The 144179-nt window shown below is 41.1% G+C and overlaps 4 protein-coding genes and 1 pseudogene across 11 annotated transcripts in view; 3 read left to right on the forward strand and 2 right to left on the reverse strand.

The window, feature by feature from the left end:
* The first annotated feature begins 10038 nt into the window (after positions 1 to 10038).
* cdkn3 (cyclin dependent kinase inhibitor 3) lies at positions 10039 to 44985 on the forward strand. 7 transcript variants are annotated; one of them, XM_080202718.1, is made up of 10 exons: positions 23328 to 23375; positions 24206 to 24246; positions 30551 to 30633; positions 33142 to 33208; positions 34219 to 34274; positions 36709 to 36753; positions 37771 to 37993; positions 40435 to 40466; positions 40627 to 40730; positions 43804 to 44985. In XM_080202718.1, the coding sequence occupies exons 3-10, from the start codon at positions 30588 to 30590 to the stop codon at positions 43891 to 43893; spliced, it is 663 nt and encodes a 220-aa protein (XP_080058844.1). In that variant the 5' UTR covers positions 23328 to 23375; positions 24206 to 24246; positions 30551 to 30587; the 3' UTR covers positions 43894 to 44985. The 7 variants fall into 7 exon arrangements, with proteins under 7 accessions (XP_080058845.1, XP_080058849.1, XP_080058844.1 ...); XM_080202719.1 differs by lacking the exons at positions 23328 to 23375; positions 24206 to 24246 and adding an exon at positions 10039 to 10170; XM_080202722.1 differs by lacking the exon at positions 33142 to 33208 and having other exon boundaries at positions 23329 to 23375.
* A 379-nt stretch (positions 44986 to 45364) lies between these two features.
* cnih1 (cornichon family member 1) lies at positions 45365 to 69248 on the reverse strand. The gene is made up of 5 exons (XM_080202724.1): positions 69120 to 69248; positions 68397 to 68465; positions 59025 to 59137; positions 51979 to 52122; positions 45365 to 46185 (listed from the first exon to the last, which is right to left on the reverse strand). Exons 1-5 carry the CDS (start codon positions 69198 to 69200, stop codon positions 46158 to 46160), a joined length of 435 nt encoding a protein of 144 aa, XP_080058850.1. The 5' UTR covers positions 69201 to 69248; the 3' UTR covers positions 45365 to 46157.
* A 23606-nt stretch (positions 69249 to 92854) lies between these two features.
* On the reverse strand, positions 92855 to 109988 carry LOC145352612 (glia maturation factor beta-like). Its single transcript, XM_080202725.1, has 7 exons — positions 109821 to 109988; positions 109417 to 109513; positions 103473 to 103522; positions 103032 to 103083; positions 99227 to 99307; positions 97225 to 97298; positions 92855 to 94907 (listed from the first exon to the last, which is right to left on the reverse strand). The coding sequence occupies exons 1-7, from the start codon at positions 109821 to 109823 to the stop codon at positions 94836 to 94838; spliced, it is 429 nt and encodes a 142-aa protein (XP_080058851.1). The 5' UTR covers positions 109824 to 109988; the 3' UTR covers positions 92855 to 94835.
* LOC145352613 (large ribosomal subunit protein eL37-like) lies at positions 99314 to 103023 on the forward strand (annotated as a pseudogene).
* Positions 109989 to 121272: 11284 nt separating the features above from the next.
* The window catches only part of cgrrf1 (cell growth regulator with ring finger domain 1), a 25451-nt gene continuing 2544 nt past the window's right edge, over positions 121273 to 144179 (forward strand). Inside the window, exons 1-5 of one of the 2 annotated variants that reach the window (XM_080202727.1) lie at positions 121273 to 121851; positions 123545 to 123684; positions 133734 to 133911; positions 135051 to 135198; positions 135888 to 135995. In XM_080202727.1, coding sequence (XP_080058853.1) covers positions 121850 to 121851; positions 123545 to 123684; positions 133734 to 133911; positions 135051 to 135198; positions 135888 to 135995 — 576 coding nt within the window. In that variant the 5' untranslated portion in view covers positions 121273 to 121849. Of the gene's footprint in view, positions 121852 to 123317; positions 123472 to 123544; positions 123685 to 133733; positions 133912 to 135050; positions 135199 to 135887; positions 135996 to 144179 lie in introns of those variants that run through there. The other variant, XM_080202726.1, reaches the window with a different exon arrangement.

Genomic DNA, 144179 nt, shown 5'->3' on the forward strand with positions numbered 1-144179 from the left:
TGGATTTGTATTGAAAAAGGTTCTTCTGGATGGGTCTTACAAGGTGAAGGCAAGGTTAGTTGCTAGGGGGCTTTGAAAAGTGCCTGGGTGATAGGAATGATGAAATAGATTCACTCATAGCTTGGAATGTCACCTCAAAAAACCCTTGGCCACATATTCACCATGGGAAGATCAATCACCAGAAAACCCACTTTCCTGTGGATGATGTATTTCAAAGAGCAAAAATTTCTGAAACTGTCCAATGATGTAGATGCGGAAGAGAAACTATGGAAATTAAGCAAATGTGCCTAGGACCTGAATGGTTGTGTTAAATTAAAAGCAGAACCCATAATGTTTTATTGGCATCATTAAGGCATGTTTTCAGATGTCTTCATGGTGAACTCTGGTGATTTCTTCTGGGTGGGACTTTAGAATTTGAAAATTTATCATAAATAGAATTAGAGCCAAATTCAAAAGTGAAATAGGACTTATAAATATATTGGTTTCAACGTAAAGCAAACATCATATGGAATAACTGCTAATCAATAATCCTATTTAGACCTGATGTGGAAATGCCAGCGTTAACTGGGGTGGGCACAGTAAGAGGTCTCACAACACCAGGTTAAAGTCCAACAGGTCCAACCTGATGAAGGAGCAGAGCTCTGAAAGCTCGTGATTCCAAATAAAACTGTTGGATTTTAACCTGTGTTGTGAGGCTTCTTACTCTATCCTGTTTAGAGATAGTGGTCTGCATATTCATAGATCTTTAAAACTATCTGGATCAGAATCCAGAATTCCTGCCCCCATTTCTAATAGATCCAATTTTCAACAGTACGAGAAGAGGGTGAGGCATGACACCTATATGAGGGAAGCCCAAACTCAGTGTTAAGTTCAAACAGATGTTATTTCACAGTGTGGGAGTTACAAATTTATGGAGGCAACGTAAACATTTGTGAAGGATGAATAAGATCTGTAGAATTGTCAAGTTCTTTAAATCCCCAGCCTTTTAAAAAAAAAGTCTGCCTGTGTCAGTGAGAGCTATAAAAAACAAATGTAACCATTACAATAGCTGTCTGTTGTTATTACCCCAAAGACTACCATTAGATCATTATTAATGCTTGGCTGTTTTCCACCATCCACAATTAACCCGCAGGAGAGGGATTGTAAATCCAGTTTAATTGACAATTTAAAGAGATTATCGAAGGATTAGCTGTCTTTGATGTAAGGTAATGAATACAAGTCTCTTTGATTTTGTAAAGGATTGAGAACTTGAGGGGCTTTTAAAGTCTTGAATGGGCTTTTGTGAAGGAGAGTGATTCTTTTACCCAAGTAAGGCTGTAATTGATATTTAGAACTTTATTTTGTTTCCTCAACATGGCTTCTGAGATCTGCCCATGGTGGATTTTGAGTGAATTGGCATGGAGAATATAATGGCAAAGGGTATTAGAGGGGAACATGGGTTGACATTAAGTTGACATGGGACAATAGGGACTATGGGAGTGGACAATGGGACTTGAGTTGGCATTAAGTTAGCATGGGGCTATAAGGTGCTGTAACAATTGGTGGGGAGCATGAATTGGCACGAATGGGGCCTAGGGAGTGATGTGGGGGGTTGATGGAGTACGAGAGGTGAGAGCTAGAAGGCCCAATATTTAACAAAACAACTGGGACAAAATCCCAGAGAACTGAGGTGGGTCTTTTTAATAGCTCTCCTCAGTATTGGGCATCCCTTGCAGCCACTGTCAATCTGTGTCCAGGAACAGCTGACCTGACTCCATCCCCACACCCACCCATTCTGAACAAAAATCAAATCTGATCGGCACTTCTCCTCAAGGCAGATCCCGCGATCTAGGAAATCTATGAAAATTAGGTCCTTTTACTCCTATTCCAGTTAATTGCACAGGATCAGCATAGAAAGATTTGGTTATTTCCAAAATAGAGACAGAGCAATTGCAAAGCCTGATTGGTCAGATGAAATTGTTGCTGACCTTGCACACTCAAATTATACCAGTTGTTAGTTTTGACTCTTCCACTGCTGCTAAATTATCAAATTGCTTATCCAACATCCAGCACTGGATGAGCAAAAACCTCAGGGCGATCTTACCAAAAAAGCATGAATTGCTGAATGGATGTGAAAACAGAAGAGAATCGCACCATTTTTTAGGGCGAGCTTGCAGGCGCAATCATACGGCAGTTAGGAAAAAAGAGCCCAAATGTGATTCATGCCAGCAGGGGGAGGGGCGGAGCCTAGTCACACCAAGAAGCCAGCTGTTGAGCTATAGAGGCACCATTGCGCATGTGCCCCAATCTCTCAATTTTGATGGTGTTAGACAGGAAACTTTCAAAAGTTGATTGAGGACATCTGTTGACAGGCAAAGGGGCATCTGGTAAGTGGGGGGCTTTCAAAAGTGTGTTAACCAGGGTTCAGGGTAAGCACATTCCTTTTAGAGTGAAGGGCAAGGCTGGTATAAGTAGGGAACCCTGGATAACTTGAGATATTGAGGCCCTGGTCAAGAAGAAGAAGGTGGCATATGACATGCTTAGGCAGCTGGGATGAGGTGGAACCCTTGAAGAGTATAGAGGGTGTAGAGTTAAGAGAGAAATCAAGAGGGCAAAAAGGGGACATGAGGTTGCTTTGACAGATGAGGGAAAGGAGAATCCAAAGAACTTCTACAAATACATAAAGGGCAAAAAAGTAACTAGGGAGAGAGTAGGGCCTCTTAAGGATCAACAAGGTCATCTATATGCGGATCCACAAAAGATGGGTGAGATCTAAATGCATATTTCTCATCAGTATTTAGTGTTGAGAAAGGCGTGGATGTTAGGGAACTTGAGGAAATAAATAGTGATGTCTTGAAGAGTGCATATTACAAAGAAGGAGGTGCTGCAAGTCTTAGAGCATATCAAGCGAGATAAATCCCCGGGACCTGATGAAGTGTATCCCCGGTTATGGTAGGAGGCTAGGGAGGAAATTGCAGAGATATTTGAATCATCGACAGCCACAGGTGAGGTGCCGAAAGGTGGCAAATGTTGTGCCTTTGATTAAGAAGGGCTGCGGGGAAAAGCCTGGGAATGACAGGCCGGTGAGTCTCACATCTGTGGTGGCTAAGTTATTTGAAGGTATTCTAAGAGATAGGATTTACAGGCATTTAGAGGACAGTCAGCATGGCTTTGTGAGTGGAAAACACTGTCCGATGCCTGGTGGGCAGTGCCTGCGGGACCTTGATGGCCCCTTCACTCCAGTGGGGTCGGGCCGCTGGGGGAGGGGGAGAGGGGGGCTGGCCAACCCGGAGACCTCAGTCCTGGGACCGCTAATGATATGCTAATAGCAATTAGCATAATTTATACAGCTCTGCACCGATATCTGGCGCGGAGCTGACAGCGCCAGTAATCTGGTGGCACCCACTTCTGCTTGAGTCTCCCTGCCCGCTACACTCTGTGGTCTTAACACTTCAGACCCATAAATTTCCCCTCACCTGAAGCCTCCATCTACCAATCCCAACACTATTCCAAACCCCTTCACCTCCCCAACTCCCTTCACCCCACCCCACCCCACGCCTGGCCCCAGATCTTTTAATTTAAAACTTTACCTACAGCCCTAATTATTTGATTTTCCAGGACTGGTCCCAACCCAGTTTATGTGGAACCCGCCTTCACAGTTCAGCTCCTTCCTTATCCAGTATTGATGCCAGTGTCCCCTGAATAAAACCACTGCTTCCTGCAACACTCTTTAAGCTATAAATTCAACTCTCTCACCTGTGCCAATTTGTGCATGGCTCACAGATTATTACCTTTGAAGTTCCACTTACTCATTTGCACCTTCAAATTCCCTCAGCAGGAGCTTTCATTGTTCTTTTTATCTGTGTTGTTGGTTCCTAAGTCAGTCAATACACAGCAAGGACATGAGCGCTTTCCAGCCCAGGAAGCAGCATCTCCAGGGAAGGTCATATGGAAATCGATATCCGCACACTAATCTGTCTTCTGGGGGCTCCACAACGTGTGGACACCAACACCATCAACAGGGCCATGAAGCTGCAACTCTATGTGTCCCCAGTGGTACTAACAGAAATTTCTGTGAGTGTGGATTGCCAGTGTAAGATCTTGGGTATTTCAGGGAGATACAGTATCACCAACGTGGAAGTGTTACAGAGGACTGGTCCCATTCCAAGTTCTTCTCTAGAAATGAAGAACCTTAACCAAGCAGCCGAAGGAATCTCCAGAACTCCTGCTGTGTTAGAGTGAATATGTGTGCACACACGTTTGTATGCAACTCTGTCTGTGTGTGTCTGTGCCTGTGTGTGTGTCGTATGTGTGCTTGCATCTGTATTTGCATGTGTCTTTGTGTATATGCACATTTATGTCCTTGGATCAGTAAGTGCCTGTGTCTGTGTATGCGTGTAGGTCTGCAAGTGAGTATATGTGTGTGTGTGTGTGTGTATTTCTGCCTGTGTGTACATGCCTTTTATCTGTGCACTGTTTTATGTGTGCATGCACATCTGTGTACGTATGTGTCTGTGTGTCTCTACACATGTATGTGTGTGTACCCATGTTTCTGTACAGCTGTGTAGGTGTACCTGTGTACGTGCACACGTATGTGTGTGTGTCTAAAGTGATTAAATTAGGACATGATTAAATTAGTATTAGTGCTTGTACCTGAAGATAGGTCCCTCAGATAATGTCACATCAGCACCATCAAACTGACAGCAAGAGGCCATCCCTTCAGGAGTGTAACGGGAAAAGACAGAAGCTTTTCTTTTTAAAATGATTGTGTTGGATGACTGCAAAAGGAAAATGATTTCACTTTATGACCTGCTGATTGGAATTCTTTCTGGCAATCACTCCCATTCACCCATTATGCTCTAAATCACCACAAGGATCTACACAATTTTCTTTATATTTATTGTCAGTGCCTGATGACAAGAGATTCATCTGACTGTTTTACTAAGCCAATGGGTATGTATGAAAAAGATGCAAAGTGATTGGTGCAATTGCCTCAGTTATATAACCAGGTAAGCCTATAATGGTTTGAGCATCAATGGCTTAAATCTGGGACTTACCTCATAGAACGTCACACTACGCTGCTGCTCTGAAATATTTATTTTAATTTTCAATTTGCTTACTCTTCTCAACCCAGTGATCAAGCTCACATTGAAAAATTGCCCATTGATTCATTCGATATCATTCCTTGCTCTTGTCAGAATTAAAGTGTGTTGGCCCCATCTTGTGGCATCGCTCCAGCATTACACACTACAAATCCTCAAAGGTCCAGAGGTACAAAATTCAGATAAACAGGGACTGCAGTAAGCACAACTACTATCTTCAACTATTTGTTCTCATCACTTAACATTAAACAGCATCATAAAAAAAGAACAGGAAGACCTGTCAAAAGTACCATTGAAAATTTTTGTATTTTATGTGATTTTAGACAGATGGGGCTAAGTTAAAAACGGCTTCCGCAGGCAGTATCTCTAAGGAATGTCATTGCTGCATTGGCAATGATGATGAATATGTATATCTGCACAGTTTTATCACTTTAAGGTGTCTGTCTTGGCTCAGTGTAGCACTCACACATCTGAGCCTGAAGGTCACAAGTTTCAAGTTTCACTTGAGCACAAAATCTAGGCTGATATTTCACTGCAGTACCAAGGGAGTGCTGCACTATCAAAGAAGTCTGTGTCCATCCCAGTCCAACACCGGCATCTCCACATCAAGGCTTGCAGTATCAGAGATGCTGCATTTCAGATGAGATATCAAATCTGTGAAATGCATTGGGATATCCTGAAGTCAGGCAAGGCTTTTTTTTGATTGCAACACTTCCTTTCTGAACGACAGAATTTTACAATATAATTCTAAACTGTGCCAGCACTGAAAATCAATCCACTTCATCCAAAACACTGCCCCTTATTGGGCCCATTATTTTTGCATTGTAGTTTATTTAATGAAAAACATTTGCCTGGGACAGATTTTTATTTGTTTTTATCTATTCCTTCATTCAAAAGTTAAATAATCAAAAATGTGTTTGGCAGTCAGAGCAGTTGAATTGAAATATTAACACGTGTTATCGGATGGACAGTGATGGAGATCAGCCTGGTTTCTTTTTATGAAAGCATTATGAAAATACATTATTGGTGTGGGAGAAAGGAGAAAGAAAATTACAGCACAGGAACAGGCCCTTCGGCCCTCCAAGCCTGCACCAAACATGCTGCCCGACTGAACTAAAATCCACTACCCTTTCGGGGACCATATCCCTCTATTCCCATCCTATTCATGTATTTATCAAGACGGTCCTTAAAAGTCACTATCGTATCTGCTTCCACTACCTTCTCCAACAGCGAATTCCAAGCACCCATCACCCTATGTGTAAAAAATTTGCCTGGTACATCTCCTTTAAATCTTGCCCCTAAGCACCTTAAACCTATGCCCCCTAGTAATTGATTCCTCCACCCTAGGGAAAAGCTTCTGACTGTCCACTCTGTCCATGCCTCTCATAATCTTGTAGACTTCTATCAGGTCTCCCCTCAACTTCCATCGTTCCAGTGAGAGCAAACCAAGTTTCTCCAACCCCTTCTCATAGCTAATGCCCTCCATTAGGGATCTTAGGGATAAATACATGAAGAGTGCAGCTCCCAATTAATTGGCAAGTTCTGTTAAACTGTCAAAGGTTCAAATGAAGCTCAATGTAAGCTTAAACAGCTGGAGACTGAGTACTCAAAAAAAGCCTGGCTTTGACGTTGAGTTGAACAATTCTTGACCTTATTCACATTGACTCTCGTCTGGCAAGTGCTGGTAAGGGAGGGTGTCTTCCGAAGGTTAGTGGGAGGAGGGAAAATGTGGGCTGCGAATGAGATTCCAGCTGGGTTGTTTGCAGCCAAAATGATCTACCGACCTTCCTGTGCCAGATTCCTGACCCAGAGGTGTGCTGTCCTCTCTGCCATGCTCCCCTCCCCCACTGCTGGAACTACTTACACCTCCTTTGGACCCATTTTTTTTTTCTTTACTTTCTCCAAGTGACCCACTTTTCCCTTTCAATCATTCCATCCATTCACCTTCCTTTCAGACTTATTTTCTTTGGCTTTTGATATGTCCTTGGCTCCTTTTTCTCCCGACTCTGTATTTACTTAAATACACTTCTAACATCTTCTACATTTGAAACATTGGGCCACAATATTCTTTAACAAAACATCCAAAGGCATCATTGTTTTTAATTCATTCATGGGATATGGATGTCGTTGGCTGGGCCGGCAATTATTGAGGGCAGTTGAGAGTCAACCACATTGCTGTGGGTCTGTAGTGACATATAGGCCAGACCACGTAAGGACAGCAGATTTCCTTCTCTAAAGGACATTAGTGAACTAGATGGGACTATATGTAAATTGACTATGGTTTCATGGTCATCATTAGATTTTTAATTTCAGATTTTTCTTTATTGAATTCAAATTTCACCATCTGCTATGGTGGGATTTGAACCCGAGTCCCCAGAGCATTACCCTGAATCCCTGGGTTACTAGTGCAGAGAAAATACCACTATGCCACTGCCTCCCACTCCTCTTCTGTTAGATTTTCCCTTGTGTGTTTAGGCTTTTAATTTTGTGCATGGCAGGTTACTGGAAATGCAAGCTGATAATGAGAGATCCTGAGTAGACAGACCAAGCACCAATACATTTCCTCAGTCAATCAAATTGAAGAATTGTGAAACGAACAACACAAAGAACATAAGAAATAGGAGAAGCAGTGACCTATTGGGTTCCTCCAGCCTGCTCCACCATTCAACAGGATCACGGCTAATCTGAAAGAGGACTCAACTCTACTTTCCTGCCTGACCCCCATAACCCTTGACTCCCATGTGAATCAAAACTTTGTCTAACACAAAAACTGAGAAGTCTAAATTAAAGAGAGTGAATTCAATGTTAAACACAGGAAAATAAATAAAAAAGGAAAAAAGTAGGAGAGAGAGAGAGAAGAATGAGACAACAACATTAAAAAATCTAAAATTTTACATTGTGAAAATGGCCAACAATTAAAACCTAAGGGAATCAGACTTCACATCATATCTGTTGTGATATGCCAGATGGTAATTGCCAGTCTGCCCAAATCCCAAAGGAAAACTTGGCTAAGCAATCACAACAATTTGCAATTTGTATTTATTATGAGTTTTGATAAGAGAGGGGATTAAGGGTTATGGGGAGAGGGCAGGAATGTGGAACTGAGCCACGACAGATCAGCCATGATCTTATTGAATGGCGGGGCAGGCTCGAAGGGCTAGATGGCCTACTCCTGCTCCTATTTCTTATGTTCTTATGTTCTTATGTTAAGTATGTGCACTAAAGTTAGGAGCAAGAATTGCAAATCCACTTTTGGAGATTTTAAGTATTAAAACTAAAACATTTATGAACAAAAGAAAAGAAACGTTAAACACAAAAAGTTATATTTACACAATTAAAAACAGTCCTAAAACCATTTTCCAGAACATTTCTGCTTAGAAAAACTCAGGCTAAAGGCCTCTTTTCAGGCAACAATCCCTTCAGATTTTTAATCCATAAAAATTGTGGTAAGGTTACCAAACACGTCCATGGCTGCTATAGGGGAAGTATTTCACAGGGCTTCTCTCTCTCTCCTTTGATAACGGAAATCCAGGACTTGTATTCAAACATTGCAGCCAAAGCCTTTCCCTGTGAGGGTGCCTATGGTTCACTCAGATAGTTTCAACACTTTCTCTAAGCACAGCAAATTCTTCATCTCATGGCCACTCCTCTGATAAATATGCTTTAAATATGCTTTTATTCTTTCATGTTTAATTCTATCATTCTAAAATTTCTTTGGAAGTCCCCTTCCCAAAATATAAAAAAAATGTTTTTATGGTTACTACTTTTGGGTAAAAAGAAACATTACACTTTGTTTTACTCATTTAGGACCTTTGCTAGTTGTAAATTTTTGTTTTGAAAAACAATAGCTAAACTTCAGTTCACCCCCTTATCTTCTAATGCAAATTTCTGTTCATGCTGCTGTCTGGTATTCCATCTTAGCTTTGTTCGCTACCATTTCAACATGCTTGCTTTCACACCTATCCCCCTTTGTTGTTTTGAATCTTGCTGTCTAACTGTCTTCAGTTTAATTACAATCATTACAACCCCTTCTTCTCACACATTCATACCACACACACGCACACACACGCGCGCACACACACACACAAGCTTGTTTCACACTGCACCATAGTGACAATAGGAAAATATGATACACAGTTATCTTATCTAGTTTATTTTCAGTGTCAGAGAAATAAACTAGCAGTAATTAATGCATCATGTTATTAAAAAGGTACTTAGGCTAAAATGGCCAAGGCTCTGTGTTAAGTTAGTTTGTATCTACCATGCTAAGACAGCAACCTCATGTTGTTCAGTGCAATTCAATGGTGAGACAGTTAAATGTCTTTTCCACAAAACTAATGGTGGAGCAGGGTAACCCGGAGCACAAGCTTTGATCTCTGTGTTTAATCATTGATCTTCCCATACCTGAAGTGCTGTTGTGTTGCATTTTTACTTTTATAACAATCAGCGCCATTAGCGCCCTTGTTATTCTGACTGCAAATTATAAGCATTTAACCCTGCGTCTGTCTTCACAGGTGCTGTCCAACCTGCAGATGTTTCTATTTTTATTATTAAAGTTTATCTGTTTGATTCAGCTGGGATATGAAGAATGTCCCCTGAGATCAATCACTGCTCCAGTTACACAGTGACAGAGATCTGAATCCAAATGGATAAACTGGAAATATTGAATCCTGAAGCTAGCTAAAAGGCTGCTTCATTCAAAAGTATTGTTTCATATCAATCTGTATTACACATGTATTCCAAAAGAGTCATTTACCCCTTGCAATGATTCTCTTTTCATTGTTTTTTCATACCAAGCTATTTTGGTTTAACCTACTAATAAATCCTTTAACTTTAATCTGTGTATTTTCATCTGGCAGAGTTCAATTAATGATTAACTTTTCAAACGAGTAATGAGAATGTTGTGGGAATTGTTTCTCTTCCTGCACCTAATCACACACAAGGAAGATTTTCATCCATTCCATAGCTAGTTTCCCTGTCACCAGAGGTTTATATCTTGAGGAATGTCACTCCGCATCAAGCATGACCAGGATTCTCTCCCGTTCTTACCTACAGCCTGCCGTCGCCATGTGTTGGAAGGATTTTGCAGGTTGGTACTCAACCACTTGACTGCATTATGGACACACTCTCTGTGGCCATCGAGTCCTGGGTTGGGACTTCTGTCTCAGAGGCAGGGGCGCACTGAGTCACAAGACCCCTGGGAATACTGTGGAAATCCCACAAAATGACAGCACAGCGGTTAGCACTGCTGCCTCACCAGGAACCTGGGTTCAGTTCAGGCCTCGGGGTCACTGTCTGTGTGACGTTTGCACATTGTCCCAGTGTCAGCATGGCTTTCCTCAGGGTGCTCCAGTTTCGTCCTATATTCCAAAGACATGCAGAGTAGGTTGATTAGCCATGCTAAACGGGTTCTCACTGTCAAGGGGATAAGCAGGGTAAATATGTAGGATTATGGGGATAGGACCTAGTTGGGATTGTTGTTGGTGCAGACTTGATGGGCCAATTGTCCTCCTTCTACACTGTAGGGATTCCATTTCTTTGTGATTCAGTACTGTAACTAGTATTCTTAGTCGCTTTATCCCATGTGTAGAATTTATCAAGTTATAGGTTTTGAGGACTCGCTCTGATTATGAAAAACTTTCTGCTACAAACATGAAAAGAATTGTAAAATGATAATATTTCCCATGTCAGTGAGCAATGGGAACAGTATTTGTTGTTGATAAGAATCTACCACATACGTGGGGATTCATAAGATGCCCACTAAAGTTGGAAATGAACTCGATGTTATTATTGTGCATGGGCTGGTGACAGACAGATAATATCTGACAAACTTAAATGAACTTTTTAAGAAGGTCATGAATAATGAGGTCAGAGTAGTGTTTATGTCTGTTACCTATATCCATTTCCAGAAAGCATTTGATGAAGTTACATGCTAGAGATTATTGGTAAAAAATGAAAACAATTGGATTTGTAGGCAACCTTGCAATAGGGAACCCTGAACATGGACCAGTAATTGACTGGGAGATAGAATACAGATAGTAAGTATAAAGAAAACAGCCTCAGAATAGAGGGATGTGACAGCTACAGTCCCCCAGGGATCTGTTCTGGAGCCTTTTCTGGTTTACTATATTAATCACTAGTTCCCAATCTGTGGGCCATGGCACCAATTGGGGTTGCAGAAGCAGAAGTTACATTATAAACTTCTCCTCTTCTGAAACTGTGCCCCTTACCGCCATTGAGGCACCAAACGGAGGCTGGCCCTGCCCTTGCCCTGCTCACCTGTGTGTATTTGGTAGGGGGAGGGTCTGATTCCAGTTTATGTGTGGTGGCAGTGAGGGTGGTGGTGAGGGTGGCAGTGAGGGTGGTGGGGAGGGGTGGTGGGAAGGGGAGGTGAAGGGGTGATTTCGCTGAGTCGTCCCTCACTGGGGGATTTGGAGAACTTGGCTGATACTTCAGTGGCCAGTAACTGTCCCATTTTGTGTTCTATGCCTATTCAGAAATGTTCCACTTTCCCCACATTGGAAAGAATCTGGCTCCACAGATAAAAATTATATTGACAATCCAATCCATTTTATGTTAAAGCTAAGCTGCATTGTGTGTAACAGAATCCACAGTGATACCACTGCCTTTGAGGAGATCAATATTATTTTGTGTCATTTGAAATTTACAGTAGAAAATCAAAATTTTATTTGACTCATCACAGATTAAAAGCAATAATGTTGTTCTTGCTCTTTCTCCTCTGACCTGCTATCCTTCCTAAGCCTCCTCCTCCTCCTCCCCTGTCCATATTCACAGTCACCTCCTTAACTTTGCAATTCACATACTCCTGCTAGTCCCATACATCAATCACAGATGGTCACTTTCTTGTATTGAGCTTGCCCACATGCCCTTTTCACATCCTTCCGTATTCACCTTTGGAAAAGCTGACCCCAATTCACTTCTTACTGCACTTTTATAACCCCAAACATCTGGCCTTTGCCCTCTGCTCACAACAACATTTCTAAAGCTACTGATTTACTCAACCACACCCTCACCACCACCTTTGATGCTGGAGTACCCAATAAAACTATTACTCTCCAATTCCTTCTCTCAGACTTAAAATTCCCTAGATTTTGTTCCTCTTTCCTCATAACCTAAACCTCTAACTCTTAAGGATTAGCCTCATTGCGCTTCTCAGTATAGCTTTCAGCACCTGAAATGTCTTCCTTGTGTCTGTTGACCTGAACTGGGCATGGCTTCCTCAACAGGACTTCTTCCAGGACTAATCCTCAGCTCAGGACTGGAATGCAGACACATCTCAGCCTGACAGGTAGAAGCCATAGAATCTATACAACCCATATAATGCAGAAGGAGACCATCCAGCTCCAGGAGTGTGTGCTGACACGCCGAAAGAGCAACCCAGCCCACCAACCTCGCTCCCACCCCAGCGGTCCCACTCCTCCCCACTCCCCACCAACCCCAGCTCTCCCCCATAACCCCATGCATTACCATGGCTAGTCCAGCTGACCTACATATATTTGTATTCTAAGGGGCATTTAGTAACAATGTAACTCGATTGCACCTCTTTGGAGTGTGGGAGGAAATCAGAGCACCCAGGGGAAACACACACAGACATGGGGAGAATGTACAAACTCAACATAGACAGTCACCCAAGGTCGGTATCAAAGCTGGCACTGTAAGGCAGCAGTGCCACCCACTGTGCCACCATTCTGCCAAGGCACAGAAGGCAAGAAAATGAATCCCAAAATTTTTACAAGATTTCACAAAGGAGTTCTAAAAGTGATGGCATTTAAAAATATTAAAAGCATTATTAATAGGCATCTGGTTTCGATAATACTCTCCCCTTCTCATTCTGCCTTGTTCATAACGATTGTCAATCTGTTAGTTTATGATTATGTAACTTACAGCACAGGAGCAGCCTATCAGGACTGAAGTAAAGGTTATCAAGCTTGAACAGGGATCATCAGTTGGTAGATTTAGGTGAATGTAATTAACCTGAAATTGAGTAGTTAGGTCACTAAAAGGGATCAATCAGCTGTACTGGACTCAAGGGCCAGAATTTTACTATCCCGCCTGCCACAGGAATCATAGTGAGTGAGGGGCGGACTGTGGGAAGGCCCGTTGATCTCGGACGGGATTGTACAGTTTCGGGACAAGCGAGGCTGTAAAGTCCCACCCAGTATGTACATTGTACTATCAGTTAACCTGTTACCATTCATTGCAATTTTGCTCCAACTGTAAACAAAAACTTCCAACAAACTTTACAGCTCTGTTGCATACTTATCAAATGTCTTTTCAATCTTAAGTTAAAGTTTCCTGTTGTTCTGTTATGTCTGGCTTGCACACAACTGACAGAGTTGATTACTTTGAAATGAAAAGAGCTGTTTAAGATAAGTTGACCCCCACCTTAATTAAACACAAATGTTGAGAGGAAAGTAGCCTAACTGACGATGGGGCTTGTATGAATGAGATGATTTTATGTAAAACCTCTTACTCATACTTTTGAGTAAGGTATGCAGTAAGAAACTGAGTTAATTTTTCAGTAAATTTGAAAATGGAGATTTATTTTTACTCCCTCCAATAGAGACACATCATTTAAAATCTAACAATAAGGAACAGTCTAGTCTTAAATCTGCATTTTCTGAAGCTGTTTTTACAATTTGAAACTTTTGTCATAAAGCCAACGATTACTAATTTGAGGGAAATGTTTTGCTTTTATATTTATTGAAAGCAAAAACAAACTAAATTGTCAATAAATCACTCAAATTCTGCTGGTTAGTGATTTTACACAGGATAAAACAAATGAACCTAATAAAATAATTACCAACTCATCGAAATTCAATTGTGTGTAATCTCCAGAAAAAAATCCTCAAGGAAAACAAATTGGTCAATTTTGTTCTTAATGATCTAAAGTTCATTCAGACGTTAATTTGTGAAGAACAGAATAAATTTGAGAACAGCCTGTTCAAATCTTAAGTTATAATATTTGCTGTGAGGTTGGCAGAAATATTGATTATATATATATTGCTCATAGCTTAAATAGTCAACTATTAATGTATTTACATAAATTGGATTGGTTAGCTAACAGGAAGAAGAGAGTAGGCATAAATGGGTCACTTTCAAGTTGGCAAGATTTGACAAGTGGACTGCCAGTGGGATCAGTTCTGGGGTCTCGACTATTCACAATTTAAACCAATGACCTAGATGAAGGAACCAATTGTATTGTTGCTAACTTTGCTGATGCCACAAAGATCAGTAGAAGGGTTAGTTGTGAAGATGACATAAGGAGTTCTCAAATCGGTTAAATGACTGAACAAAAATTTGGCAGATGGAATAAAATGTGACCTTGTCCATCTTGGCATGAAAAATAGAAAAACAGCATAGAAACATAGAAAATAGGAGCAGGAGTAAGCCATTCAGCCCCCTTAGCTTGCTCTACCACTCAGTATGATCATAGCTAGTCCTTTGTCTCAATGTCATATTTCCACTCTCTCCCCATACTCCTTGGCACCTTTCATATCGAAAAATCTATTTCCTTCTTAAATATATTCAATGACTTGGCCTCCACAGCTCTCTGTGGCAGAGAGTTCACCCTCCGAGTCAAGAATTTCTCCTCATCTCAGTTCTAAATGGCCTACTACATATTCCAAATGTGTGACCTTTTGTTCTAGACCCCCCGAGGCAGAGGAACCAATCTGTGCATCCAGTCTATCCAGCCCTGTCAGAATTTTATATTTTTTAATAAAGCCCGTTCTCATGCTTCTAAACTCCAGTGAACACAGGCCTAGACGACTCAAGCTCTCCTCATGTGACCATCTTGCAATCCCAGGATACAACCTTCACTGCACTCCTACTATGAGTCCAAAATGTGCAGGTTAGGTAGATTGGCCATGCTAAATTGCCCCTTAATGTCCCAAGATGTGTAGGTTAGGGGGGATTAATAGGGTAAATACGTGAGGTTACAGGAAAGGACTTGGATGGGATCCACTGTCAGAGAGTGGTGCAGGCCTGATGGACCGAATTTCTTCCTTCTGCACCATAGTGATTCGATGATTTTATGATCCTAAGGCAACTATATACTTTCTTAGGTAAGGAAACCAAAACTGCACAATACTCCAGGTGTGGTCTCACCAAGACCCTATACATCTGCAGTAATATATCCTTGTTCCTGTACTCAGATCCTCTTGCAATGAAAGCCAACATATTATTTGCCTTCCTAACAGCCTGCTGCATCTATATTTGTATTTCAGTGACTGGTGTACAAGGACAATCAGGTTCCTTTGTACATCAACATTTCCCAATATATTACCATTTAAATGACACTCTGCCATTCTGTTTTTGCTACCAAAGTGGATAACTTCACTTTTATCCATGTTATACCGCATCTGCCAAATATTTTCTTATTCACTCAACTTGCCTAGTTCGCTTTGAATCTTCTTTACATCCTCCTTACTATTTACATTTCCACTGAATTTGTGCCATCAGCAAACTTGGAAGTATTACATATGGTTCATTCATTCAAGTCATTGATGTATCTTGTGACCAGCTGGGGCCCAAGCCCTGACCTCTGCAGGACCCCACTAGTTTTCACTTGCCACTTCAAAAGAGACTCATTTATTCCTACTCTCCGGCTGGAATTGTACTGTCCCACCCACCACGGGAATTGGAGTGGGCAGGGGCTGACCATGAAGAGATCCGTTGACCTCAGGTGGGATTTTATGGTTTTGGGATGAGCAAGACCATAAAATCCCATCCTCTGTTTCCCATCTGCTAACCAATTCTCGGTCCATGCCAACATATTATCCACAAAGCCATGTGCTTTAATTTTGCACACAAATCTCTTATGTAGGACTTCATCAAAAGCTTTCTGAAAATCCAAATACTTAGCTATTTGATGAGTTGGGTCCACAAAAAACTTCGGTAGGTTTGTCAAACATGATTTTCCTTTCATAAATCCGTGTTGACTTTATCTAATTCTGTCGATATTTATTAGGATTCCTGTTATCACATCCTTTATAATAGAGTCTAACACTTTCCATACTACTGCCATTAAACTAACTGGTTTGCAATTCCTGGTTTTTTCCTTCTCTCTCTATTTAAATGGAGAGAGATTACAGAATTCTGTGTTACAGGAGGATCTGGGTGTCCTGGTACCTGGATCACAAAAATGTTAGTATGCAGATATAGCAAGTGATTAAGCAGGCAAATGGAATGTTGTTTATTGCAAAGAGAATGGAATAGAAAAATAGGGATGTTTCTCTACTGTTGTTCTGGGAGTGAAACTGGGGTTGGTGTTTGGGGCAGGGGTTTTTGGGAGAGGGGTGTTCGGGGGAGGGGAACCATTCTGTAGGGTGGTGTTCAGAAGAATAGTGTTTGAAGGTTTCTATTTTCCTTTTTTGTATCAGGCTGCCCTTTAAAAATGGTGCCTTATGTTTTAAAACCTAAGTTCCTGGCTCAATATGAACCCACCCCATCTACGTCACATCATGGGACCCCATGTCACTTTTTTTAGCTATCAGCCAACAATATGGTGGGACCGACAGCTTCCATGTGGTTTTTCCTGCTCATTGTGCCTTTCCGCCAAAAATTGGGAAGAATTTTTCTGCTCAAGGTTTTGCGAATCATTGCAAATCTCTTCTCCAGAGAACAGCTGAGGCAGGGTCATTGAATATTTTTAAGGCAGAGGTGGATAGATCTTTAACTAACAGGGGGAGTCAAAGGTTATCAAGGGTCATCTGAATGTGGAGTTGAGGCCACAATCAGATCAGCCATGATCTTATTGAATGGCGGGGCAGGGTCAAGGAATCAAATAGCCTACTGTTGTTCTTAATCCATATGTTTGTATGTTTGTATGTATTTCTGCTTTGTAGTTTATTTGAGTTACAATTGGAAATGCACCCAGAACAACTTAACCATTTCCAACATTCATTTTGCCATGAATCTACATTTTTTCAATACAATATAGCACTTATTGCATTGTAGGTTCAATTTAGATTGTAATCACCAGTTACATTTGCAGTCTTCTACAAGCTATATTTTCTGGGACCAATTTTCAGACAAAATGAACACTAATTATAGAACTCAAACCAGGCAGATGTTTGACAGAAGATTAGATGATATTGCGGCTCAGTTGAGGGTTTTGTAACAGACACAAATGTTATGGAAAAAAGGGGAAAATCTAGTGAAATATCTATCAGGCAACCATCACCCATTGACTTTGTAATTACAGTAACATTTTGAAAGTTGTATCAATAATAAAAAAAGAAATTGGGTTTTCAAAGATCACAATCTTCCTTTTAAGGACCAAAATCAGAAAATGCTGGCAGGACCATCCTGACTCGAAATGTTGGCTCTATCCTCTCTCCACAAATGCTGCACCCTGGTGGAAGGAGGATGCTGAGCAATGTAACCTACCCTGCAGGGAAGGTAGTCACAGGATGGCCAGTGACCATAGTCACCACCAGAGGATACCCTGCAGTGCCAGAGATAGATGAATGCCCTCATCCGTGCTGCCAGTTGAACCCTCAACTGCTCACACTCACCTCACAGAATGGCAGCAGGACATGGTCCTCAATGACCAGCAGATGGGCACCACAACAGCTCAGTGACTATCACTGCTAGCTGTGCAGACACATGGATTTGAGCCAGTGTCTGTGGGAGTTTGCGCATTCTCCCTGTGGTTGCGTGGGTTTCCTCCGGGTGCTCCGGTTTCCTCCCACACCCCAAAGATGTGCTCTTAGGCCGATTGGTGTAACAAATTGTCCCAAAACTATTCTCCCCTGAATCTGGTTACAATAGGGGTACCATACGCATACACACAGGTCAAGGTAGGTGTAGGAAAATGCTTTGTTAAGATGGCGGCGTGGACTCGGTGGGCCGAAGGGCCTGTTTCCCGTGCTGGGTTGTTCTTTGTTCTTTGGCAAGTGCATCATCTGTGTGGCCCATGCATAAAAGAGCTGCTCAACATGACAAAGTGATTTCTCATCCCCACCGCAGCCCATCTCATCTGCAGATGGACAAGCTACTGCAGGCCCCTTACCCTTCCACACAGAGGGCTCAGATGCTGTCAGGTGAGGCTGGAAGCGGGGGGTTAGGTAGCAAAGGCATCAGAAGGCATCGCTAATGACGTGCCTCAGTGATGAGAGATCACATGACACCAGGTTATAGTCCAACAGGTTTACGTGAAATCACAAGCTTTCAGAGCGCTGCTCCTCTGTCGTGTGAAGTCACTTCACCAGCACTCCGATTGTAATTTCAAATAAACCTGTTGGATATAACCTGGTGTCATGTGACCTCTCATCTTGTCCACCCCAGTTCAACATTGGCATCTCCACATCACGCTTCAGTGAGCCTTACTCTTCCATCTGCATGGGCTCAGAAGATGCACAATAAAAAGCTAAGAGGTAGATTGAACTTTGACCATTGGGTGGAAACTGGTAATGGGTATATGAGGTGGCACATTTAATAGGCAAGTCACTAGTTTTCCACTTGGCGCAGGAAATAAAAAACTGCACTCCTGTCGTTTTCTACACAGGGAGCTGTGCGCGAGGAGGGGGTGGTTGAAGGAGTGAGAAGGGTGGTATTTAGATTAGGGCATACAGATATAATTCGATAATTGCTTTAAGGTAGCATTTCTGTCCCTACTTTTATTTTTGCATAATGCTGTCCATATTTATAATGGAAACTGCCTCTGTCAATTGTCACAGTGGAATCTCAGACACAGAGGAAGAGTATAATTACAATGTGGTTATTGAGGGATCTTGAGAGAGAACATTAACTTTAAAAATAAATTTGTCCTCTTTGTTTTGACTGAAAGAATTAAGTCCACAAGGATTCATTTTGTTAAACAACCATTTAACTGAATATGAATTAAACAAAGAAAGTACTATTAATTTAACACTCTGGGGCGAATTTTCCCATTCCACCTGCCACATGATTAATAGCAGGCAAGGTGTGGACCATGGAAGGGTCTGTTGATTTTGAGTTGGATTTTCCAGTTTCGGGGTAAACGCAGTTGGAGAATCCGCCCAATATGTATTTTGTCAACCCTTAAATTTTAAACGCAAAAATCTCAACAGACAACTTTCCATTCTGTTTTTAAATCCCCTACCCCCCACCTATTCCCCCACCCCAAGAATTCCTCTACACTCTCCAGGATCTTGAGGGATCTTTTGCTTCTTCTGGGACCAAATCAAGGTATGCCACAGCTCTTGGGAATTCACTTTAATTCTCCCCCAGTTTCTTAGTCTTCCCCATATATTTTCAGAACTCTCCATCCTGTGAGGATTCCACTGCCAGTCCTTTCCACTCATTTTATTAGGCAGGTCTGACAATTTTAATTCCAAGCATGGGCCCCACTTTCAATTTCTGCTTCCAAATAAGCTGTTCCTATCATAAATACGGACAAAGGAATTTAATAAGAACATAAGAACATAAGAAATAGGAGCAGGAGTAGGCCATCTGGCCCTTCGAGCCTGCCCCGCCATTCAATAAGATCATGGCTGATCTGTCGTGGCTCAGTTCCACTTTCCCGCCCTCTCCCCATAACCCTTAATCCCCTCTCTTATCAAAAACCCATCAACCCGCTTCTTAAAAATATTTAGCGAGGCAGCCTCCACCACTTCAACGGGCAGAGAATTCCAGAGATTCACCACCCTTTGAGTGAAGAAGTTCCTCCTCAACTCCGTTCTGAACCGCCCCCCCTTTATCTTGAGGCTGTGCCCCCTAGTCCTACTGTCTTTTTTGAGCGGGAAGAGTCTTTCCACCTCTATCCTATCCATCCCATTCATCATCTTATACGTCTCAATGAGATCTCCCCTCATTCTTCTAAACTCTAACGAGTACAAGCCTAGTTTATTCAGCCTCTCCTCATAGCTCAACCCCCTCAACTCCGGTATCATTTACAATGATAAAAGTTGATAGGGTGCAAGGGTGTAATGAAAATGATTAACATACTAATTGATAATTTCTATCTCAATGAGGTTTCCCTTTAGTTACCTTTTTCTTGATTGCAGTAGAATCATAGAAACCCTACAGTGCAGAAAGTGGCCATTTGGCCAATTGAGTCTGCACCGACCACAATCCCACCCAGGCCCTACTCCCATATCCCTACACATTTATCCACTAACCCCTCTAACCTGCGCATCTCAGGACGCAAATAGAGAATTTTAGCATGGCCAATCAACCTAACTCGCACATCTTTGGACTGTGAGAGGAAACCAGAGAACCCAGAGGAAACCCACACAGACCCAGGGAGAATGTGCAAACTCCACACAGACAGTGCTAACCACTGTGTCACTGGGCTGCCCCAAGTGCTTGGCCTTTTTCTAATTTTTTTCAATGTTTCACCGACTTGAGAAACTTACCAAACCTCCTTCAACAGCACCTTCCAAACGCACAAAGTCAATCATCCAGAAGGAGAAGGACAGCAGACATATGAGAACACCATCACCTGCATGTTCCTCTCCAAGTCACTCATCTTCCTGACTTGGAGTGATATTGCCGTTCCTTCCCTGCCACTGAGTCAAAATCCTGGAAGTCCCCTCCTGACAGTTCAGTGGGTGTACCTACACCGCAGAACCTGCAGTGTTTCAAGAAGACAGCTCACCACTCCATTTACAAGAGCATTTCAGCGTGGGCAACAAATGTTGGTATAGCTAGTATGCTCACATCCAGGAAATAAAATGGTCTCAGCCTGCTTGCTCTTAATTTCTGGCTTTATTTATAAATCAGAAATGTTTTGGAAAATCTATTAAGAACCAGTTTACTACTGTTCAATCACAGGATTTTTACCTTTTCCAGATTATTGACTGTGAAACTAGTATAATTAGCTTACAGTGTTGTTAGAGATATTAAGTGAATGATCAATTTTCTTCTGTTCCTATCCTCATCCACATCAGAATTGTGATTCCATGTCTTCATCAGCTCCAGATTCAACTTCTCAAACACTCAGCCTCCTGGACGCTACCATACACAAACAGCCAACTGACCTAAAAGCCCATTGATTACTTCTTATTGCATGTGAAATGTTATTCGCTATCACCCTGTCTTCAATGATCAGGACTGGTTTCCTATGTCTCGCGTTACTGATTTCAAAATTCTCACCCTGGTTTATAAATTTCTTTCCTTACATACGTAACTTCCCCTGGCTCTACAAATTAGCTCAACGCTCATTTAGAATCATAGAATCCCTGCAGTACAGAAGGAGACCTTACAGCCCATCCCAACACTGACAACAACCCCACCCAGGACCTATCCCCATAATCTCATGTATTTACCTCGTTGGTGCCCCCGACACTAAGTAGCGATTTAGCATGGCCAATCAATCTAACCTGTACATCTTTAGACCTTATTAGGACTTCCCTCTATTCCATCCTGTAAGAAGCCTCACAACACCAGGTTAAAACCCAACAGGCTTATTTGGAATCACAAGCTTTCAGAGCACTGCTTCTTCATCAGGTGAGTGGAGGTTAGTTCACAAACATGGTGTATATGCGCAAAGACACAACTGCAAGGAAATTACAGATTGGAATGTGAGGAGTGGTTGGAGTGCAAGTCTTTACAGGTAATCAATTCTTTACAGGTACAGACAGTGCAGTGAAGAGAGAGATAGACACAGCTTAGAGGTGTGAATTGACCAGGACGGTTAGTAGGATTTTGCAAACCCAGGCAGTATAGTGGTGTTTAACCTGTTGGACTTTAAACTGGTGTTGTGAGGTTTCTTACTGTGCCCATCCCAATCCAATGCCGGCATCTCCACATCATAGTTCCATCACTGGCAGACTCCTTAGACATCTATTCAAATTCACTTCCAGAACCTCTTTTCAGACGCATCTCTTGTCACCTTTAAAACCCTGCTTGAAACGTATCTAACTGGTCCCTTTCCTTCACCTCTTCTGCATTTTGCTCAATGTTCCATTCCACCCCTATAAGACATCTGACTATTTGCCTGTTAAAGCTGCTATAAAAGCCCAAATCGTCTTTGTTGTGAATTGTTGTTGACATATCACTCAGAGGTTTATGAAGTGCCACTCAAGCTGTATGCGATGTTAGGACAATGACCTTGTAAAAGACCGGAGGTTCACAGATATTTGACATCACTAGAACACAAAGTCCAGCATGATTATATTAAAAAATATTATCGTGAAATGGTACATGAGCTGCTCACAATCCGTGTTTTGCTGTTGAATATGTACTAAATAATATTAGGTATGAACTTTATATAGAATCCAACAGCCTTGAAGGAGACCATGTGACCCATTGAAAGAGCTATCCAGTTAGTCCCACTTTCCCCAGAGCCCTATCATTCTTTCCAAATAAATATCCAATTCACTTTTGAAAGTTATGACTGAATTTGCTTTCACCGCCCTTTCATAAGTGCTCATACAGAACACATTCCCACATGACCACATTCTCCACTTGGATTTTAGGGTGACATGGTGGCACAGTGGTTAGCACTTACAGCTACAGGGGCCTGGGTCCAATTCCCAGATGGTCACTGTCTGTGTGGCATTTGCACATTTTCCCCGTGTCTGCATGGCTTTCCTCTGGGTGCTCTGGTATCCTCCTACAGTCCAAAGATATACAGATTAGGTCAATTAGCCATACTAAATTGCCCCTTACTGTCCCAGGATGCATAGGTTAGAGGGATTAGCAGAATCATATAGTGCCTGGGTGGGACTGTTGTCAGTGCACACTCAATGTGCCAAATGGCCTCCTCCTGCACTGTAGGGTTTTTATGATTCTGTGAAGCCCATTGTTTCAGTGCCAATGAAACTGATTTTTTCAAATAGAATGATCAAATTTATTTCCATTTTCCCCACATCCCTTTCATCCTACCCACTCCATTTGAAAATTGTATTAATCTCCAGACCACATTCCCACTTGAAACTGTTTTAATATTTACATTTATACACGTTTACATATATGTTACATGAGATGTGTCTACATGTTTTACATTGGCGATGTTAACATGCATCCTCAACACGCCATGTATCACATGTAGATAAGCTCAATCCAGCCAATCCCCATTCAGACCCATGGCCCCGGCGTCCCGGAAGCGCCGAACAAACCAATCACAGCGAGGAAAGCTGCAGGCATTCACCAATCACAGCCAGCATGTGGGTGTTGCAATAGCCTCCCGGCAACCAATAGGAATCCAGGCTTCCAGGCCCCGCCCAGCACGCTGCAGAATTAGCCAATCAGAGCTGGCAATGCAAAACAGCATTTTTTTTAAATCGAAAATAAACGAATTTTGCCTTGGGGAAGCGAGAGAGAAACTTCTATAGGAGGAGGGTAAGGACATAGTACTGCAGTTAGAGAGAGGGGACACATACAGGACTAGAGAGGGGGGGGGACAGGCATAGGACAAGAGTTAGGGAGAGGACAGTAATAGGACAAGGGTGAGAGAGAGAGAAAACAGGTGTAGGGCGGAGGGTAGAGAGAGAGGACAAATACAAGTCAGGATTTAAAGAGAGGACAGGTGTAGTACAGAAATTGATACTGTGAGAGGACGTTCAGCTAGTGGTTAAATAGATAGAGAGAGGGGACGTACAGTATAGGGGCTGTGCAGATACAGGGGAGCAGAGACACAGAGGGCAGATACAGGATTGTCTTTAAGAAAGACAACAGCAGAAGCAGAGATATCTTAGGGTAGAGGGAGAGTAGAACATGTAGCTGGCAAGAAAGAGTTATAGGAAAATAATTGATATATAGAAGACACACTGTAGGAGAGACAAGGAGATAGGAAAGACAGGAGAGTGTAGAGCTTCAGCAGGAGACAGATTGCAAGAGGTAGAAATAGGAATAAGGAGACATCAAGGTATTCAGAAAGATCAATGCAGTAAGGGTGGAGAAAGAGGCAGGCACAAGTCTCCTTCCACTCCTGGTTAGTGCTTTAGAATAGAGCAATAGACTGACAGGTGCCAAGTGCTCCCACGGCATGGTGAACCTGGTGAGTGTAGATCATGTGGCTGATGTTACTTGTGGTGGGAGATTTTAGCTAGTGCCTTTCAGATTTTAGGAAAGGGAGTTAAGCAGTGTTTTTTGCTAAAAAGAGAAGCAGGACTTTTGTTTATTCCCTCTGTGAAATCCAGCTGTTAATGCATTCCAATTTCATACAGCAGTACTGCTTCTACTAATTTTCTCAACTTGCCTCTTTCAAATCGTGAGTTATACTGTTGAAGCTACCTTTCTACAAATAATTTTTATGAATGTTTGAAGGGCTTGAGTTTATTTTTTAAGATATAGATCAGCTGTTGCTCAAATCTAATGTGGAGTCTGGAACATGATTGTCATACTTAATATGCTAACCTGGTTTTGTCGTTTTAAGACCTTTGTCTTTCCGATTAGTGCGTACAGGGAAATGATCTAAGCTAATACCATGGTCAATTAAGGGTAATTATTGTTAGAAGTTTCTCTAGACTGGTAATTGTATGACTCTTCACACTGCGTTCTTAATAAATGTTTTGGGTTATCACAAGGCCAGAAAAAGATCAGCAGGAAATAATAGGGTTCAATTCACTTTTCTGGTCTGGTCTTTTTTGGTCTGGTTAGTGTGAATTGTTTGATTCCACAGAGGCAGGATGGAACCTGTAGCTCCCTGTTGCATTCCTCTTGCGCAGAATTTATCAGCAGGACACACAATTCTGCAACACACTGGGCACAGGTAACCTTAATTGGGATTGAAGCAGAAATGAAACTCCTAAAAAAGAGGTAGGCTGTAATTACGACAGGACGTTCCTTGCTTAAGTTTGGGAGGGGCTTTTCTTTTGGACCCCCATGTGTTAAATTAACTCTACCCGTGTGTGAGGAAAAATGGCAGCCAAAAGCAGTTTTGATAAAGATACAAAACAGAAAATACTGGAAAATCTCAACAGGTCTGACAGCATCTGTGGAGGGAAGGTAGGCCTTCGAAAGGTTGGCTCTGTTCTCTCTCCACAGATGCTGTCAGACCTGCTGAGATTTTCCACATTTTCTGTTTTTGTTTCTGATTCCAGCATCAGCAGAATTTTGCTGTTATCTTTGAAATAGTTACCTCATTTTGAGTTTGCCGCTGACTATTAATTGCATAAAAAAAGGTGATTTTGATTGTGTTTAAGATTGTGTAGTTTCTGGTTTAGGCAGGTCCCCTTTACATTTTAGTTGATATGCTGCATTTGCAACAGATACCTGACACTTGCCCATCACCCCTGTGCTCGCTGGCCTATATTGGCTCCCAGCCATGCAGCGCCTCACTTTTAAAGTGTGCATCCTTGTTTTCAAATCCCTGTACAGCCTCCTCCTTCCCTGTTTCTGTAATCTCTTCCAGCCTTGCAACCCCACCTCCAAAAGGTATCTATGCTCATCTAATTCTGGCCTCTCGAGGGTCCCAGCTCTTAATTGCTCCAGTGTTGGTGGCCAGTTCTTCAGATGTCAAGGCCCAGAGTTCTTGAATACTTAACTACAGCTCTGGAAAACCTACATCTTTGACCAGGTTTTTCTGCCCTGACATTGTCCCCTCTGACTCAGTGTCAAATTTTGCTTCTAATGCTCGTCTGAAGTGTCCCTGTGACATTTATATTTACTTGGGAAACTTTTAAGAAGTGTAGTTGTTTTGAATTGTGCTAACCAAATTTCTACTCTAGTGATGTAAGCTAAAATTAAAACTGTTTTAACTGTAATATAATGTTTCAACTTGGCTTCCAAATTGGATAGAGTGGCTGAAGTGGCATTGAGACTCTTGATTGATGTATTGCCGATAGTGAACATGTCAGGTTTCAGGTGTGTAAAAGTTTATTTACGTGATTGTATGTAGCCAATTTAATTTTGATTGGGGAGAGGAAAAAAAAACTGTTCTCTACCTCTTATTTCTTTGTTGCCTTTCTTCATTTTTCTTCCCCCATCCCCCCACTTTCTCCTGTTTTTTTTTCTTAATTTCCCCCCTTTCCTTATCTTTTTCTCCCCCTTTCTCCCTTTTTCTAAATTATACCTCTCTCCCACCATTCCTCCACCACCACCCCCCCCACCCCCAAAATCTTCATCTGTCACAATTTACCCTCTGACTTCAGTTTATCTGCCCTGCGGCCATTCATTCTGTCTACAGACAACCATTAGCAGCCTTTCCCCTGGCTTCTGTGACTGTGACTCATCTTTCTTTCCCTCACCCTGCAGTATTAATATCTCCCACTTTCTGTGCCTTTTAGCTTTGACAAAGGGTCATCTGGAGCTCTTTTCTCTCCTTACAGATGCTGCCAGACCTGCTGAGATTTTCCAGCATTTTCTCTTTTGGTTTTAATTTTGATTGGATTATTTTTAAATGAAATTTGCACTCGTACAGTGGTTTTTACATGCTCAAGACATCCAAAGAACCACGTAACCAATGAATTACTTTGAAGTTTAGTTATCATTACACAGGCAAATGTGGCATCTTTTTGCAAACCTCAAGGTTCCACAAATAGAGAATGAGATTATTGACTGGTGAATCAGTTTTTGGTGGCGCTAGTTGAAACGCAAACATTGGCCAGGGCAGAGTAAATCCTGCAGTCTACCCAGAATAAACAGTAGGGCATTTTAGTAAACTGGGCCTCTATTTAACAAAGATAGCTCTTACAATAATGTTGTGCTACACTAAAATGTCAGCCTAGATTATGTGCTCGTGAATGGGGCTTGGATTCAAAGGGGCTTGCCCTTTGAGATAAAAATGCTACCAAATGAATGTGTGTGTGATATATATTTCCAAATATATTATGAGAAGACTTTACCACCGGCTTAAAATAAAATCCATTAGAAGATTGTTGTGGGACTGGTTAATACCCAAGGCAAGTCATGAAATTGATTTCAGTAAATTTGGTCATTCATGGATTAATGCATTTAAAAAAAAAAGGAAGTTTCCAGCTTTTCATAAAAAAATTAAAAATATTTATTTATGGGGTGAATTTTATTCTTTCGCCTGCCACAGGAATTGGAGTGGGCGAGGGACAAACCCAGGTCCGTTGACCTGGGGTGGGATTTTTCCAGTTTCAGGGCAGGCAAGGTCGGAAAGTCCCACCTTATGTCTTTTTGGATAAGATCTACCACCCCTCTTAAAACCAGCCTCCTGATAGCTCCAGTCCACTCCATATGGATGCATACTAGTGCAGTGAGGGATGGCCAATAAATATCAACTTGCTAATAATGTCGCCCACACATCCCATGATGAAATTTTAAAAATTGAGTTCAGAAATAATTATTGATGCTCAGTCAAAGGAAAGTTAAATTCACACTCTGAAGCTGCCATTTCATATATAGTAAGGTGTTTTCGAAACATTTCAAAGTAAAATAATATTTAAAGAGAAGGAATACCACTCAGAAATGGATAAGGAAATGTAATTGTTAAAGATGGAGGTTTGGCAGCAATATTAAATATTTTGTATAGTTCTTTTACAAAGCACACTGGAATTTGAACTTATGGATCTGTTTATACATAACCTTCAACATCTTTCCAATTGGTGTACACCTCAATTATTTATTCTTGCAACCTTACACTTATCCATGTTAAATTGTATGTGCCCTGTAATGCTTAGGTTTAGTAGAGGAAGAAATGGAGCAATTGTTACAGAAACCTTTCAAAAATATATACACTTGGCAGCACCCAGAGGATAAATCGCTGATCCTTGACTGTATTTATTAGTGGCTGGCACAAACCTGAGGGGAGATGGTAGCAGCTCTGTCCAAAGTTCTTCACACTTCATTAAATATAAAAATTGCTATTGGACTGGAGAGTAGCAGGTGCAACATCGCTGTTCAGGAATTTAGTAGAATGGTTTCTCGGGATCTTCAGGAGGCAGTCAGTAAGGTAACTGACAAGCTTGTTAGAAAAATTCAGGAGTGTGTTGGTTTAGGAAATAGAGAGAAAGTTAGTTCAGAAGTGGGAAGCAGAGCTTCCTTGTCATTAGTTGCTTACACCATCTTGAACCATTCCCCAGTTTAAGTTCATGCTATCCATAATCAGCTCATTTGGACTCGATTATCAGGAACGCAAGCTTTGCTGAGAAAAAGGAATAGATTTACTAAAGAGGACTGTAAAAGACTTCACAGAAACCTAAGCAGAATGATTTAAATGAGCAAACTGATGTTTGATTCAGTTTAACGTGCACCAGTGTGAGGCCGTGACTCACTTTCTGAAGAAATAGAAGGAATGTGGGTATACATTCAATGGAAAGACTTAGATACATGAATATATTGTAAAAGCAAGTAGTTAAGAGGTCAACAATGTTCTGAGTTTTATAAATAGTGTATTTTGTAGGGAATTGCTTAGATAATAAGAGACTGGGGTAGAAGAGCTGAAGGGATCTGCATTGAGATCGAGCCATTGCAATCTTTTAAGTGTATTTATTACTGTCACTGGCTTAAGTTAACACTGCAATGAAGTTGCTGTGAAAATCTCCTAGTCGTCACATTCTGGTGCCTGTTCGGGTACACTGAGGGAGAATTTAGTAAGGCCAATGCACCTAACCAGTGCATCTTTCAACTGTAGGAGGAAACTGGAGCAACTGGAGGAAACCCATGCAGACACTGGGAGAACGTGCAAACTCCACACAGACAGTGACCCGAGCTGGGAATTGAACCCAGGTCTCTGGCGCTGTGAGGTAGCAATGCTAAAGTATATGCAGAGAAACAGAATTGTTACAGTGCAGAAGGAGGCCATTCGGTTCATTTTGTCTGCATCGGCTCTCCAACTGAGCAATTTACTTAGTGCCATTCTTGCACCTTCTCTCTGTAACCCTGTACATTGTGCCTTTTCAAATAACATTCTTTCCTTTTGAATGAACCTGCCTTTTAAGCACAATTGGATGGGGCAGGTTATTTTTAGATTGTGCTGGTGTAAAGACAGAACAGATGTGGTAGTATTAACACTCACCTTCTGTGCTGTAAATTTCTGTGGTTCAAAGATAAAAATTTGCCTTTTAGACAATGACAACTTCAGTTCAAGCAAGCCTTCAGCAGCCAAATGACATCTTGCATCAGAAGCCAATCCAAGAGGAAATGATAGGAAGGCTTCCTTTATCAAATCTCACCAGAATAGTACAGAGTAGGATCAATAGCAGATTTTTCTAGCAGTTAAGGGGTTAAGAACAAGGGGCATAGATAGATAATTAAATTAAAGAGATTTGAAAAAGAAGGCAGGAGACACTTGCACAGTGTTGAGGGTTTTGGAATGTTTGTATTCACAATTTAGATTGGAAGAAAAAGCATGTGAAGGGACAAAACAGGATGGGCAAACATGGTTCAGGTGGAGGATGAATGGACTCTGGACCAAATAGATTTTTTTCAGTTTTGTAACTTCAAGTAATATATTACCCCTGTAAAGGCTTGTTACTAATCCTTTTCTTCATTTACAAGCATCTTGTGGCATTTTTCTATTTTAGAAGTTCTATTATTGTTGCTATTTAAATGTATTTGTTGTTGTATTATGGGGTACAGGCAAAGAGAACATAAATTAGATTAAATATTTACCTGGTACAAAAATCAGCACTAGCACAAGCACAGTAAGATAATTAATCTCCTATTGTGTCATATGGAAGTTGCTTTGTTAGTCTCTGTCATTGTAATAACTGAATCTGACCAAGGTACCAATTTTACATTTGCCTATGTTGATAAATACAAAATAGCATCATAGAAATATTAGAACATAGAACACTACAGCACAAACAGGCCCTTTGGCCCACAAGTTGCGCCAATCACATCTATACTTACTAAGCCATAGACTATCTATAACCCCCAATCCCATTAGATCCCATATACTCATCCAGAAGTCTTTTAAAAGACCCCAGCGAGTTCGCCTCTACCACCACCGATGGCAGCCGATTCCATTCACTCACCACCCTCTGAGTGAAAATCTTACCCCTAACATCTCCTCTGTACTTGCTTCCCTGCACCTTAAATCTGTGTCCTCTCGTAGCGACCATTTCAGCCCGGGGAAATAGCCTCTGAGAATCCACCCTATCTATTCCTCTCCATACCTTATAAACCTCTATCAGGTCGCCTCTCAACCTTCGTCTCTCCAGGAAGAGTCCCAGCTCCCTCAACTTATCTTCATAAGGCATGCCTCCCAATCCAGGCAACGTCCTTGTAAATCTCCTCTGCACCCTTTCAATAGCTTATTATTGGGTACAGAAGATGATTAACCTTCAACCCAGTTTGAATTAAGGGTTTAAATTTCAGCAAGTCTCCTTATCTACATTTAACTTTTATTGATGCAGAGCGTTCATTTTATATTAGTAAGTTAATACATGCAGGGGAAGCAAATCATGTTGTTACAATATTCAGCATTTAGAACAGCCTGATTGTACTGTGGGACCTGGGTTCAGTTCCTATCATGGCAATGTGTCAAAGTGTTAGTGAGTGCAAATTTAAAATATTTTCATACCTCAGACAATTAAGATTAAGATAAACCTAAAGAAATTGCACTGCGGTTGACTTCTAAAAAGTTACCTTTGTGTTTTTTTTAGACTGGTGCAATGAGAACAAGTGAATTTGACTCCTCTGATGAAGAATCTGAAGAAGAACATCAATCACCATTACAGGTATCTTGGTAAGTATCTGCAGCACTTTTATTGCTTCCATTTTGTCGTGATGATTTTTTTTATGCATGCACACATTAATATCTGACACCTTAGTAGCTGGGATGTTACTAACATTGGAGAAGATTGCACTAGAGTTCTGTTTTAGTGTGAATGTGTAACGGTTGTACTATCGTAGCCCTCTTTATCGCACATGTTGCACGAGTTTTTAAGGTAACAAATTCATGATCTAAAAACCAGTACGTTTCTTACAAACAAAATTTGGGTGCGTCTTTTAATAATGTCACCAACCTGCTCAACTCTCTCATCATGACAAAATTAGAAGCACAGCACAGCAAGACGCTTTTCTCCCTGTGCCTAAATTCAAATCAAGAGGCCATCCAGACCATCAAGTCTGCGCTGGCTCTCCCACCCAATCACCATAAACCCCGCGCATTTATCTTGGCCAATCCACCTAACCTGCACATCTTTGGTCTGTGGGAGGAAACCAGAGCACTTGGAGGAAACCCGCATAAACATGGACAGAACGTGCAAACTCCATAAATGGTCACCCAAGGCTGGAATCAAACCCAGGTCCCTGGTGTTGTGAGGCAGCTATGTTAATCACTGTGTCACCATGCTGCTGCAAATCATTTATATTATTGTAAACCAAACAGATAATCCACGGATCCGAAGGGCACAGTACTACTCGAGTCCCGAAAACTGAAAAGTAACTGTTTAAACCTATTTTATATTTTCTGTCCCTCCGTCTACCCTGTAGACGAGTCGCATTAAAATACACTTTAATCTTCGTGATAATTCTCCAATGTTGCAACTTACTTGGTACCTTCTGAAAAATCATAATTATATAAAATCGATTGTATTTCCTTTATGTTGCCATCAATTTCTTGTTTGAGCATGTTAATTGTATTACAGGGCCAGCTGTCCCAAGAAATAATCTTAAAACAATTGGGTTTCATGCTCACAGCTACATGCTGTGCTGGGTATGTAACCTCCTGTTACTGCCACAGATCCTGCCTGCACCATTTTCAATGTGGGAGTTTCCTTCCACTGAGATTACCCACAAGTGCCCATTGGGAGAAGGAGTCGAGGAAACTATTGCCAATTTGGCATCCTTCCCTGGACATTGCATGACCAACTCAGCTCACTGATTGGGGTGGACATATGTTTAGAAATTGTCTTGTTAAGCTCTAACTGGTTCCTAATTGGGATCTTAATGTAATTCTTTGCCAAGTTAATTTACTTACTGCTTCCTCTCAAGAGGTTTCCTGCGAAGTGAGGAGGAGGTGGTACAGAAAGGGAGAATTGTGTAATTTGAAGACTAGGCTTTTTTAATACAAGCAGTTACAAAGGTGATGGGTGAACAGGGCAGTGTGGAGCAGGGTGCAGACAGCTCCATTATGCGGAAGTTGGATCTATGGATGGTTAACGTGGGAATTGGAACTATCAAGTTTTCAGCAATGAAAACATGAATAGGAGTTTAACATGTGATAAAAGCAAGGCAGCCATCGTTATTTGTTCCAGTGATGTCGGCCTTTTTCTATAGTATTTACTTTCTTTTGTACGCTTCCCGCAAAAGATTTTAATTTGTTCATGGGATGTGACCTGACAAAGTCACAGTAAATCGAGATCTTGTGGAAAATGCTAGTCAAACTTGGATGTACATCTAAAGCGATAGCCTCACGATGGAATGACGGCCTGAAATACTGTTGATGATGAATACACTGATCCCTTAGACACAGCAAGTGGTGAGGTGCTGCCTGTGCGGAGGCTGCATGAATTCTCCCTCCGTGTACCCGAATAGGTGCTGAAGCATGACGACTAGAGGATTTTCACAGTAACTTCATTGCAATTCTCATGTTAGCCTATTTGTGACACTAATAAACAAACTTTAACTTTTAGCTAAGAGTCAGCCACATTCCTGTGTGGCTGGAGTCACTTGTAGGCCAGAATAGATAAGATTGGCAGATTTCCTTCTTTCCTTAAAGGGCTTTTACGACAACTGATAGTTTTGTGGTCACTAGTTTTTAATTCCAGATAATGGAATTTGAACCGCTGTCCCCAAAGCAGTAGCTTGGGCCTCTAGATTGCTAATCCAGTAACATTACCATTACACTTCCGTTCCTAGTATAAGGAACAGAGGAATTCTCGAGACACACAATGCTTAATTACATCCATATGAATTTTTTTTGTCCTTTACGTTACACACTATTAACTTAATTTTTTTTTGTCACCAAAACCCACCTCTCTCTCAACCTTTTCAGCCACCCTGTGCTGTCAGATTTTTTGGTTTTATGGTGTGTATTTTAAACCACTTTTCCAAAAAACAAAGATTTTGGCTATAATTTACTTGAATAGTTGTTTGACACTAAACTGAGTTCACAAAGGTGTAAAATCCAGGTTATAAACAAACTGAACAAAGAAGGGATTAGTACGATAACAAACCTGTCCAAAGCCACTGATACAGTTACATAATTGGGGACAGTAGGGATTCATGATTTTATTTCACTTACTTCCAGCAAACGTTTCCAAAGGGTTGGAACTGAAGTCCTACATATCTGGCCATGCCTCTACCTCCATGGAGTGGTAAAAAGATACAGTAGTCTGAGGACACATACCAACCAACTCAAAAACATCGTCTTCCCTGCTGCCATCAGACTCTTGACTGGACCTGCCTTGCATTAAGTTGATCTTTCTCTACACCCTAGCTATGATTGTAACACTACATTCTGCACTCTTTCCTTTCCTTCTCCATGTACCCTATGTATGATATGCTCTGTTTGTGCACAAGAATCAATACTTTTCACTATACACTAATACATAAATCAAATCTGTTTTTTATTGGCAGCTCCACTGACTAATGGGGAAGAGATGAACCACATTCCTGTGGAGTTGGAGTTAAACACATTCAGAGCTATGGGCACAAAAAGGCCAGTAGGTCAGACAAAGGAAGCAAGTTTGCTTTAGGAAGGAAGCCAAATGATATTTAAATAGCCGATTTCACACAAAAAAGACCATCCAACTAAAGTGAATATTTAGTAATCCATTGACAGAATCGATATGGTGTACTTTTATTATTTGGGTAACCAAAGTGAAGTTGTAATTATTAAAATTAAGTCCATCTATAGATTGTAGACTTAATGATTCATATCTGACTCATCCCACTGAAAGGTTAATCAGTTCACCTTTTCAGAAAGTTACACAAATCTCTGTAGAACATGAGGATAATGACCAGTTTGTAAAGCAAGATAGAACCCCTACAGTGCAGAAGGTCGTCATCTGGCCCGTTGAGCCTGCATCAATAACAATTCCACCCACAATCCCATGTATTTACCCTGCTAATCCCCCAACACTAAGGGGCAATTTTGCCTGGCCAATCACCATAACCAGCACATCTTTGAACCGTGAGAGGGAACTGGGGGACCTGGAGAAAACCCATGCAGACACAGGGAGAACATGCAAATTCCAAACAATCACCTGAGGCCAGAATTGAACTCAATCCCTGGAGCTGTTTGATTTTGGAAGTTCTTGTTTTGTTTGGGCACAATTAACTTGCTAAAATATAGATAGAAATATTTTTGCTATATATTTCATAGGTTGGCTTTGTCTGTGGTGAACTGCCACCAGTTCCTTGGAATCTGTGCGTTGCCAGGTAAGCCATTTTTCCCCGTGACATAATGGAATTTTAACTCATGAGTTTGCAGTAATGCTTCCCTATTTCAGCTTGTGATTTAAACCATCCATGATATCTTAGAATTTCTCTCCTGCTTGGGAAAAATTCTTAAGAGGAGCTCCTTTGTCCCCATGTTAACTTAAAGAAACTGATTACCAATACTTAGTACCAGGGTTCAGTGTTAGTGGTTGCAAGTAGTCCTAGATATTCAGATGGTATTAGTGAGCATCTTCACTTTGGGCTGTGTGGTGAGTTAACTAAGGATCTACTTGTGACTTTCTTTTTCTGCAAAGGGAAGAAAGTGAGAAGGTGTGTTCCACTGGCTGTTTTTGAAGGATTTGCCTAAACCTCTGCTGGCAATTCAGTAAACAAGACTGCATCAGTCTGTCAAATAACATATTCAAAATGAAGCAGCTCAGTAAGCTACTCTATTTGAACTGTGCAGGGGAGGCAATGACCTAGTGGTATAATCACCAGATTATTAATCCAGAAACTCAGCTAATGTTCTGGGGATCTGGGTTCAAATCCTGCCACAATTACGGTGGGATTTGAATTCAATAAAAAAAAGTCTGGATCAAGAATCCACTGATGATCATGAGACCGTTGTTGGGAAAAACCCATCTGGTTCACTATATCTTTTAGGGAAAGAGTTCTGCTGTCCTTACCTGGTCTGGCCCGCATGTGACTCCACAGCCACAGCAATGTGGTTGACTCTCAACTGCCATTGAAGGGCAACTAGGGAAGGGCAGTAAATGCTGGCCAGCCAGTGATGCCCATGCCCCACAAATGAAATTAAAGAAAAACTCCCATTTTGTTACCTGGCCCCAAATGTTACTGGTTTTCTAATTAGGATACATAACAAGCAGGATAGCAGATCAGATACTCAGCTACAATCCAAGCTGACATTCCAACATCTGGAGCTACAGAAACATTTAAATAAATAGAAGTGACCCTTTCCTGAGATAGAAGGTTGTGAGTTTGAGTACTACTCCAGGGACGTCATCTAATTTGACACTGCAAAGCAAGCTGCACTGTTAGACATGCCAATGAGACAACAAACCAGGACCCAGCTGCTCTCTCATGGAGGCATGAAAGAATCCATGGCAGTTTCTGTGTGGTGTCCTAGCCAATATTTATCCTTTAACAAATATCTGCAGAACAGATTATCTATCTGGTCAGCACAGAGGTTAGCACTGTTGCCTCACAGGATCCTGGGTTCAATTCTGACCTCGGGTCACTGTCTTTGTGGAGTTTGCACGTGTAAGTGTGGGTTTCCTCCGGGTACTTGGTTTCCTTCCACAGTCCGAAGATGTGCAAGTTAGGTGGATTGGCTAAACTGCCCCTTGGTGTCTCAAGTTGTGTAGGTTACATAGATTAGCCATGGTAAATGTGTGGGGCCACGGAAGTAGGGCAGGGGAGAAGACATGGATAAGATGCTCTTTCAGAAAGTTGGTGCAGACTTGATGGGCTGAATGACCTTTTCTGCACTGTAGGGATTCCATAGTCATTATCTATCTGTTTGGGAACAGAACTTCCACTCACCTGATGAAGCACTCTGAAAGCTTGTGCTACCAAATAAATCTGTTGGATTTTAACCTGGTATTGTGAGACTTGCTGTGCTTCCCCCAGTCCAACGCCAGCATCTCCACATCATTATCTAATTGCCATGTGTAGGATCTTGTTGTTGCAAATTGGCTTTGTGTTTTCCTATGTTACAATAGTTACTACACTTTGTTAGTACCCATGGCTGAGAAGTGTGCTGAGGTTGTGAAAGACATTGCATGAATGTAAATTCTTTCTGTCTGATGTTCAAGAAGTTGCGCTTAATCTATAATCATGAAGTCTCACTACTGCAGAAAGAAACTATTTGGCCCAATGACAATCCCACCCAGACCCTATCCCTGTAATCCCAAATATTTACCCTGTATGACCAATCAACTTAACCTGCATATCTTTGGAGTGTGGGAGGAAACCAGAAGAAACAAACGCAGACATGGGGAGAACGTGCAAACTCCACACAGTGACCCGAGGCCAGAATTGAATCCAGATCCCTGGTGCTGAGGCAGCAGTGATGACCACTGACCCTTCAATCTCCCCTTTCCCCAGTCTTGCCTCTCCCTCCCTGCATTAACATTGGCTTCCAAAGCTGCAGAGTAGCTACACAGTGCGTGAATTTGACAGGAAACTCACCGCTTTTGCAATGATGTATAATGCCACGTTCCAGTTGGTGGGATAATTAGTAATCAAGAAGGAGTATTTCAAGTATGTCATTATAATTATTTTCTTTGGGACATGCTTTAGCTCATTTATCTAAGTTGCTTGAGAGAAAATAATTGTATGCAGCCATTCTAATGGTGCTTCAGTTTAGCCATCTTAAATTCACACATTATTAAATACTACTTTATTTAAACAGGATGTAAATTTAAAGATATAAGAAGAAATCTTCAAAAAGACTTAGGTAATGCATATTTAAATATATACATTTATATATGTGTTATGTGTCTGTGGGTTCAAGGAAGGTGGCCATTTTGGATGATAATGCTGTCAAATTAACTTGTTTGCTTTTGAAGCTGTACTAAACCATTTTCTTTGTTTTATCTGGGGATTTTCTTTTCCAGTTTTGGTGCAGATTTGGTTGCAGAGTTCTTCTAATGCTGCCTGTAACCAAGAGGGGTGGGATTTTCCGACAGCAGTGGGCATCATCGTGGGCGAGATAGGAAAATATTTTCCCCATCTCCCCCTCAAAGTTGCCTGTCAGTGTTTAGTTTATTTATTATTGTAACCAGTAGACTTGCATCAACACCGCAACGAACTTACTGTAAAAATCCCCTAGTCACCACAGTCCAGCACCTGTTTGGGTACACTGAGGGAGTATTTAGCATGGCCAATGCATCTAACCAGCACATCTCTCAGACTGTGGGAGGAAACCGGAGCATCCAGAGGAAACTCACGCAGACACAGGGAGAATGTGCAAACTCCACACAAACAGTGACCCAAACTGGGAATCGAACCTGAATCCCTGGTGCTGAGAGGCAGCAGTGCAAACCACTGTGCCACCACCCCAGGCCAGGATCCTATCCACCTGCAATAATGTGTGCCGCTGGTTGGTCCAAAAAATTTGGAGAGCAGCCAGAGGTCTATTGACCAGAAAGCACGCCCCCTAGTGATTAATGGTGAGGGGAAATAACCCATAATTGATTTGCTTTTTAGCCAATAATGGGCACTGAAATAAGAACCTTCCCCTTTGTGGGGAATAGCAGATACAACTGCGTGACTGTTGTGCCCATTAATACAATGAAGCTTGACCAGACTGCAGCAATTTTACTGGTTTCAATTACTACTTTAGATAAGGCATTGGCTCTCACAATCTGCACCATTTTATCCCATTGTTGGATTACAGTGGTAGTAAAATGTAAAACTTATATCCAGTTAATTAGGCCTTTAATTCGTGTCCATTTTCTTCAACTATCAACAGAAGAGCTCAAGAGACACAACATACAAGATGTATTTGTGTTCTGTACCAAAGGAGAGATGATAAAATACAGGGTTCCAGGCTTGTTGGAATCATACCAGCAACAGGGATTCACCGTGTATCATCATCCTTTTCCTGATGGAAGCGTTCCAGATATTGCTAGCTGTTGGAAAATTCTGGAAGAGTTGAGGATCTGCTTGGAAAATGAGAGAAGGATCCTTGTCCAGTAGGTGGCATTGCAGCTGTTAATTGTGAACTTGTGATGTGGAGATGCGGCATTGGACTGGGGTAAACACAGTAAGAAGTCTCTCAACACCAGGTTAAAGTCCAACCAATTTATTTGCTAGTAACGCACAAGCTTTTGCGGTTTGCCCCTTCGTCAGGTGAATGGAGAGTTCTGGCCTCAGACAGAGCATATAAAGCACAGACAGTTTACAGAATACTGATTAGAATGGGAGTCTTTACAGCTAACCTGTTGTACAAGTCTTAAAGATGCAGACAATGTAAGTGGAAAGAGCAGTAGGCATAGGTTAGAGATGTGTATTGTCTCCAGACAGTACAGTGAGTGAGGTTACTTACATTATCTGCAACCCCCATGGCTTGCCTGGGTTTGCAAAACCTCACTTACTGTACTGTCTGGAGACAATACATATCTCTAACCTATGCCTACTGCTCTTTCCACTTACATTGTCTGCATCTTTAAGACTTGAATAGCAGGATAATTGTAAAGACTCACATTCTAATCAGTATTCTGTAAACCGTGTGTGCTATTATATGCTCTGTCTGAGGCCAGAACTCTCCATTCACCTGACGAAGGGGCAAACCCCAAAAGCTTGTGAGTTTACTATCAAATAAATTGGTTGGACTTTAACCTGGCGTTGTGAGACTTCTAATTGTGAACTTGTACAGAATATGTATGGGTGGGATTTTCACACAGAATATTTGTTCCAGCCTCTAAGTAACTGAATCTGAAAAGTAAATAATTCTCTCTTGGGTAATTGTTTATCTATTAGTCATTGCAAGTTTTGGGGAATTGGCTAGCTCAGTTGGCTGGACAGCTGATTAGTGATGCCAACAGCATGGGTTCAATTCTCCTGCCAGCTAAGGTTATTCATGAAGGCTCCACCTTGCCCCTCACCTGAGATGTGGTGATCCTCTGGTTAAATCACCACCAGTCTGCTCTCCCTTTCTTCCTCTGACCTCCCTATGCAAAAGCGAAGGATCCTCTAGGACTATGGCAACTTTACCTTATCTTGTTAGTCATTGCAAAAGTTCACTACCTCAAAAGCTGTGTCACAGAGCAGCAAATGTTAAAGGTTCAATGAGCTCTCAAGTATGTCCAGGGGATGTCAACTTTGCCAGTTCACATCCATTGCCACTGATGGGCAAGAATGTGAGCAAAGGTAGATTTCCTCTGGGAGTCACCACCATCTTTTCAAGAGCAACGAATGCTGCCAACCAGTGACACCCATGTCCCACAAATGAATGATTAAAAAAACTTGTGCACAAGAAAATATCGGCATGTGTGCAACACTGTATGTCAAAACCATGGTCAACACATAGTTCCTGCCAGAGGAGTGATTGCTAGTCTTCAAGTACACCTCATCAAAACGGACAATATACCTTCACCTCTCTTACATTGGGTGCATGTGATCATTTCAGAGATGTATTTCTGCTGCTGGCTAGTCTTTGATATGGAAGAACGCTGGAGGAGTGGTAGATTAAGACCAAGTAAGTTAATTAGTGCAGAGACAGTGTAAGAAATTGTTAGAACAGATGTTTTGTTACTTTTTTGGATGAATATTTCTGTGCATTGTATTATTTCTGGGACAGTGAGAAACAGGGATGGGTTTGGTCTACGTAGTTTGGAATTGGTGTTTTGGAGCATTGGTGTCATGCTGCTTAACCTGTCCATCTTCATTTGCTTCATCCACTAAGCAAGAATATTTCAGATGGGGAAAACCCACTGAGACCTCTTCAAAATGAAGTGGGATGAAATGTTTGAGTCCACAGTGGGAGGCAGGGGATTAACGATGAAGCGCTTCTTATAAGAAAGAAATAAGTTCAGGTGAAATAAAGAAGCATAATAGTGTGGATGCTGCAATCTGAAATTAAAACCAAGAAGTGTTGGAAATACTTAAAAAGTCAAGGGGCATTTGTGGGGAGAGAAACAAAGGTTTGGTAACATAAGCATTTTTGTGAATCCTTCCCTAATGTACATCTGGGTCAGTTGAACTTTTGCCTCCCGGTCCAGCAAGAACAAATATGTTTTACATACTGATGGAAAATATCAATCACCATTTCAATAAAATATGTTTGAACTCTTTGGGATAGGAAATTCCTTCCCAATCAGAATTTAACTATCCTATTTTCCACCCACATTCAGGCAGAATCTCACCCCAAAATCAGGTTACATTAAGAGGAAAGTTGGGCATGAATCTGCAGTCTTAATAACTGAATTCCCAATATTTTATAGTTAGGATTAGGATTTTGTATGTACGGAACCTTTTAGAAACATAGACCTGTTCCTGACAGTTGTGTAATCCTGACAATAAACTGATTAGCTAGTTTTATTTCGAGGATCCTCTTTGATATTGATACAGTGCACAAATAACTTTCACATCAAAATCTGAACCGTTTTCTTGAAGCACTCTATTTCTTTTGCAGGTGTTATGGAGGCCTTGGGCGTTCCTGTCTAAGTAAGTGCAGAGTTTTATCTCCTCCGTTCTTCCACTTTTTTGTAAAGCTTTTACCCAAAATAAGGGAAATTGAAAAGAGCTTCTTGTAACTCCAAAATGTCATTTAATCAGATGTATAACAGAGTTTGAAAGTGTCTCCTTCCTGTATTGTGTTTCCTAGTTGCAGCATGTCTCCTTCTGCAGCTGTCTGATACCATTCTGCCAGAAGATGCAATTGGCCACCTTCGTGAACTAAGAGGAGGTGCAGCAATCCAAACTGTGAAGGTATAGTTGATCTATATAAAGTTTATTTATTGGTCAAAGGGAGGGTTACATTAACACTGCAAAAAAGTGTGAAATCCCCCCAGATGCCACACTCCGGCACCTGTTTGGATACACTGAAGGAATTTAGCATGGCCAATGCACCTAAGCAGCATGTCTTTCAGAATGTGGAAGGAAGCTGGAGCACCCGGAGGAAACTTACAAAGGGGCCCTGGTGCTGTGAAGCAGCAGTGCTAACCACTGTGCTACTATGTCTGTCTCTCAAACTGTTTATTTCTGCTTTATTTTCTCTTTAACCAGTTTTCATCCTTTCCTGGAGAGATGGGAGTAAAAATTGGTTCTTACTACCATTTTCCAAGCAGAAAGCAGCCACAATGCCCTCCATCCTGACAGCAGTTAAAATTCATCCAGCACCTTTTATCAGCCATGGACTATTTTCAGCTATTCCAGTTTATTGTCTCAGATGTTAGGATACCTTGCATTTGAGAAAGGGGCCTAATACCAGTACTGAGCCTGCTCCATGTAGAATCCCTATAGTTCAGGAGTCTATACCAACCACAATTCCACCCAGGCCCTATCCCCATAATCCCTGTGACACTAAAGAGGTGATTTAGCTTGGCCAATCCATCTAACCTGCACACCTTTGGACTATGGGAGGAAACTAAATCATCTGGAGGAAACCCACACAGACACAGGGAGAATGTGCAAACTCTACACAGATGAGGCTGAAATTGAACCTGGGTCCCTGACGCTGTGAGGCAACAGTGCTAACCACTGTACCACCATGCTGCTCTCAGGTTTTAGTAATTTGCTGCACCTTAACTATAAAAAATACAGCTTATTTTAATTTTGCTGATCACAACTCCATAAGAAGTCAAAAGTTCCTATTCCTGATACCCACTGCCAGTTTCCAGTTTGTACCTTGACTGCTCTGGTCTCCCTCATTTCTTCCACCTCTTTTTTTTCTGTTGCTGAAGTAGGGTTTACCAGGAGAGCTGTCAACAGGGCAAAAAGCCCAAATCCGATCTTTCATTTCTCTGAAATGACTAAGACATATCTTGTCAGTTTATTATTGCATTGTGAATAATCAGACAGCAGCAATGTATAGCACCAAGTTACAGACGATCACATCACTTATCTCCAGAACTTCCTGGAGGACACAGTCCCTCTGAGTATCGTAGTCATGCTTGTTCTCTGGAGGGAGATAGCACTGTAAGTAACTGAGCAAACCCTTGCAGTATTACTGCAAGACATTCCACTCCCTCAGCAGGGCTCCTTACTCCCTTTCCTAATCTGCATATTAGCCGACTGTCATCTTAAAGCAATACTTCTGCAACAATGTCACAATGCTCATTGCTTTATGGTATTTCTCAATCCTTATCATGGTTACATAACAGCCTTGCACAAACTCCAATCCCCTTCCACCCTCACTGACCCCTGTCTATTACTCCACTTCTCCCATTGCCAGCTGCTGTTTGAGTGGAAAAATTGGCATGTGCCCACAAAAAGCAGGTCTCTAATGGGGGAAGGGGGTGTCTTCACCCATTCAGGGACAAAGGATGGAATGGGGGTAGTAAGGTGCTTCCTCCATTCCCTTTGAGGACACAGAGGACCCATATAACTTTTGATTGGGTTAGTAAGGCTGGTGGCAGCTTGCTGGTAGGTTACTAGCAAGTGCCTCTAGTGTTATTGTGACAACCTGTTGTTTCAATTCCAAAGAGGGGATGCTCATCTAAGTCTTCTATCCTCCCTTGCTGCAAATCTATCACTGCAAGAGGTGACATAGGAAGAGGAAGATGGTGAAAAGGATGATCTTGCCAGTCATGTGTAAGCATTATCTGCTTGCAATTTAAGTTTCAGCAAAACACCATGACTCTTCCATGTAGAATGATGGTCAATGCAATGTGGAAAAGGAGCCACAACACATGACATCTACCTCTAAAAGAACAAGGGACCACTGCAGCATCCCCTCCAAGTCATATGCTATGAAGATTTGGAACTATAATTGCCATTTCTTCACAGGCAAGTTCCTCCCTAACTTCACAGATGTACTGACATGACATGGACTACAGTGATTCAATCAGGAAACTTCCCCCACCTGTTCACCTCAAGTGCATTTATGGATGGACAATAAATGCTAATATCCCATGGAAAAAATAAAGCTCTAATTCTGATTCATGTTGGCACACCCAAGTCCAGAAACACCAAAGCCACTTCCAGCTTTTGAGGGCCCTGGCAATTAAAAAAATGAAGGTGCCTGAAAACAAAATAGGACACAGTGAATATTTTTTTAATATTTTTGTGTAAATGCACTAATTGTACAAAAACTGGATTTCTGAATAATGTCACAATTGATATTAGGCATGGTGCCACCATTCAAATGCACTTGTCCCATAGCTGAATGGTACTAGTTATTTACTTCTTCCAACAGTGAAAACACATTCACCTGAAGCTGCTGCTGGAGGCAAACTGAAAACACAATGCAATTGTGAAAGTAGTAAACACCCCACAGTCCAAACTCAAGTGTTTCTCTTGAATTCCTTTGGTTTGCAATCAAATTGAGGAATTTACAATTGATAGTTTTTTAACATAGTTACTGTGAATGAATAGTAGAAATAGTAGACAACTTCCACCATATACACATACTTACTCCCTCCTTCATACCAGTGTAATCAGCTGCACGGACACTGCCTGACTTACAATACAGAATAGCAAAACTTACTTGCTTTTCCTATAGTGGCAAAAAAATTAACAAGTGTCTAAATTCAAGGCCTCCTTTGAGCTCAAGGCCCAGGCTAAATGCCCCTCCTGCTCCCTCTGGCCCTGCATGTTGGGGTTTGATTTCACAGTTACTGTTCAGTATTTTGACAAAGTGGCTATTTTTCTGTTTGTTAGCTTTGGTCAGCTATTCAGTTGTAATGGCATCACAGCAGAGTCTAATCCTGGCAAGAGCATATTAGGATTTCAATCAGGGTTGAAGAGAGAGAAGCATAGGGTGACCAAGTTCAAGTATTCAGGAAATGTAAAATGTTGAATTGGAACATGAACAACTTTTTAAATTTTGTTTGTCTGACAGCAATACAACTACTTACACGATTTTCGGGATAAGGTGGCAACATACCTGGCTACAAAAGATGATGCTGCAGCCCGATCGGTGTCAAGATAACAAGAAATGTCAGAAATTTCAGGCTGTATATTGTAATTTTGTAAATTGATTGTATATATAAATTTTACAATTGTCCAATCTCAACAAAAGGGTCATCAACCTGAAATGAACTGTTTCTCTCTGGGGATGTACTGGAACTGCTCAGTATTTGCAGAATGTTGCTTTTGTATTAGGCCTTTTTAACTTGTTACTTTAAGTCTTTTGTTCATTTGTTTTTCAAAACAAAATCACACCAAAGTAGTTGTATCATGACACTTTCTGGAAACTATATTGAACTGCAGTCTGTTTTATTGTAGAAAGCGCAGCATGACCCCACAACAGATATGATAATGATAAAGTCACATGTTTTAGGTGATGGCTAATCAAAACATATTGACATCAATCTATCATGACTACACATAGGCAACAAGTGTAACTATGGCTAAACTTAGCCAGTAGACCAAAAATCACAATGCAGCATTGGAATATAATAAAACATGTTTAAACATTTCTTCATGTGTAAGCATGTCTTTTCCCCAAAAAACAGACTCCTTACAGCAGGAAGAGGTCATTGAGCCCATCATGTCTGCACCAACTCTCCAACAGTGCATCTTACCCCATTAATCCCCTTAACCTCAACATATTGGGTCACTAAGAGGCAACTTAGCATAGCCAATCAACCTAACCTACACAACTTTGGACAAAATATTAAGTTACATCCAAATATAATATCACACTTTTCCAGTGACCAGTTTAGGCAAATAAAGTGCTGAGAAATGGTTATTCTTTCAACATACAAGAGGTTGTTCCTTGATATGTGCATTTGATTTTGAATTGGCTATCATTTGAGGTACGATACCATAGGTGATAATGTATGCCAGCATACTCTCGCCTGATCGTCAAGCTTCTCGCAAGATCATTTAATTGCACAAAACTTTACTATAAGGTTCATAAGTGAAAAAACAGGGCAGCCTTAGGTGTACCAAGTATAACTGAGTGTCAATTCTGGATGCTTTGAATGGGCCAGTTTTAAAAGTAGAAACCATTAATATTAAACCCTATTCTAACAAAATAAACTATATTATGCCATTCAGAAACTGGTTGGTAAATAGTCTTTAATCAATCCTGCCCCCCTCCCCCCACCCCTTAACAGCCATATCTTTGCATTAAAATGTTTCGTAGTCCATTCTAAAACAAATGTCAGAGTCTATTTGTTAACAAGGGTATGTGATATAGTGCTAAACACACACCAAGTTCCTTACCCAATTCATTGTCAGCACCATTGCCCCTGGTTCACCTAGACAAGTTTGCATGCTGCAGCACACAAGTTTTAACATTTGTATTCAGCTTTTTATTTGCAGGAATTTGTACAGAAAAATAAACATACAGCTATAACACACCACATCTAATGAACAGTACTGTTACAAACCAAATTAACTATTCTGAAAAGGGAGCTTATGCTATATGAACATAATAAGAACAAATACTATAATGAGGGTCAAAATAACTGAATTTATTAAGTATAGTAGAACCATATAAATGTGTAGGTCAAATCAATGTGAAATACTTTGGCACCTTTACCAGAGCTAAGAGAGTCTTCACAAACAAATGTTTCCAAACTAAAACAAAAAGTTTTACTTTTAAAATAAATGTCACTTTTGCAATGGGAAAGCAATCCATTTGTGTAAAGTAATTTTAATGTGCGTATTCTGTAAAGAATGACTATCACAGGTTATATCCATCATTTCTCTCGTTGAGTACAAGCTTTTGAAATAAATTCTCTTTACACAATGTGAAAAATTAGACTTACTAAAAACATAAACTGATATCCACTGATGCTTAGGGGTCCAAAGAATTATTTGGATTCACCTTCTTATCTTTCTTTTAAACTGGACACAATACATTTGAGTCTAGTTACATAATTTTTTTTACATAATATTCCTGTAAGTTACTTGTAAATAGTGTCAAATAGGAGTGCAACTTCCATGTTATGTTTAAAACAATCAGTAATTAGTGATTTTCATACATAAAGTACAAACGTAATTGTTCAGTTTTGGGTCAAGGCAAATTGCAGAAATAATTTCTTCTACTGGCAGAAAACTATAAACTCTGGAGGCAAAATGTCCATGAAAAGTGAGGAAAAGCATTTAATTTGTATGCATACAAGCAAGTCATATCTGGTGCACTACACGTTCTGTAGATGAGTCCAAGTTGTTGGAAAATCACCACTGTCCTCCTGTTCCTTGCATGGAGTAAATGAGTTCACTGGATGTCACACTGTTACTTTAAGAACTCACCAGTACATAGATCATTCTGCAAAACAAAACAGTTTAAAAAAAAGGCTAATATGCTAAACTTGTCACAATGGAATAAAACAGGTTTGATTTCAAAATTAATGGCAACCAAATCAACTGCTGTGGGCTATTTAATAATTGGACTCCACTATTAATGGTATCCCTCCTGCTGTCCTCAAGTTGCCTCTTCAATCATTTATTCCCAGCCCATACTTCCCTCCTTTTAGTTATTTGCCTTTATTCATCATAAAGTGACCCTCTAATTTTCTATGTATTGTTTACATTATAGAAGCTGATCTACCATCTCGAATTGTACCCAAACCCAGATTTGTATAATTTTCTTATCTTCACCAGATGGCATTCAAGTCAGTTACTGCAATTCTACTCTCATACTCTTGAGTTTCCAAAGCCTTTAACTGGCTGTGAAAGACATGCTTTTAAACAGGAAACTTAACAAATCTTTCACAAGTCACGTTCGTGGATAGCTAAAGTGACCAACTTTGCTGTGTGCTGTACTTGATTGTACAGCACACAGTGGTTAGCACTGTTGCCTCACTGCCAGGGACCTGGGCTCAGTTCCCAACTTGTGTCACCATCTGCATGGAGTCTGTACGTTCTCCCCATTGTCTGCGTGGGTTTCCTCTGGGTGCTCCAGTTCCTTCCCACAGTCCGAAAGACATGCTGATAAGGTGCATTGGCCATAATAAATTCTCCCTCCATGTACCCAAACAGGTGACTAGAGGATTTTCACAGTAACTTATCGCAGTGTTAATGTAAGCCAACTTGTGACACTGATAAACAAACTTTAAAACATCGTTTTCTATCAACTCTGCCACAGTCTGGGGCTCTGCACCTTCACTTCTCTGATTTTAGGAAAAAAACCTTCAAGGACTCTCCAATATCTAAAAGATTTGAATCAGGGATATGATGGAACACTTGCTGCTCATCCGGTTAAGAACATAATTAAATAAAAATAGGCCATTTGGAGCTTGCTCTGCCATTCAATAAAGTCAAGGCCAATTTGATTGTGGCCTTCACCCCACTTTTCTCCCACCTCTCAATCTTTGACTCCCTTGAAAATCAAAAATCTAATTCAACCATGAATATATTCAATAAATACAAAAGATTAATGGAAGAAATTCCTCATTTCTGTTGTAAATGGGTGACCCCTTATTGAAAACTGTTCCCCTGTTCTAAATTTCACAAGGGGAAAATTTCTCTCAGTATCTAACCTGTTAAGCCACCTCAATCATATATGCTCCAATAAGGTCACTTCTAAATTCCTATGAGTTTTGGTGCAATTTTTCCACAAACATCCAATCCCTCCACCACTGACTCTGACAGCTGGGTAGCATCTAGAAGATGCACTGCAGGAACTCACCAAGACTCCTCAGACAGCATCTTCCAAAGCCACAACCACTACCATCTAGATGGACAAGGACAGTTGGGAACACCACCAACTAGATGTTCCCCTCCATCCTGACTTCAGACTATATTGCTGTTCTTCACTGCCGCTGAGTCAAAATCCTGCAATTCCCTCCCTAACAGCAATATGTGCCTACACCACATGGACTGCAGCAGTTCAAGGTAGCTCACTACCACCTTCTCAAGGGTAATTAAGGATGAGCAATAAATGCTAATATGCCAGCAACACCCACATCCTATAATTGAATTAAAAACCTTTCCTCATAAAACAATTCCTTCATCCCAGGAATCAATCCGGTGACTTTATCCCATATTCCATTTGCCTTTGTAATTACTTGCTATACCTATGTCCTAACCTTTTACAATTTATGTGCAAGTCCTCATTTCAAAGTAGAGTTTGTTTATTAGTGTCACAATTAGGCTTACATTAACACTGCAATGAAGTTATGTGAAAATCCCCTAGATACCACAGTCCGGCAGCTGTTCGGGTACACTGTGGGAGAATTTAGCATGACGAATGCACCGAACCCGCACGCATTTCAGACTGCAGGAGGAAACCGGAGCATCAGGAGGCAACCCACGCAAACATGGGGAGAACATGCAGACTCCGCACAGACAGTGACTCAAGCTGGGAATTGAACCCAAGTCCCTGATGCTGAGACACAGCACTGCTAACCACTGTGCCGCCCTTCATCAAACTCTGGCCATACTAAGACTCTTCATCAAAGGTTCAAGTCAGCAATGTGATGATCACGCCACAACCCAACTTGAAGTGAAATGACTAAGTGAAGCATAGGTTCCCATAGGGAATCAGTGTTAAAACCAGAGTTAGGTTCCTGTGGACATTTCTCATCCGGAGAAAAAAAACATACAAAGGTGAAATGCTGTACCTTATGTGCAGCACTGTGAATTCCTAGCTGAAATAACTTAATCACAAATTATAAATGAATTATAGAGTCCAAAAAATACACTAACTCTACAGGTACCTGTACCAAGTGTACTTTTCAAATTGACCAGGCTCCATCTGGTGACAGAAGTTGCTCACTGCTGTTATCAGCTGAAGTCCCAGAACTACCTGTACTGACCAAATTTAGCCAAGCCCAAGAAGCAAAAGGCACTAATGACAAAAGTGGAAGCACTGGGGGAAGGTCTGTGAGCAGCCCAGCCATAGAAGGGAAAGTCTTGGCTAACAGTGTTAAAGTGAAACAAGCACATACGGACACTATTAACAATAAATAAAAACATTAAGTGATGCAACATTAAGCAAGGATTTACAGTACAAGGGTGCTCAGATTGTGTCATTCTGCAGCATCTCTGCATTTAAATAATGTTCTGCTTTTCTATTGCCACCAACAATGGACAACCTCTCTTTTCCACATTATGCTACATCTGCCAAATTTTTGCCCGCTCACTCAATCGATCCACCTCCCTTTGCAGACTGTCTCCCTTCTTTATAATTTGAATTCCTACCTATCTTTGTATTATCAGCAAGTTAGGCTACAACACACTCAATCCCTTCATCCAGGTCATTAATATAAATTATAGGTGGTTGACGGCCCTGCACTGATCCCCTTGGCACTCCACCAGTTAGTTTGCCAACTGAAAATGGCCCATTTATTCTGACACACTGTTTCCTGTCAGTTCATCAATCCTCTTTCTATACTAATTATCACCCCAACACCCTAAACTCTTGTGTAATAACCTTTTGTGTGACACTTTATCGAATGCCTTTTGGAAACTGAAATATATGTCTACTGGTCCCCCTTTATCCAGCTTGCATATTACATCCTCAAAAAACTCCAATAAATTTGTCAAACAGGATTTCATAAAACCCTATTTTCTAAATGTCCTGATACTACTTCCTTAACAATGGGTTCTAGTACTTTCCCAATGCCAAACGCAAGGCTGACTGGCTTAGAGTTTGCTGCTTTCTGTCTCCCTCCTCTCTTGAGCAGAGCTGCTATATTTGCAGTTTTCTAATCTGCTGAGAATTTTCCAGAATCTAGGGAAGCTTGGAAGATTACAAACCAATGCATCCACTATCTCTTGCAGCCACTTCTTTTAAAGACCCAAGGATACAGGTAATCTGTTTCAGGTCAGCCCTAGAGCTTTCCTAGAATTTTTTCTCTAGTGATAGTGACTATTTTAAGTTTATTCTTGTTTTCCTCCCTTTTGCCCTTTGATTTACAATTATTCTTTTGATACTTTTTGTATCTCCTACTATGAAGAGAGATGCCAGATACTTGTTCAAAGTCTGTTTCCTTGTTTCCCTTTATTAATTCCCCAGCAACTGCTCTCTTCCTTTTTATGTACTTCGAGGAGCTGATGTCATCTGTTTTTACATTTCTTGCTTGTTTACTTTCATATTCTAATTTGTCCCTCTATTACTTTTTATTAGTCATCCTTTGCTGGTTTCTAAAATGTTCTCAATCTTACGGCCTACCACTAATCTTCTCAGCATTGTGTGCCTTTTCTTTCAATCTGATACCATCCTCAACTTCTTAGTTAACCACAGATGGTGTTTTCTTCTCAGACAGAATGCTATAAGTTTCACAGTAACTTATCTGCAGTGTTAATGTAAATCTACTTGAGACACTAATAAATAAACTTAAACTTAATCTATGTTTTATTAATATAGCCACAACAAAACACTGGATTCAACTCTATCACTTTGGCTGCATTATGTACAATGTGCTCTGCAGCAACTCACCAAAGTTATTTTGACAACATATCTGTCTACTGCCAGAGATGAGATCAATGTTTCTGAATGTCATTAAAAAAGTCTGATGAGCAGCTTTCTCACCTTACTCTCTTCAATGCAATCTCTTTTGTATTTATTTCATTTATGTTATGTATCCCCTACCTGCCAAATTTCTCACCGTGTTCCTCCTGGTTGTCAAATAGGGGGCAGAGAGTGGGGGTCAATGGGTGCTATTCGGATTGGCGGTTGGTGACTAGTGGAGTGCCTCAGGGGTCGGTGCTGGGGCCTCAGCTATTTACCATTTATATAGATGATCTGGAGGAGGGAACCGAGTGTATGGTGTCGAAATTTGCTGATGACACCAAGATTGGTGGAACGGCAAATTGCGCGGAGGGTGTGGAGAGCCTGCAGAAGGATCTAGATAGGCTGGGCGAATGGGCCAGGAACTGGCAAATGGAATTTAATGTTGGCAAGTGCGAGGTGGTCCACTTTGGTAGGAATAATGGTAGGAAGGATTATTACTTACGTGGAGAAAAACTGCAGCAGGCGACGGTGCAGAGGGACCTCGGGGTCCTTGTGCATGAGTCGCAAAAACCCAGCTTGCAGGTGGTCAGGAAGGCGAATGGGATGCTGGCCTTCATAGCGAGGGGGATTGAATATAAAAGTAGGGAGGTCTTGCTGCAGCTATATAGGGCATTGGTGAGGCCGCAGCTGGAGTACTGTGTGCAGTTTTGGGCGCCGTACTTACGCAAGGATATTTTGGCCTTGGAGGGAGTGCAGAGGAGGTTTACTAGGCTGATGCCGGAGTTGAGGGGGTTGAGCTATGAGGAGAGGCTGAATAAACTAGGCTTGTACTCGTTGAGTTTAGAAGAATGAGGGGAGATCTCATTGAGATGTATAAGATGATGAATGGGATGGATAGGATAGAGGTGGAGAGACTCTTCCCACTCAGAAAGGACAGTAGGACTAGGGGGCACAGCCTCAAGATAAAGGGGGGGCGGTTTAGAACGGAGTTGAGGAAGAACTTCTTCACTCAAAGGGTGGTGAATCTCTGGAATTCTCTGCCCGTTGAAGTGGTGGAGGCTACCTCGCTAAATATTTTTAAGACGCGGGTTGATGGGTTTTTGATAAGAGAGGGGATTAAGGGTTATGGGGAGAGGGCGGGAATGTGGAACTGAGCCACGACAGATCAGCCATGATCTTATTGAATGGCGGGGCAGGCTCGAAGGGCCAGATGGCCTACTCCTGCTCCTATTTCTTATGTTCTTGTGTTCTTAATTCCTGGTTGTAGCACCCAATATGCCTTCCATCTCCTCTCTAGGTTCAGACTTAAAAACTTTAACTGCATTGTCTCCTACTTCAGTTCATCATTTCCTGGGATCTTAAAATGAAGCAGCTCCATCAACTTCCTGCACACACACTTCCTCCTTCCACAGGCATTACCCAACACTATTTCATATAATATCCCATCACCTCCTAGTCTTTTTAATCTGCAAATGACAATTTTACTTTTGCATCCAAATTCCCTCAATGGAAAACTATTTTCTTGCCCCATTACAATCAATCTGACAGCCAAGTTTTATACTTCAAAATCATCTACGTCATTATAAACTTAGTGGTGCAAAAATCTGTGGTAGAATTGAGAAAATATGTCTGAAAACATAATTCATCTTTATATCAACTTACCCATATAGATAGTAAAAAAAAGACAACAGGTAAAATGCTAGTTTGCACCACCCTTCCTTCTGACAGTATGCAAGTATATCTGCATTCATAATAGTGGTAGGATCATAGAGACCTGGAACGCTCATTATTGGTCGAGTCATGTACCTGCAAGTAGATTTTATTTTAATTAAAAAGGGATACACTCACAATTGATATGAAAAAGTCCATTTCTCTATTAAATGCAGTGATCAACATATGAATAAGCTAAGAATGGAGCACAGATTGTCTCCAGGTCATTTATAAACAATGGGTTTAATACAAAATAAGGAACATTAACGCTCATAAAAGTAATTTTGCGAACTATATATCAAATTTGTGACATGTCATTCCACTAGCTAATTTAATAATTTATAAACATCTTAACAGGTAAATTCAATAAAATTGGAAAAAAGTAAATGTTTTGGATGTAATCTGACTTTGGCAATGCAAAACACACAATAACCGACAGACACCATTGATCAACCACATAACTATCCTTTTACAGACTGAGCTTCAGATTACACATTTTTAAGAAACAGTCAGGCATCATAGCCTGGAATAAACAAGAGATCATAATTTTTACACAAAAGCAACATACTGCAGATGCTGTAAATAAGAAATTAAAATTGAAGATGTTGGAAATATTCAGCAGGTAGAGAAGCATTGGAGAGAAAAGAACAGTTCATGTTTCAGGTCCATGATCTTTAATCAGAACTGGGAAAAGTTAGAAATGTAATTGGCCTAAAGCAAATGGAATGGGCTTGGGGTGGTTGGGGGGGGGGGCGGGAGGGAAGGGAAGAGAAAGAGAGCAAACAAGCAACGTCTGTAATAGGGTGGAAGCACAAGAGATTAAACAGAATATAGAACATAATACCGCTGTGCAGGAGGCCATTCAGCCTAATGAGCCTGCAGCGACAACAATCTCACCCAGGCTCTAGCCCTGTAACCTATGTATTTACCCTGCTAATCCCCTGACACTAAGGGGCATTTTAGTACAGCCAATCAACCCAACCTGCACATCTTTGGACTTTGGGAGGAAACCAGAGCACGCAAAGGAAACCCACTCAGACATGGGAAGAGCATGCAAACAGGCAGTCACCCAAGGCTGGAACCGAACCCGGGTCCCTGGCGCTATGAGACAACAGTGCTAACCACTGTGCCGCCCTCAATGACAAAAGAGAAGGTGCTGCAAGATCAGACTCAATAATAAGTTAACAATTTCAGACTATTACCCCTGCCCCCATTTTGTTCCCTGTTTCTTTGCAGGTTTTTACTTGACTCTTGGTTTTGGACAGTAATTGTTCAATATGCTGCTATTCACATCTCCTTCAGATGAATTCTGTTTCTTTCCTTGCCACATTGCTATTCCTTTTGGTCTCACAACACCAACTTTAATCACTCAAGCCCTGTACCCTAACACAGGCCTTCCCTTGTGTTCTTTTTCCCACCTTTCTCCACCCTCTCACTTACATAAAACCTCTTACATTTATAAGATTTCCAAGTTCAATGCACGGTCGTTGACCAGAAACATTAAATTGGTTTCTCTCTCCATAGATGCTGCCTGACCCGAGTATTGTAGCATTTTCTGTTTTTAAACCAGAAAACTTACCATCACTTCAGGGAAAGAAGTTTACAGAACCTAACATTAGTCACTGGAATATTAGGAGATATGAGGCAATCCAGGGTTGTATCACCTAAAATTTAGAAGCGAAGGGATGATCCAAAGGAAGTGTTTAAAATGATGCAATTATTCTGTAAAGTAGCTACCGAGAACCTATTTCCTTAAGTGGGAGAATAAAGTGGAAATTAGAGTTGAACCATTCAGTAGCATAATTAGGAAGCACTTTACCCCCCCCACAGAATGGATAAAGGAAAAGTGGAATTCTTTCTACAAAAGGCTATGGACACTAAATCAGTTGATATTTAAGAATCAAGAAGAAAAGGTAAATGAAGTTGCGACAGATCAGCTATGATCTAATTAAATGGTGGAATAGGCTTGGGAGCCGAATGGCGCAATCACGTTCTTTTGTTCCACCTTCAAAGGCAGACATCTAGAAAGTATTTTGGAGCCCTAGGTTAAAATATTGTCAATATTAATTCAAAGATAACAAGGGGTCAGAAGACAAAAGATGATTTCCTAGGCTTTGGGTTTATACAAATTATAATATTATTAAAATATATATTATAATCACAAAGCCAGGTTGTGTTACTTTTTTTAGGGACTTAAGAAACGAGTAGACTATTTAGCCCTTCAAGCCTGTTATTCAATAAGATCTACTTCAAATCGACTTCCTAGACTATCCCCATTTCTGTAGATTTGCTTAGTGTCCAAAAGTTCATTGATCTGTCTTGAATATATTCAACAACTGGTCATCCAGAGTCCCTCCAGCATACAGAATTCCAAAGATTCTCAATACTTTGAATGAATAAATTTGCCAGGGACCTGGGTTCAATTCTCAGCTTAGGTCACTGTGTGCAGTTTGCACATTCTTCTGGTGTCTGTGTGGGTTTCCTCCAGGTGCTCCTGTTTCCTCTCACAGTCCAAAGACATGCAGATTAGGTGAACTGGCCATGCCGAAATTCTCCCTTAGTGTACCCGAACAGGCATTGGAGGGAATTTTCACAGTAACTTCATTGCAGTGTGAACGTAAGCCTACTTGTGACGAATAAATAAACTTTAACTTTAATTCATCTCAGTCCTAAATGGCAAACTCCTTATTAAGGCTTTGAATCTAGTTCTAGACTTCTTAGCTGAGAGAAGTACACTCCCAGTATCTAACGTGTCAAGCCCCTTAAAAAAAATACATGTTTCAAAGCAATCACCTCTCATTCTTCTCAACTCGAAGGAACCTCATGTATATGTACTAAGGCAAGCATAATTTTAAAAAGGAGAATTCATGGTTTGAGTATTCAAGATCCTGAGAAGCATCCATAAGGAAACCAAGAATGGGTTATTTGCCTGGCAGTAAGCACTAGAATTTTGAACCAATTGCTTGCAAATAATTAGTCTCCTTCAATTGTCCAGTAATGGGCAGGGAAAGATTTTTTGCTTTGGGCGACATGAAGAAATAATAGTGAAGCAAGATTCACTGGGTTGTCTTTTACGTGCTTCTAACAGATCCTGAATAGTTAAAGGATGTGTTATGCACTTGGATCTATAATGTCATTTCATTAAAATATCTACCAAAATGTTACAGATATGTTACAGTTTGAACCATGTACTATTTCAGAAAACATTTAAATGGAAGACAGATTTTAAATATCTGTTCAAGAATACATGGCACTCAAATTACAACATTTTGCTTGTACAACAGTCTTAATTTACCTTTCATTTTCAAAACAGACACCAATTGTTAATTAGCCAAACGTTTACCCAATCTTTACTTTTGTTATTCTTCAATCTGACACTGATGTTTAACTGCAGATGCTAGGAATATAAACTTTACTGTGGGCTATGTATTTCATTCCTTCAATATTCAATAATTAGATTTCACTTTAAAATTCACATTTAAATATTAAGATAGTATTTAAGGCAGAACTTATCCAAGGATTACTATTTATGAGCCCACCCTATTTTCAGGAAGGAGCAGAGAAAGGAAATCAAGTATACATCAATTTTAAAATGCTATTATCGAACAACATGGGCACGAATCGCAAAAACCCAGACTGCAGATGCAGCAGGTGATCAAGAAGGCAAATGGAATGTTGGCCTTTATCACGAGGGGGATAGAACATAAAAGCAGGGAGGTCTTGCTGCAACTGAACAAGGCACTGGTGAGGCCGCAACTGCAGTTTTGATCCCCTTATTTGCGTAAGGATATATTGGCCTTGGAGGGAGTACAGAGGTTCACCAGGTTGATACCGGAGGTGAGGGGGTTAGCTTATGAGGACAGATTAAATAGACAGGGCCTGTACTCATTGGAGTTTAGAAGGCTGAAGGGGGGATCTTAGAGACTTACAAGATAATGAAGGGGCTAGATAGGGTAGAGGTAGAGAGATTCTTTCCACTTAGAAAGGATAACAGAACTAGAGGGCACAGCCTCAAAATAAGGGGGGTGCAGTTTAGAACGGAGTTGAAGAGGATCTTCTTCACTCAAAGGGTGGTGAATCTCTGGAATTCTCTGCCCATTGAAGTGGTGGAGGCTACCTCACTAAATATATTTAAGTTACAGGTAGATAATTCCCTTGTCTATCAGAAATCTAAGGGTTATGGGGAGAAAGCGGAAAGTGGAACTGATCCACTACAGATCAGCCATGATCTTATTGAATGGTGGGGCAGGCTCGAAGGCCTACTCCTGCTCCTATTTCTTATGTTCAAATGACTTGCGACTTGGATCAGCTGTCCAAATGTTCATAGACCCATAAGATCCCTATAGTGCAGAAGCAGACCATTCAACCCATCAAATCTACACTGACTTTCCGAAAGAGCATTCCATCCATATCCTCCCCTCCACCACATCCCTGTAACCCCATACATTTACCACTGCTAATCCACTTAACCTACACATCTTGGGACACCAAGGGGCAATTTAGCATGACCAATCCACATAACCTGCACATCTTTGGACTCAAAGGAAATCGGAGCACCTGGAGGAAACCCATGCAGACACAGGGAGAATGTCTGTGTGGAGTTTGTAATCACCCAAGGCCAGAATTGAACCCAGGCTCCTGGCGCTGTGAAACAGCAGTGCTAGCTACCGTGCTACCAGTCTGGAACTAGTGGATCTTGTTCCAGAATGTGCACAAACAGCCAATTAAAAAGTTTTGTGCCTATTCAGGCTGCTGGCCCTCCAAAGTACTGTCTCCTCCCATATGCAAGGTAGCAGGAGACCCCAATATGGCTGCTAGCTGCCTTTCATGCTCTGCAGGAGCTCCCACCTCCTAGTAGCACTTAGCACCAGTATTTGGGTACCAGTTAATCTCCAGACCAATTCAGGCATTTACATCCTGCAGGGTCAGGACTTAAAAATCATCTAGGCTTTGAGATCCTGACCGCAGATTGAAAATCAAGTCCAGTAAGCGTATGGAACTTTGCAGCCTAATTGAATATTCCAGTAATGTTAAATATGTCAGATGTATCAATCAGGAAATGTTCAATTTGAAAATCTCAACTGATGACATTTATTATGCATTCTTCTGTTAGCTTTTGCATATTTCTAACAAATTTAATTGTAGATTTGGAAGAATAGTTGCAAGACTAAATTTAAATTCCAAGTCACTTAACATTAAAAGCAGAATAAGCTGAATCAAACTGTCATAAAGCAAAATTATTTCACTCAGGATCTCTCAAACTCTTATCCAGTTTTCAGAATTTCTGTACATACACATTGCTGAAAAGAGAGCTATGTTACTAATGTTTTTCATCTTCATTTGTCAACACAAATTTAAGAATGACAAATTTTAAACATCCAGAATTTATACCACGAGAGAGAAAGATGATTAGTTGACAAGCCAACTCTGATTGGCTGAGACCTCGCCATGGAGAACACAATGGGAAGTGTAGGTTCCCCAAGCTCCTGTGTAGTCAGAAAGGTATAAGGCTTGAACATATTCCTTTTGCTTAGAGAACAGGTACCTGTATATGAAATTAGTTAAAAGCAAATTAATGCGGATGCTGGAATCTGAAAACAAAAGAGAAAATGCTGGGAAACATCAGGTCTGGCAACATCTATGAGAGAAAACAGCTGACTTGAAACATCACCTCTTTTCTCTCCTTACAGGTGGCCACCAGACCTGCTGAGATTTTCCAGCATTTTTTCTTTTGGGTGCCTGCATATGAATGTATGTCGCTCCCAACAAGAATAAATGAGCTATGTCATGGTCACAACTGAAGGAACATGCTATTTGATTTGGTCAGCCAACCACTGAGATATATGGCCCATGTACCTGGCACTACACTAGCACTGAATTTCATACAAGGCGTTGCTCAATTGTGTGGTAGGCAGCAAGTCACTTTGGACAACATTTGGTGCAAACGCCTCTCACGTTGCCACTGCATAGTAGTAGCATGGAATGGCTTCCTTAACCTGTTGTTCAAAGTTTTGACATACTTTGCCTTTCCAGAGTAATTTTGAGATCACCAGGCACTTTTTGAATCTAAAGGTGGTGGCCTTTAGCCCAATTGGGAGTTTGCAGTGAACATAGCGAACAATGATCTGATCAGGATAGCTACTGTCCCACAGGCGAGCTTTGATGTGCTGTACTTCTGTGTCAATCTTGCAAGATGAGCCAATAGTTGGGATCCTATTTACAAGATTGCTGATAAGGCCAATCGTGTAGTATGTTGTCCCTGTACCTTCACTCGACACTCTACACATTAGAATTCATATAGCACTGTCTGCTATACGACTGGCTTTATCAGAAGTTTTGTAAATAGCACCATAGGTACTTGCTCACCTTGCAAGCTCAAAACAAAATATCTACTGTTAAAATGTGATTCCACGATTGAGCAGCATTTGCCAAATAATCCTGAGCATGTTAACATCTACAGATTAACCCAATTTAAGATAAACAGTTGAGCTTGTAATGTGAATCATCTAAACTTGCTGGAAATGTTGTACCTTAATATGCAGGGACCCATTCTCAGCATACAAAAGGAATATTTTCAAATCATGCACCTTGTTTGAATTATACAGGAGCCTATAGTTCTCCATTGCTTTCTCCATGGCAGCACTTCAGTGAATCAGAGTCAATTTGCCAACCAATTGGCACCCATTTCCCAGTAGCACAAATGGACATGGCCATTTAAAATCTGATATTCATGCATTCTGTCCTGATGAACACAAGGCAAAACATCGCTCTTTGGTAGCGTTCAAATTCATACTACCAGGCGACTGTGCTTATAAATGGGACAGGTTGTGTACTAGGCTTCAGGAAAAACACAATGTAGGGCTAGAATATGAAGTACAAAAATGCTCCAAATAAACCACAAAAGGAGTGCTGCATATTTGCCACAATAAATTCAATTTTCTATTCAAGACAAAACATAAAATACATTCAGTAGAAAGTGGCAAACAATAGGTACTTACCTCCAGATATGGTAGCCCAGCAATGGCATATTGACACCCAGCGTGAGCCATTCTGTTGCACAGAGGAACATGACACAGAAGAAGGCATGGATGAGGTACTCAGGAAGTACCAGCTGAAAGAAAAACCTTAAAATGAATATGATTTACTAATTTTGCTTTTACCTATAAACGTGGCAAAAAATAGCCTATTGGATTTATTTTAATTAATAGATGTCCCATAGGACCAATGTGTCAGAGTCATAAAAATAACTGGAGTCCCCACTTTGGGCACAAAAGGACATTCTTAAAAGTTCCACAGGTGGGACTTCATCACAACATCTTACAATACTGCTCTTCTGGACACCTGGGATAAAATCCAACCAGTCGAATGGAATGAAAATTTCCTCTGTCCACTGGTTCCAAGAATTCCAAGTAAACACTTGAACAGTAGCAACCCACTTCCTAATGGATGCAAGTATGTTATGCTAACCATAAGCCAGCACCAAATCGGTACACTCAAAATTTGCAGGAAGTGCCCCTGTTTCTTTCCCATTCTACAAGTTCCATGTAAAATGTGTCAGTCCCCAGTACGGCTTACAATAATGGGGAACCAAACTGGATCACATCTGATACAAACCAAAAAGAAAACCTGCATTAAATCAAAAGGAAATAAACAGAACTATTTATTTCAATTAAAAACGTAAAAATTAATTCAAAAGTATTCTGAAGTAATTAAATGCCCTGTCCCAAGTTGCACATTTGATATGAGGCTAGCATGTCAGAACAATTGGAACAGTGCATGGAGCAGGACTGTTCTAACAATATTTCATACAAATTACATTGCTGTTACAAAGCATAAACAGGAGCAGCAGTTTGGATCAAAGCAAGATATGTAGCAGCCAAACATGCAAGTTTATGGCAAATTGGAAATTCTGCTGCTGTAGTTGTCTTAAATATTTAAGATGTAGGTAGTCTTTAATATTGCAGCTTGTTTTTAATGAACTTTAATCCTTAGAGCACAAGATTAAAACCAGGCACAACTGTAATGCAAACAAGATAAGTGAGATCACTCAACAAGTCCAGATTAAAATTCAAATATGACACTAGGAAGAAGTGTGCCAAGAGTGACTGGCCTGAAATTGTGTCAATCTTCAAACATTGAAGACTCAATATGCAGGATTTGTAGGCTCAGGAACAAAGATTGGTGATTTTAAATTGTTTAAAAAAAAACAAAAAAGGTCAAGTACAAAAACTAATATTAAAACAAGTTGGAAAAGACTAGGAAACTGAACAAGTTTTTTTTTAAAATGTGGAGCTCATTTTTCTCCCTCAAATATGTGGAGGTGAATTTTGTACTTGTCAGCATGAAGGCTGACAAGTGGAATATTTTTTCAATATCAAGCATTCCTAAGTCAGATACAGCTGACCAGCTACACAGCAAGATTCCCTTTACTCTGCCCAACAGCATACTTTAGTTTCCATTCAGTGTACTAGCCTTAGTACACCTCTGTTAATCATTCAACTTTTAGTCACCTTTGTTAGAGTACCCAAATATAATTGTCAATTTAAGGAAAACATAAGAACATAAGAAATAGGAGCAGGAGTAGGCCATCTGGCCCTTCGAGCCTGCCCCGCCATTCAATAAGATCATGGCTGATCTGTCGTGGCTCAGTTCCACATTCCCGCCCTCTCCCCATAACCCTTAATCCCCTCTCTTATCAAAAACCCATCAACCCGCGTCTTAAAAATATTTAGCGAGGTAGCCTCCACCACTTCAACGGGCAGAGAATTCCAGAGATTCACCACCCTTTGAGTGAAGAAGTTCCTCCTCAACTCCGTTCTAAAACGCCCCCCCCTTTATCTTGAGGCTGTGCCCCCTAGTCCTACTGTCCTTTCTGAGTGGGAAGAGTCTCTCCACCTCTATCCTATCCATCCCATTCATCATCTTATATGTCTCAATGAGATCTCCCCTCATTCTTCTAAACTCTAACGAGTACAAGCCTAGTTTATTCAGCCTCTCCTCATAGCTCAACCCCCTCAACTCCAGCATCAGCCTCGTAAACCTCCTCTGCACTCCCTCCAAGGCCAAAATATCCTTGCGTAAGTACGGCGCCCAAAACTGCACACAGTACTCCAGCTGCGGCCTCACCAATGCCCTATACAGCCGCAGCAAGACCTCCCTACTTTTATATTCAATCCCCCTCGCTACGAAGGCCAGCATCCCATTAGCCTTCCTGACCACCTGCTGCACCTGCAAGCTGGGTTTTTGCGACTCATGCACAAGGACCCCGAGGTCCCTCTGCACCGTCGCCTGCTGCAGTTTTTCGCCCCGTAAGTAATAATCCTTCCTACCATTATTCCTACCAAAGTGGACCACCTCACACTTGCCAACATTAAATTCCATTTGCCAGTTCCTGGCCCATTCGCCCAGCCTATCTAGATCCTTTTGTAGACTCTCCACACCCTCCGCACAATTTGCCGTCCCACCAATCTTGGTGTCGTCAGCAAATTTTGACACCATACACTCGGTTCCCTCCTCCAGATCATCTATATAAATAGTAAATAGCTGAGGCCCCAGCACCGACCCCTGGGGCACTCCACTAGTCACCAACCGCCAATCCGAATAGCACCCATTAGCCCCACTCTCTGCCTCCTATTTGACAACCAATCCTCTATCCACGCTAACACCCTACCCCCAACTCCATGTCCCCTGACCTTCTGCAATAACCTCTCGTGAGGTACCTTGTCAAACGCCTTCTGAAAATCAAGAAAGACCACATCCACCGGCTCTCCTTTATCCACCGCCCTAGACACATTCTCATAGAACTCGAGTAAATTTGTCAGACACGACTTCCCTTTAACGAAACCGTGCTGCGTCTGCTCTATCAAGCAATTCCCCTCAAGATGCCTCGCCATTTCCTCCTTGATGACGGATTCTAACATTTTACCTACAACAGATGTTAAACTATCCGGCCTATAATTCCCTGCCTTTTGCCTGGCACCCTTCTTAAACAACGGCGTAACATTAGCCGTTTTCCAATCTTCCGGCACTTCCCCAGAATCCAGCGACGTCTGGAAAATAACCACCAAGGCATCCACTATCACCTCTGCCATTTCTTTCAGAACCCTCGGATGCATTCCATCCGGTCCTGGGGACTTGTCCACAATCAGCTCCTCCAGTCTGTCGAGCACCACCTCTCTAGTAACAGTAATGTCATTGAGACCCTCCAGTCCTAACGTTTGTTGTGAGTTCACATTCAATAGGCACCATTAGACTGCCTCAGCATGACAATACATATATAACAACGTTCTGCATTATTGCCTTGCACTCATTAGCAGATCATTTCATGATAGCCCTGAGCACACCCGGAACAATGGAAATTGGCAGATAATATAAGGTCCATTATAAGGAAAGTAGAGTGCAATGAAAAACATTGCTTACTTGAATATTTCAAACTGTGCAAGTTTACAGTGAACAAAACAAATTAACGTTTCTTCCCATCTGTTTTTACAACATGGGGGACATCGGTAAAGTGGGATTTACTACCCATCTATATTACTGAAAGTATTAAGAGCTTGTCACACAATGTAGGACTGGAGTCACCAGCAGTCTAGAAGAGGAAACAGATGGCAATTTCTCTTCCTACAGGCATAATTAACCAACTGAGTTTTTAAATTACACTCCCTCCCCATTCTTCAAAGTGTCATTGCTGAGTATCAGCTAATGGAGTACAGCTTCACTTCTTGTATGTGAATTACAAGAACTGTGATGTTATATACTTTCCTGGACAGACTGAACAGTCTTTTTCTGTAGAAAAATATCCTTGTATTTATACAATGCCTTTTACAGCCACTGGACAGTTCAAAGTGATTTTCAGCAATTAAGTACTTTGAAGTGTAGTCCCTGTTGTAGGAAACTTGGCATTCAATTTGTGCATAACAAGCTCCCACAAACAGCAATGTGACAACGATCAAATAATCTGTTTTTGTGATGCTGGGTGAGGGATAACTATCAGCCGGGACAGAGAGAATGCCCCTGCTCTTTCAAAATAATGCCATGGAATAGGTCCAAAGGGGGGAAAAAAGCCTCTGTCTGCAAGGTAACACCTCAATACAGCACAACATCAATCTTGATGTTTGTGAAGTCCTGGAGAGGGACGAAACCCAGAACCTGCTGACACAGAAGTGAGACTGCTACTGACAGCCATGCTGATATGGAAGACTGAAAGGTGACTTGAATTAAATATTTATAATAAGAATGGGACTGATACGGTAGACATAGGGAAGATATTTCCATCTGTGGCAGAAACCAAACCTAGAGGCCTTAAACCTAAGAAAGAATTCAGGAGAAACTTTATACAGAGTGCTGAGACTGTGGAATTCACTGCTACATAACTGCAACAAGGGAAAGCTGGATAAGTACAAGAGGAAAAAGAAATAGAAGGATATGGCAACAGAGTTAGAGGAAGAGCGTTGGGAAGAAGCTTGTGCAGTGCATAAATACCAGCACATACCAAAAGGCCTGTTTCACTGCTCAAAATTCTCTGCAATACAACTCAACAAAACACTCCAGGAAATTTCAAATACCAGTCTTTCTACTTAAAAAGGCAAAAAGATGCAAACAGTGGTTCAGTGAGTGAATGCACTACACAGGACAATAAGTCCTTCCAGAATCAATCCATGAACTATTTAGCTTTTATTGCTTAGTTAAGGTGAGAGTACTATATTAGGCTTCGAAGAGGGATTGAAAAATTACAAACACAAACCTTCTGGAGATTCATAAAAAACACCATATGAAGTCTGGGTCAGACTCAGCTGTAATGACCTCAACTGTCAATTCCACTGATGTTGTATGCACTCAGACATGAATAACTGCTTTGGATGAGAAACTGAAATGAACTTCTTCAGCCATGAAACAAAGCCCAAGTCACTTTCTTTAGGAAGAGATGTATTAATGAAAAAATATTAAATGAAAATAGAATGACACCATTCAGAGAAGTTATCTGTACAATGTATTTTGCTAAGGTGATAGAAACCAAACACTAAATTAATTTTCAGGATGGGGATTTTGCAGCAAGGGTGGAATTTATCGCCCTCACTATTTGCCCCACAGTAGCAGTTTGACAGAAAAGAGTGGCTTGTCTAAGCACTTCAGAGGGCAATTAAAAGGCAAACGTGAGTCACGTATAGGTCAGACCAGGTAAGGACAGCAGCGAACCATGTTACGACATTCTGGCAACCTCACTGTCACTTTTACTATCACCAGCATTTTGTTCCATATTTTTTCACCCGAAATGGAATTCAAATTGCGAGATATGAACTCACAAATAACATGGATTATACACACCACTGGATTCTAATCAAAAAGATTGGGCTTGAACAGATCATAGATAATCCTAGCGCTCAAGGTAAAAAATTACTAAAAGATCCTTTCCCCATTTTTTCAGGCATAATTCCTGCGAATAGTCTGGATCCAGTGGTACCTACAAGTTGAACTGAATACCCTTTTGTGTTCCAATGAACAGCAGGGATGCAATTTGATTAAAAGAAAACTTCGATTAACTTCAATCAAACTTTGATTATATGAAAAAGGTGCTAGAAAACCTGAAGTTCTTTTTCAAAAAACAGGTAGGAAGTACTCCACAAAAATAATGATTTAAATGTGCTATCCTGAAATGTTAATTTCCTGCACTGTACACATATCACCATTCAAATCCTTAAAAATGCTTGATATATTTACAGCAACAAGATTCTGCTCAAAGACCAGCAGCATTGTGCAACATAAGAACATAAGAAATAGGAGCAGGAGTAGGCCATCTAGCCCTTCGAGCCTGCCCTGCCATTCAATAAGATCATGGCTGATCTGTCGTGGCTCAGTTCCACATTCCCTCCCTCTCCCCATAACCTTTAATCCCCTCTCTTATCAAAAACCCATCAACCCGCATCTTAAAAATATTTAGCGAGGCAGCCTCCACCACTTCAACGGGCAGAGAATTCCAGAGATTCACCACCCTTTGAGTGAAGAAGTTCCTCCTCAACTCCGTTCTAAACCGCGCCCCCCTTTATCTTGAGGCTGTGCCCCCTAGTCCTACTGTCCTTTCTGAGCGGGAAGAGTCTCTCCACCTCTATCCTATCCATCCCATTCATCATCATATATGTCTCCATGAGATCTCCCCTCATTCTTCTAAACTCTAACGAGTACAAGCCTAGTTTATTCAGCCTCTCCTCATAGCTCAACCCCCTCAACTCTGGTATCAGCCTAGTAAACCTCCTCTGCGCTCCCTCCAAGGCCAACACATCCTTGCGTAAGTGCGGCGACCAAAACTGCGCACAGTACTCCAGCTGCGGCCTCACCAGTGCCCTATACAGCTGCAGCAAGACCTCCCTACTTTTATATTCAATCCCCCTCGCTATGAAGGCCAGCATCCCATTAGCCTTCCTGACCACCTGCTGCACCTGCAAGCTGGGTTTTTGCGACTCATGCACAAGGACCCCGAGGTCCCTCTGCACCGTCGCCTGCTGCAGTTTTTCGCCACGTAAGTAACAGTCCTTCCTACCATTATTCCTACCAAAGTGGACCACCTCGCAGTTGCCAACATTAAATTCCATTTGCCAGTTCCTGGCCCATTCGCCCAGCCTATCTAGATCCTTCTGCAGGCTCTCCACACCCTCCGCGCAATTTGCCGTTCCACCAATCTTGGTGTCGTCAGCAAATTTCGACACCATACACTCGGTTCCCTCCTCCAGATCATCTATATAAATGGTAAATAGCTGAGGCCCCAGCACCGACCCCTGAGGCACTCCACTAGTCACCAACCGCCAATCCGAATAGCACCCATTAGCCCCACTCTCTGCCTCCTATTTGACAACCAATCCTCTATCCACGCTAACACCCTACCCCCAACTCCATGCCCCCTTACCTTCTGCAATAACCTCTTGTGAGGTACCTTGTCAAACGCCTTCTGAAAATCAAGAAACACCACATCCACCGGCTCTCCTCTATCCACCGCCCTAGACACATCCTCATAGAACTCCAATAAATTTGTCAGACACGACTTCCCCTTAACGAAACCGTGCTGCGTCTGGACAGCCATTTCCTTTATTAGTTAATGGTACACAGCAAAAACATTTACAGTAGGTATTTATGTATTCACCGTTAGGTGATTCATAGATACATAGTCAGTCGCTGATAATTCCCTCCCAACTTAATTTAATATACAAAATCTTATCTTGCAACAAATTTAAAATTAATTGCTGTCAAATATTTCATTGAAAAATACCATTTATAATCTACATCAATGATTTAGGTTTAACAATTTAATATAAACTGGTCAAATTAGAATGTTAATCTAAGAGGACTGTAGATTTGGATGAGGGAGCTCAGAAATTTTAAAAATTTTTTAAACCAACTGGACAGAATAATGGCGGATGAAACTTAATTCAAACAAGCAAAATAAATGCAAGTCCTATTTATTTTGCTGCACATGGGAAGGAAAATAGACATACTCCAGAGACAATAAGGAAATAGAAAAGGACGAGGTTGGTAAGGGTGTCTTAGTTGGCTCAAAGTTCAATGAGTCTGACCAAAACAGAGCAGCAATCAACAAAGCTAACAGAACACTGAATGATATTTCTAGAACAAGAATGGCACAAATCAGAGCAAGTCATGCTAAAACTTGTAGAGCTCTAGTTACACCACACCTGGAGCACAAGTTCCATTTCTAGAGACTAAGGCACATGGCAGACCTTCAGACACTGGAGACAGTGCAGAGGAGTGCCACAAAGCTGAATGCCAGTTTGAGGTTTGAATAGCAAAAACCTGCACATTTGCATTTTGAAAGAATCACAGAATTGGTACAGCACAGAAGGCAGCCATTTGGCCCAACATGTCTGCACCGGCTCTTTAAATGAGGAAGTCATCTAGTTCCATTCGCTCCAAAACACTGCACATTCATTCTTTTCAGGTTACAGTCTAATTGCCTTTTAACTGCTTCAGTCAAACCTGAACACTACACAGAGCATTCTAGGCCCTAACCACTCGCTGCATAGCAATGTTTTTCCTCATATCAGCATTGCTTCTTTTAACAACTACTTTCAATTTGCACCTGCTCATTTTCGATCGCTTTGCGAGCGAGAATAATTTCTTCCTATCAACTCTCTCTGAGCCCCTCATGATCTTAAATACCTAAGGTGGTAGGGTTAATATTTTAGAGGTTCAAGATATTAAATGGCAGAAGTTTATCTGGAATATTATTCAAACCAAATTGCAAAAGCAGGGCCAGATATGTGGGTTCAAGCTGGTAAAAGACAAATATAAGTGATGGATTGAACCTCCAGACATATTAGGGGAGGCAAAAACTCACGATTCATGTAAGAAACAACTGCATGCCACAACTGTGGGGAGGAAAGGGGAAAATAGATTGTCTTTTTGAATGGATAAATGAAGGTTTCCAATTGGCCTGTTATCCATAATTGTCTTATGATCTTCTGAAGAAGAGTTTCAGCCAATAAACTACAAATTAAAAGACTGACATTTTGCTAGCATGTAAGATTTATTTTAGTAGCATATTGGATATGTGTGGCAGTTTCATCTTTAACGTGCCTTCTCAATGTGTCTTTGAAAGGATGCCCACCAAAATCTCAATATTAAAGATGAATATTGATCACCAACAATAATTAAATGATGTGTCATGTTTGATGATGCCAGGCTGGGTCATTTACAATAGTCTTTCAGTTAAAAGTATCTTCAACATTTCCAGCTGTGCATCTTTAGTAACACCAATGGATTTGTTTTAATCTTAAAATTTGCAGAAGTTGAACTTGCAGCTTGTAAGTTAATTTGAGAAGCTTAACACCTACTCTATTAATCAATTTCAAAATGTTTTCAGGTTACATTGTATGAACAATTAATTTGGCACAATCAGCCCAAGTCATTTTGCCATACAAATTAAATTTTAAATTCATATCTCCATACATTAGTCATTTCATTGAAGTAATAAAAGATATTGTTGCAAATTTGATTTTATACAGTATAGTGTCAGTTATGATCTGAAAGACATTCACATATGACCCCAAGAAAAGGGTTTTAAAATGAAAGGCATTTTGACTAGAAATTAGTACGAACCTTTAATGCCATTTTGACTCTTTTAATCTTTTTGACCTTTACAACTGTCTTTGTGCCGAACAAAATGACAAAAGCAGATTGAAAGAATGTTAGTACGACAGCTGACAAGATCACTGCAGATTAATAACAGTCAGAATACAAAGGTGAAGGCAAGCGTGAATCAGTACACTCAAAAGAAAAATAATTTCTCAAGGCAGAGAAATCGGAACGTTTAGAAACAAAGCAAAAATAAAATCATAAATATTCAAAATCACCTCACATTAACTTACAGGATTGAGTGTATTACATTGGTCTATAGGATTCTTGTAGTCAGTCTTCAATTCATCAAATGCTATAATCTGGAAGAGAGTATCAACGGTTTAACATAATTACGTTTTCCATCATATTTGCAATTTCACAAATCGTTCAACAATCCAGACCATTCAACAAAGGTGAGCCCATTGCCACTACAAAGTAGCACATCATTATTTTTATTAGGTTTTTTTAAAATACAAAAATATGAATTACATTTCCATTGCATATGTGGAAAAGCTGCAACACCTAGCCTTACTTAAATTTTGCAAACCCGAGAATGCAGTAGGGAATTAATCGGGGTGTTAAAACCAATTCACGCCGCCTGTGGCAACAACTCATTGTAAATGCCTGAACGCAACTTAGCTCCATTCAAGGAGGGCGTCAGAAACTGGCAGCGTTTGAAGGAGATAGTCTGAATGGGAATATATTTCGGAAATGTGTTGCCAGAAAGGGAAATGGGTGGCTTGTTTTGGGGAATCTCTGGGACATTCCTCCCTCCATCCATTCCCTCTCTCTCTCTCCCTCCCTGGGCCTGACAACAGCCGCAAACAGCAGCACCCAGCCGGCAAATCTACCAGCGACGGCGCGCCTCCCGTAGCCAGCCAGGACAAATCACCTTTGCAAAAGAATGGGCCATTTTAAAACAAAAAAAAGAAAAATCTGCTGGGTTAGAAAAGTGGAAATAATCTACTACTTACATGCCAAATGGCAAAGAATATGAGCGCGGCGGTCAACAGCAGCGCCAACATGTAACAAAAGGCCGCGAATGTAAACGCCATCTTGGATCCGGGCAGACTGGCAGCCAGCGCGCTGGCGTCAGCACGTCATGAGCGAAACGGCGCACTGACGTCACGAGGAAGCCGGCGCGCTGACGTCACGAAGTAGCCGCCCCGCCCTCCATTCACAAAAGTTAAATGCTGCAGATGCTGGAAATCTGAAATAAAACTCAGCAGTCTGGAAAGGGCAAAAACCATAAGCTTAAAATATAGGAGCAAAATTAGGCCATTGAACTCATCAACTCTGCCCCACCATTCAATCATGGTGATGTTTCCTAACCCCGTTCTCCCGCTTTTTCCCAGTAACCCTTGATCCCCTTAACAATCAAGAATCTATAGTGCAGAAAGAGACCATTCAACCCTTTGAGTTTGCACTGACCACAATCCCATCCAGACCCTATCCCCATAACCCCATGCATTTACCCTAGCTAGACCCCCTGACACTAAAGGACAATTTAGCATAGCCAATCCCCCAACCCAGATATCTTTGGACTGTGAGAGGAAACCCACACAGAAACAGGGTAAATGTGCAAACCCCACACAGACAGTGACCCAAACCAGGGATCAAACCCTGATCCCTGACACTGTGAGGCAGCAGCACTAACCACTGTGCCACCATACCACCCCTATCTATCTCTGTCTTAAATACACTATTATTCGATTATTAATCTGAACACCTTCCGAGCATCCCAGTTTAATGAGACAAGCAAGAGCAGGAGTCAGCTCTTTAATTCATTCAACAATTTGTCTTGTTATTTAACACTTTAGACACCAATTCAAACTTAAACAGTTGCAACTTTTTTAACTCTTTCACTGAACTTTAATTCTTAACTGAATATTAAGTTTAATTATTTAACTGAAAATAGATATTACCAGGTTTTGGAAAACATTAGCCAAGAAACATTCCCAATGTAGAATCTATCTTCTCTCTGAAGAATCTCTCATGGCATATTTCTTATGATGGTTAATCTCTTGAGTTGTTGTAGGCAAACAAAAGACTGCACATGTCTTTTATCCACAAATTCTTCACTTGGTTCCAGAAGATTCTCTGTCATCTAGCTGTGGTCGAACAGGCAAGGCCTAAGAATTTAGGCTTTGTCCAACATTAGGGAAATTAGGCCAACATAAAATTGGACATTTTAAAGTGACACGTCTAAAAACTCCTTCTATGTGGTTACCACAGGTCAAAAGCCAACAGGGACACAAACAGAACTGTCTCGCATATTGAATAGAGCTTCTTCAACTTAACAATAGGGAAGTCATCAGAGCCTGAAACCAGAACCCAGACCTTTCACATATTGAATAGAGAGGCTTAAACTTTGCCACGCAGAAGTCATTTTGGGCTGAACCTCATTAGGAGATACTCAGATATTATGATTGTGTATTCCCTAGCTTCAGTGAGACTCCCTGCTACTAAAGAAATACATAAAACAAGGATGACCAAGCCTAACCTCATTGGGTGTTGTGACCCCACACCCATTCAAAGAAAGAAGGAGAATGATCCACCTGATCTGCACATCTTTGGAGTGTGGGAGGAATGATGTGTAGATGCTGGCGTTGGACTGGGGTAAACACAGTAAGAAGTCTCACAACACAAGGTTAAAGTCCCAGTGGCTCTTGCTACCAAATAAACCTGTTGGACTTTAACCTGGTGTTGTGAGACTTCTTACTGTGTGGGAGGAAACCAGCGAACAGGGAGGAAACACACGCAGACATGGGGAGAATATGCATACTCCACACAGTCAGCCGAGGTCAGAACTAAATCCAGGTCCCTGGCGCAGTGGGGCAGCAGTGCTAACCACTGTGCCACCATGCCGCCCCACTTATTTAATGCAGATAACTTTAAAGTTAGCTATCCATAGCAACTGGTAGAGGCCAGTCGGGGAAAGGTTCACAACAAAAAGAGAAATAGGAAAAAATGTTTTAAAAAACCTTACAGGCTTAATTTAAGAAAAATATTTTCTATAGTTAGATCATGCAATAACACACTGATTTAATGGCAATAAAAACAGAAACATGCTGGAAATATTCAACGTGACAGCAGCTGTGGAGAGAGATGCAAGATTAACATTTCAGGACAGTGACCCTCCACCAGTGCTTGGAGCAGGGGAGCGGGGGAGCTAGGGGTGGTGGTGGTGGTGGTGGTGAGGGTGGGAGGGAGTTCCATTACGTTGTCTCATGAAACAATTTTCTCCTTCTTCCTAAAGGTGCTATTGGTACAATTCCAAAAATCCTTCAATAATCCGAAAGTGACTGATCCTCATGTCCCAAGTTATCGACTATGATCTATCATATATGATGCTTATTGACACTTTGCAGAAATCTATCTAATATTTATTTTTTGAAATGTGATGCTCTGGTAAATATTGGTATTCAGTGGGATTTAGGAATCGTGCTGCACAAATCACAGGAAATTAACTTGCAGGCACAGAAAGCAATTAGGAAGGCAATGGCATGTTAGCCTTTGCTACAAGAGGGCTAAAGTACAAGAGTAAGGAAGTCCATAATAACTCCAGGAGTCGGCTGTGAAGAAATTTTACGTTATTAATGAAATGAAAATAAATAATAACCACAAGCCTATGGAAAAGACGACTTGTCCCAAACTGGACTAAAAGGTTAATAAACCCTCTGAGGGTTTTGCTTTATAAAGGGCTCAATATACAAACTCCACCTGGTGGGCTAATTACCAATCCCCAGGGAGCTCATATTAGTGATTCCCCATGCCTATATGAGGTTATCACAAAATCTTATTGCAATTATATATGGCTTTGTTGAGAGCACACCTTGAGTTCTGTACACAGTGTTGGCCTACCTATCTAAGGAAGGTTATATATGCTTTAGAGAGGGTGCAACAAAGGTCCACTACCTGATTTCTGGGATGAGGATTATCCCATGAAGAGAGATTAAATAGAATGGGCAATTATTCATTGGCATTTGAAAAAGAGAGGTGATTGTGATGAAACATATAAACTTCTTAGAAGGCTTGAGAGGGTAGAATGATATCAAGAATGAATGAATGAATCTATATCAAGGGGTCATGTGGTCAGCTATTCTAGGGGGTAGAGATGTACTTCTGAGGCTGTATAAAGCTCTGGTCAGACCCCATTTGGAATATTGTGAGTAGTTTTGGGCCATGTACCTAAGGAAGGATGTGCTGGCCTTGGAAAGGATCCAGAGGAGGTTCACAAGAATGATCCCTGGGATAAAGAGCTTGTCCTATGAGGAACAGTTGAGGACTCTGGATTTGTACTCGTTGGCGTTTAGGAGGATGAGGGGGGATCTTATTGAAACTTACAGGATATTGTGAGGCCTGGATAGAGTGGAGATGGAGAGGATGTTTCCAATAATAGGAAAAACTAGAACCAGAGGCCACAACCTCAGGCTAAAGGGACGATCTTTTAAAAGAAAGATGAGGAGGAATTTCTTCAGCCAGAGAGTGGTGAATCTGTGGAACTCCTTGCTGCAGAAGGCTGTGGAGGCCAGGTCATTGAGTGTCTTTAAGATAGAGGTAGATAGGTTGTTGATCAATAAGGGGATCAGGGATTCTGGGGAAAAAGCAGGAGAATGGGGAGAAAAATATCAGCCATGATTGAATGGCAGAGCAGACTTGATAGGCCAAATGGCCTAATTCTGCTCCTATGTCTTATGGTCTTATTCCAAACTGAGTTGAGCAGAAATTTCTTCACACAGAGGATCTTTGGAATTCTCTACAGCAGAGAGTCGTAAATGCTCAGTCAATCGGTATATTCAAGACTGAGATGAATATATTTTTGGACACTAAGGGAATCAAGAGATATAAAGATAGAGTAGGAATATAGAGGTAATGTAGAAGTTCATATAATTGATTGGTGGGACCATATGTTTTCTCATATCCTTATGATCACAGAAGGAGGCCATTTGTCAAGGCAATTACCAAAACTAGTTCATTTTCTCTTTCTGTGGAATGAAAATCATTAATGAAGATCAGGTCCTCTGTGAAGAGAAAACAACACTCTTGCATTTATAAACATAGTAATATACAAGGAAAGTCCACCTGACCTACCAAGCCTGCCCATTCCTTTTGTTCCGACCCGTTCACAACATTGAATCTGATTTCCAGTTGAGAGATCTAGAATCATAGAATCATAGAATCCCTATAGTGCAGAAAGAGGCCAGTTGGCCCATCGAGTCTGCACCTACAACAATCCCACCTAAGCTCTATCTCCGTAATCCCATGTATTTACCCTGCTAATTCCCCTGTCGCTAAGGGGCAATTTACCATGACCAATCAACCTAATCTGCACACCTTTGGACTGGGAGGAAACCGGGCCACCTGGAAAGAAACCCATGCAAACATGGAGAGAAAGTGCAAACTCCATAGAGAGAGGACTTACTCAGTTAATGGTAGGCGTTGGGAAGAGTTACAGAACAAAGAGATCTAGGGGTACAAATTCATAGCTCCTTGAAAGTGGAGTCACAGGTGGACAGAGTGGTGAAGAAGGCATGCGGCACGCTTGGTTTCATCAGTCAAAAAATTGAATTCAGGAGTTGGGACATCTTGTTGAATTTGTATAAGACATTGGTAAGGCCACACTTGAAATACTGTGTGCAATTCTGGTCACCCTGTTATAGAGAGGATATTATTAAACTCGAAAGAGTGCAGAAAAGATTTACCAGGATGCTACTGGGACTTGATGGATTGAGTTATAAGGAGAGGCTGAATAGACTGGGACTTTTTTTCTCTGGAGCAAGGGAGGCTGAGGAGTGAGTTTATAGAGGCCTATAAAATAATGAGGGGCATAGGCAAGGTAGACAGTCAATATCTTTTCCCAAAGGTAGGGGAGTCTAAAACTAGAGGACATAGGTTTAAGGTGAGAGGGGAGAGATACAAAAGTGTCCAGAGGGGCAATTTTTTCACACAGAGGGCAGTGAGTGTCTGGAACAAGCTGCCAGAGGTAGTAGTAGAGGCGGGTACAATTTTATCTTTTAAAAGGTATTTAGATAGTTACATGGGAATGATGGGTATAGAGGGATATGAGCCAAAATGTGGGCAATTGGGATTAGCTTAGGGGTTTTCAAAAAAAGGGTGGCGTGGACAAGTTGGGCTGAAGGACCTGATTCCATGCTGTAAATCTCTATGATTCTATGACAATGACCTGAGGTTGGAATTGAACCTGAGTCCTTGGCACTGCGACGCAGCAGTGCTAACCACTGTGCCTCCGGTGAGAAAATCTAGGAGAAACATATGCAGTGGCTCTTCTAATGGATATTTCACAAACTTCTTTTTACCACCAATTCTTATTTGCTACCTCATAAAACCAATTTTAGTCCTCAGGTAACAAGTTTATTCTGATATGCCCAAGAAATTAGGAAAAACAAACAGGAAAAAATCGAATTATAAGGACACACTTGCCAAGCCAACTACAGTTAACATGGCAGCTGGTTCCCTCACACTTCTGACAACTGAAACTTTGCATGAGAGTCTTGTCACCGAACTCGACAAAGACTGATGAAATTTGGATCTGGAGCTTAAAAATTCACTGGAAGAGCCATTGGGTTCTTTTCGGTCTTCTCCCTACTCTATCTGTACTCAAGCTATTGATTCTCACCCTTATGGACATCAAGACGGCCCTCTTGGTCCATAGCGATAGGATCATAGCGCTAGGGTCCAAACTGATAGTGGCAATTAAGGAAAGTGTGTCACTGTGAGACAAAGTCGATCACCCAGAAAACATTCAAGATGGGATTAGCTTAGGGGTTTTAAAGAAAAGGCAGGATGGATAAGTTGGGCCAAAGGGCCTGTTTCCATGCTGTAAACCTCAATGACCTATAAAAAAACTTATGCATTGTTGAACCACCAGAGGGAACCAAGGGTCAAGCCCCAATGCAGTTTACACCAGAATTGTTCAGAAAGGTGGTAGATGTGGGAATTTTCCCAAACCCTCAGAAAGGGCTCAACGTACTCTTCAGTCCAAACCTCGCCCTGGCATTCCCCCACAAGCCATTGTAAAATGGTTCCATCACTACAAAGAGAAAGAACTCGTTCTCAGGTGAGTAAGGGTACACTGCGCTATCACTCACCAACGCCACATAATCAGGACTTACCGGGATAAGAGTGCAAACCAGCAAGGAGGCAAACGACATTTTACAACTTCAAATCCATGCTTTACAAGAAAGGAATAAGCTTCAGATTGATTCACTCTGCCGATTTCCGAATCATATTTAACGGAGAAAATCAATTCTTTGACACACCAGATGAGACAGACTCATTCTTCCAGCAGCACATACTCAATTCTTGATGGGCTTGCTATTTGATGCCTCATTTGATCTGATGGGAGTAACAACTGGCAATTATACTCTTTCCAAAACTGGTTATTGTTGTTTAGATTCAGAGTCACTAAAGGTGTTGTGTTGAATGTGGATCCACAGACCAGTCTCTTGTCTGGGTCTGTACTTTGGCTGTGGGGAATGGCAGCATTGGACTTTTATAGGTAATCTTTTTCACGTGGTGATCTTAGTTGATGTTTTCAGTTATGGTTAAGATATTTGGCTACCCTGATTCAAGATGAAATATTAGATACAATCTAGTTTAATTGCTGAGCTAGCCAATAAGTCGATAAGTTTTAGGTATCTGAATGCCTGGGCTGGCCACTTGATTAGCTCAAAATCAGGGCCCTGTTCATTTGTTTGAATGCATTTGAGCTCCCGTATTTGTTCATTTTCATTATGTAATGGATCCTCTTGGCCTTGTTTTCTTCTCCATTCGAGTTACTGACCTGTTTTTAAAGTCTTCCGACATGCATGACTAGAGCAGATGGTCAGGGTGGTATGGGATTCCCAATCAGGCGAGTTGATTGGAATGTTAAGGGATTGAATGGCCTAGTAAAACATTCTAAAATGCTCTCATATCTCAAGAGTCTTAGCATTGATATTGCTTTTCTTCAGGAAACACACCTTCATGTTATGGATCACATCAGATTGCGCAAAGCATGGATTGGCCAGGTATTTCATTCCAACTTAACAGCAAAGCTAGGGGGACAACAATTTTAATCAACAGAAAAATACAGTTCTCCCCCTTAAACATAATCTCAGAACCTGGAGACCACAATACAATAGTTAGTGGCACTCTTTTTTTAAACTCCTGTAGTTTTGATGAATGTTTATGCCCCTCACTGGGGCAACGCAAAATTTATTATAGAACCCTATAATGCGGAAACAGGCCCTTCGGCCCATCGAGTCTGCACCAAACACAATCCCACCCAAGCCCTATCCCCATATCCCTACACATTTACCCACTAACCCCTCTAACCTACACATCCCAGGACACTGAGGCAATTTTAACATGGCCAATCAACCTAACCCGCACATCTTTGGACTGTGAGAGCACCCGAAGGAAACCCATGCAGACACAAGGAGAATGTGCAAACTCCACACAGACAGTGACCTGAGCTGGGAATCGAACCCAAGTCCCTGGAGCTGTGAAGTAGCGGTGCTAACCACTGTGTTACTGTGCCTGGAATACAAATAAATAATGAAAGATAATGTGGCTACAAAAATAAACTTCCTTGAATTGTACATTTTTAATGTTCTAAATAAATAAACTGACATTTGCTATGAATGTAGGCTTTCATTTATCTATGAGTCAAAGTTGTTTGAGGGTTTTAATGGTGAGAGCAATATCATTGAATAAGGTAGTTTTATCATGCAAAATTGGGGCTGGAAAGAGCAATCGTTACCTTTAAAAGAGATTCTGAGAACAGATTTCCCAAACTTTTTGAGCCATGGAATTCATAGTGATCTCCTATGAGCATTGGGGAACCCCATATATTCTCAACTTTGATGTCCCATTTTTTGCCGCAAAATAGATGTGAATACACAAATCAAATGTAAGCAAGTAATTTCTATCTACCTGTGCATATATCAGAAATTAGGAAGGGGCACAGTCACAAATACATTTGCGATCGTCTTGACCCCCTCACACTAACCCCTGGCTTCTTAACAATAGTCTCTTAGAAATGGATAATCTCAATAATTAAGAAGTTCTCATTAAAAAAACTTAAGTTTTTTTGTGATTTTTAATGATGCTGGAATGGATATGGTACTTCTCTCTCATACATATGCACACAGAGACCTTGCTCCCTCTGCACATACACACACTCAGTCACTTGCATCTCTCTCTGTCACACACAGCTGTCACACACATTCCCCTCTTTCTCAAACACTCACTACTCGCTCACACACATGCCCTCTCTTACACCACTCACACACACATCCCCCTCTCTGACACACAAAAACTCACTTCCTTCTCTCACTCACTTCCCTCTTTCACACACAAACTCACTTTCCTCTCTCCCACACATGCTCACACATTCACTCCCGCTCTCTCACAGACACACTAAACCCTCTCACAACATTCACTTCCCCCTCCTCTCACACACGGCCCCCCCAACTCTCATACATTTCTCTCCGAGGCCTACCCCCTCGTGCATGCTTCTCTAAGGCCTGACCACCCCCAGCCCTGCTCTCTGTCACACTGAGGCCTGAACCACTTCCTCTTTCATGCATGCCTCTCTTGGGGCTCCAATGCCCCTGCCCCACATACATCTCTCTGAGACTCAACCTCTCCTTTCACCCACATGTGCCTATCCAAAGCCTTCCTAGGTAAGAGGGCCAAAATGTGGCAGATGAAGTTAAACATGGATAAGTGTGAGGTTATTCATTTTGCTTGGAAAAATGGAAAGGCAACTTGTTATCTAAATGGAGAGAGATTTTGGGGTGCTTAGGTGCACAGAGATCTGGATGTCCTCGTGTGAGTAACAGAAAACTGTTATGCAGCTACAGCAGGTGATAAAGAAAGAAAATAAAATTTTGGCATTTGTAACTAAAATAGAGTATAAAAGTAAGGAACCATTACTGCAACTATACAAGGCATTGGTGAGACTGCACCCAGAGTACTGTGTACAGTTTTGGTTCCTGTATTTGAGGAAGGATGTAGTGGCATTAGAGGCGGTTCATTATGTCGCTTCTATCCTCCCTTCCCAACCTAGACACCCACCATCTTATTTTCAGTGGGGATCTAAATTGCGTCTCGGATCCAGGTCTGAAGACTTCCATCCCTTCTAGTGTATCCAAATCGTTTCTCCACCTTTATCATTCAAATGGGTTGAAGTGACCCTCAGCATTTTCTCCACTCAGTCACAAGGGACTTTTCCTACTTCTCTCACGTACTCCGTGCTTACTCATGCATCAACTGCTTTCTTTTACACCAGGCTCCTCTCCCCGTAGTTATAGCTGCCGAGTATTCTGCCGTAATTACATCACATTATGTGCCTCATTCCATCAACCTGATTCTTATATCCAAACCTAAAGGTCAGACCCCATGGAGATTGAACACAATCTAACTACCTGACAAAGACTTTTGTAAATCTATGTCCACCAATATAGATGTTTTTATCAAAACAAATAAATCTGATTCCGCCATCCCACCAGTGCTATGGGAATCACTCCAAGTGCTCCTCCAGGGAACATAATTTCTTACAATGCACATATTAACAAACAAAGGAAATTAATGCAACAAGAATTGGTGGATTGAATTTTAGAAATAGACCATCAATATTCCATTACCCCCACTCCTGAGTTATATGCAGACAGGATAAAACTTCATGTTGCAACAATCAAGGGGGAATCTTTATGAATACAGGGATAGAGTTGGTCGCCTTCTGGCCCACCAACTCAGGTATCAGTTTGCTTCATCTCGCGAGTGTACGGCTCCTCCCATAATTATCCTACTGATCCCCTTAATATTAATTCAGCCCTCGCTTCTTTGTACTTCAATCTCTATAAATCTGAACACTCATCAGACAGTAAAGCTGACTTTATAAATAATTTAGACATCCTGTCTGTGGATAATGAGCTGGCAGCCAAATTCAATTTGCCTCAATCTAGTCTTTACCAGTATTCTCAAATTATTTGTTCATTTTCACTGTTCACTCTTTCCTCAACTACCTCCAAACACATTACTGGAAGAGATTTTATCATTGCCTCAAGCTCACAAAGGTTCTATTTTGAGGTTGTTTGATCTCGTGCTGTTTGATCTCTGGCCCCTCTCTCCACAAGATAAATGACTGGGAAGCTGAGCTTGGGCTCGACCTCACGGACAACGGGTGGGAAGAGGTCCTTCTTAGGGACAGCTTCACATCCTCCTGCGATTGGTTCAGCTTAATTCAGTTTAAAGCTTTGCATAGAATTCACTCCACCAAGGCCAGAATTCGTAAGTATTTTCCAACACAAGTAACAAGTGTGACTTGCCCCTCCAGACAATACCCACGTGTACTGGTCATGCCTAAGGCTGGCTGGTTTTTGGTCATCCTTCTTTCTCACTGTCCCCAGAGCTCTGAATATTGATACGCAACCACGTCCTTTGATAGCTATATTTGGAGGCCCATCTAAACTGGCTAGTTTCATAGAATTAAGGCAGACATCATTGCGTTTGCTTCATTAATAGCCCACAGGCAGATTCTATTAAACTTAGGTGCCCCAAGCCATCCACTGTTCTATCCTGTTAGAACACTTAATGTCTTTTCTGTATTTGGAGGAGATTAAGCACACCATAAAAGGATCCATTGAGAAATATTTTTGTAGATGGAAACCTTGCGTTTCTTTCTTTAAAGAATGAATTACTGTTGATTAGTGATTTGTGGAACTTCTTTTCCCTGTTGCATGGTTTTTGTTTGTTGGTTTGTTCACCAAGGGGGGAAGGGCTGTTTTATTGTAATGTATTGTACTGTGTTTGTTTGTCCCTAGCTCTTATTGAATGTAAAAAACATTGAACCCATCCAATCGACATCATGCCCCCATCCATGCACGCTCCATTTACATGTGAAACGCTGGAAAAATTTTTGATGGATTTAAGAAATTCCTTTCCAATCACTCTAGGACATTGAACAAGCATCAGGAGACCAAGGGATGGACTTCATAATCCTCAGCAAGATGCCATCTACTTGCAGAAACATAGCAAGCTTCATTTTGGATATTTGCTCTCCTTGTTCCTACCTGCTGTATGGGATTAGGCATTGCACTACCCAATTTTTCATAATTTGTTCTCGGGATGTGGGCAACTGTAGGAGTATTTGTTGCACATTCTTAGTTCCCGTTAGGAGCATGAAACTGGAGTCACATGTCGGCTGTATTAGATACTACTGAACCATTTGGGTTTTTATAACAACATGATTGTATTCACAATCATCTTAAGATGCAAGTTGTTTCCATTTTTTGTGCAACTCCAGACTATAAAGCAGTGCTTGAGCCTGCTGTGTCTGTTTAGATGGTTGCTAAGAAGCTATAAGAGCATAAGGACTCAAGAAATGAGAATGCAGAGAGTGGGGAAAATGGAGGGCTTTCAAGTTAGCGAGTTGTAATTACTGGAGTGCCACAAATATCAGTGCTGGGATGTCGACTATTTATAATATCTATTAATGACTTAGCCAAAGAGATGGATAGTAATGTAACAAAGTTTTGGAGACAGTACAAAACTAGGTGGGAGAATAAACTGTGAGAAGATAAATGCGACAAGATAAAGACAGGTTAATTGAGTGGGTAACATGGTGACAGATTGAGTAAAATGTGGGAAAATGTGAAATGACTCACTTTGCTAGTTTCTAAAATTCTCCCAATCCTCAAGTTCACTGCTATTCTTCATGGCATTATAAGCCTCTTCCTTTAATCTAATATTGTTTTTAATTTTCTAGTAAGCCATGAATGGATTTTTCTTACTGAGTAACAATTGCATGAACTGTTCTCCAAGGGCTCACATTTATTTTTCAGATCGACAACTTGCATTTATATAGAATCTTGTATAATAACTCAGGGAACCCGACTAGAAAGGAACATCATTTATTTGCAGAACATAAAGTAAAGCCACAACCGTGGTGTACACCCACTTGTCCCTGTCTGGGCCTGCCTAAACAGCTTCGGTAATGAGTTCCAACTGGGCAAGCCATTACCTGTTACCAGGGGAAACCATACTTAATGAGTCCCATAGGGAGATCAACTAATGATTCTCCATGGGCCCCACTGGGGTAATCACACTTAGCAAGTAATAAAGCACCCAATGTGCTTCACAGAAGAGTTAAATAATAATAAAATTTGACACCAAGTCACATAATAAGTAGTTTTTTGGTGGGTTAACAAAAGGTTTGGTCAAAGAGTTAGCTTTAAGGAGCATTTGAAAAGAGGAGAGAGAGAAGTAGAGAGGTTTAGGAAGGGAATTCCAGAACTTAGGACAAAGGCAGCTGAAAGCCTGGATTAAAAAGGCTAGATGCTCAAAAGGCTAGAGTTTGTGAAAATGCAAATATTGTGGTAGGTTGTGGAATTGGAGGTGACTACAGAGAGGAGTGAAGCCATAGAGGGAATTAAGAGGATGAGAAATGTAAAATTTGAGGCATTGCTAAACTGGAAGCCATTGTAGGTGGGGTTAGCATGACAGATAAATAGAAAGTGGGTGTAATGTGTGGGGATATGGGAGTAGGGCATGGGTGGGATTGTGTTCGGTGCAGACTCGATGGGCCGAAGGGCCTCTTTCTGCATTGTAGGGTTCTATGGTTCTAAGAAGATGATGTGAGTCAGAATACAGGAGTGACCTCAGTTTTATGGAGAGAGTGTGGAAGGCCAGCCAATACATTATCACGTCTGAGGTAATAATGGCATGGTTGCAGGTTTCATTGGTAGGTGAGCAGAGTAAAACAATATTACAGAGGTTGTAATAGATGGTCTTAGTGACGGCTTAGGCATGTGGCTGGAAGGTCATCTCAGAGTTAAATATGACACCAAGTCTGCGCTGAGACACTTAACAGCCTGAGGGAAGAAGCTGATAGCTAGGGAACTGAGCTTGTAGCAAGGGCAGAAGACAATGGCTTTGGTTTTCTTAATATTTAGTTTAAATCAGTTGACTCCTTTCAAAGGAACACTTGCTGGAATACAGATTCAATGGATGGGATGTTCTTCTCAAGCTGGACATATCTATACTTTGACTACATGTAAACAATGAATTGTTCTTGTTACGGGCAGAAGGGGTTTAATTTAAACAGCCCTAATTTCTCCTCTCATCACTTGTCCATAAGCAGAAAGGTGTTTTTGATTCGCTTCCCACTTTATAAGAAATGGCATGTTTTCCAACCCCTTGGATTTGGTGTGATTCGATTTCTATTAATACCCCACAATAAATTTGTGATAGGATGAACTCAGAGGGATAGTCTATGTTCACACACTCAAATCTAGGATGAGAGTACCAATATGGACTCCTTTTCATTCATATAATAAAAGAGGGGAATAGAGAAAGAATTAATTACAGGGCAAACACCACAGAGAAAAGAATTATTGTTTCACGTATGTCCAGAATCAAAGTCCAATGGCGTATTCCTTCATAAAAATGGCAGGCTGAATTGATGCTGGATAATTCACTTTTCCAGTACAGTTGACCTCTATAATGAGATAGGCATGCGGAGATTAATCAGTCTTGAAGGCAATGGGATAGAAGTTCCAGTAGAAACAGTGTAGATGGAGGCCAGACTTTCCAACCTGGACAAAATACCTTTTCTGTGAGTACATAAGAATATAAGAACATAAGAAATAGGAGCAGGAGTAGGCCATGTAGCCCTTCGAGCCTGCCCCACCATTCAATAAGATCATGGCTGATCTGTCGTGGCTCAGTTCCACTTTCCCGCCCTCTCCCCATAACCCTTAATCCCCTCTCTTATCAAAAACCCATCAACCCGCGTCTTAAAAATATTTAGTGAGGCAGCCTCCACCACTTCAACGGGCAGAGAATTCCAGAGATTCACCACCCTTTGAGTGAAGAAGTTCCTCCTCAACTCCGTTTTAAACCACACCCCCTTTATCTTGAGGCTGTGGCCCCTAGTCCTACTGTCTTTTTTGAGCGGGAAGAGTCTCTCCACCTCTATCCTATCCATCCCATTCATCATCTTATACGTCTCAATGAGATCTCCCCTCATTCTTCTAAACTCTAACGAGTACAAGCCTAGTTTATTCAGCCTCTCCTCATAGCTCAACCCCCTCAACTCCGGTATCAGCCTAGTAAACCTCCTCTGCACTCCCTCCAAGGCCAAAATATCTTTGCGCAGGTGCGGCGCCCAAAACTGCACACAGTACTCCAGCTGCGGCCTCACCAATGCCCTATACAGCTGCAGCAAGACCTCCTTACTTTTATATTCAATCCCCCTAGATGGAAAGATTCTGACAGGACTAGACAAGGTGCATGCAGCGTGGATATACCCGATGGTGGGGAGTCCAGAATCAGGGGTCACAGTCTGAGGATTCGGAGTAGATCATTTAGGATGGAAATGAGGAGACATTTCTTCACCTAGTGAGTGGTGAGCCTGTGGAATTCATTACCACAGGAAGTAGTTTATGCCAAAACATTGAACGTATTCAAGAGGCGGCTAGATATAGCACTTGTGGAGAATGGGACCAAATGTTTTGGGGAGAAAGTAGGATTAGGTTATTGAATTGAATGATCAGCCATGATTGTAATGAATGGCCTCCTCCTGCTCTTATCTTTTATATTCCTATGATTGCAGTTTGAGATTTGTAGCTTCACAAGGCAATATTACAAGTTCCACTAGTTAGCTGGTGCCACGTTACATAACACCCACCTCTCCACTTTGATTTTGACAGAGGGTGTAAGTCTATTTGTCTGGGTTCTTGAAATTGTTAATTTTAGGGGAGGTTGCGAGGTCCTTTGTCCAAGCAGATGAATTAGATCCTGTTGACCAGGTTAGATTATGAAATGTAGATAGCCTTTGTATAATTCATTTTGAATTTGGTCCCTGCAGACCACAGGGGTCATCAACATATCTTCAGGGAAAAGGCACTGCAAGTTTCTGCAATACTGCCAAATAACTCTTATTGTTCAAGGGTTACATCTAAACATGGCTTCAGCAATTTTAAAAGATTATAGTCCCATTTTAAAATTTTGGAAATTAGCCATCAGGATATATTTCTACATATAGTTTATAGAAGTGTATAGAATGTAATAGGGCTAAGATGTCACATTCTTGTAAAACTGAGAGATTTTGGCCAAATATACAGTTTTATCTTTTTGTCTGCTTTGTTTGAGCTGCAAGATTCATAATATTTCTAATTAAATCTTTATGTGCCATTTTAATTTGAAGGAACTTTTTTGGGTCTCTCACACTCATTGCCAAACAACCCCATTCCTCCTCCAAAATAATGCTATATGCAACATTGATGGATTTCTCAAGATCTCTCAGGACTATACTCTCCGCGACATTCTTCTCAAGTATTCACCCAATGCATCTTTTTGATCATTATTAAAGGACCACACTTTTAATGCCTGTGTAACACGTTAAAAGGCAAGAACCCTCAATTCCCTGTAGAGGCACAGAAATATACACTAACTTGTTCCCACAACATATGCTTCATCATGACGGTACACCTCCCTACCTATTCATCTGAGTCACTGCTCCCATAATTCTGTGATTAACTGTAACAAAACTCGTATCAGACATAATCTCCTTAGGAAAAAACAATACACAAAATACAACAGTATATTGGCCACAATGTCTGCTTACACAGACACGAGTCCAGTGGCATTGTATAATCCACTATCATCGGATATATTTATTCTGTGACTTTGGTGTGACTGGCAGGGGGGCTTAAAATACATATCCTCCCCCCCATCCCACTCCCTTTTAATCATTCATTAATTATGGGTAAGGATGGTTTGATCCTTTTGTCTATCCATTCCTTGCCAGAGATTACACATTTTAAACTTCCTAAATCATGCTGCTAATTAAATTGCTGCAGGATGTAACTCCTTGTATGTCTCAGCCCTGATGCTCAATAAAAATATCACAAATTACTTTTAGCTAAAAATAATACTGTGCATGAATACAAAGCTTGAATTATAGAGTGCATTTATGTAATAAAATGTCCCATGACACATCACAGCAATGTCATCAAATATTGTGCCACATAAGGAGGTATTAGGGAGAGATGACGCAGGAGCAACCTATAGGAGAAAAGGATAATTGAGGGGCTTAGGGAAGGAATTTCAGACATTAGGATCCGGGCAGCTGAAAATAGCTGCCCATGGTGGATGGAGCAATAAAACTATGAGATAGCTGTAGGAGGTTACAGAGATATTAAGGGACAAAGCTCTAAAGGGGTTTTAAAAACACTGATGAGAATTATAAAATTGAAGTTGGTCAGACAGGTTTCAATGTGGTTTATTGAACACAGGAGTGATCAGTGAATGGGGCTTGGTGCAAATCGGATTCGGCAGCAGTGGTTTGGATGAGTTCAGGTTTACTGAGAGCAGATGATGAGAGACCAGCCAAGAGAGTATTCTAACACCAAAAGAGAAAATGCTGGAAAATCTCAGCAGGCCTGACAGCATCTGTAAAGAGAGAAAAGAGTTAATATTGAGTTCAGATGACCCTTTTTCAAAGCTAAAAGGCATAGAAAGAGGAAGATAGAAAAAGACCTTTGTCAAACTGTCATCTGGACTCGAACATCAGCTCTTTTCCCTCCTTACAGATGCTGCCAGACTTGGAGATTTTCCAGCATTTTCTCTTTTGGTTTCAGATTCCAGCATCTGCAGTAATTTGCATTTATTTATTATAGATATTCTAACAGTCACATTTAGAGGTACCAAGTGAGCTGAGATGGGTAACATTTTGCAGATGGACGAAGATAGCCCTGGTAATGGAGTGACTGTGTGGTTGGAAGCACATCTCCAGGTCAAATAGGATATCAAGATTGCAAACAGTCTGGGTCAATGTTGGACAGTGACCAGGGAGAAGGATATAGTCTGTGTTGAGATCAAAGAAAATAGCTTTAATCCTCTCAGTAGTTTGTTGGAGGAATTTTCTGCTCATTAAGTATTGGCTCTTAACCAAGTAGTCTGATAATTTAGACAGTGGAAGGTTCAACATGCTAATGGTGAGATAGAGCTGGGTGTTGTTGGTGTGCAGGTGGAAACTGGCTGTTTTTTGAAGACATGATGTTGGAGAAATAGGAATGAGCCAAGGAAAGATCATTGGGGTACTGCAGAGGTATCATTGCAGGAGTGGAAAAATAATCTATTGAGGTGAGTTTCTGGCCATGACTGGAGAGATAGAAAAGGAACCAGGTGAGGATAGTCTCATCCAGCTAGATAACAGAGAAGCAATTGAGGAGGGTGGTGTGGTCAACCAAATTAAAAGGTACCATACTGGTTAACGAGGATAAGAACAGACAATTCACCACAGTCACATGGCAAAGTCTCAAATTGCCTCCTAAGGGCCATTTCAGTGCTGCGACAGGGGCAGAAACCAAATTGGAGATGTTTAAAAGTGAGTTATGGACGAGGCAGGCACAGATTTGGGAGACAACAACCACATTCAATGATTGTGGAGAGGAAATGGGTTAACGTTTACCTCAAGAGGGTGGAAAGCAAAAGTGAGAAAGTTACAGTACAGTTGTGGAGAACATTGGTCAGACACAAACTACGTAGCAAGTTCTCATTTGGGCATGGGACCTCCAGAAAGTTATACTGGCTTTGTAGAGGGGGTTAGTGAGGGGGTCAGTGAGGGGTCTGGGCACAGAACAGATTCACCACTGATATATGAGCTGGGAGTAAATTCTGAAAACAGTTGTGTAAAAATATCTTGTATTTCATCCACTTTTGGATGGTTGAAGGAAGATCAAGGGTGTTCAAAATGATAAATGGATTTGATAGGATAGAGAAACTGGGGTGAAATTGGGCTACATTTCATATCAGTTGCCTGTCCATAAAATGGGTGCAGATGCAATTTAGAGAATCAACATCCCACAAAGCAGTAATGTAATTACATCTGTCGTCATATTCGTTCTACCACTACACTAGAGCTTGAAGCCATCCAAAATAGATGTTGGGTCCCTTCAATTGAACAACATTTATCTCAGTATCCATTTGGAAATTGATTTTCCCTGAATTCAGCAGGTTGTTGGCGTGTTCTGTTCACTTGATCTACATACATAGAGGACTTCTAGAGGAAACCACTGAAAAATGTGTTTCTCAAAAAAAGTTTAGCCAGGTAAATCAGAGTACTCTTCCCAACTCCATATTTAAGGTGCTATCTGCTGTTCATCCCCTATCCCCTTCACCTTTATTGGGTGATGGTGGGGCAGTGGTAATATCACTGGACTAGTAATTCCAAGACCTAAGTAATGATCTGTGGGCATAGGTTCAAATCCTACTACAGCAGCTGATAAAATTTAAGTTCAATTAATAAATCTGACATTGAAAGCTAGCTTGAGTAATGTTGGTCAGAAAAAAAATGTTGATTGTTGTAAAAGCCCATCTCAAGTACGCTATGTAATTTAGGGAAGGAAATCTGCCGTCCTTACCTGGTCTGGCCTACATTAGACTCCTGACCCACAGCAACATGGTTGACTCTTAACTGCCCTCTGCAAAAAGCCAGACTCAGATCAAGGGAAGTTAGGGATGGGTAAAGGACACTCATGTTTGTGAAATTATATGTTTAAAAATACCCCACTGGTTTGCCTCTTCTGTTCCCACACACACCTTAACCTCTCAACCGCCAGCAAGCTGCCTTTGTGACCACATACAGCCAATTTACCAAAGTATGATGCACTAGTGCACCATCATTTTCTAAATAAAAATAGCCTGTCACTCCGTGTTACTCACAGTAGTTATTACCACATTTTAAAAACTAGTTGCACAAGAATAACTTGGGTTATTTTGACCAGACTTTTTCTTTCTGCTGCCACGTCCAATTTAAGATTAGCTAGGTCAACTAGAAAAGGAACTCAATTGTTTGTGAATATCCTGAAATATACTCCTTGTATGGCATTCATTAAAATATCTCATGATAAAATTTCTCAAATACTTTGTTTTGCCAGTTGAAATTGTAGGTGAGCAAGTATAGAAAGAAACACATGAAGTAAAGCTTAATTTTTTATTCTAAACTCTAGGGAAAGAGAAAATGAAAATACTCAGAACACATACTAATTACAATTTCTTTTGCAAAATCAATACATAATTTACTGTAATCATGCATTTTAACACAACACCAGTGTTGTATAGAATATAAAAGTAAATACCGCGGATGCTGGAATCTGAAAAAACAGAAAATGCTGGAAAATCTCAGTAGGTCTGACAGCATCTGTGGAGAGAGAATAAAGCCAACATTTCAACTCTAGATGACGAAGGTCATAAGGATGAAGATGGCTCTGACAAAGGGTCATTTAGACTTGAAACATTGGCGCTGTTCTCTGTCCACAGATGCTGTCAGACCTGCTCAGAATTTCCAGCAATTTCTGCCAGTGTTAACTGAAAACATCTTTAAACATAGAAATAGGGGTAGGAGCAGGAGTAGGCCATTCTGCCCTTCAGGCCTGTTCCACTATTCACTGTTCACTATTCAGTTACTACTCAGTAACCTGTCCCTGCTTTATCACCATATCCATTGATCCCTTTAGCCCCAAGAGCAATATCCAACTCCTCTAAAAAAAACAATGTTTTGACCTCAACTGCTTTGTGTGGTAGAGAATTCCACAGAATTCTCTGGGTGAAGAAATTTCTCCTCATCTCAGTCCTAAATTGTTTACCCCATATCCCCAGACTGTGACGCCATGTTTTAGATTTCTGTCATCTGCAACATCCTTCCTGCAACTACCCTGTCTAGTTCCATTATAATGTTATAGGTTTCTATGAGATTCCCCTTCATACTTCTAAACTCCTGTGAATATAATCCTAACCGACTCAATCTCTCCCTATACTCCAGTCCCGCCATCTCAGGCATCGGTCTGGTGAATCTTTGCTGCACTCCCTCCCATAGCAAGAACATCCTTTCTCAGATAAGGAGACCAAAACTACACACAATATTCCAGATATGGCCTCACCAAGGCCCTGTATAACTGCAGCAAGACATCCCTGCTGTTCTAATCCTAAAAGTAAATGGCTTGTCATAACATTTGTGCATCATTGAAAATAGAGACATGCTGTCAAAGTTTTTCACCTTGCACTGATCAGGACACTTCACAAAAACAACAATTTACACTGCAACAGTAGTATCACGAATGTGCCAGCAGGTTAAAAGCCACCAGCATTTCAAAGGGATATGAATTCCAATAACAAGAACAATGTAGATGGGCCAGAACAATACATCATTCTGCTAATAGGAAACACTTTGAGTAAACAATTGCACTATCCAGGGAAGGCATAAATATGTTAATCTTTTAGAACTACAGAAGATGAGATGACAGACAGCCAATACACAGATAGAACAAAGGGAAACAATAATATAATTGACAACCTTTTCATGGAAGTAGGAAGGCAGTTTCCATCTAGCAGCTTATAAGCCAGTTCTAGCTAGCAGACCAGAAGAGTGCAGAAACATTTATGGAGACAATTAAAACTACATCTTTGCTAAACCAGGAAGAGACATTCCCTGGAATAACTCTTCAATCATTTACAGTGTGGTAAATATAAGCTGGCCTTTACTTATGAATCTATTAAATTGAATGTTGTTGGAGAAAAGGAAGGTCCTGAAAGGTATCACCAGGTTCATGACAAGAGGAGAGTGCTGTTTGGTTGGCAGTGGACCCTGATTTGTAGTGGCATTATCATGGATAATGCACCAGGGGACAGTTAACTGCTTTTTTTGGTTCCAATTTAAACCAGGCAGGTTGACTCTGATTGGACAAGGCATTGCCATGGGGAATGAACCACGGAATGGCTGTCTGAGCTTTTGTTCCACTAAAATACATGGATAAGCTCCTTCTGTTTGCAAAGGACAGGGCTGTGTGTAAATGTATGTAGGTTCTAGCATGCATAAGTGAGCCATACTGCAAGCCCAACTGATAATCTTAAATTGGTTTTTCACATAATTCTGAGCACAGTCAGGATTGCTTTGCAAGTGTTGTCCAATTGCAGAATCACATCTAATCTTAGACATATGTTTTGAGTTTCAGAAGCATGATCTGTCTAGACACAATCTATTCTTTGCCTGTTGCAAACAGCTAAAAGGGATGTGCTGTTCAATACAATCTGCCAGTCCATATGGAACTTGCAAATAGCTATTGACCATATGCTCATTCAACATTGTTAGCTTATTTACCAATGTACCACTCAAGAAAAATGTAGAGATTTGTGCCACATTATTATACCACAGCAATTTAGATGCATCACCATTGCCTGAATCTGTATTTATTGAACTTACAAACTTAGCAACTAGTGCAGTCGAGTTCCATTTTAATGATATAATTTATGCCCAAATAGATGTTGCTGCCATGGGATCCCTTCAAGGCCCAGCTATTACAAATATCTTTGTCAGTTTCCACAAGAAACTGATCTTCCATGGAATGACCCTCAACCTGCTACTGCTTGCATTTTTCCAATAAATTTGTATACAAGAACTGCCTTATGCATTTTAATGGACTCCAGTTCTCAAATTCAACTTTGAAATGGAAGTCAAATGAACTCCCCTTTCCACAACATGCCAGCTGAGAAATTTGGCAACACATTCTCTAAAACTATCTATCTCAAGCCTACCTTCATTGGTCAATATACATGTTGGGATTCCAGCACTTCCACGCTCTAGAAGATTGATCTTTTCTGCAACATCATGAGCAGAGCCTGAGCCATTTGCTCACCATGCAAACTTGATGCCAAAATGTGATCAAAATCATCCTGTGGGATAATGGCAACCCTCATCAGATCATTGCTTACCTTATATTGTGCATATTCATGGACGTGTCGAAGACCACCATTTGCAGCCCAAAAAATTGCCCACTCTACCTCAGATTTGCCTGGAATGGTAGACATGTCTCAAAAATTTGACCAACAGTGAAGCTGGCTGCTTCACATTGTTATTATGCAGTAGCAACACAAGTGGTATTCACCAAGAATGGGATGCTGCTATCGAGCCAAAAAGACAGTCTGTTTATCACAGAAATGAGAAATATGGGACACAACTTTCAGTGCCAGTGTGATTCATTTATTCATGAGTGTCACAAGTAGGCTTACATGAACACTGCAATGAAGTTACTGTGACAATCCCCTAGTTGGCACACTCCGGCACCCATTCGGGTACACCAAGGGAGAATTTAGCATGACCAATGCATCTTTCGGACTGTGGGAGGAAATCGGAGCACCTGGAGGAAACGCACGCAGACACAGCGAGAACATGCAAACTCCACACAGTGACTCGAGCCAAGAATCAAACCCATGTGCCTGGCACTGTCAGGTAACAGTGCTAACTACTGTGCCACCCCGATGCCAAGTATGTAGGCCATACATTCCAACACTGGTGGATCAAATCAAGCAACATCTCCATTCAGCTAATTGCAAGTGGCAAATATAACCATTCTCCACCCTTGATCAAAGCTAACTTGCCAGGTTTGAATGCAAAGGATTGGCAATTAACTGTCCCCTGTATGTCTCCATTGCAGCTCCTATACCAATCAGCCATTCTCTTCTCATTCACTTGTTATTGCCTTCACTATTAGTATTCTTATGAACTGTTCAGATGACTAAAAGTGTCTGCAGTCCTCTGTACTACCAAATGACTTTTGTGCAGTTGTAGTCCAGTTTACAAGAACTATTCTTTATATAGCACTTTTAAACATCCCACAATGCTTCGTAAGTTATCAAATAAAATTTGACTGAGCAGAAACTTGTGGAGATAGTTTTTTCTCTTTTCAGTTAACCGTACTCCATTATAGCCCGCTCAGACACTTCTCGAGCCAGTGGCAGACCTTGCCCTGCAATCAGGGAACATAGGAACTCGTCAAAATTACCAGTCTGCATTCAGCAGTATCATCAGGAAGTGGTGGTGGCTGTTACAGGTACAACAACACCACAAAGCCTTGGATTTCCAAGTGAATCAGCACAGATGAGCAAAAGAGGAAAGGGGTTGGCTGTCAGGGGAGGGGGATAGCTCAGAGTCAACCCCTCCCAATACCAGTTCCTCAAAAGAGCACCAAATGCCTTTGAACAACATACACTTCTCTCCCAAGAGCCAATCAACCTTGCACACATGCATTTGCTGGTTATTCCCACAACGCTAGCCCACCCTCTTGCTTGCTATTGGTTAATACAGCAGGATTAGACCCAGAGATGGGAATTAATACCCTCAACTGGCAGCAGGCAGAAAGGTCACCCATAGACCTTCTCATCCTGACTTAGTCAAGGTCGGAACAATATGGTAGAGTCCCCACCTGAAGTGTCATAAAATTCTACAGCGCAGAAGAGGCCTTTTGGCCCATCAAGTCTGCACTGACATGAGACAACTGCCCCCACCCCCAATCCCATTTATTAGCACTTGGCCCATAGCCTTGAATGTTATAGTGTGCCAAGTGCTCATCCAGATATTTTTTAAAGAACTCTCATAACCACACTCACCAAGGGGAGGGCACAAGATTCCACCCACTGAGCCACACAAGATGATATTAGGATTGGTGACCAAAAGCAAGACTTAGAGGAGCGAGGTGAAGAGATTTCTGTATCCTACGTAAGGTGGGATGCTGGCCAGCACTGCATTAGCATAGTCAAGCTTAGATGTGACAAAAATGTGGATGAGGGCTTATTGAAATCATTAAAGCTTAAAGCTTACCTCAACTGTAACTCTAATGCATTATAAAGGCCAAGGCAATACTGCAGACATGTTTATTAATACTTTTGGTTTTAACAGCTGTAGAAAACAGCTCCATCTTGCATAACATATTGCAAGTTGCCTCCAAATGGTGAGGGTTTAGCATGCAACTGACAAAATACAGCCTTTCTACAGAATTTGAAAAATCTTACAATTTTCAGCAGAAAGCAGATTGAGAAAATGCAGGTGTTAAACTAACAATTTATTAAAACAAATTAGCATGCTAATTTTTCAACTGCAGTCATTTTGGAATGCAAGTTAGAAAAATAGAACATTAAAATAGACCACTGCACAAAAGATATTTTTGTACATGTTTAGATGCATATAAATTAATATGAACAAAATAGTCTCTAAATAGTTTAACCATTTAATAAATGAAATATTATTCACATCTTCCTTGGGAAGAATGTAACAAGCATTATGACAAACTCTATTGCAATACTGCAACATTTCAAATACTTATTCCATATCTAACTCCAAGCACTGAAAACATTAAAATTTATACCATATGTAACAAATGGCATTTCAACTTTACATACTTAAATATCTATTTGGTGGCGTCTAGCCTATTCAAATCAACATATTATTTGGATTTTTGGTTTCCAATTAAAATCCAGATTAATTTTGGAAGAATTCCTAGTGGTGGAAGTGGATGAATTTGAAGACATAGTAATAAGAAACAGGTTTGTTTCAAGGCTGACCTATACCACCATAAAGAAAGTTAGGACATGGCGGGCGGAGGGGGGGGGGGAGAAACGACGAAAGGAAACAAGTACATTTCAATGATACCGACACTGTTATTGTAAGTGGTTCGATAGTAGACCATTTGCTCTCCTCGATACAGGAGGGACAAATTTTGAAAATATTCAACAAGTTATAGTTCATCTGATTCAACAATTAAATAGACATTCAGAAATCAGGATCTTTCTTCTGGCAACTATGATTTGGCTTTACAGGGTAGTTTATACGAATATTAATAGGGAACAGAATATTTAAAATTACTCAAGGAAGAAAACAAGTTTAAAAATTCAACAAAGAGCAGGGGATTGGAAATCTGCAATATGAACGATCTGAATAAGTGCAAAAAAAGTAGCCCAAACTATTTAAGGTTAAAAATGTTTATTTTTATTCCTGGCAGCATGCATCTTAGTCTAGGATAACCAGAACACACTTCACATTTTCAATTATACGTTCCAGAATTAAACCCATATTCTGAAGGGACCTTTTATTTTCCAGCAAAATTCCTTAACAGCACTCTAAATTAAACCTAACCAAAAAATAAAATATGATCAACAAATGCTATTATGATTTGGTCAATTTATGTAAATACTATACAGATAAATTGGGCTTCTCAAATGTTCACTGACCTTTGTGAAAGGACATTGAAAACCAGCTAGTGTGAATTGGCATGCAAAGTTAAGCAAAGAATCAAAATAAATTCCCAAGACAAAAATGATAGGATATATACAAAATTGTGCCAGGGCAAAAGGGTCGCATTCTTCAGTGTTAAAGCAACAGCAGAAAAATTTGGATTACTTTCAGTAGGCAAAAGACCCCCTTCAAAATTAACTCAAGAATAATCATCCACCATTTAATTGGGTTTTCCTACTCAAGAGCAAATAGAAAAGTAATGTTAAATATCAAACTGGGGCTTACGGCCAAATATTAATGATCTTTAACCAACTAAGAGAAATTTTGATGCCCTGTGCTTGAATCAGGGGTCAAAGCACTGCTCTTTCCAAATGCCTCCGCAGAACCTGGCTTGCTTTTTTTTTGACACACAAAAAAGCAAAAAAGATTAGATGTTTAAGAGATAATTTTCTCAAAACTGCATTCAACATTTTTACAGTGAGTAAACCCATTAAGCCGGAAACACAATGTATAAAAATCACTTAATTTTCCAGTTTATGTGAAGTACATATTAAAGTTCAAGCTTGTGTTATTAATCCATACAAAGCAAAACACAAGTCAGCCACATCCTCTAACGGAAAAATCCCAATTTTTTGCAGAGCCATTCTTCACTAAAGTCTTCGGTATTCCTAATTTCAAACACCTGAAAGAAAAATACATGCTTAATCACTAATCCAATTCCTTCTTCATCTCTGAATTGCAACAAATTAAGTTTGAATTATTGATAAGTGAGGGAGCCCAATAGCAAAGCAAACTATCATTTAATGAGCAAAGACAACATTAGTGTCTGTTTAGCTACAGAAATGTATTTCATTCAGGAAAAACTGGTCTAGAGAAATTAAAATCTTACTGAATAATGCGAGTTCTGAAACTGCATTATACTTTAAACTTCAGCAGCAATGTCCCCAGACTTTGAGGAAGCAAAAGCAGACAGAATCTCAATTATAGTTGGGCATCCTTCACTGGAACATGGAAGATGCCAATGGCTCAGGTACAAAAATTGTTTCACATACTTAAGGTTGGTTGAACCATTTAGAAACCTGGGCAAAATCAGATTATATCCAAGAGCACTTTTCAATTTATATCGATCACACCTGACCAGCAGTTTCAACAGCTACTTAGAAATGAATGTACTCTTCAGCCTTCATCTAACGCTTTGCATCAGGAAGTGCTTGCAGCTTTGAATTAATCTATACTTATGCCACTATGGATTTTAACTCAACAAGTGCAGGAAGCACCCATAGGCATTTTGCCCTATGTTGATTCCTCATTTTGTTTTACAGTTTGCTTCCATTCCCAAAGTCAAGAATGGCAGCTGGCACTTGCATCGCACATACTGTTCTATAAATTTCAACAAAACAAGCACAAGTGATGAAGATATTCACTGTCCATTTTGACCAACTGGACAATTATCCAAGATTTAGAGTAGACAGACCAGAATAGTTGAAGTTAAGCTTCTAATGAATGAAGCACCTGATGTGTTTTCCAAGACACCAACAGAAACTTAAGTGCTGTTACATAGAAGTACGTGGTATGGAGATGGTCTTTGCTATACCACACTTGCACATGCACCAAGTATCTTGCTCAACCTATTATACTATATGCTAATCCAGAATACATAATGTTATGGTTGTTTGAAAAATAGTTTTTTTTAGGGATTTTTTTTAAACAGAATTCCATGCTGAATTTAGATAATATGCCTTGATTGGGCAGCTGTTTTGTTTCCAGCCAACTTGAACAGGCTGTTGAAATCCTCTAGGATAGAACATTTAAGGACAAGTCCCTTCTCTTCATGTGTAAAGCACACTACTACATTGAGCTTGCTTTCTCAGCACACATGCACACCGTGAGGTAACAGTACCGTACCCTCCTTCCACTTTGCAGTAGTTCTGCTTCCATTTTGACACAGTAGCCTCTGCATCATCTTGATCAGCTGTAGCTCTTCTGCCCTAATTCATCCTTCATGCCTAAGCTCCACTTGTCTCAGATAAAGGTCAATTTATCTCTTCCTCTTGTAATCCACAGAGCAGTGTATACAAGAACAAAAGATGAAAACTATGAGAATGAAATCCTGTTCAAGTAGTAACAATCAAGGGAGAGTATAGGCTGCCAAGGAGTTCATTAAATTGACTTTCAGTATTCCAAGATCCTACTGCAAAGCAAATTAAACATAACAGTGCAATATAAAAGCAATTCTGTTTCCACTGAAAAATAGAATATTCAAGTTATTTGAGACCTTAAAAATAATACCATTGCTCCCGTTCTCTACATTACAGACTTAAGAAAACAGTAAATATGAACGCAATAGTTTCTCATGGATTCACCCACCTTGACTAGAATTAAGCAATATGCAAAAAAATTCATAAGCTGTGTTTTCTATTTCCTAGCCCAATGAATTAAAGGTCAGGTTCATTAAGGGATCTCCTTATCTAGTCTCAGTCAATGAAGTGAACCCAGGATTTCTTATACACCACAGCTACACCATAGAGTACATTTATCCAGAGTCATTGAGTTAAGTTGCTTAACTTCCATTCTCAGATAACTGTCCAAACCTGCCAAACGAGAGATTGTAAGAAAAATTTTGTATTTCCATACTGTTCTTCAGTTGGTGGCACAGGCAGGTGGCTGGACTAGATATTTTAAAGTCCTTTACATAGAAGTGAACTCAGTGAATTCGGAAAAGGTCTTGGTTAAAAACAAGGATTTGAATACCTTTTTAAAATCAAAGACAGACTGCAAAGACCTTGGAAGGGAGTTACACTGAAGGACTGGAATCACTTCCTTCAGCAAAGAGGACTTGTTTTAATCTTCACCCAATTATTCCCTACCCCCTCAACCCACCACTTCACCACCCAAATAGTCACTTTAATGTGGAAACCAAGATTAAAAAAGGCAGCTTATAGTTATTGGATTGTAAAATGATGATGTATATATAGGCTCTGTTTAAAACAAACACTCACCTTGGTAAATTCTGCTACATCCACCAACCCAATTTTGCTACCAGCATAAATCATCTGCTGTTCAGGCTTGCAACCTAAAATAAAAATCCACAGGAAGCCATTATAAACTATAACTAACTGATCTTATCAAAATAAATTGCATCAGAAATAAATCTGATTAGCTAAATCACCAAATACTGACACTAACATCAATGAAATAGTTTTGCTATGGCTTCTACTCACTGCAAGGATGGGAGTTCAATTCTCATTAAGTGGAAACAAGTACGTTGTTTTTAAAAAAAATTTTGTTGGTCATGGAATTCGCTGACTGGCCAGCATCTATTGCCCATCCCTAGTTTCCCCTGAGAAGGTGGGAGTGAGATGCCTTCTTGAATTGCTGTAGAACATGTGCTGTGGGTTGACCCACAGCACGTGGACTGCATTCAGTTTGTGGAAGATAAAAAGCACCATGTGTAAGAAATGACCACAAGAACTACTGAATTACATGCATTTATTACTACTTAGAAAGGGTTTGGTAATCAGCAATTCTTCACAGATCATCCCAGGGATCATCCCACCAATTAGGAATTGGTCTTGTCTGGGTCCTGCATCTTTTGTTGCAGTATTTCCAATCCAATTTAGACAACTTTCAGAGAAGGATAAAAACTGTACATGATAATATGTGCATTGCATTTAAATTACAACACAAGCCTCCTTCAACAGCACCTTCCAAACTTATGACCTCTGTCACCTAAAAGGTCAAGGACAGCACACATATGCAAGAACACTGCCACCTGCAAGTTCAACTCCAACACACTCATCCCAACTTGATACTATTCCTTCACTGCTGCTAGGTCAAAAACCTGGAATGCTTTCGCTTCCCAAGGACAACTGGGGATAGGCAAATGCTGGGCTTGCCAGTGAACCTCACATCCCATGGGAACAAAAAATTTCAAACCAACAATTTGAGAAGCAATAGCTTGTGCAACACAGAGTTTCATCCATTAGGATAATTATGACTTTAATGGCAATGGAACATTATTTTACTTGTAGGAACACATACTACAGGTGCAGCAATCCTTTCATCCTAATCACTAGTAAGACTAACATTTATGTAAATACATTTCAGCATGTTGTATTCCGAATTCTCAAAAACGTTAAGTGACTTCTGTGATAGATTTATATAGAAACAAGGGACAAACACAAGAGCATAAGAACCAGGAGCAGGAGTCGGCCAACTGGGCCCTCGAGTCTGCTCCACCATTCAATAAGATCATGACTGATCTTTTCGTGGACCCAGCTCCACTTACTTGCCCACTCACCATAATCCTTAATTTCTTTACTTTTCAAAAATTTCTGTATCCTTGCCTTAAAAACATTTGATGAGGTAGGCTCAAATGCTTCATTGGGCAGGGAATTCCACAGATTCACAACGCTTTGGATGGAGAAGTTTCTCCTCAACTCAGTTCAAAATCTGCTCCCCCTTATTTTGAGGCCATGCCCCTAGTTCTAGTTTCGTCTGCCAGTGAAAATAACCTCCCTGCTTCTTTCTTATCTATTCCCTTCATAATCTTCTATGTTTCTATAAAATCTCCCCTCTTTCTTCGGAATTCCAATGAGTATAGTCCCAGTCTACTCAGTCTCTCCTCAGAAGCCAACCCTCTCAACTCCAGAACCAACTTAGTGAATCTCCTTGCATCCCCTCCAGAGCCTCAAGTAACGAGGCCAAAATTGTACACAGTACTCCAACAAAGTAATAGCTTTGGTTTTAAGTGGTGATAAGATTAAGGCACATCCTACTTCAGGACTTAGTGCTATCACCAGAAAACAAACATCCAAAGCAACATTTTAACGTATCCAAAAATACCTTAAAATTATTCTTCAGAGATTAAAAAAGCCATCTACAAGAAAAAAAAATTCAATAAAGTTTGAAGAGGGAACAAACGGGAAACCCACACATTAAGACAAAAGATTTTGCACAGACAAAAAAGTAAACGATGAACTTTAGAAATTGACCACTTACCACAAGGACTAAAGAATATAAAGCACAGTGGATAGGAGATCCTTCCATCAGTATGTTTATATCTGTAGCTGTAGACTACAAATGTGGTTAGTTAAAAAAAAGTTCTGCTTGAAGGAAAAATGCAACATTCGAGTCAGTGAGCCTTTTGAAAATGAATCAAATGGCTTTCCATACCTTTATCTTGGAATGGTAATTAGAGAAAGCACACGCATAACACATTAAATGTGTGGCTAACACCAAATCAATCCAAACAAACAGAAAAAAGTTCTATACATTTACCTTAAGTTTAAATAAGCAATTTAGCCATAATAATTTACTGAAATACAAATCAAAGAACTTGCAAGAAAGCAGCCATTGAAGCATTTGCAATGCTAACCAGTTACCCTGCTACATTTTGTTCACAAAATGGATTAGCTGGCAATTTCATTTCTAGCCCATCTCAATATATAGCAAAACGATAAAAAAGACAAAAATCATCCTTAATGTTTCAATCACACAGGTACAGGTAGAGGTCCAAGGCTAGTAATTAGTGGGATCTCTGGTCTCGAGACACGGGAAACCAATTACAGTGCCCTGAATACTGTCCAGCTCAGTCTAGCCAATAACAAAAGAGATGTGGACCTTCCATTTTGTACATATTGGTGTCACTCCTTTCTTTAAGTGATACAGCAATTCTTTTAATTACAGATTCACCTGTCAGTGTAATTACTATGGTCTTTCTTTGGTTAAAGAACTATGTTAATATAAGCTTCCTGAGCAACTGCAAGGTCTACATTTAACTGGATGCTTAAAGGCACAAAATTCTATAAATATGTTCTTGATTACTTGGTGTGGTACCACAATTCACAAACCAACAAAGCCCCTACAGTTATTCCCTGGTCAATGCTGAGGTGATTAATCGCAGGGTTATGATAATTTCTGGGGGAGGGTGGGGCACCATGAAAGTCATTCCTAATTGGTATTTAGCAACTCCTCCTGGAAAGAAAACATTTTATCGTCATGAAAGCCAATTATCAGGGTCATCTGCAAAGTCACTTCCAAACACTGTGGCAGAATAGCAGATAGACCAATGGCAGATTTAGAGTTAGTGGGGTCCTGCGCACAGCCTCATTTTCCGCTGCCACCACCACCCCTCGCTCAACCCAAAGCAAAAAAAAAGTGTCGCTCCCTCACAAGGATGCATGGACTGCACAATGACAATAACAAAGGGAACATCGTCGTGCGGTAAAAAGCAGAACACCCAGTCTTCACCGGTGATGTGGGGCTGAAGCATTTCACCTGCAGGTATCACCCTGTGGTATATGTGCCTACCATGCACAGAGAAACAGGAAGTATAACTTGAGTGCTAAGGCCAAAAGGACAAAGACAACTGGTACAGACTGCATGAGGCATGTGAAGGTGACATATGAATGATTCAGGATTGAACTCCATGAAGGGACCACTCCAAAGCCTAGGTGTTCCACAATGGTTTCCTCCAGCACTGAATAAACTAGCAGTGTATCTGCACAACAAATAAAGTTATACTTTGGAATTTCTTTTTAAACAATGCAGCCATTCTGCCTGTCACAAAGAATAGTTTGACACCTTGGAATAAACGTCCAACCTAACTTTTAGGTTCAGTTTGCTTCGATGCAAGATCTTTTCTGACCATCTAGTCTGAGGAGAGAAGTGGATGCTGCTATATGCCAGACTCCAGTTTCATACAGTATCCCTGGATTTAGACAATTATTTTTAGTGTTAGAAGATGGAAGAGCAGTAGTTATCTCTCCAGCATTACTTTCTGCCCACCCTCTCATGCTGATCTTAGAAATGGAAAACCAGTTGAAATTTTAATTTAAAGGGCTTACCCAGGTCAGACCAGTGATTAGCCACAAAGATTGTCACACCAAGTCAACCCATTTACCTTTTTTGTTATGCATCATGTAAATCATGCTACAAAACAGAGTGATAAATATTATGCTGTTTGGTTTGGCACTGGAAGCAATCTGAGAATAGCATTCTGGAGGCAGATGCAGAATTTTAGATTTTCTGCCTTGAATTTTCTGCAGTATGACTGTAACTATGCTTCATCATGGGCTACGCACTTTTGCAAACTGTTCAACCATGATCGGAGTGATATGGTGGAACATGTTTGATATCACATTATATCATATTTCATAAAATGTACAAAAAGCTCAGCCATGTGATACTATGGCATATGCCAATATTTTCCATGCTTAGAATTTGCCAATCCACCCAAGTCTCAGTTTAGGATAGTATTTGTTCAGTAACATAACTTCCACAACATAAGGATACACACTTACATGCAGAGACACACATCTGCGTAGTCAAGCTCTCACATACTTGCATGATCAGGTGACATGCAATGCTGCCAAGATAGTTGAAACTTCTACATTAGGAATTATCGCAGAAATGCTGCATGCATTAGGTGAACTCTTTCTGGTGTTGATTTCAGTTATTAGATTTGGATTAAACTACATTTAATCATGGTAATCTACTGAAATTCAATAGCTATATTTGCCACTTGCAATGACACACACTGCGGGCTAAGCAATTGGACATTAGCTGCTTGCGAAATGATGAAATCATTTTGTGTTCCTTCCCATTTACGATAGCACTAAACTTCACTTGGTTTGGACTTCATATTCTTGAACTTTATCTGAAGTTTATAATTAACTGAAATATTTAATATTCAATCTCAAGTTGTGCTGAAAACGTGAAATGAATGGAATAGTGAGGGAATTGTAGAAATGCATTTTAGCCAATAGACTTTAACATTAAAGTATATACATAGGCTCAGAAAAGAATGCACTTTTATATGGCAAACTAACCACCTATTTAGAATTATCAGCAAATTAACAGAAAACAATGACAACAGTGCTATCAAGGCACACTTGATAACAAGTGACAATAACTGCTCACATTTGTTCCACCAGGGCCTCTAACAGCCACAAGCATGCAACATCCTGCCAGCAGTCAAACTGGGTAACTCTCATTTTCAGCCCTGGTGATTGGGCTTTACCTTCAGGGAGAAAATTCAGCCCTTAGCTTTTAATCCTCAAAAACACTGTGACAGAGCTTTTAAATGGTTGGCAAGGCTGCAAAATTATGTCTGCTTGACACCTTCATCAGCATAACTAGCTGCTCTTCCTCATGAAGCAGAAAGCCAATCAGGTTTCTAGCCTGTTCCATGAGAAAAGTTCCCTGGAGATGAGAATGAATCATGGAATTGACCCAATGGGCTTCCGACAACTGTTACACCCACTGCCCACCTCCCCATATCTGTTACTGACTCTTACTGTCCTTGATTATTCGCTCTGGTTTGTGACCAGTGGACTGCCACCACCACCCCTCCCCCCACCCTTCCAAAAAGATCAAATCCAGCACCACCCACTGATTGAGAAAAAAATGTCAAAAAATGTACAAAACTCTCGTCTATTTAGATGCTGCTCTGGTCAAACAAAAATGTATTTTGTTCCAACTGTGCTTCATAAAGGTTGGCCAGCAGGAGTCTGTTTATAGGTTGGTGTGCTTTTATTAAAATATTTTGTGCCACTATTGCATATGAAATTACTAACAGAATAACAAACCAAATAATTATCAACTTAAAAATAGCATTTGTAGCAATTGGCTACCAAATATTTCTCTCCCAGAGCTGCTTCAAATTCCATTTTCTATTACATAAATTTCATACCTCAAATCATTTAAAATATATAATTCCAATTGTATCATTTTTTGTAAAAATTATCTGCAAAATTCATTTGGATAAGTAAGATTTCTCAAAACTGAAAAGCAAATAAAGGATATCTGGGTTGATGCTCAGGTAGTTCATTCTTGAGTTCTTCTGGGGAAATATCCTAAATAACATAGGCAAGACAAACAGAAGTTACTTCACCAGCGATATGTTGGTCTATTGTACTACGCAGACAATTTGGACAGTTTGGAAACAGATTTTACAATTCCCCTTGCTCTCATTTATACAGAGCCATTGGTCTTCGCCCATCTTAACATATAGTTGTACAAGTCTGGCTGAAGACTTGGTCAGATTGCTCATCTTCATTTGGTTCACCTTTAAGTCAGATTCATAGCAGAATGGCAATCCTGCCTAATGGACCACACATGCAGTGAAACCAACAAAACAACTACATTATGGCCAGTGTTTCCTCCCAAAGTTAAAATATTAAACATGTTTTTTTCAAAGAAAAAGAACCACCTGCCTAAAAATGCAAGTTAATAAGTAGCTAACCTCATATTCTTCATCCAGAATCACCATATGTTGCTCCTGATCAATTTTCACTGTACAAAAAATAATATGTTAATTGCTTTCTCTGAAAGTACAATTTCATGAGCCTGTTAAATTCAGGTTAAGCTAGAAAGATATAGGAAATTACAAAACAAAATCTGTACTATAAATGACCAATTTTATTTCTACTACTCTTCCATTAAGAGGCCTCCAAATTAGTTTGTCACGTGATAAATAATGGAAACGTAGACGAGTTACTTAGGTTACAAAAATGAATGCTTAATGCACAGTGTACAAAATATATCTACCTTAGTGTATAAAATAAATGCCAGAGCATTTTCAAGCTTAATTTTTTTCCACTATAGTTGTTTTCATATTTGAATATTACAAATGTTTATTTATCCCAAGTTTAAACCTTGCTTATATTATTAGGCCCCCCCCAAAGTCACTGCAGAAAGACCTGGTCAGTATATAATTAAAAAGCAAGACGTGGTAACAAGTATCTGATTTATACTATGTTGTTCACATTTACAAAGATTTGCTGAATGTTTTTCAAATGTTCACATTTATCAATTTACCTTTGTACATCTCCCCCTAAAGCATATTCATTGAAAATAGACAATTCAACAATTTACATTTCTGTAGCACATGAAAATAACGAAATGCCCCACAGCACTTCACAGGAACGCTGGAAAACAAAGTATGACACAGAACCACATAGGGTATATTAGGTTGGATGACCAAAAAGCTGGTCAGAGACATGTTTGATGGAGCAGCTCCAAGGAGGAAAGAGGGGACAGAGGAGTAGGAAGGAAATTCCAGAGTTTGCAGCCTAGACAACTGATGGCACAATCACCAATGATGGAGAAATGATAATTGGCGATGCATAAAAAGCCGGAATTAGAGAATTAGGAATGTGTAATGCTTCATTGAAATCCTCTGAGCACAGCCCACCAGCATTACTCAGAGACCGTTTTAGGTAGCACATCTAGCACTAAGTTTGCATTATCTTAGCATTCCTTTTTAATAAAATGTCCTGCAACTGCCTCTGAATAGACAATGACTGAATGAGTTACTGTTTCATATTTTGGATATAAATGCAGTATAGCTTACTGCATCAATTCTACAATTGGAATTGTTATGGGAACATCCTGGATTATAGCCTTACATGCGCAGGACACAAGTCAAGCCACAGTAAACTAATTAGTGGTCTTGAAGGTAGTTCAGCGTTTTTGCATAATACACTATTTCATAACCTGATGTTAAAACTGGTTAACGGTACCTCTTTAGAACTTTTGTTAGGGTTGATGCTTTTGAGAGGAGCAAAATTCTCTGACCAAAGTGGAATGCGTCACTGAATACTGGGAGTGGCTGGTGAAAAGATGGCAAAGGTATTTGCTATAATTTCTGAAAATTCTGAAAATCTTCAGAAATGGGAAGCTAGCCAAAGGACTGAGTACCAAAATGTTATATCATTGCTTGGGAAAGGAGCAAAATGGAAAAATTACTTTAACAACAAAAGCACACATTAAATCAAAGATGGACAGTTGATATTTCTAAAGGGCAAGTAGATTATTTATTTTCTGAAGATTGAGGCATAAGGCATTAAAGGGAATGCAATTTTATAAAGTGATAAAAACAGAGGTAAATAACATTTTTCAAATGGAATGGGTAGTTGTGTGCCTTATGGACCTATTGATAAATCCTGAGGGTATCCCAAAACCCAGAAGGGTAACTTGGTACACCAGTTCTCAATTGCTTATTTTGCAATTCAGTATAATATGAGCAAAAATATGTAGACCATGGAGGAATGGTCCAGTTGTAAACAAATGAGGAAGTCAAATACACACGTACCACGCACAAAAATTCTTTAACTAACCGTGTTCCATATCAATCTGCTTTCCTAAGATCTGATAACAGCCTTTGTCCTAAAATTTGATGACAAACGGTTTAACTCTATGAGCCAAATTCAGCAAATAATTATTTTTAAATTCATTCAGGGTGTTGCTGGCTGGCCAGCACTTATTGCTAATCCCTGGATGCCTGAGGGCACCTGAGAGTCAACCATATTGCTGTAGCGCTGGAATCATATGTAGGCCAGACCAGATAAGGGCAGCAGATTTCCTTCTTGAAAGGACATTAGTGAACCAGTTGGGGTTTTTCCTGACAATCAATAATAGTTTCATGGTTATCAGTAGATTCTTAATTTCCAGATTTTTTTTATTGAATGCAAATTCCATTATGGGGAGATTCAAATCTGGGTCCCCAGAACATTAGCTGAGTTTCTGGATTAATAGTTGAGCGATAATATCACTAGGCTATTGCCTCCTGTTATTGTATCCTTAACTTTGGGAGGTCTTTGTTCTGATTCAGTAGCTTCTAGCATAGAATCTTGCTTTTGGGAGAGTTTCTGCTTCCACCTGGGCATGGCGATGATCTTGGCTGCTCATCATTGGTTCTTCTACAGTTTGGAGCTAACCCTGCTACTGGTGTATCATTTTGACCCCATCCTAGCTAAACAACTCACTTTAGAAGTCAAACTTTCAGAATGCAAGTGTGATATGCGTTCTTATGGCTCCATTTTGAACTCACATCTTCTATAGTTTTAACACATCCACTTCACTTAAGTAAATCTCTGTTTACCCTGTTGCTAAGTTAATCTGCATATCAAAATCCCTCCAGAAAGCTGCACTCTTATCAATTCCCTTCTGTCGAATTCTTTAAATGTTATTTTATCCAAGCTTCTTTAACTTTATTTTATCCAATTCTTGACTCTATTTTGTTCCAGCTCCTGGACACTATAATGTGATTGCTGATTTGGGTATAGGCACAAGAGGATAATATAAAGGTTTGTCATTATCAAATTCAGGGCATGTCAAATTAAATGACTGGGTAGACAGATGTAATTGTTTTCCTCTTAAGGCAAGGTGTCATTCATATGCAATGCAATGAAACGTGAAGTAATACATTTTGGGAAGAAGTATATCCTAAATAGTAAGTTTTTTTTTTAGTGGAGCGAGAGGGGAATCTAGGCATGCAGATTTAAACGGTGGGTGAATTTGCAGTCAAAAGAGTTGTTAAGAAGATACAGAATTCTGGTTTTATATAAAAAAATTATATTGAATATAAACAGAGGTGAAGTTAAAATTTGTGCAAAATGTTGATTAGGCCATACTTCATACAGTGCTGAAGAACTCTGTTGTAAGAACAACAATTCTTAAAAGAAGATTTATTTCATAGGCAGAAAGCTTGAGGGTGAAGCAGCTAATTTATCCAAATAATGAAAAAGTTAACAAGTTATTAAAAAGGTTTTTTTGCCAGTCAATGGGAAAAAGTGACACATACTTAGGATAACCATCAAAAAATAAAGAGGAAGGTACAAAATTTTCTACCACACAAATTATTCAAACATTGTATGGCATACCACAAGCAGCTATTGATGCAGGTGTTATGATTTTTAAAAGAGACCAGCAATACCATTTGATAAATGTAAAAGATGCAAGTAAAGGATGCAGCAACAGGATTAGGACAAATAATTTCAACTCAGCTACCACCTCCACAGGCACAGTAGTCTGAATTGTGTAAATGAAAGAGGCAAATCTTTATAACACAAGTGGGAAAGTGATGTGATCAGACAGGCTACCCTTTTTACATGCCGCCCATCTCTACTTTTTACTTCATTGAAAAGTACGTTAGGTAGCCAAGCTGAACACATTTTCCCACCAGACAGGTCAAGTTCAAAATACCCACCAATAATTAGGTGGAGAATATTACCACTTACCTTTTGCTGCAGATTTAAATTTAGAATCCTGTAGACCCTGACACATGGCTAATGTCAGATGTTTTAGCAAAAGCTCAATCAATCATATTAAATAAAAATTCACTAACATTTGAAAAAGCTAATTTTTCATTAAAAACAAATCTGGCAACATAACAAACATAAATTGAAAGCAAAATCAAAGGCAGAGAAAATGTCATTGCTAATCACAGACATTTTACTTTATTCAAATACAAAACCTCCTTTTCCACAAAATTGTAAAGCTCTCATTTTGAATTTTCAACATTTTCTTCGATTGACTTTACTTAACTTTTAATTTTAATTGAAACAAAATCAAAGAAGTTTATCCGTCTTTCATTTAGGGATTTGAGACAGCCGAAAGTCACAATAATGCCAATAAAGTAACTCCAAAACCTCAAATTTAACAAGGTTTTATTTCTTAATGCTAGAACTTCAGAGAATTATAACTTCCACTAACAAGACTTTGGAAGGCCTGGATGTCACAGAAGTCAGTCTTTTAAAAGCATGTTTGCTTTTTAAAAACAATTTGTGACTTTCGGATTGCATTCACTGAATTGGATTGAGATATGGATGAGTGGTCTCCACAAGTGATATAATTGGTCAGAAAGATCCATCTTATTTTGAGGTAGGGAGAAAATAAAACTGTACTAATTATTAACTCAAATTCTGTGTCAAAAAACAAATGGACTTTGCATTGATAGCAACGGTGAGTTTAATACCCATTGTTATATGGGTGCAAATCAAAAAGTAAATCTCAGCAAGTAGAACATAGAACATTACAGCGCAGTACAGCCCCTTCGGCCCTCAATGTTGCACCGACCAGTGGAAGCAATCTAATGACCCTCTTACCTAAACTATTCCAATGTTATCCATATGCACAATTAAACAAAAATACAAAAGTTGCTGCCCCAGATGTGTCATTCAAGATGATGCAAAAACACCATCTGGCTTCCCCGACTCAAAGAACTGAACAGCTGTGGTTACATACCAGAGTTACATACACAGAAAAATTTACCACAAAAAGATATATCTTAATTACTGGTTAACAAATTCTCACTATGCTAAAAAGAAAATTAACTTCTACGTGTGTTATGACTGGAGAATTTTTGAAAAGTGTATTGATTTTCCTTTTCCTCTCTGTCTCTTGCTTCTTTCTAAAAGCAGTTGTTCCTTTCCCTCAATTCACACATGGAACTCACTGCTCTGCTTGCCACGGTGTTATTTATGACTCTTGTGCTCTTCATCAGAGATCCTTCCTTCATGGCTGTTTGACTAAAGGAGCTGTACAGTTGCCTGCCTCATTCACACCACTTCCAAAATCCCATGAAATTTTTCAACTGATTGCGACAGACTGCTTAATATCCGTTGCACAATCACCAATTATCCAGTTCCCTCTGCTATCAGCAAATCCTGGCCTCCAAATTTCTCCTGCCAGCCTCCATTTGAGAGTCTTTTAAACAGGAAGGGGCTAGTCAAGGCTGGACGACGCAGGCAGTGATTAGCACTACTGTATCACAGCTCCAGGGACCTAAGTTCAATTCCAGTCTTGGAATTGAACCTAGGTCAATGTGGAGTTTGCATGTTCTCCCTATGTCGGCATGGGTTTCCTTCAGGTGCTCTGGTTTCCACCCACAGTCCCAAGATGTGCAGATTAAGGATTACCTTTTAGTGTCCTGAGATATGTAGATGCAATAGATTAGCCATGGTAAACGTGTGGGGTTACAGGAACATGGCAGGGGAGGGGTCCTGGGTTAAGATAGCTCTGATGTGGAGATGTGGGCATTAGACTGGGGTAAATACAGTAAGAAGTCTCACAACACCAGGTTAAAGTCCAACAGGTTTTATGTGGTAGCAAACTAGTAGCGTTGGCTACCAAATAAACCTGTTGGACTTTAACCGGGTGTTGTGAGACTTCTCATTAAGATAGCTCTGTCAGAGAGTCGGTGAGACTCAACCAGCACGATTTTCCAGCCTCGCTCGCCCCAAAACCATAAAATCCCATCCAAGGTCAACAGACATTTCCATGATCCGCTCCTTGCCCATTGATTCCGGCGGTGGGCTGGACGGTAAGTGTCCCCCTGATGGGCTGAATGGCCTTGTGCACGGTAGGGGTTGTATGGTTCTGTGAATAAAGTCTGTTTCACTCACTGATCAGGGCGGCATTGGTGGTTTCTTTGCGAAAGCGAAATTTTTTCAGCTTTTCCAGCAGCTGTTGGTCGACACCGCACAAACTGACAGGGCAGCTCTGGAGAGGAGGGAGAACACACACAAGAGGCCATTAATAAACAAACACCGTACAAACTGCTCTCAGCAATACCGCCTTCAATTCTAATCGAGTGTCTGGGTTAATAATAAATCGGGAACAAAATACAAACGAGACAGAGAGAGAATAAAGCCGCAATTGAGGGTTTTAGGCCCAGCCGGCGGCTGCCGCCCATTTTCCCGGACATGTCCAGGCACCGCCCCCGCCCCTCACCCCTCACCCTGCCCGCACCCCGTTACCCCGTTACCCCAGACCCTGTCCCCGCCCCGGCCCCGGCTCCGCTCCTTACCATTCCTGACGGTTTTCCTCACTCTCTAATCCCGGCTCCCGTTTCCCTGGCTCCAGCTGTTCCCAGTCTCGTGATTCAGAGCAGCAGCCAATTAGCGCCCGCCTTTCCCGATTGGAATGACGTCCGGGGATGGAGCAGCCGCAGGAAAATCCCTCAACCCTGCTGGGAGGAGGCTGCACATTCCCATTCATCCTTCTCCTGCTGGGAGGAGGCTGCACATTCCCATTCCTCCTGCTGGGAGGAGGCTGCACATTCCCATTCATCCTTCTCCTGCTGGGAGGAGGCTGCACATTCCCATTCCTCCTACTGGGAGGAGGCTGCACATTCCCATTCCTCCTGCTGGGAGGAGGCTGCACATTCCCATTCGTCCTGCTGGGAGGAGGCTGCACATTCCCATTCCTCCTTCTCCTACTGGGAGGAGGCTGCACATTCCCATTCCTCATCCTCCTACTGGGAGGAGGCTCCACATTCCCATTCCTCATCCTCCTACTGGGAGGAGGCTCCACATTCCCATTCCTCATCCTCCTACTGGGAGGAGGCTCCACATTCCCATTCCTCATCCTCCTACTGGGAGGAGGCTGCACATTCCCATTCCTCCTTCTCCTACTGGGAGGAGGCTGCACATTCCCATTCCTCATCCTCCTACTGGGAGGAGGCTCCACATTCCCATTCCTCATCCTCCTACTGGGAGGAGGCTCCACATTCCCATTCCTCATCCTCCTACTGGGAGGAGGCTCCACATTCCCATTCCTCCTCCTCCTACTGGGAGGAGGCTGCACATTCCCATTCCTCATCCTCCTACTGGGAGGAGGCTGCACATTCCCATTCCTCATCCTCCTACTGGGAGGAGGCTCCACATTCCCATTCCTCATCCTCCTACTGGAAGGAGGCTGCACATTCCCATTCCTCATCCTCCTGCTGGGAGGAGGCTGCACATTCCCATTCCTCCTTCTCCTACTGGGAGGAGGCTGCACATTCCCATTCCTCCTACTGGGAGGAGGCTGCACATTCCCATTCCTCCTTCTCCTACTGGGAGGAGGCTGCACATTCCCATTCCTCCTTCTCCTACTGGGAGGAGGCTGCACATTCCCATTCCTCCTACTGGGAGGAGGCTGCACATTCCCATTCCTCCTTCTCCTACTGGGAGGAGGCTGCACATTCCCATTCCTCCTGCTGGGAGGAGGCTGCACATTCCCATTCCTCCTGCTGGGAGGAGGCTGCACATTCCCATTCCTCCTTCTCCTACTGGGAGGAGGCTGCACATTCCCATTCCTCCTTCTCCTACTGGGAGGAGGCTGCACATTCCCATTCCTCCTACTGGGAGGAGGCTGCACATTCCCATTCCTCCTTCTCCTACTGGGAGGAGGCTGCACATTCCCATTCCTCCTGCTGGGAGGAGGCTGCACATTCCCATTCCTCCTGCTGGGAGGAGGCTGCACATTCCCATTGCTCCTCCTACTGGGAGGAGGCTGCACATTCCCATTCCTCCTGCTGGGAGGAGGCTGCACATTCCCATTCCTCCTACTGGGAGGAGGCTGCACATTCCCATTCCTCCTACTGGGAGGAGGCTGCACATTCCCATTCCTCCTTCTCCTACTGGGAGGAGGCTGCACATTCCCATTCCTCCTTCTCCTACTGGGAGGAGGCTGCACATTCCCATTCCTCCTTCTCCTGCTGAGAGGAGGCTGCACATTCCCATTCCTCATCCTCCTACTGGGAGGAGGCTGCACATTCCCATTCCTCCTTCTCCTACTGGGAGGAGGCTGCACATTCCCATTCCTCCTACTGGGAGGAGGCTGCACATTCCCATTCCTCCTTCTCCTACTGGGAGGAGGCTGCACATTCCCATTCCTCCTACTGGGAGGAGGCTGCACATTCCCATTCCTCCTTCTCCTACTGGGAGGAGGCTGCACATTCCCATTCCTCCTGCTGGGAGGAGGCTGCACATTCCCATTCCTCCTGCTGGGAGGAGGCTCCACATTCCCATTCCTCCTACTGGGAGGAGGCTGCACATTCCCATTCCTCCTGCTGGGAGGAGGCTGCACATTCCCATTGCTCCTCCTACTGGGAGGAGGCTCCACATTCCCATTCCTCCTACTGGGAGGAGGCTGCACATTCCCATTCCTCCTGCTGGGAGGAGGCTGCACATTCCCATTGCTCCTCCTACTGGGAGGAGGCTGCACATTCCCATTCCTCCTGCTGGGAGGAGGCTGCACATTCCCATTGCTCCTCCTACTGGGAGGAGGCTGCACATTCCCATTCCTCCTACTGGGAGGAGGCTGCACATTCCCATTCCTCCTTCTCCTACTGGGAGGAGACTGCACATTCCCATTCCTCCTTCTCCTACTGGGAGGAGGCTGCACATTCCCATTGCTCCTCCTACTGGGAGGAGGCTGCACATTCCCATTCCTCCTACTGGGAGGAGGCTGCACATTCCCATTCCTCCTACTGGGAGGAGGCTGCACATTCCCATTCCTCCTTCTCCTACTGGGAGGAGGCTGCACATTCCCATTCCTCCTTCTCCTACTGGGAGGAGGCTGCACATTCCCATTCCTCCTTCTCCTACTGGGAGGAGGCTGCACATTCCCATTCCTCCTTCTCCTACTGGGAGGAGGCTGCACATTCCCATTCCTCCTACTGGGAGGAGGCTGCACATTCCCATTCCTCCTTCTCCTACTGGGAGGAGGCTGCACATTCCCATTCCTCCTGCTGGGAGGAGGCTGCACATTCCCATTCCTCCTTCTCCTACTGGGAGGAGGCTGCACATTCCCATTGCTCCTCCTACTGGGAGGAGGCTGCACATTCCCATTCCTCCTGCTGGGAGGAGGCTGCACATTCCCATTCCTCCTCCTGTTGGCAGGAGACTGCACATTCTCATTGCTCCGCCTGCTGAGAGGAGGCTCCACATTCCCATTCCTCGTCCTCCTACTGGGAGGAGGCTGCACATTCCCATTCCTCCTCCTACTGGGAGGAGGCTGCACATTCCCATTCTTCCTGCTGGGAGGAGGCTGCACATTCCCATTCCTCCTACTGGGAGGAGGCTGCACATTCCCATTCCTCCTACTGGGAGGAGGCTGCACATTCCCATTCCTCCGCCTGCTGAGAGGAGGCTGCACATTCCCATTACGCCTCCTCCTCATACTGGAAGGAGACTGTTCATTCTTATTCCTCCTCCTCCTGGGAGACTGCACATTCCCGCTCGTTTCCAGGGAGGCAACACATTCCTACATTCTTGTTGGGAAATTGTATGTTCCAATCTTCTACTGGATGGCAGCCTGCACATTCCCTCTCTCCTCCTGGCAGGTGGGCTCCAGATCCCCACTCACCTTGACACTGCCTCCAGGTCAGCACTGGGCTTGTTGGGACACAAGCCCAACCAGCAATAACTAGTTGTGGAATTAAAAACACAATTGCTTTAATAAAATTATTATAAATTACGAATTGAGATGGCACAGTGGTTAGCACTGCTGCCTCACAACTTCAGGGACCCGTGTTCCCAATTCTGGCCTTGGGTGACTGCCTATGTGGAGCTTGCACATTCCCTCCACATCTGCATGGTTTTTTTCCGGGTTCTCCTGTTTCCTCCCGCAGACAAAAGATGTGCACATTTGGTTGATCGCGTATGCTAAATTGGCCCTTTATGTCCCAATATGTGTGTGGGTTATAGGGATAGAGCCTGCATAGGATGACCTGTCAGAGAGTCAGTGCAGAATCAATGGGCCCAATGGCCTCTTTCTGCACTTTAGGATTAAAAAGCAAAATGCTGCCGATGCTGGAATCTGAAACAAAAACTGAAAATGCTGGGAAATCTCAGCAGGTCTGATCACTTTGACTCGAAACATTGACTCTACTCTCTCTCCACAAATGCTGTCAGATCTGCTGAGATTTTCCTGCATTTTTCTGTTTTTGTTTTTATAAAATTATCTTTTTTCCTCTGAAAAGATATGTGTATCAAGGATATGGAAATGGGGCTGACTGACTGAATGGATGGCTCAATCACAGGCACAAAAGGCAGACTGGTCTACTTCTGTGCTTTGAAATTCAACAATTCTTGGATTTAAAAATGAGAGGGTTGAAAGAGAGACTGGGGTTTGTGAAATGCTCACAATGAGGGAGCCATTGGAACACTGGAATAGTTTTATCAAACTTCCAAGATTGTCCTGCGAAGTCAAAGAGTTAAAAATGATTCTGTGATTCAGGAGAAAAATCATATGGGCATTAAATATTGTGATCTTTTTCTTCAATTTTAAGAACATAAGAACATAAGAAATAGGAGCAGGAGTAGGCCATCTAGCCCTTCGAGCCTGCCCCGCCATTCAATAAGATCATGGCTGATCTGTTGTGGCTCAGTTCCACTTTCCCGCCCTCTCCCCATTTTGCTTGAACCCCTTTGTTTATTAGTTATAAAAAAATTGGGAGTAGATGAGACTGTTTCAACAGAACGAGTAGTTGGGAAAGGGGGTTAATTTTTCAAAAAATGATTTTGTAGGACGTGTGTGTTGCTGACTAGGTCAGCATGTGTTACCCATTCCTAACAGCCCTTGAAGTAACTGACTATTTCAGAGAGAAGAGTCAACCACATTGCTGTGGATCTGGAATCACATGAAGATCAGAACAGTTAAGAATGGCAGGTTTCCTTCCCTAAAGGACATTAGTGAACCAGATAGGTTTTTACTACAATCAACAATGATTTAATGGTCATCATTAGACTTTTAAATCTAGATTTTTATTGAATTCAAATTTCACCATCCACCATGGTGAAGTTCAAACCTGGGTCCCCAAAGCATTATCCTGCATCTCTGGATTACTAGTGATAATACCATGACCACCACCACCCCTCCAAATCTCCCAAAAATATCTAGAGTTAGCAACTTTACATTGGGAGGGACCAGCTAAGCTAATGCGATCTGAAAATGTGATAAAACAAAGGCATTTACAGACCCGTTAGTTTACTTCCATTCCATGTAAAATCTGGGAATTATCAAGAATATAGTTGACCTTTTATACAATAATAATGTTGACAACAAGCAACATGAATTTTGAAGTGGATAATCTTGGCTGATTAAGCTTCCTTGATTTCTTTAAGCAACAGACAACTCAAGTGGACTGTGGATGGTTATACCTTAACTTTCAGAATGCTTTTGACAAAGTTCCAGACAAATGGTTACCAATTAAACTCAACACAGGATTCAGGGATTAAACTTCATAAATGGCTAAGAAACTGGTGTTATGATCATGAGGGAGATCATTAACTTTTAAAAAGAAATTTGAACTCCCAGACATTAATTGAAATAATCACACTACAAGAATCCACATTTTAAACATGCTTGTACTCTAAAAGTGTTAAACAAAGCAACACAACACTTTATATTTCACAAACACATATTGAACCCCAAAATCTCTGGATCACTTCCTGCTCTGTTTTAAATTCTATCCAAGTGTTTCCATATACAGTGCAGGATATTGATTTTTCACTCCTCCAAACCAAGACGTGTCCTCAGCAATTAACTTTGATTCAGATCTGTATTTCAACTCTTCTCCAAGATATGAAATATCTTGGGCCTTTCCACTGGCATTCAGCCAGGTGACCATCCAATTCTTTTTAAGCATCTTGTGACTGTGGGCTCCCCGATAAAGCACTGCCTACTTGCTCAGTGGTCTACAGTTGCTGGCAGAGTTCTTTCTCTGATTATTTCAAGGCTGGTTCTAGATTCCAGCTACAACTACAGCTTTTTCTTTCTGACTGTGTGTGTGAAATCACACAGATAAACCCAAAACAAAAGACTGTCTCCCTGCAATCTGTGCCCACAGCAATGTGACACAGCTGGAATTTCCCAGATAGAGAGTTCAACTAATTAACTTTAATTTTAAAACCTTTCTTTGATCTGAAAAATATATGGATACTTCAAGATATTCCTTTGTTTACTTGTTTCTTCTGAATTTTTTTTGATCTGGTATCCACATGAATGATATAAACCCCTTATGGAGACAATGGTAAGCATCCATAGGGCAGACACAACACGGTTTCATTAAAGGGAAGTCGTGTCTGACCAATTTACTGGAGTTCTATGAGGATGTGTCTAGGGCGGTGGATAGAGGAGAGCCGGTGGATGTGGTCTTTCTGGATTTTCAGAAGGCGTTTGATAAGGTACCTCACAAGAGGTTACTGCAGAAGGTCAGAGGACATGGAGTTGGGGGTAGGGTGTTAGCGTGGATAGAGGATTGGTTGTCAAATAGGAGGCAGAGAGTGGGGGTCAATGGGTGCTATTCGGATTGGCGGTTGGTGACTAGTGGGGTGCCCCAGGGGTCGGTGCTGGGGCCTCAGCTATTTACCATTTATATAGATGATCTGGAGGAGGGAACCGAGTGTAGGGTGTCGAAATTTGCTGATGACACCAAGATTGGGGGAAAGGCAAATTGTGCGGAGGGTGTGGAGAGTCTGCAGAAGGATCTAGATAGGCTGGGCGAATGGGCCAGGAAATGGCAAATGGAATTTAATGTTGGCAAGTGTGAGGTGGTCCACTTTGGTAGGAAGAATGGTAGGAAGGACTATTACTTACGTGGCGAAAAACTGCAGCAGGCGACGGTGCAGAGGGACCTCGGGGTCCTTGTGCATGAGTCGCAAAAACCCAGCCTGCAGGTGCAGCAGGTGGTCAGGAAGGCGAATGGGATGCTGGCCTTCATAGCGAGGGGGATTGAATATAAAAGTAGGGAGGTCTTGCTGCAGCTGTATAGGGCATTGGTGAGGCCGCAGCTGGAGTACTGTGTGCAGTTTTGGGCGCCGCACCTGCGCAAGGATATTTTGGCCTTGGAGGGAGTGCAGAGGAGGTTTACTAGGCTGATACCGGAGTTGAGGGGGTTGAGCTATGAGGAGAGGCTGAATAAACTAGGCTTGTACTCGTTAGAGTTTAGAAGAATGAGGGGAGATCTCATTGAGACGTATAAGATGATGAATGGGATGGATAGGATAGAGGTGGAAAGACTCTTCCCGCTCAAAAAAGACAGTAGGACTAGGGGGCACAGCCTCAAGATAAAGGGGGGGCAGTTCAGAACGGAGTTGAGGAGGAACTTCTTCACTCAAAGGGTGGTGAATCTCTGGAATTCTCTGCCCGTTGAAGTGGTGGAGGCTGCCTCGCTAAATATTTTTAAGAAGCGGGTTGATGGGTTTTTGATAAGAGAGGGGATTAAGGGTTATGGGGAGAGGGCGGGAAAGTGGAACTGAGCCACGACAGATCAGCCATGATCTTATTGAATGGCGGGGCAGGCTCGAAGGGCCAGATGGCCTACTCCTGCTCCTATTTCTTATGTTCTTATGTTCTTATTACTGAGACTCAGAAAGATAGTCCATTCAATGAATAGTGTCTTTATTCTTCCAACTCTGATCCTAATAAATAAATACAGGCTACTTCTTTGAATTGCAATTTGTTTAAATCTATTTACTAACCTCTTAAACATGTATTCCCACATTACCTTACATTTAACACTCCAAATCCCAACCTAAAACTTTAATAGCTAAAACAAATGAATCATGAAATTAGACATTCTTGCAACACCGTCCCCAAGAACAAAAACTCATCACCATCATTACGTTTTTATATTCTTACCATCAAAAACATAACAATTTGTAACATGCTACACATTTTAACTTTCATATCACATGCAGTGCAGATAACAATTCCCCCATTTTCCACAAGTCAATTCATTTTGCTAACATGACTTTGGTGACACTGTAGCCAGTTACCAACTAACATTTTTAATTTTTTTACTTGGGATGTCTTCTTTGGTTCATCTCAGGTATATAAAAATCGATTTTGCTATTAGTGGGAGGAGACAGAAGATTTCACACTATTATCCACATGTGAAGTTACAAGCACAGCATTTGAATCACTTTGTTTAGAATTTACCTTCTGAACGTCAATGCCCTCCTTATTTGTAGTTTCCTCATTGTTTAAATTCAAAACTAAGGCCCCAATTAATCCCACAGTTAAATACTTCTCCTCTTGCTTAACTGCATGTGTATATTTGTGAGTCCAGTGTCCAGACTTAACCATTTTGGGATCCCTTTTTGAGATAGCAAATTCCAAATGGTTTCTTTTTCTACAAATGATTGGTTTCTTAATTGGTCAAATCCTCCTTATTCACTATAGGGTTATGATTTGAATGCTGTTTATGTTCAACCAGAGGAGTTTGATATTCCTGCCTTGACCTGATCTATATAATTTTTCAGTTGTTTTTTGATTCCACTCCAAATGAATCTTGTTTAATTCGTTCTAAGCAATGTTCACAGTTTCTTTACTTTTAACCTTCATTTTACTTTCTAACATTGAGTCTTTCACACATCTCGCAAACAACATCCTCCCAATCATTTAGGGGTTTGAGGTATTTGGGGCAAAATATCATTTTGGGGTAGCATGATGGCACAGTGCTTAGCACTGCTCTTTACAGTGCCAGAGACCCAGGTTTGATGCCAGCCTAGGATGACTGTGTGGAGTTTGCACGTTCACCCCACGTCTGCATGGGTTCCTCTGGGTGCTCCAGTTTCCTCCCATAGTCCAAAACAGTGCAGATTAGGTGGATTGGCCATGCTAAATTGCCCCATAGTGTCCAAAGATGTGTTGGTTAGATACATTAGCCATGGTGGGGGGTACAGGCCAGGATAAAATGCTCTTTCAAAGAGTGAGTGCAGACTCAATGGGCCAAATGGCCTCCTTCAGCACTGCAGGGATTCTATGGTTCAAATGGCCTTTTGAACTCTGTCCATTCACCCATATTTCTGCAGCCAAGTACTTTTGATTTGGTGTCAGGTGGCATTGGTCCTTTCTGGGGAAAAAAATTTATCGTGAAATTCTTGAGACATTTTTGCTGTGTTTATCCCCAGAAGTGGAAAAACTATATCCCCTGTTTGATCATTTCCGAATATAAAATTCAAATCTGCAACTTAAGACACATGACCAATAGTAACAGATCTCCTTACTAAAGCACAATTTAAATTCACTCTGCACACTTCTCTGTGTGAATACATTTTTATTCAATGAACACTTTGAAGAAAAGTTTATTTTACTGACATCAAACTCTAAGCTAAACTGGTATCTTTTACCAGTTTTAAAATGTATTCATTTACAGGATGTGGGCATCAATGGCTCAGTCAGTATTTGCTACCCTTCCCTAACTACCCTCCACTTCAGAGGGTATTTAAGAATCAACTGCACAGTTATGGATCTGCAGTCACAGGTAGGCCAGATCAGATAAGGATGGCAGATTTCTTCCCCAAAGGACATTAATGAACTGATGGATTTTTGTGATAATCGACAATGGTTTTAAACATAGGAAATGCAAGTTGCTTAAGTCAGTAACAGCTTAGCTGGTCACCTTTTAATTTCAGATTTTTATTGAATTCAAATTTCACTATCTAACATGGTGGGATTTGAACTCAGGCCCCTGGATCTTGCCCAGGGTCTCTGGCTTACTAATCAAGTGACAATGCCACTACACCACCGCCTCCGCTGAAAAATTATAAACTGTTCAAAGATCAGGCCAAAAATATATTTTATTCATAAAATATCTGAAAGAGACAATACAAAATCATAGATCATAGAATCCTACAGTGCAGAAGGAGGCCATTCAGCCCATCAGGTCTGCACTGATTACAATCCCACACAGGCCTTATCCCCATACATTTACCCTAGCTAGTCCCCTTGAGACCAAGGGGCAATTTAACATGGCCAATCCACCTAACCTAAGAAAACATTTCAAACTGTCATAACAGTCAAGCGCAATGGTCTTCACATTCTTTCCACTCTGAAGCACTTCAATGCAGTAACAAGAACACTTACTTTCATTGCAGAGAGTGCAATGTTGTTCAAGTTATATACATCAGTCCAGTCGCACTCTTGAGGTATTTCAACACAGCTACATAAACTATATACAGTCAGGAATATGGTTACAGTCCAAGGTGTTCCTTGCTAGGAGTTATTTCTGCTGTGGACTGAAGTCGAATACATAGCTCCTTTGCATAGGTTTAATCATCTCCTTTTAAACTATTTTCCCTTCGATTTTCCTTTATCTGAGCAAACCTTTTCAGAAAGCAAACTTAATTACCTTCATAAAGATAAAAGCAAAATACTGCGGATGCTAGAATCTGAAACAAAAACAGAAAATGCTGGAAAATCTCAGCAGGTCTGACAGCATCTGTGGGGAGAGAAGAGCTAACGTTTCAAGTCTTGATGACCCTTCATCAGCTCTGAAGCTCTAAACGTTGGCTCTATTTTCTCCCCAAAGATGTTGTCAGACCTGCTGAGATTTTCCGGCATTTTCTGTTTTTGCTGTTAATTACCTTCATTTTTTTAAAATCCAGCTTTTTAGAGTTCAAATGTAAAATACTTTATGACCCTTTTCACACCTTGTCCCATCTTTTGAACCTTTAGCACCTTGTTCAAATCCCTCTTTTTGTTTCCCATTGTTATCAACTGGCATAATGTAAACATCTATTTGCATCAACATATCAAAGGCTCTGTTTACCCTGTCTAACTTCCAGCTGCCTTGGCAAAGCAGCCAGCATAATTAAGGACGCCACGCACCCCAGACATTCTCTCTTCAACCCTTTTCCGTCGGGAAAAAGTCTGAGGTCACATACCAACCAACTCAAGAACAGCTTCTTCACTGCTGCTGTCAGATTTTTGAATGAGCCTATCTTGCATTAAGTTGATCTTTTTCTACACCCTAGCTATGAACGTAACACTACATTCTGCATTTTCTTGTTTCTTTCTCTATGAATGGTATGCTTTGTTTGTATAACGTGCAAAAAACAATACTTTTCACTATATGCTAATACATGTGATAATAATAAATTACATTGCTAAGCTGTTCCTGACTTAAGCAACTTACATTTCCCCACAGTTTTTAAAATATATAACTAGCAGAAAATATTCCAATTTCTTAGATTTCTGATATTTTCATGTCTCCACTATTTCTCTGATAGTAACCCCTCTCTTTGAGGTGGCTGCTATATAACAATTAGAAGATATCAATCTTTTTGATTAATTCCAATCCTCTACAATATTTTTTGAATACTTTGGAGAGCATCTGTCTTCTCATTTTTGCTATCCATGTCTTTAATTAGAAATGTGCTCATTACAATTAAGCTTTTCTCTCCAGCCCCTGTGAGGATTTGCAAACAATGGTTTGGTGCCACCTAGGTGTTTGAGTTAAATCACAGCTACCAAAGCAGCGAAATGGAGAATATACAGTCCTCTAGATGCGTTTTGATTCCTCCTGTAATACTATTCAGGACGGCATATTGGCACAGTGGTTAGCACTACTACCTCACAGCATCAGGGCCCTGGATTCAATTCTGGCCTCGATTAACTGTCTGTGTAGAGTTTACACATTCTCCCCATGTCTGCATGGATTTTCTGGGCGCTCTGGTTTCTTCCCACAGTCTAAAGATGTACAGATAAGGTGGATTGGCCATGCAAACTTGCCCCCTAGTATCCCAAAATGTGTAGGTCAGTTGAATTAGCCATAGTAAATGCAAGGGATTATGAGAATAGGGTAGAGGGGTGGGCTTAGGTGGGACACTCTTCTGGAGACTCAGCACAGACTTGATCGGCCGAATAGCCTTATTCTGCACTGCAGAAATTCAATGGATTCTATGGCAGGATTTTCCAGCCTTGCTTGCCCCAAAACCAGGAAATGCTGCCCGAGGTGAATGGACCTTCCTATGGTCTGCTCCTCGCCCGCTCTGATTTCCATGGCAGGTGGGACAGCAAAATTCCAGCTCACAGTTCTATGCATCACTTAATACTACCTCTGCTCCTTAACATTGCTGCTGGAATTTTCTGGCAATTCACACCCCACCACCACTGCAAGTGAGAACAGAGAATTTGGCGCTCAACCAAATCTCTGTTCACTGAAGCAGGTGAGTGGGAGGTCTGTTCACAAACAGGGCATATAAAGACGCAAACTCAATTTACAAGATAATGGTTGGAATGTGAGTCCTTACAGCTAATCAAGATTCAAAGGTACAGACAATGTGAGTGGAGAGAACATTAAGTACAGGTTAAAGGTATATGTATTGTCTCCAGCCAGGGCAATTAGTGAAACTTTGCAAGTCCAGGCAAGTCCTTGGTTTTACAGATAGTGTGACATGAACCCAAAATCCTGGTTAAGGCCGTCTTCATGTGTGCAGAAACTTGGCTATCAGTTTCTGCTCAGCAGTTCTGTGTTGTTGTGTGTCGTGAAAGCCGCCTTGGAAAACACCAAGATCAGAGGCCGAAGGGGGTATGGTCATGGGACATGAGGAGGGAGAGGCAAGCGATCCTGAGGCCAGCAGTCAACCATTTTGCTATATAGTCCTTCCTTTAACCCAGCATACAGTGATAAGTTTAACTCGGGGAACTGGAGAATTGGAGGATGCGGAATGTAGCCAGGCTGGAGGGACAAGAAAGATATGAGAGGATGTAAAGTGCCGTCAGATTGGAGAGACATTGAGGAATATGAAGTGCAGCCAGGCTGGAGGGACAGGAAAGACTTTTGACGATGTAAAGTGCAGGCAGACTGGAGAGACACTGGGGGATATGAAGTGCAGCCAGCCTGGAGAGTGTGAGGATGTGAAGTGCAATCAGGCTGTGGCAGAGGGACTGGAGAGATATTGGGGGTGGGGGTGTGAGGTGCAGCCGAGGTTGGAGAGACACGGGGTGCGTGAGGGGGTGAGGTGCAGCCGGGGCTGGAGAGACACGGGGTGAGGGGGTGAGGTGCAGCCGGGGCTGGAGGGACACGGGGTGAGGGGGTGAGGTGCAGCCGGGGCTGGAGGGTCACGGGGTGAGGGGGTGAGGTGCAGCCGGGGCTGAAGGGACATGGGGTGAGGGGGTGAGGTGCAGCCGGGGCTGGAGGGACACGGGGTGAGGGGGTGAGGTGCAGCCGGGGCTGGAGAGACACGGGGTGAGGGGGTGAGGTGCAGCCGGGGCTGGAGAGGCACGGGGTGAGGGGGTGAGGTGCAGCCGGGGCTGGAGAGGCACGGGGTGAGGGGGTGAGGTGCAGCCGGGGCTGGAGAGGCACGGGGTGAGGGGGTGAGGTGCAGCCGGGGCTGGAGAGGCACGGGGTGAGGGGGTGAGGTGCAGCCGGGGCTGGAGAGGCACGGGGTGAGGGGGTGAGGTGCAGCCGGGGCTGGAGAGGCACGGGGTGAGGGGGTGACGTGCAGCCGGGCTGTGCTGGGGGGACACGGGGTGAAGGGGTGAGGTGCAGCCGGGCTGTGCTGGAGGGACACGGGGTGAGGGGGTGAGGTGCAGCCGGGCTGGAGAGGCACGGGGTGAGGGGGTGAGGTGCAGCCGGGGCTGGAGAGGCACGGGGTGAGGGGGTGAGGTGCAGCCGGGCTGTGCTGGAGGGACACGGGGTGAGGGGGGGAGGCGCAGCCGGGCTGTGCTGGGGGGACACGGGGTGAGGGGGGGAGGCGCAGCCGGGCTGTGCGGGAGGGAGCGGAAAGGCGCGCGGGTGTGTGGTGTCGCTCTGCGCTCGCCGTCGCCAGCATCCGGCGGGTTGTCAGGAGGCCGATGGCCGCCGTTTTGCTGGTGATGCTGTACGAATATTCGCCGCTCTTCTACATCAGCCTCATCTTCCTGTGCTTCTTCATCACCACCGCGGTGATCCTGGGATGGTAAGTGTGAGCAAGGCGGCGCCGCGGTTCCTGCTGCCTGACAGGAACTCACTCTCGCTGCTCTTCACACCAGGTTTGTTTGGGACATTCCTGTCATCGTCCGCAACTCGGAGGAGAGCGAGTCCAGGGCCCTGGTGCAGAGGAAGAGGATGGTGCAGGTGAAAAACCCATTCGCACTGGAAATTAGTAACTCCAGCACTGCATCAGTTACAGGTAACCAACCGCCCCGCGTCCCAAATAATGTTTTAAAATTATTCTCCACAAATAGCCCTGGTTCAAACCCCTGTTTTCGAAATATTTAACAATAACTAACTGGCTCTGTTATTAACTGTTTTATTCTGAACGATAATTTAAAGTTTTAGTGTCACAAGTAGGCTGATATTAACATTAAGTTACTGTGAAAATCCCCTAGTCGCCACACTCCCCGTACCTGTTCGTGTCAACTGAGGGAGAATTTAGCGCCTAACCCGCACATCTTTTACACTGGAAGGAAACCAGAGCACTCGGAGGAAACCCATGTAGACACGGGGAAAACGTGCAGACTCCACACAGACAGTGACCCAAGATCAGGAATTGAATCCAGATGCCACCATGCTGTCCCATTTACCGATCAATTCTTAGAACATCCAGTCAATTGCTTTGACTAAATTAGCTTTCTAACATTTCATTATTGACGGGCTTCTAGTTCACCCTGACGCGAAACATTAGCTCCCTTCTCTCTCTGTTCTCACAGATGCTGTGAAAAGTCTGACAACACCAGGTTTCGGGTTAACCCGAAAGCTTGTGAGTATATTATCAAATAAATAGGTTGGACTAAAACCTGGTGTTGTCAGACTTTTCACAGTGTTTACGCCAGTCCAACGCCAGCATACCCACATCATGACTCTCAGATGCTGTCAGACCTGCTGAGATTTTCTAGCATTTTCTGTTATTGTTCTAGATTCCAGCATCCATGGTATTTTGCTTTTATCTATTTTGTTGCATGCTGTTTCCCATTCGGACTGATGTACCTCTTAATTCTCAGATACTTTCAACCAGTTTGCTTACTCCAAGGTTTTACCCTGGTGCCCTTATTTGCAAGATGGACAAAGGACAAACATAAGTAAAGATTCAATAAGTTTAATAATAATACTATAAACCCTTAAATTAACTACATAAAACAAGAGGCTACCCCAGATTCAATATACTACCTGCAAAGATGATTTGGTTAAACTGCAGGCCTGATTCTGAGTCCCTCTGGTCAGTCATCATGAAGGTGAGTGTAGATGGCAGCTTCTTCCTTCCTTCTCTGGTCAGTCTTCCAGATGATGAAGTTCACCTCCCTTGGTGTGTCCAAGTTGTGTACCTTTATCCCCCTGCCTGCCTTTCCAGAAACTTATCTCATTTCTGGCTAGTGAGGTATCAGGAAGGGGGCGGGGTCCCAATACCCAGTAGGTTTCTTGATGTCTGCCTGACAGGACATCGGGGCCCACCCCCAGGTGTCCATCTGCATGCTGTTGCTTACATGTAACCTGTTGCCAGATATGGTAACTGCAGGAACTCTAGGCAATAGAAAGTCTGGTGCGATCTAGGTTTCTAACAATAGTTGTAACAATGGGTCAGTGCATTTCAATGGGGTGTGATGATCTACTGGGTCTCAGTATAGTGCAATGATCTTTGATGGGTGATTGATGGGCCAGGCCCAGGCATGTTCTTGTATTTGTACAGTTGGCCTGCCCAAGTTTGTCTGTGTTTGATTTTAGTGTGCCCAATTCTTTAATTTAGAGTATCCAATTTAATCAGCCTTAAGATTAGGCCCTGAAGTTCGACAGGACCTTCGAGACTGCTTCGCCATTCATTATGATCGTGTCTGATCATCAAATTCAATAACCTGATCCACCCCATATCCGTTGATCCAAGAGCTATGTTGTGCCTGCCGCAGTCTGTTTTAACCCTTATAAGGTGGACAAAGATTTGTGAGTAGACTTCTTGTTAGTACAAAAATATTTATTTACACACACAATTAATAATCACCCATCCAATCAACAATAAGTTACATTGCAGAAATACTAAAGTTCAAGTCCAATACTAGATCTTGACTTAACTTTTGTGTGACTGGCAAGTACCCAGGCAGATATTGGCCTTTATTCGCGTATTGGTTTCTGTAGTCCTCTGCGTAGTCTGATCCTTTGGTCTGGTCTTACACTCTGACTCTGGTCTTCCTTCCACCTTGCGTGTGGCGGCTCTCCGTGCTGGTTGTTGCTGGTGATAGTCATTGTTTTTGTTGCTCATTTGTGGGGTCAGGGAGAGAGAGAGCTGCTTCTGTTCTGCAGCACCTTTTACCCCTCCTTGGTTTTGTGTCCTTTTGGGCGGTCTCCTGATTCTTGTCAGTCGATTGATCAAGGCTTGATCACCCTGATCGATAAGAGTCCAATCAGATCCTGCCACACTGATCTCTGGGTGTGTGCCTGATGGCTATGCCTGTAGGTGCTGGAGGCACGTAGGTATCATAGTAGGGAACATGCTTGAATCTATCATCAAGGAAGAAATAGCGCGACATCTGGATATAAATTGTCCCATTGGTATGACGCAGCAAGGGTTCATGATGGGAAGGTCATGTTTGAATAATTTGGTGGAATTCTTTGAGAACATTACATGTACAGTGGACAATGGGAACCTGTGGATGTGGTGTCCCTGGATTTCCAGAAGATATTTGACAAGGTGCTGCACCAAAGACTGCTACATTAGATAAAGGTGCACAGCGTTAAGGTGATGTATTAGCATGGATAGAGGATTGTTTTTCTGGGTGTTTTTCTGGTTGGCAATCAGTGATTAGTGGTGTGCCTCAGCAATCAGTGTTGGGACCGCAATTGTTTACGATTTACATAGATGATTTGGAGTTGGGGACCGAGTGTAGTGTGTCAAAATTCAGAGATGACACTAAGATGTACAGAAGACGCTGTACAGCAAAATGTACAGAGGATGCTGAAAGTTTGCAAAGGGATATAGATAGTCTAAGTGAATGGGTGAGGATCTGGCAGATGGAGTACAATGCTGGTAAATGTAAGGTCATCCATTTTGGTAGGAATAACAGCAAAATGGATTATTATTTAAATGGTAAAAAGTTGCAGCATACTGCAGAGAGACCTAGGTGTCTTTGTACAGGAATCTCAAGGAGCCAGTTTGCAAATGCAGCAGGTAATTAAGACAAATGGAATTTTGTTCTTTATTGCTAAAGGGATGGAGTTTAAGAACAGCAAGGTTATGTTACAGCTGTATAAGGGGCTGGTGAGGTCACACCTGGAGTACTGTATACAGTTTTGGTTTCGTTACTTGAGAGAGGATATACTGGCACTGGAGGGGGTGCAGAGGAGATTCACTAGATTGATTCCGGAGTTGAGAGGGTTGATTTATGAGAAGAGGCTGAGTAGACTGGGGCTATACTCATTGGAATTCAGAAGAATGAGGAGAGATCTTATAGAAACATTATGAAGGGAATAGATAAGATACATGCAGGGAAGTTGTTTCCACTGGCAGGTGAAACTAGAACTAGGGGGCATAGCCTCAGAATAAGGGGAAGCAGATTTAGGACTGAGTTGAGGAGGAACTTCTTCATACAATGGAATTTTGTGAATCTCTGGAATTCCCTGCCCAGTGAAGCAGTTGGGGCGACCTCATTGAATGTTTTAAGGCAAGGGTAGATACATTTTTGAACAGGAAAGGAATTAAGGGTTATGGTGAGTGGGCGGGTAAGTGGAGCTGAGTCCACGAAAAGATCAGTCATGATGTTATTGAATGGTGGAGCAGGTTCGAGAGGCCTGTTCTTACATAATCTCTCCCAAATAAGGGTTTAAGGCTCCTCTCTGTCTGGTAAACAATTATGTTTGACCAGAGCATGTCCATTGTCTTTGGGATGGCCTATTTCCTGTGTATTCAGTTGTCTGAGCTGCAGCCTGTATACCTCTGATATTTAAGCTGCAGCCTGCTGTTTCGGTGCTTGTCCAATTATCCAAGCATGCTCTGTAAATCACCATTTTAGGTGGCCCATTTGGCCACAGCTATAAATAATTTATTCTTAAAATTACACAAAGTTTTGGCCTCAACTATTTTCTCTGGTAGTGAATTCCATAGATTTACCTCTGTCTGGGTGAAGTAATTTCTCCTCCTCTCATGGATAAATGTTTCTGCCATGCAGCAAAGCGGCCAGGCTTAATTTCATGACAGTCTATATTTAATTTGGAAATTCTGATTGTTCAGCCAAATCCTTCAGGTATTTGCTCCGATCCCCGGTGTTTAGAATTATGACCTTTGTTGAACTTCAGACTGTAAATACCATGTGAAGTCTCAAATCGGCGTTCGCAGAGGGCAATGTGTAGACCATCAAATGCTGACATCATCACGCCCTGAACTCACCACTGAAAATAGGACAAAATTTGCTGAGAAATGATGATGTGTCATTAGTTGTTAAAGATCCGGCAGTTTGTGGTGAAGATGAGATTTGGCATGAATTCTGATTTTCTACGAATTGCCCGATGATCTCCACCATTAGCTTCAATAAATTAAGAAAAATTCCCATCATACCATGAAATTTTTTGTTGAAGTTCACTGTAAGTCATAACATTTTTGAAATTATGTTGTTAGCGGCAAATCAGTCTCGCTGCTGCTATTCCCAGTATGAATTTAGCAGGCCTTAGGACCCTGTTATTGATTCAATTTATAATCCTGACATGACTGTCAATCTGGGGGGCCCAGAAATAGAACAGTTAAGCTATGGAATATCACTGCAGTAGGTAGTGAATTGTTCATAGACCTTTTAAAAAGCTTTGTATCCAGTTTGGCAGTATTTTTATGCTAGTCTTCTCATGTTGGAAGACTGTAATTTAGCAAAATTCTTTTGACACTCAATTGCAAAGGTAGACTCCTTTCAGAAAATAAAAAAGGAGTAATTATTTGAGACACAAATTGGTGAGTGTAACATGGGAACAAGGGAGTGATTGAATCTGTGGCTCCCAAAAATTTTCATCACTGGGGTTATCCTTGCCTCATGTACTGATTTGTTGTAGACTGATTGATTGTGAGCAACTCCATTCATATTATTTCATATGACTACAAGGATTTAAGTTTTCTTTAATTTTTTTTCCTTTGGTTAAAATTGTAACCATGTACCCCTATAAGAACCTTAATTAAAGTGATTGATTTTAAACCTGTCATGCAGGTTAATAAAAGATTTAAAAGGCAAAGTTGATGGACTTTGATCTCTTTTAATTTAGCAACTCCAGCATTCATCTTAAAACAGTTCTACTTTTAGATCATTTTTGATGCCTGGAACCACGTGTTCTATGCTTCTTGAGTGAAAAATGCTCATTTGTACATTTGCCCACCTACCCAACTATTCATTCATTAACAGTTAAAGAGCCAAAGCAGTAATTCCCAAACGCAACTCGGCTACAGTGACTTGTTCTTCTGTTTCGTCTGTTTTTGTTTTTTATTTTTTCTTTCTGACTCTTTTTATGTATCTCTTCCTTTCAATCCACTCTCTTTCACTCTCTATTTTTCCTCTGTGTCTAATGTGACTCTAAACCATCCAGGTTTCCTCTGTCATTCACTTTGTTCCTTTCTGCTATTTTTTTTCCAGGATCTCAGATGTTTCATTGACATTGATGTGCCTCTATTGCTTAAATGTTCTAGCAACTTGCAGTACAAATATAGTGCAATCTGAACAGATAGATACAACTTCCAGTTAACATTGTTCCCTGTGAGATGTGACATTACAGCAATTTCTGGTCCAAGATGGTAGATGACTTGGACAGTTTTTTGACATGGCAATGCACTGTTCTCAAATTGGAATGCATGTTTTGTGAATCCCAGTTGATCTGAGGCTTACTGTTGAACATGGTTTCCCACATCCAATCTTTGTTTGAAAGTCAGTTTTGAATCTATAAATGTGGATCAGATTCACTGTCTTTTAAAATACTAAAACAGTTGTCCATCTGTAGAATCTGTCTGTGCTCAGTAGTTTTTCTACAATGATAGCCAGTGCGAGAAATTTCTTCTCCTTTTCTCCTTTGATCCCTTAGGATATACCAACTATTTTGACCGCAGGATTTCTTTCAGTCTTGGATCCCCGATTTAGTGAATATATTCAAATAATTTGAATGTAAAGTTTAAACTGACTTGAATTTCATTTCACCACTATATCTTTTCCTGTCCTAACTTCCTCACTATTACTTAGTTGTAATACTGGAAGAATTTTTAATGATCTTAGCTTTGTTAATTTCTAAAGTCTTTATTGCTGTCATGACAGTTTTCACCTGGTTTGATTTTGAAAAAAAACATGTATATTTTCCTGCATCTCTCTTGTGGCTTTTGTGACTTGGTTTCTTATTACTCACTTGTTAATTATATTTTCATCCAGTTTGGAAAATATGTGTTTAGATGACATTTATTTTTGTTTTTTAACTATATGCATGGCTCTGATCATTTTGTGCATAGTCCTTCATTCTTAATTCCTCTGTGCTCTGCTGTGTTGATCACAACATCCTTTTCAAGTAGCTCTTTCCTGTTGTCCAATGAGTGGAAATGCTCTTGTGTAGTTCGATTCTTATGTGTCCAGTCATAGCCAGTCATAGCAATGCTTTTCTTTCTATTCCTGAGTTGCCTCTTGAGTCCTCATTGGCAGCTTCCTGTTACTAGTATAAGTGTTACCTCTTGGCAACGTCATCCAAAACCTGGCCATTATATTACACTTGTATGTTACACTGATGACACCCAGCTCTGCTCACTGTCAGCGCTCTCAATCTCTCAGCTGCCTCTGTGTTGTCAGAAAGTTTTCAGATATCCAATCCTGGATAAGCCTGTAGTTAATTATTGGGAAGACCAAAGTTGTCTTTGGCCCCACAACAAACTCCATTCTCTTGTGCTCTTGTCATCTGTGTCATTTTCTCTTTTTTTTGCTCCCTTTGTCATACATATAATCTAAGCTCTCTCTCTCAAAATATTTCTGCCTCAGTGTCAATTATTTGGAGGGAAAAGGCTTCTTTGATAGTGGGTTTCTGAACTTCACTATTTTCAATCCAGCCAAGTTGTTACTATCCATTTCCTTTTGCTTTTAATCACACATCTCGTCTTGATTTTTCTGCTCCCGTGTGACACCAAAAGCTGCAAAACGGCAATTTTGCTAAATACTTTAACTGGCAAAGGAAAACATTAATCATTGATGAAGTTATAAAATGCAAAACAAAATGTTAGGAGTTTGTAAATTCCATCCAATCTTCTGATCCAACATTAATCTTTGGAGACTTGTATGCTTTAACTTTCAATTTGAAAACTGCCTTGCTATGATTTGCAGGGAGGTGCCAAAGACCAAAGATTGACAAAACTATTTAATTTCTACAGCTTAATTTGTTGTTCAACATTTCTTCAGAATAGTTTCTTAAGCTTTATATTTAATAGAATTCTCCCAATAAGATGGGCATGAAGCTAAGGAACCTTCGGAAATGATAGCTTTAAATTAAGTCAAGCTTGGCTAAAGTTACTGCCTGAAGAATGAGATGTTAAGCAGAAGAGGAGAATATCAAGAATATCAAGTAAATAACCTTTTAGCTTCAAACGTGAATTAAATAAATTTGTATTTTCTCCCCCAACCAAAGGAGATGATCTGTGGGTAGAATTTATGTACAAAACAAAAAACCTTTTAGACCTGAGTTTGTCAAAGACTACCACTTCTCTACAATTTTGAATTTAATGTCCTTCTGGCTGAATTTCCTCAAGTGAAATGAGTTTAGAAAGTCTTCAAAATTCCTAGGGCTCCTGACGTCACCGCATTAAACTAAATTCAGCGTGAACTACAATTTTGACTCTGAGACTGCGAGGATATGTATCAAAATGAGGTGTCATGCATGAGCAGTTGAAGATCCTTTTCCTTTTCTGGATTAAAGTGGATTGTTGGAATCATGCAAAAGAATGACTATAATTCAAACTGTGCTGGGAATATAATTTTTCTTCATCTTGGTGTGCATCAAAAAGTTGATCCCACCGCCAGAATGAAATTGTGCATTACTGCAGTATGATTCAGTTTGCCAATTGAGCAATTACACTGTCAGCTGAGATGGCAGCAGTTACAAAGAATTTTTAATATTGTGAGATATATAAACAGATGCACAAATTGCACTTGTATTTTAATGCTAAAAAGATTTTGATGACTCTGAAAGTCAATTGTGACTTTTGTCTTGGCAGTTGAATGTTTTAGTTCCAAGTTCAATCTTGTTAATTTAGTAAACATAGACATTGGTGCAATCTTGAATACAGCCTGTGTATTAAATACAAATCAAAGCACATTTTATTTAGTAAAAAAAATTCTTTCAATATTAGGCAAGGAATGGTTGGGCTAACAATTCATACATGATTTAAAAGATGATAAAAGGGCAAAACATTTTTGCAAGATCATCTTTAAAGTTAATAAAGCAGCTAGATTTGGTCTTGCTGGGTTATAAACTAACATCAGGTGTGGATGAATATCAAGTGAGGACAGGCCAGGATTATTGACGAACCCCCATAGATTTACTTGCATGCCAACACTCGTGATTTATGTGTGAAAAATGGCTGCCAGATATTAGAATGAATAGATGGGCTGGCGGTAACAAAAGAACTATATCTCTTCATGACCCATCCCTTCAGGAAAAATAGAGAGAAAAGTAAGAGTGAGGGTCAGGAGAAAACACATGATGCTGTGGAGTAAATACTTTGCTGAGTTTCCTTTTATTGCTTGAGGTGGGAGAATTGATCAGGATCTGTTGACTTATTGCAATCATCACCAATCACTTGGTTTGGGAGCAGATCCATCTTTACCATGTATTTTTTATGGGAATGAGAGAGAGAAAACTGAAAATAGTAGAAAGCGTTAAAGTGTGTCAAAAGCTCCTATGTATTCACAACCTATTTTCTGAAGGTGTGGGGTGACTTGGTTGCACATTTGCTTACTTGTTATTTGGCCAGATGATTACTTTCCAACCACAGATTTTCTGCACTTCTGAAAATAGTAAGTTTAACAGTTTGTCAAAGAACTTGTTCATTTTTTTAAAGTTTATTACTCATTGGAAGAGTAAATATTACATGCCAGCATTAAACCTCCTGTTTTTACAGATAACACGAATGTGGTCCATGCTTCAATCAGTATTCTGTAGTTTATAATGAGACTTCAGCAGTAAATGTTTTGACTGAGTCAGGGCTCACACGCTATATATTTTTTATTCCTTTATTAGCATTTGCAGGATTAAACATGTTTTTAAAGAATAATTGTGAAAAATTCTTTCACCTGAATTAACCTGAATTTTGTTACTACTGATTCACACACTCAAGACTTTGTTGTAAATTTATTTAGCGAACAAATCACAACTGTGTTTTAAATATATAATTTATAGATAATTTGAACAAACAATGGAATTAACATAACTTTGCCTTTAGAGTTTTTGCAATGCCTTTCTTTTGGTTTATGTGAGGTTTTTCTTGATTCCTTATTTTTGTCCTATTGCCAACTTAAGTATCTTATTTTTCTCCATCTCAGGGTTTCCTTGCATTTTATTACTTTTTTATAAATTTCCTGACTGCTTCCCCACTATTTTGTACTATCTCATCTGGTCATGATTGCCATGCATGTTGTCTACTTGTGCTCTATGTGTTGAATTTTGGGCATTTAAAAAAAGCGTTCCATTTTCCAACTTGAATATTTGCCTCATTTTACTCTGACCGAGAAACCATCAACTCGCCAGCCCCTTATTTCTATTATACTAGTACATTTTTAATATCAAAAGGCATAGTGCTGCATTTTTGCAATTCTTTTATGAAGAAATTGAAAATGTAATTACTTCCAGCTATTGCGATCACATCTACTGAATGCAATGCACTGAAGATAAGTGTTAGAATATGTCCAAGAATAACAAACTTTTTCACCTTCAATGACATGAGAGAGGGGAACAAGATTCATCATATTGATTTACAAAATCAAATCAGATTTTTTGGAAGGTACTAACTTTGTGACTGGAATTTTCCCATCCCACTCCCCATGGGAATCGTAGTAGGTGGGACACGGACTGTGCAAAGGTCCATTGACCTTGAGCAGGATTTTCCAGTCTAGGGGCAAACATGGATGGAAAGCCCCACCCTGTAAGTCTTTGAAATTTGTCAGTAACTATATTTTTAGTGTACTTCTCAGTGAGGTTGTCTACATAATGGAATTAAGATTTAATTTGTTATGTCTGAAAAGTAATTCTGCATTGTCTTTGCAGGTGGAATAAGCCTAAAATCTCACTGTACAGAGAAATGCATTTTGACTATCTACTGGGGATGCAGTGTTCATAAACTTCATGAAGGATTACAAAAACATGTTTACTGCTTCAGAATAAAAGTGCCACAGAAACTAGATGAAGCAATAGATAGAGAATATCTCCATCAAGAGAAATTTCTGTATCCTTTATTCATTTCTGATGAACAAGTCACTGAATGTGCTGTGTAACTGTCAAGAGTAATAAATGAAATTAATTTCGGATAACATGCAGAAACAACAACAGAATATTAAAAAAGACCCAAGGTGCTTCACAGGAGTGTTATGAAACAAAGCAAGACACCAAGCCACATGAGATATTTGATGAAATAACCAAAAGCTTGGTTAAAGAGGTAGGTTTTAAGGAGTATCTTAAACAAGAAAAATGAGGTAGAGAAGGAGAATTGGCAGATATTCCAGAGCTTGAGTTCTAGGCAACTGACAGCGCAATGTGATGCAATTAAAACCAGGATACATAAGAGGCCAGAATTAGAGACACGCACACATCCTGAGGTTTGTGGGGCTGGAGGAGATTATGTAGATAGGGAATGGGTAAGGCCATGAAGGGATTTGAAAACAAGAATGAGAATTTTAAAATGAAGACATTGTATGACCAGGAATCCATGGAGGTCATCGCACACAGGGGTAATAAGGAAATGGGACATTAACTTATTAATATAAACTTAGCGTGAAAATAGATCTGTCAGAAAAGTCTGCATGTGCTATTTCAATTTAGGAAGTCAAAAGAAACAAAAGGTATTTACTAACTTGTAATAGCCAGTTTAGTTTGAAATTACATAAGTATATTTTCTAGCATGTCAAGATACAGAGCTTGTAATATATCGCCATCCTTGCTCAACAAACTGTAACAACAGATGTTCTGTACTATCATGCTTTCACAGCTGGATTACTAGAATCCCAAATAATGGAATCTGATCAGTTTACACGTTTGTAAGTTAAAGTGACCTGTGTACACTTGCTGCTTCAATGAGATGATGGCAACTTAACTGTCTTGGCTGACGTTGTGAGTTTCATTTTTTGGATGGAAAACAATACCATAGCAGTGTGGCTATGAAGTAATTAATGCAGTTAAGGAATTAGTGTCAGTTTATGAGCCAATGTGCCTAATTTTCAAGCTTAAGGAGAAGGTATCACAACAAGTTGTTTGCTTTATAAAAAAAATTATGGAGAAGAAAATGACTTAAGAATTTGTTCTGTAACATTACAATTTCAGAACTGGCAATACATTTTAAGAATTATTTTCTTTAACTAATTGCATTAGAATTGAGAAACAAAGCGATGGTGAAACATTCTCTCAGCTGCCCAAATGTTTAGCAATTAAAGATTTTGGGAATCTCCCTCGAGCACAATATCCACTAGTAGCATTATTGACACTAGCAGAAGAGGAAGACCAGGACATTTATGACATTGTAAGTGCATTAATGAGGGTTCAAAAAGAAAAGTGTTGGGTTAAATGTTAGTTTTTTTTTCTTTTTGACGGAATAGCTGACTGCTTCCCCTGCTGCAGCAACATACTTGGAATATGGTTCCACTGATACAGAGGCCTGTGATGCTTTGTTCAATTAATAATTCTTAAAATTTGAGCCTGGATTTGTTCAAACCATACTCTGATGCTATAATTATCAACCTTAACACTTTGTGTGTAGCTTTTTTCTCTCCCTTGTCTTTCACCACTTGAGCTAATCTATAATTGAAAATAATTGTCTTGCTACTGTCTTGACTGAAAGAAGGTGGAAATGTCAAGTTTTAAATAGATGCTCCAAGCAGAATTTAAAAAATACAAATATTTTAACCCCATATAGTGATATTATCAAGACACTTCAGCTTGATAATGTTGATTAAGAAAAGCATCCAAAGATTAGAATTGTGGAATGTGCAGCAAACAAAATTGGGTAGCCATCTTGGCTGAGTTCAAGTCACTTTCAGCTATCTTTTTTAAAAAAAAATCAGTTTTTGAAATGTTTAATTCATTTTTCCAGTGGATTAAAAATCATTATTTGTCATAAAACACATCTTCATGACAATATTTAATTAGTTTTGTTGTGATGTTTAAACATATTCATTGAATTCACAATATCTACGACTCTTGTATCTCCAGGTTTCCATGGTAACAGTAATTCATGTTCCTGATGAGAAATATAGACTCAGCTGTCGAATCTTGTACCAGTATCTGCTGACTGCCCAAGGTCACATATATGATCTTAAAGTAGGTTTAAAGTTTATTTATTAGTCTCACGTAAGGCTTAAATTAACACAGCAATGAAGTTACTGTGAAATTCCTCTAGCCACCACAGTTCAGTGCCTGTTTGGGTCAATGTGCCATACCAGCACGTCTTTCAGACTGTGAGGGAACCAGACCATCCAGAGGAAACCCACGCAGACATGGGGAGAACACACAGACAGTGACCCAAGCCGGGAATTGAACCCAGGTCCCTGGCGCTGTAAGGCAGCAGTGCTAACTAACCTCTGTGCCACCGTGCTGCCCATTGTTACAGGAGAATGGAATCAGCTATGTATTCTAACTTTTCATCTGTTATTGTTCGTGACTCAAGAGTAATACAAATGCTAAAAGGAACCATGGCTTGCTTGCATAATAAATAACTTTGTTTTCATCTTTTCCTCTATGCTATTTCCTGAGAGGTTGCTATCAAGTAATTTGATTACAGGGAGAAGCATTGTTGTTTATTCCCAAACATGAATAATAGATAGGTGGACACGTTTAGGAATCAGCTGAAATAATAATTAGGAATATGCTGACTCTTGGAATAGTTGTTAATATTCCTGCCTGTCATGCAGGTGAACTAGTGTTCGGTTCCCCAACTAGGAGAAGTTACTGACTGAAATATTTTGGCTCAGCTGTAGCTTACTAGGTAACTGGGTTAGAAGGTCATGGCTTCAAGTCCTGCCCCAGGGAAACCTTAAAACTGTTTAACCACACACTGCCTAATATCTGCTTATGCAGTCTGGTATCAAATTTTGGAAGTAAATAGCACAACATTTCAGCTCTATGTAATTTTTAAAAAATTCTTTCATGGGATGTGGTTATCACTGGGAAAGCCAGCGTTTTTGACCATTCCTAATTCCATTGAATTAGAGTGATGGTGAGCTGCTTCGAACTTCTACAGTCCATGTGGTGTAAGTATACCCACAGTGCTTTTAGGAATGGAGTTCTTCCAGGATTTTAATCCAGCAACTGTGAAGGAACAGCGATGTAGTTCCAATACAGGATGGTGACTGGCTTGGAGGAGAACGTGCGGGTAATGGTTTTCCAATGCTTCCACTTGGCCTTCTAGGTGATGGAGGTCGTAGGTTTGGAAGGTCCTGTCAAAGGAGTCTCGGCAAGTTGCTGCAGCGCATATTGTATATGGTATACATTTGCTATCACTTGGTTTGGCATGAAGGGAGTGGATATTTAGGTTGGTGAATGGAATGCTGAGAAACAGTCTGATTTGCCCTAGCTGGTGTTGAGCTTCTAGTGTGTTGTTGGAGCTGCATTCATTCAGGCAAGTGGAGAGTATTCCATCACACTGTTGAAATTTGCCTTGTAGATGTTGGACAGGATGAGGGAGACCGGAGGCAGGTTAGTCACTTCAGAATCCCCAGCCTCTGACCTGTTCTTGTAGCAGAGGCATTAATATGTTGTTCCTTGCTAATGGTTACACACACACACACACACACACACACCACCATGATGTTAATAGCAGAGGACGCCATGATAGTAAAGCTATTGAGTGTTAAAGGGAGATAGTTAGATTTATCTCCTATTGGAGATGGTTTTGCCTGGCACATGTCTGCCACTTATATCACTTGCCAACCTGAATGCGTATGGATTGCTTCAATATCTGAGGAGTTATGAATGGTATTGAACCATTGTACAATTATCAGGGAACTTCTGACCTTAGGATAGAGAAAAAGTTATTAATGAAACAGCTGAAAATGGTTGAGCCTATGACACCAACCTGTAAATCTCTTGCTCCTATTTCTTATGATTCATATCTATTGCAAAGAAAAGTAGTTACTGTAGGCCAATCATCTCAGTTGCAGGACATCATTGCAGGAGATTCCTAGGGTAGTCACAGAGTCTTTCTGTGTTGTAAATTGTGAAACCCATGCTGATTCCAGGAATGGCAGGACTAATGTATGAGGAGAGTGACTAGGTTAGGATTGCTTTCGTTGGAGTTCAGATGAATGAAGGGGGGATCTCATAGAGACTTAAAATTCTAACTAGATAGGGTAGATGCAAGGAGGATGTTCCCGATGGTGGGGGAATCCAGAACCAGGGGTCACACTCTGAGGATTCAGGATGGACCATTTAGGACCGAGGTAAGGAGACATTCCTTCACCCAAAGAGTGGTGAGCTTGTGGAATTCATTACCACAGGAAGTAGTTGATACCAAAACATTGAATATATTCAAGAGGCAGCTAGCACATGGGGTGAATTGGATCAAAGGTTATGGAGAGAAAGCAGGATTAGGCTACTGAGTTGGACGATCAGCCATGATCGTAGTGAATGACGAAGTAGGCTCAAAAGGCAAATGGCCTCCTTTTGCTCCTATCTTCTATGTTTTTAAAACTCTGACTCTATGGCAACTCTAAAAATCTCTTCTTTTGGACCAAAGGCTGTAATATCAGGAGCAAAGTGGTTCTGGCAGAAGCCAAACTGAGCGTCAGTGAGCAGCTTATTGCTGTGTAAGTTTAACTGAATAGCACTAAGATGCCTTCCATCACATTGCTGATCATTGAGAGGAGACTGATGGGATGGTAATTGGCCATTTTGGATTTGACCTGCTTTTGTGGACATGATATATCTGGGCAGTTTTTCATATTCTTGGGTAGGTACCAGTGTTGTAGCTGTTCTGGAACATCTTGGCTAGGTGCACAGCTGGTTCTGGAGCAGTCTTGCTTGAACAACCACATTGAATTTTTTGAGGAGGTAAAAGAGAGAGTAGACAATGGATGTGCATTAGATATAATTTATCTAAACTTTCAAAGGGTCTTTGACAAGATATATTGGTATCTTTCTATTTACAAGTTTCTGATGGACAGAGCAAATGATCCATTTAGGTGGGGTGTCTTCATTTGGAGCATCTATGCTGGTGGCTGTGAAGACCAATTCTTAAGAGGCAGATTCTGCACAAAAGTACCTCACCTGAAATTACCAAATAATGTTGTGAGTTATTCTTTTTGGCATTGGAACCCATTGCCTATCTGCTGACCATGATGGTGGTACACACCAGCCCAGAAAAGGTATTGCCATTTCCCATTTTCACCAGCTGGTGACTCCCTAAAATGATAATCAATATTTAGGGCCTTCATTGTCATGTTTGTAAGCACTCTTGTAGTGGAACCCTTGGATGCCCCTCATCATCTGGTTCCAGCTATCTCACCATGCTGAATGTTCTCGGGTATGTAGTCATCTTCCATCTTGTGGGATGTGCCTGATCGATCAAAGCCACCTCTGATTATTGCCAATATGATTGGGAGCTCTGCCTTTGAGAAGACCATCGCATTTGTGATTTTGTCCTGCCAGGATGTAGCAATGAAGCGCTGCAGACAATGAAAATGGACATTTATTGAGCTGCTTTTCCAAGTACTGCAAGTTGCTCACGTTTCATAGCCATACATCAAGGCTGAGAACACAGGCCTTATAAATATTAGCTTTGTCCTAAGGACCAGATTGGTGTTATCCCGTTTGCATTTTGTGAGTCAACTAAATGTGGCAACTGCTTTCCCTGTGCATGCATCGAGCTCTCATAGGGCAGATTGTCTGTCACCATGGACACAGCATAGCAAAATTTGCTAACTACTTTAGTGGGTTGTTCATGATCAGGGACAGAGATGCAACATCTAGTTCCAAGACCATTGTTTAGTTGACACTTTTAGTCAGAGAACAAGTTACAGGTATGAGAGAGTCTGTCGTGGGAATTTTATTTTAAAACAGTGGTCGATTTCTAAAAACTTAGATTTTATTTGAAAAACTCGCAAAAGGCAAATTCCCTGTTCAAAAAATGAAACCAAAATTTATTCTAAAACACAAAATATCATACAAGACAGACCCGTGGCCTTGGGAGATCTTCAGAGGGTCAAACAGACTATGTTCAGTGCTATGAGACCACTTCAAAGATCTGAGGCATTCAACCAAATTACAGAACAATTACACTTTGTGTTCTCTAGGATACACCTTCTCATTAGCTTTGATTCAATTTCATTTGATGTTAACATATCACTCCAATACAAGATAGCTTATCTCAATCAATTACAGTATGCTACTCGATACAATGATATTTCATCTGTCCATTTAATTCCGGACATCTTCCCATCTTGGCTAAGCCCACTTCTGGTTGCTATGTAGTTAAGTATGTTTCTACACCTGAACCTTTCCCGTAGGCGCATTGCCAAGACAGAGAGATATGCATCTCCCTGGACCCTGAGAAAGATACTTCGTTATGCCTGGACAATGTATGCCTCTGTAATGTTACAATATGTTACAATATTTGTCCTAGGACTTGAAACATCTAGTGCTTATTTCTGCTGATGATGGATTCTCAGCTCTGAACTTCTGACCACACCATTATACTTTGTGGCATTCACATTTTTGATTGAGACGCACAGTACATTTATAGATTAAAATACATCAATATACTTTAAAATCATATTTATTTCATTTTAATACTGTTATTGCATTCACATTTGAGCAAACTGTTAACATTAACTCGTTCAATAGAATCATTTAACCCTCTCTAGCTATTCTGTTACTATAAAGACTACATCTGACTAGCTGATTTAAAATTCCCTTCCACAGAATCCATCAGTTTTTGTAATTGATTTGACATGTGGGCAAGGAGTGTATCATAAAGGAACTCCCTGATCGGGATGTAGTACCACGTAATAGAGTAATGAATAAGTACAGAATGTGGAGTCGGGATAAGTAGCAGATTGGTTTGCTAGCTGGCTTCAAGACAGAAAGCTGAGAGTGGAAGTAAAGAGTCATTATTCAGAGTGTCAGATGGTGGAAAGTGGTTTTCCACAGGATCAATGTTGGGACCACTGCTGTTCGCAATTTTCATTAATGATTTGAACTTTGGATTGAAAAACACATTTTCTAAATTTGTGGAGACACCAAATTTGTAATGGGGATAGAGGAAGACCCAACAGGTAACAGGAGCAGTTCATAAATTTACAGAATGGACAAATAATTGGCAAATTGATGGCTAACTAATTTCAACATAGATAAGTGTGAGGTAGTACGTTTTGGTAGCAAGAACAGGAAGGTCACTTGTTACGCGGAAGGTGTGAGTTGGGGTGGAGTAGAGGAACAAAGGGATCTTGAGGTACATCAATCATTAAAAAAAGCCACACATTAGGAAGGTCACTTTAAAAAGTGAACCAAGCACTAGGAATTACTTCGAGAGAAAGAGAATTTTTTAAAGCTTTTTATAAAAAGTTTAAAGTTTTTTTTAAAGTTTTAAAGTTCATTAATTAGTCACCAGTTAGGCTTATATTAACACTGCAATGAAGTTACTGTGAAATCCCCCAGTCGTGCGTCTGTTCAGGTCAATGCACCTAACCTGCACATCTTTCAGAATGTGGGAGGAAACTGGAGCACCTGGAGGAAACCCACACAGACAGGGGGAGAGCATGAAAACTCCACACAGACAGTGAACCAAGCCGGGAATGGAAACCAGGTCTCTGGTGCTGTGAAGTAGCAGTGCTAACACTATGCTACTATGCCGCCTGAATTGAAAAATGGGGAAGTTATGCTAAGACTGTTTTGAATCTTAGTTAGACCACACTTAAAGGGTACAGCATGCATTTCCAGTGATGACAATATCAAAGGGATGTAGAGAGAGTTCAGAGAAGGTTTATAAGAGTGATACCAGAAATGAGTAAATTTACATTTCAGGATAAGATTATCACGATTGCTACAGCTGAAGTGAATCAGGACGGACCAGGATTGTAACTGGGATCTTGGTTGTGTGCATGATTTAGCCTTTAGTTGGTAAGCCATTTGGCAAAACTTTATATAGACCCAAGTTTTAAATGTATTTCAAAGAAAGATTAAACAATTATATGGTCATTTTAAATACTGGTGAGTTATTGGTAGATTAATGGGGGTCTCCTGTTGCTTGCTTTATTTAAATAGCTGTTTAGCTGTTATGTATAAAGATAAAACTTAGATTTTTAATTCAAACTAAAATCTGAGATTGTAAATGCAGTGCTTTCCAAATTATTTTTTCTGACCTTTGTGGCCTTCCCAACCAAGGCTTTAATAGAAGGTGAAGGAGTGATTTACTTCCTTGAATTTCTCAAAAGGGAGAGCAGCCTATGGTCATCTTGGATGATGGTGACTCTATCTTTTATCTTCTTGAATTTGCTGGTATTGCTGTGAACTAGTTTCTAAGAATTAAATGACAGGAGCCTGGTGATATTTTCTCTTTGGTAAGGAGATATTTGGTCTCCATGATGATTTTAAGCAAAGATTCAGTTCACTGATGTGGATATCTCAAGACAAACCCCTGTTGTGGCATTGTGGATGTTTCAACCTAGGTATGGTTCATGTAATACAACTCTTGTTCTCTGGAGTGCTCACTTTTTTTGTTTCCTTGACAATTGCATCCTGCTTTAAAGCTCCCAAAAATCTTTATTTTTCATTTTTTCCTTCACTCTTCCATGCAAAGTTAATTTAGTGTCCATCTTTTTGTTGTACCTTGGAAAGATTGTAATGTTTCACTTACCACCATTTACCACCATTGTTCAACAGCTAACTTCATATTTGTCTTCCTTTCTGTATCTCAATACAGCACAGTGGTTAGCACTGCTACGTCACAGTGTCAGGGACTTAGGTTCAATTCTGGCCTTGGATGTCTGTCTGTGTAGAGTTTGCACATTCTCCCAATGTCTGCGTGGGTTTCCTCCGGGTGCTCTGGTTTCCTGCCACGCTCCAAAGATGTGCGGATTACGTTGATTGACCATGCTAAATAGCCCCTTAGTGTCACAGGGACTAGCTAGGGTAAATAGAGATTAAGGGAATAGGGCCTGGGTGGGTTTGTGGTCAGTGCAAACTTAATGGACCTTTTGCTCTGTAGGGATTTTGTGATTCTATGATTTCCAAATAATATTTTTCAACTTAAAAGAAGAATTCTTGATCTCTTCCTCCTTCATTATTTTCCTATGCATTCCTGTTGCTGAGATCCTTCCCAATATAAACAGTGAGCTGGGAGTTCTTTCAAAACACCAACAAATTAAAAAAAAGATAGGTTACAGATACTGTTATTTTATTACACAGAAAAACATCAGTGTTTATTATGTTGAATTGTTTGTGTCATTCAAATATAAATCTTCACTGCAATATTAAGGGAGTACTGCAATGCTAAAGATGGCATCTTTCGGTTAAGATAATATTTGTCTGATCAGTTGGACATAAGAGATATCTTAGAAATATTGAAGAAGACCATAAGAACATAAGAAATAGGAGGAGGAGTAGGCCATTCAATAAGATCATGGCTGATCTGAAGTGGCTGGGTTCCACTTTCCCGCTTTTTCCCCATAACCCTTAATTCCCTTGCCTACCAAAAACCTATCTACCCGCATCTTAAATATATTTAGCGAGGTAGCCTCCACCACTTCAGCAGGCAGAGAATTCCAGAGATTCACCACCCTTTGAGTGAAGAAGTTCCTCCTCAGCTCTGTTCTGAACTGCACCGCCCCGCCCCCCCTTATCTTGAGGCTGTGCCCTCTAGTCCTGCTGTCCTTTCTGAGCGGGAAGAACCTCTCCACCTCTCCCCTATCCATCCCCTTCTTCATCTTATACATGTCAATAAGATCCCCCCTCATCCTTCTAAACTCGAACGAGTACAAGCCCAGTCTATTCAGCCTCTCTTCATAGCTCAACCCCCTCAACTCCGGTATCAGCCTAGTGAACCTCCTCTGCACTCCCTCCAAGGCCAAAATATCCTTGCGCAAGTGCGGCGGCCAAAACTGCACACAGTACTCCAGCTGCGGCCTCACCAGTGCCCTGTACAGTTGCAGCAAGACCTCCCTACTTTTATATTCAATCCCCCTCGCTATGAAGGCCAGCATCCCATTTGCCTTCCTGACCACCTGCTGCACCTGTAGGCTGGGTTTTTGCGACTCATGCACAAGGACCCCCAGGCCCCTCTGCACGGTAGCATGCTGCAGCTTTTCGCCCTTTAAGTAGTAGTCCTTCCTACTATTATTCCTGCCAGAGTGGATAACCTCACACTTGCCAACATTGTATTCCATCTGCCAGGTCCTTGCCCACTCGCTCAGCCTATCTAGATCCCTCTGCAGACTTTCTACACCCTCCACACAATTTGCTTTTCCACTTATCTTTGTGTCATCAGCAAATTTCGACACCTTACACTTAGCC

This window comes from Carcharhinus amblyrhynchos, chromosome 14, assembly GCF_965287045.1.
Source record: "Carcharhinus amblyrhynchos chromosome 14, sCarAmb.v2.hapA, whole genome shotgun sequence".
In the NCBI taxonomy this organism is placed as follows: domain Eukaryota; kingdom Metazoa; phylum Chordata; class Chondrichthyes; order Carcharhiniformes; family Carcharhinidae; genus Carcharhinus; species Carcharhinus amblyrhynchos.

Coding starts and splice junctions, on each gene's coding strand:
- cdkn3 (XM_080202716.1), top strand. CDS start 27,859: ATGGTTTCTCGGGATCTTCAGGAGGCAGTCAGTAAG. Junction 36,754..37,770: donor AAATCTTCAAAAAGACTTAG/GTAATGCATATT, acceptor AACTATCAACAG/AAGAGCTCAAGAGACACAAC. Junction 40,467..40,626: donor CCTTGGGCGTTCCTGTCTAA/GTAAGTGCAGAG, acceptor TGTGTTTCCTAG/TTGCAGCATGTCTCCTTCTG.
- cnih1 (XM_080202724.1), bottom strand. CDS start 69,200: ATGGCGTTTACATTCGCGGCCTTTTGTTACATGTTGGCGCTGCTGTTG. Junction 68,466..69,119: donor TATTCTTTGCCATTTGGCAT/GTAAGTAGTAGA, acceptor ACTCTCTTCCAG/ATTATAGCATTTGATGAATT. Junction 59,138..68,396: donor AATGTAATACACTCAATCCT/GTAAGTTAATGT, acceptor TTTTTCTTTCAG/CTGGTACTTCCTGAGTACCT.
- LOC145352612 (XM_080202725.1), bottom strand. Junction 103,084..103,472: donor TTCTGGATGAAGAATATGAG/GTTAGCTACTTA, acceptor TATGTTATTTAG/GATATTTCCCCAGAAGAACT. Junction 99,308..103,031: donor ACCTGAGCATCAACCCAGAT/ATCCTTTATTTG, acceptor AACTAACCACAT/TTGTAGTCTACAGCTACAGA.